Source organism: Zingiber officinale, chromosome 8A (genome assembly GCF_018446385.1).
Source record: "Zingiber officinale cultivar Zhangliang chromosome 8A, Zo_v1.1, whole genome shotgun sequence".
NCBI classification, from domain to species: domain Eukaryota; kingdom Viridiplantae; phylum Streptophyta; class Magnoliopsida; order Zingiberales; family Zingiberaceae; genus Zingiber; species Zingiber officinale.
Genome location: NC_056000.1, coordinates 1,515,536 through 1,659,714, shown reverse-complemented (window position 1 = coordinate 1,659,714; position 144,179 = coordinate 1,515,536). Strand labels below are relative to the sequence as shown.

At 37.2% G+C, this 144,179-nt stretch overlaps 5 protein-coding genes, 1 long non-coding RNA gene and 1 pseudogene across 6 annotated transcripts in view; 4 read left to right on the top strand and 3 right to left on the bottom strand.

Annotated features, from left to right (window-relative positions):
* LOC122011805 (receptor-like serine/threonine-protein kinase SD1-8) overlaps window positions 1–641 on the bottom strand; it is a 3,895-nt gene extending 3,254 nt beyond the window's left edge. The window contains exon 1 of the mRNA XM_042568186.1: window positions 1–641. This exon is cut by the window's left edge and continues 757 nt beyond it. Within this exon, the coding sequence (XP_042424120.1) occupies window positions 1–561 (561 nt within the window). The 5' untranslated portion in view covers window positions 562–641.
* A 16,635-nt stretch (window positions 642–17,276) lies between these two features.
* LOC122011806 (receptor-like serine/threonine-protein kinase SD1-8) lies at window positions 17,277–21,555 on the bottom strand. Its single transcript, XM_042568187.1, has 7 exons — window positions 20,117–21,555; window positions 19,839–19,970; window positions 19,573–19,736; window positions 19,226–19,436; window positions 18,075–18,312; window positions 17,843–17,993; window positions 17,277–17,761 (listed from the first exon to the last, which is right to left on the bottom strand). The coding sequence occupies exons 1-7, from the start codon at window positions 21,432–21,434 to the stop codon at window positions 17,453–17,455; spliced, it is 2,523 nt and encodes an 840-aa protein (XP_042424121.1). The 5' UTR covers window positions 21,435–21,555; the 3' UTR covers window positions 17,277–17,452.
* Window positions 21,556–58,266: 36,711 nt separating this feature from the next.
* LOC122009506 lies at window positions 58,267–99,456 on the bottom strand. The gene is made up of 8 exons (XM_042565690.1): window positions 99,403–99,456; window positions 99,028–99,066; window positions 73,682–73,855; window positions 73,476–73,568; window positions 73,302–73,370; window positions 59,201–59,404; window positions 58,505–58,630; window positions 58,267–58,425 (listed from the first exon to the last, which is right to left on the bottom strand). The coding sequence occupies exons 1-8, from the start codon at window positions 99,454–99,456 to the stop codon at window positions 58,285–58,287; spliced, it is 900 nt and encodes a 299-aa protein (XP_042421624.1). The 3' UTR covers window positions 58,267–58,284.
* Window positions 68,840–71,986, top strand: LOC122011802. The gene is made up of 2 exons (XR_006120037.1): window positions 68,840–69,587; window positions 69,668–71,986. It is a non-coding gene; the product is annotated as an uncharacterized LOC122011802 (long non-coding RNA).
* On the top strand, window positions 99,255–105,558 carry LOC122011801 (equilibrative nucleotide transporter 3-like). The gene is made up of 8 exons (XM_042568184.1): window positions 99,255–99,726; window positions 104,113–104,203; window positions 104,287–104,371; window positions 104,563–104,639; window positions 104,737–104,897; window positions 104,972–105,022; window positions 105,109–105,230; window positions 105,307–105,558. The coding sequence occupies exons 3-8, from the start codon at window positions 104,347–104,349 to the stop codon at window positions 105,450–105,452; spliced, it is 582 nt and encodes a 193-aa protein (XP_042424118.1). The 5' UTR covers window positions 99,255–99,726; window positions 104,113–104,203; window positions 104,287–104,346; the 3' UTR covers window positions 105,453–105,558.
* A 1,725-nt stretch (window positions 105,559–107,283) lies between these two features.
* Window positions 107,284–132,980, top strand: LOC122009502 (annotated as a pseudogene).
* Window positions 132,981–135,691: 2,711 nt separating this feature from the next.
* On the top strand, window positions 135,692–137,712 carry LOC122009498 (equilibrative nucleotide transporter 3-like). The gene is made up of 9 exons (XM_042565680.1): window positions 135,692–135,733; window positions 135,815–135,919; window positions 135,993–136,148; window positions 136,234–136,377; window positions 136,475–136,580; window positions 136,666–136,844; window positions 136,942–137,102; window positions 137,177–137,435; window positions 137,512–137,712. Exons 1-9 carry the CDS (start codon window positions 135,692–135,694, stop codon window positions 137,617–137,619), a joined length of 1,260 nt encoding a protein of 419 aa, XP_042421614.1. The 3' UTR covers window positions 137,620–137,712.
* The last annotated feature ends 6,467 nt before the right edge of the window (window positions 137,713–144,179 follow it).

Here is a 144,179-nt window from a genome sequence, read left to right as displayed (position 1 = left end):
CGCCGTGAGGTTGCGGTTTAGCCCACTCGTGAGGTTCCACCCCAGCTTCATGCCAGGGAGCAGCGTGTCCGTCGGGAAGTCGAAGCTCTGCCACAATCTATAACTGCTGCTGCTTCCCGACTCCCGGATGACGAAGTTCCCATCATCGAGGAGCTGCGCCACCGGACTCGACAGGGACCCCGACGCGCTTGGGCTCGAGGAGGACCAGAGGACGGTGGAGTTCGCGTCGGTGACGATGGTGAGCGTTCCGTCGGCGGCTAAGGAGAGGATTCCACGGCCGCGAGTGATGGGGCGGCCACGATTTGCGACCCACACGACGGTCTGGACTGACACCTTGTAATACCATATGCCGACGTACCGTCTGCCGGAGCCGAAAAAGCCCAACACGAAGGTTTGACCTGCGGAAACGACGGTTGTGCCATTGTCGAAGAGTGGATGGGCGGGAGTTATCGTGTCAACTCCAATCCCACTGGTGTTGGTTATCGATACAAAGGTGGCAATAGCGATCAGGAGTAGGCGGCAGAGGAAGGAAGTGCCCGTGCAGAGGCTGCCGCTGAACATTCGCTCGACTCGAATTCCTGGAAGCTGAGCACTGGCATCAATTGTAGCACTGACATCAATGAATCTAGACACGGGACGGCTATCGGCTTCTAATTTATTTATAAATTCAGTCAACTGTAATACACACAGAATTTATGGATACGGCAGCAATACCATTTTCTGTGATTGCCTATTCAAACTTCACATCCTACGTAGACTGACACCAGGAAAGCTAAATGAGTAGTGCTTCCATGACTTTTGGCGAGACTGGTTGTGCAACTGAGCCCTTATTCTAGAACGGCAGGTAGGTGGGTGATATCATAATGAATGATCCGGTGTAAAAACTTGAGAAGATGCTTGATTAAGAATAAGGATTTTAATATTGAAAAAAAAAAGGATTTTTTATTGTCCGAAGGTGATTGTAAAGTGTTTCTGTTTTTTTAACAAAGAGTATTATTGTCGAATCAGACTTCGGTGTAATCTTCGGCGTTGATGCTCTGATATTTAAATTAGTCATGAGTTGAGTTAGATAAAATGAATGAATAGTAAATAGTAGTTAATGGTATCATGTTATATAAGTATACCTATGTCTACATTTGTAGATGGAGATTATTTTTATAGTGCTACTCTTTATATGAAAATCTTAAAGTATTTTTGTAAAAGAATAAATCATCAAAATGCTCTGATATCTTTTTTTAAAATGGAGCCACAATTTCTGTGCATGACAAAAAATTTCTAGTGTACAACTTATCTATAAAATATTCTTTATTCTCCATGGCACAAAATGTCAAAAAGATAATATGAGACCGTTGGATTGAAGGGTCCACTATATGTGAAGCTGATAATCTAACTGAGTCTCCAAAGTGTCCCAACCGGCTGCCACTCATAGGTACAGCTCGGTCAGATTAGAGAACTATAGCCAGAGACGACTCAACCTTCGCTCAACCTCTTCATTGAGTCAGGTAACTCGAAAAAACTGAGTATCTAACTAGTTTGATCGGACATATGGTACGATCCGCTATATCACTTTGCCGAACTGGTTAATTATGCTATTCTTGAGCCAAGGATAAGACTCGGTTCGAATTCGACCAGCCCCTCAAACCGGTCGGTGTGAAGGTTCGATCGACTATCTTTCATCCAAAGGAACCAACTGCGCGGGCTTCCATGGTTGACCTTTATTTGACTTTGACCGTCATGTCAGCTGACCTCTTGTACTTTGACCCGACTCGAAGGTCTCACCCCAATCGCTGTATCACAAGTCTCCCTATCAAGTCTAATCGAAGGAGGTTGCAAGTCTGAGTGACTGAATTCTCGTGTTATTTGCATTTCTTGTCTTCCGATCGGGCATTCATTTGCCTCAAACGGATATTATACGTAGTTGCCCGTGTTTATGAGATTCCTCATTTCCCGATCGTATTGTCGTTCGACTTAAGCTAATGAAAACTTAGTTGTCGCTTCTTCACGCATCCTTTGTTTCTCTACTAGACGATTGTTTTAATATGATGAAAAACTTAGTTGCTGCTACTTCATGCATCCTTCGTCTTCCGGTCGAACACTCATTTTTGGTACCATCGCTCGCCTCAAGCTGACTTCACCCTAGTACCTTGAAAACCGAGCAAATCACTTCTCATTAATGCAAAAGATGATTAACACAACTTTTTATCATAAGCTTGCTAATTATTGCCCACCACTTATAAATGCGCTCTATGATTTATTGCCACGTGTTGCATGCCTACATAGAAGAATATCTGATGTGACAGGCGATTGTTGAGATTTGATGTGACAACTGCTTATTCAAATTTGATGCTCTAGATTAAATCTCATTTTTCTAAGCAATTGATCGAATGGCACTCCGGCATCCCCATTAGGGTTTTTAAGGTTTGTTGCCATGATGTTACTTCATTGCTTTCGTGTTCCTTCTTTGCCTTCTTCTTCGCTCCATTCTTTCTTCTTGCCATCGTCGGAGTTTCTTCAAGCTCTCATTGCCCTCGTAAGTTAATTTTCCTCCGCCCTTCTATCCATTAATTTTCTCCCATGACTTCCAGTCCACCCAACGCTATCCATGGACTATGGTACACCTCCATCGCCTCTGATTTTAATGACAAGGAGGTGGAAGAGATACGATGCAACTATCATCCTCCTCCCTCCTATCGTATCATAATCCCCTCAGGCTACGGCCACCCCAATCTTCCTCCGGTATGCTTCATTACTTTCTTTAAGGACCAGCTCATGGCTGGCCTCCACTTCCCCTTACGCTACTTCTTTACTATCGTCTGTTCATATTTCCACATCCCCTTGTAGCAATTAACTCCCAATTCAATTAGGTTGTTGTATGGAGTTATAGTCTTATTCCGACGGTACCAAGTCCCATTGCACCCCCGAATTTTCCATTACTTTTATTATCCTAAAAAAATCTGAACCAAGAGTTTTAATCTTCCAAGCCCGAGTGGGTGCCGTATTTTTTGATAAAATGTCCACCTCTAACAAAGGCTGGAAGTCCCATGATTTTTTTCTCTAACCGGACCAACCCTTTACCTTCCCGTTCAGGTGGCAAATGGAGTTGCCCAATCCTCCTGAGCTGAGCAAGTTTAAATGGGAGCTAGTCTACCTTGAAGCCTCTACTCAGCTAGCGGGTCTAAAATATCACATCCTCAAGTTGTTGACCGAGGGGTTGCTATACACGTTTGTATTGAGTCCTATCTGAACTCGCTTGCCCGACAGCTTCAGTGAGATTTTCGTTCTTTTAATTATGTTGGATCTAACTGATTTTTCTCTCTATTTTGCAACTATAACATGTAAAAGGTTTTGTCGGGGGACTCCACAAAGTTGGCGAATGAGGAACTGACGACCCAGGGAGAAGCAGAGTTAGAAAGCCATGGCTTATTGCTGATCGACCCATCTGAGGAGTTGATCGACAAGGAAGAGACAAGTTGAGTCATCGGAAGCGACACCGCCGCCAACACTGAAGAACTTCCCCCACCTCGGCCATCTATGTTGCTGGAACATATCCCCTAGGGGTCCACCTTGATCAAATTGTATAGTGGAACGAATTAGGGTTTAGGAAGCTAACCCTAGTTGGTTAAGGTTTATGGATTAAGGTTTTGCCCTAATTTAGTGTAAAGGATTTTTATTTAGCTATTTATATGGTTGTAGCTAAATAAAATATATTTCTATTCATGACACAGGATTTTGACGCGAGACGAGTATCTCGGAGTCAGATTGGACCTTTCTATTTTCGGAGGCGGGTACTTTTGACTTATGTCATTTGATATACATAGTAGTGAATTTAACAAGTTGCATTAATTATGTCCTTTATTTCTTTTGGTTAGTCACTACCCATTATCTGATACATGATTGATTGATTACTTGATTTGCATCCCATGTATACTTTATTTGTTTATACATGCTTATAGGGGGGTAGTGATATACCATGCTTCACCATGTTCAGGACCTAGGTTTTTATACCTTCTGTGTACCTTTGATTCGATATGATCCGTTGACCTAGGGTGCACTTTTCTATATATATGGATTAGGTCAGGATGTTTTTATGGTTATTGCCATGCACCATTTGCATGATTGCATGTTGTGCGATAATCCGCTTCATTATTGTTGAGCACATCACCAATTACATGGATCTGCACACACCACCACTCATGGGTTAGTGGTCGATTCAGGCAGAGTGTGTTGCAACTAGGACTCTGTTAGGCACCGTTGGTCCACTCATGGGTAGTGAGACACAACGTGTTATCCGGCAGGGATTCCTCCCCGTCATCGTGTACCGGGAGTTGAGAGCATTGCGCTCCCCCATCTATGATTTGGGGTAGGAGGATAGGTGTACTCCGACAGCATCCCGTCCACTCGGTCACTCATCAGGAGTAGTGACGACAGAGTGCACAGTTGTCACAGCCCTACCCACTCGGCCTCACTATTGTGTGAGATGATCGACTGGCGTCAGGGGTGACCAGGACGCATCATGGGCATCATATACATGATGCATTTATTGCTTGTGCTTGTGTTTGCTGCATTTATATGCTGCATATTGTTTGGATACCTATGTTTGACATGCATACAGGATTTCCTTATCCCTCGGACTGTTTGACATTATACTCAGGACCTGGTTAGTACAGTATTCTCCTGTTTACTTCAGATGCATTTTTATCTTTCTTATCAGGAGACTGTACGCATGATTAGTGCTAGGTGTTGTTTCCCTACTTTGTATATCAATTGTACCTGCTGAGTGTTCGACTCACCCCGCCTCCATTGTTGTTATTTTCAGGTTGATGCTGTCCGGAGGGAGTTTCAGTCGCTAGTCCTCACTGCACGTAGTGCTGGTCCCTGCAGACCTCGAGGATATGTTTGGTTTTCTTTGGTTTCTTTTCTGTTCTAGACTGTTTTGAACATGATATGTTTTTCTTTGATATTGATGGATGTTCTATTCATATGTTTTTACTACATGCCTGCCTGGACGGCAGAAGAGGTGAGTATCGTCAGATTTGAGTTTTACGAGTGTAGTGGAGTAGGGTGGATTTCGAGTCAGTGTAGTATTGTGATTACTATTATTAACTGCGTGGTTGTGACAGCCAGAGGCTGAATATCTATATAAACTGCGTGGTGATTGTTTTTATTTATTGTTATTATTCCAACCGCCTGTGGCTGAGGTATATGGGTTATGTAGAAGTTTCAGATTGTCCGCCGTACAGGGGAGATGCTGCCGAAATTTCTTCGGACAGGGACTCCTCTGGGGCGTGACAATTTAGTGGTATCAGAGCAGGTATACGATACTTGCTTTGTGTTCTGGATTTATACGATCTTTGTTTTCGTATTATGGATACTTTGAATAATCTGATATCAGTTTATTGGGTATCAACGCGCCAAAGTTTGGCGATATTTATTTGATTTCCGTGTGTTGGATTTTCGGGATTTATCTTATACCAATTCATTGGTATCAGAGCAGGGTGTGATACCTGCGTTTGGTATTTTGGACATTTTTATACTAGCTCTAGTTGCGAGACAGATTAGTCTGGGCAGTTATTTTGGGTTGCACGGATTTTCCTTTTCGATTATGTTATGGACTTCCGTTTTGGATTTATATGGATTTCCGGCGAATTTTCTCGTACGGAATTTTGAGGTCAATTTGGGGACTGGACAGCGACGGAACATCTCCAGACAGCAATTAGGTATGATGTTTAATTTTATAGTTTATGACATGTATTAGGATTCTTTATTTAATACTTGTCTGGTTGTTGTAACACATTACATGTGATAGGTTAGCCATTGAGCATGGTTGACCTTAATAGAGATCAAGGATTATAGACTCTGGTGATTATTCATATCATACCATTAGTAGTTTTAGCTTCTGTTACTACTACTAGGAGATGGAGGCACATACCAGCCTCTGCTATTGTTAACTGGGTAGTGGATGATACCTACATATTCCTGTTGACTTAGCCAGGAGAGTTTTATACTCATATCTTTTGGATATTAGGGTACCAGGTACGATGGAAATTGATCATTGGGGGTTACCATGTTTGATCATTGTTGAGAATGGTTTGAGGTTGAGGGATATTGTGAGATCAGATATTATGATATGTTGATTTCTAATGATTTATGAGAGTAAATGTTATGTGGTTGTCTGATGATCAATTACTAGATATTTGTTTTGATGATCTATTAGTGGATAACTATTTTGATGATTTATATTTGGGTTGTCATTGATGGTGACATAGTGAGTGTCATTTATGATATTCACAGGTTTGATGATTATGGTTGGTGATCAGATTATAAATTGGGTGCTGGATAGTTTACGGTTGAATGTGCCTATGAGATTTTAATAAATCTGGTTGGTTATGGATAGTTAACAGGATGAAAAAAAAAAATTGATATATGCTTCCTCTGATATGGGACTATGTGGATAAATAATGATTGATGTTTTGAATGCTAACTTGCCCTCATAGGGAGTAGAGATTTATTCATCTGATATAGTGTGGGCTGATGTTTTTGAGGATGAAGATGAGAGTGTCTTGATGTTCTTAAATTCTGATTTTTTTTTGGGTCGTACACATTTATACATATGATATTATGTGGTTGATATACCTTAGTTGCTTGTGGAGGATTAAAGTATTCTTGATTAGTTAGTAGATGAATGATTTAGTTTTGTTGGTTGATCAGTAGAGGATTGTCATACTCTATTTTTAGAGGTTCGAACCTTTAGGATATTTGTGCTTAGTTATGTATCTAAAGCACATTTGAGTACATGTTTTGTACTGACGTGGAAAGGACTAATTTTGCCATATATCACTGACGGCTTGGATAGGTTATAGAGGATCGATGTAACATATTCCATGAAGACTTTGACCGTGGACTGTATATACCTGGTGGGATAACTTAGAGGGTGCATTGGGATATGTGACCCTGCTGATGTAAGGAAGTGTAGAGCTAATTGCTTAACACTTATGGGATACAATCGTTACTAGTGTATACTGGGAGAGTACATTTGGATTTATTATGATAAAATTTTCCCCATTAGATATGGTCTTGGTAGTGTATGACATTGACTTGCAATGTTATACCATGGTGTGTATATCTTTCTTGTCCGATATTAGTTCCTTTGAACCTGGAGCAGGGTTGTTACTGGATGATTAGACTGCTTTATTTTGGGTTGCTTTTGATTGATGTATTCATGCTTGATACATATGCATGAATTTTGTTTAGATATACCGGTAACCCATGAGTGTTGGTAGCACAAGGTTGGTCTCTTTGATTGAGCTGGTATGCTGATTTTGCATGTATATCATGATTGTTTTGGGTTGTAGGAGTCCTGTGGTAGACTGTCCATTTGCAAGTAGTATATGTACCCATGTTCTGATATGGTTTGAAGGTTCCTTGTGGATCATAGATATGTAGTTGGGTGTATGTATCTGGAGGTATTATTGAAGATATCTTGTTGATTAAATCCGAGATGTAGTATAAGTACATCGGTGGTGTTTTGATGGAGGCATTTTGTCGATTTAATCTGAGTTGTAATATATACATATGTGTTTGGTGTGGTATCTGAGGTATCTTTTTGATTATGTTTGATATGTGAGTGCACCTGGGTTTAGTATGCTTTATTGGAAGTATATGTTGGTTATACTCTTGGCATAGGTGTATATATGCCATGTGAGGTTGTTTGAGGTGTATTGTCGATTATACCTATGTTGATATATGCACACGGGTTCGGTATGCATTGTTGGAGGTAGCACGATGATTTATGCCTATGTTGTGAGTATGTTTGGTGTGTACTAATTGGAGAATTATGTCGATCATACATATGTTGTGTGTGCATGTGTGCCAGGTGTATGGTGGGTAGCATCATGATGATTCTACCTATGTTTAATGTAGAATGCTGAGTGTCTACATTATGTTATTGTTTGTATAACCCTATCAACTAATTCTCCTATTAGTGGGTGACCAACCCACTAGGATGATGATAGAGTTGACTATGAATTTGATTTGTTTACTAGGTTGTTTATACCTTTGGTGATATGTGGTCGAGTGATCTCGTGCAGCCTTTAGTTGGATAGTTAGGTGCCTTGGACACTTATGGATCGTTTGTGGTGGAGCGGAGCTCCCACATATACATATTTCGGATTGCTTGTAGTGGAGCATTGCTCCCATATCTATTGCAGATACATGTTATGGATTATTTGTAGTGGAGTGTTACTCCTACATATTGAGGATTTCTTGTAGTAGAGCGTTGCTCCCCCATATGTGGTATTTTCTGTGATGGAGCGTTGCTCTCACACTGGAGTATCTATGCTTAGGTGATTTTTATCGTTGGTGATCATATTTCAGACTTATTGTCAGAGATCTTAAGGATAGGAATGTCTGTGATACAGACATTATGTGTCTTGGTTTTTGCCATATAGGCTTACAGTACCTTAGATGTTTTCAGGGACTCGATGATCCTGGTATGTCGAGGATGTTTGGATAGGTTTTCATTATCTTTGTGGACGATGTTGTGATCTATTACGGATCCGAGGTGAGTCACATAGACTACCTTTGCATAGATCTAGAGATGATTCGGCGAGAACATCTATATGTGATTATCAGTAGTGCTGGTTTGGATTGTCTTTTATTATGATGTTTGGGACACACGGTCACTAGTAGGAGTGTACCGTGGTTCCACAGGAGATAGAGGTTGTTACCGTTGGGAGCAGCCGAAATCAGTGTAGGAGATCCGCAGTCTTTTGTGACTCGCAGGATATTACAGACCTTTCGTCGAGGGATTCTTCCGCATAGCTATGCTACTTTCACGCGTGACCATGAAAGGCGTGAAGTTTACTTGGACTGAGGATTGCAAGACCAGCTTCTAGGAGCTGAAGCGGAGACTAGTGTCGGCTTTGATTTTTTGGTTTTTTTTTACCTTCGGAAGAGGACGAATTTGTCCTCTACACTGACGCGTCTCTACAGGGTATGAGTGCTGTTCTGAGGTAGCACGGTAGAGTATTCTTATATGCTTCTCGATAGTTGAGGGAGCCTGAGAAGAAAATACTCAGTTCATGATCTGGAGTTGACTGCTATTATTTTTGCCCTGAAGATTTGGTGGCAGTACCTGTATGATATTACATTGAGATTCTCACTGACCATCGGAGTCTCAAATATATGTTCACTCAGAAGGAACTTAATCTTCGACCGAGGAGATAGGTGGAGTTCCTGAAGGATTATGATTGTACCATTAGCTATCACCTGGGAAAAGCTAATGTGGTTGCCGATGCACTTAGCTAGAGGTCCAGAGGGACTTTAGCTTGCCACCGAGTTGTGGTCACAGATTTGATTCAGGATTTCTCTGAGTTAGACATTGAGGAGCAGGGACAGACAGAGCAGGGTATTCTTGTTACGATGGTTGCTCAGTCGTCGATCAGGAAGAGAATCCGAGAGACCCAGTTGTTGAGACCTCATGGAGCTCAACGTGAGGCAAAGTGGTCCATATTATCAGCAGAGGATGTCAGAGGCATAAGACTGCCAGAAGTGTTATGCTGACCGGAGTCGGAGACCCTTAGAGTTCTCCATTTGCGACCAGGTATTTCTATGAGTTTCACCCACGAAAGGGGTGAAGAGATTGGCCTCAGAGGTAAGCTAGCTCCGCGATAAATTGGACCTTTCCAGATCTCGGAAAGGATTGGAGCAGTAGCATATCGGTTGGCACTATTGCCGTCCTTGGCAGGCGTTCACGCCGTATTCCACGTATCTATGCTGAGGAGATACGTACCGATCTGATACATGTGTTGATAGATAATCTCAGTTCTCCTTTCAGCCTGACGTCACCTATGAGGAGGTTCCGGTATGGATTCTAAACCGGAAAGAACGTCAGTTGCGGAACAAAACTATCCGGCTGGTTAAAGTCGGATGGTAGCATCATTCGGACGAGGAGGCTACTTGGGAGCTCGAGGATACGATCCGAGTTCGATATCCCCACCTTTTCACTTGAGATATGTGATTTAGTATACCGTTCAGCATTCATACTTTCTATATCTGTCGTAGTACTTGCTGATGGTAGATAACAAAATTTGGGGGACAAAATTTTTATAAGTGGGGGAGAATGTAAAATACCGGAAATAGGCGAATATGAATAAGGAAATTTTCTGGAATTTTTGGACATTTTTCGGGAATTTTTCGGAGCTCGTACGGACGAGTTGACGGGGATAAAAACGGGGTCCGGAAAAGCCTGTTTAGGCTACCCCATTTAAATGAGGAAAAGTTGAATTTCTTAATTCCTTTTCTTTATTTATTTTGCCTTTTCTTTATTTTCTTTCCGTCGTTCTCTCTTCCTCGCCGAACCCGAGTGCTCGAGCCTCGCCGCGCGCCAGGCATCTCCGAGCCCTAACCGCCGGAGCTCTAACCGGCGACCCCGGCGGTTTTCCTCTCTCCCTCGTGCCTAATCCGTGACCAAGGGAAGAAGTCGACGCCACTCCACCCAGCGCCGCCGGTCCAAAAAGCCCTAGCGCCCAGCAGTGCTCGACATCTCCTGGCATAACCTGACCTCTCGGTGTGTTGCTGTCGCGTCGCCGCCGGCCGAGCTGTTCTCCTCAGTCCTACTTCTCCGGCCGACTTCTCCTCTCGGACTTGCGATCCCCTCATTTCTTTCCTCACCAGCGCACATCTTCGACCAGGGGCAGAGCCGAGCCCTAGCCTCGCCTTCTTCTGGTTTTCTTGCGTTGTGCCCTAGGTTTTCTCTTGCTGTTGGATCCGAACAAAACAGTAGTGAGGTGAGCAGCCTACCCTTGTTGGATTCTTGGTTTTGAATTTCTGTTTTTGATCAGGATAGTGTATCTGGTTTTGGGTCTCTTGCCGGTGCGTATCTGTTTGGGTTTAGTATCAGACAGGAGCAAGCAGTGACGAGTTCTTCTTGTGTCTCTGCTTGGTAGTGCCGAAGACAATACCGAGTTGTGTTTTAGCCGGATCTTGGAGGTAATTATGGTTGGTATTGAGATTATAGTGATTTAATTCTGTACTGTGGTTGAATCTCGAATCTGATTTGTGATCTCCCCTATTTACCTCATTTTTGGTCCGAACAGGGTACTAGAATTCCAGAAGAGGATAAATTGCTGTGGGGTTTTTCTTGGATCCGGCAGTCACTTCTTCCAGCAAAATTCTTTGATTTCCAACCAAGAACGGCTATGGAAATTGAGGTAAGATGTAGTGCAGTGGTTTCTTTTGTTGTAGCATGCATTGAATTGAAGGAAAGGTTAAGAAATGGAATTTGATTCGAATTTATTTTGTTAGGCCGGATGTATATATATATATATATATATATATATATATATATATATATATATATATATATATATATATAGACCTTGATCAAATTGTATAGTGGAACGAATTAGGGTTTAGGAAGCTAACCCTAGTTGGTTAAGGTTTATGGATTAAGGTTTTGCCCTAATTTAGTGTAAAGGATTTTTATTTAGCTATTTATATGGTTGTAGCTAAATAAAATATATTTCTATTCATGACACAGGATTTTGACGCGAGACGAGTATCTCGGAGTCAGATTGGACCTTTCTATTTTCGGAGGCGGGTACTTTTGACTTATGTCATTTGATATACATAGTAGTGAATTTAACAAGTTGCATTAATTATGTCCTTTATTTCTTTCGGTTAGTCACTACCCATTATCTGATACATGATTGATTGATTGCTTGATTTGCATCCCATGTATACTTTATTTGTTTATACATGCTTATAGGGGGGTAGTGATATACCATGCTTCACCATGTTCAGGACCTAGGTTTTTATACCTTCTGTGTACCTTTGATTCGATATGATCCGTTGACCTAGGGTGCACTTTTCTATATATATGGATTAGGTCAGGATGTTTTTATGGTTATTGCCATGCACCATTTGCATGATTGCATGCTGTGCGATAGTCCGCTCCATTATTGTTGAGCACATCACCAATTACATGGATCTGCACACACCACCACTCATGGGTTAGTGGTCGATTCAGGCAGAGTGTGTTGCAACAATGACTCTGTTAGGCACCGTTGGTCCACTCATGGGTAGTGAGACACAACGTGTTATCCGGCAGGGATTCCTCCCCGTCATCGTGTACCGGGAGTTGAGAGCATTGCGCTCCCCCATCTATGATTTGGGGTAGGAGGATAGGTGTACTCCGACAGCATCCCGTCCACTCGGTCACTCATCAGGAGTAGTGACGACAGAGTGCACGGTTGTCACAGCCCTACCCACTCGGCCTCACTATTGTGTGAGATGATCGACTGGCGTCAGGGGTGACCAGGACGCATCATGGGCATCATATGCATGATGCATTTATTGCTTGTGCTTGTGTTTGCTGTATTTATATGCTGCATATTGTTTGGATACCTATGTTTGACATGCATACAGGATTTCCTTATCCCTCGGACTGTTTGACCTTATACTCAGGACCTGGTTAGTACAGTATTCTCCTGTTTACTTCAGATGCATTTTTATCTTTCTTATCAGGAGACTGTACGCATGATTAGTGCTAGGTGTTGTTTCCCTACTTTGTATATCAATTGTACCTGCTGAGTGTTGGACTCACCCCACCTCCATTGTTGTTATTTTCATGTTGATGCTGTCCGGAGGGAGTTTCAGTCGCTAGTCCTCACTGCACGTAGTGCTGGTCCCTGCAGACCTCGAGGATATGTTTGGTTTTCTTTGGTTTCTTTTCTGTTCTAGACTGTTTTGAACATGATATGTTTTTCTTTGATATTGATGGATGTTCTATTCATATGTTTTTACTACATGCCTGCCTGGACGGCAGAAGAGGTGAGTTTCGTCGGATTTGAGTTTTACGAGTGTAGTGGAGTAGGGTGGATTTCGAGTCAGTGTAGTATTGTGATTACTATTATTAACTGCGTGGTTGTGACAGCCAGAGGCTGAATATCTATATAAACTGCGTGGTGATTGTTTTTATTTATTGTTATTATTCCAGCCGTCTGTGGCTGAGGTATATGGGTTATGTAGAAGTTTCAGATTGTCCGCCGTACAGGGGAGATGCTGCCGAAATTTTTTCGGACAGGGACTCCTCTGGGGCGTGACATTTCTTTTCACATAAAATAATTTTAAGATTTATTAATAATTTTTTCTGATTGTTTTATATAAAAAAATATACACTGTCATGATTCTCTTTAGTCTCACATCTTAAGATGACAACACCGTGAGCGGAAAAGTTTCTATAAATATCTTGAGTCAGTAACGTTGGAAAGTATACTTTTTGTTTGGAGTTTTGGTTAAAATCAAGTATGATATTAAACTATTTTTTTATAAGAGAGAGTTCGTTACAATAACTTATTGTTGGGGTTCTCGAGCGTCGCTATTATATTGTATTATCCCTTACCAATTCTAATTTGTGGGTCTGAAGTATTAATTTATATAAAGTGTTAAGTGAACGCAGAGTGATTAAACAACCAAATGATCATAAATAAATATAACATTATGTAAATTAGATACTACAAATTTCATAAATAGATGAATTTTAAGTTGGCATATCACCACCTTATAAATAAACTAGCAGATGAGATTCAAGAATTAGAGGTGGATTGGACTAATCCTAAGTTAGTTTAGTTCACTAAGGATGTTATAGAAGAGGTCCGAGTTCATTTCGCACGCGCATGTTACCATCTTGTCTTTTCCTATATTTTATATAATTTAAAATTTTTATGGAATGGATTTTTTTTTTCATTATTTATGAAATTCTTAAGTTAATTTACTAGTAATGATATGTAATTCTTAAAAAGTTAAAAATTTAGGGGCCGCGGCAAAAGCCTGCCCGCTGGCACCGATGTTAGAGAGTGTGTCTCCGATGGTGATATAAAGGTAATCGGTCTACGAGTGTGGTATGAGGTCGTGCTCAAGCATCTCGTGCATGACCTCAATCCACAGTTGCTCACCTCTGATGTCGACGTAAGAGTACCTCGCGTGTAGATGATGCATCGATCCGGTTGTCGCAGCTGCAGTTAAGAACGACTTTGTTGATGACTACGCCTCCAGGGGCGAGGGCTTGGCCACAGAAAGAGTGACCATAGTCGTGAGTGGCAATAGGAAAATGACATGAGAATGAGTAATCGAATTTGAGAACGACTAGCATAGTTAATTAGGAAGGTCATTGTTCTGCCCCCAGGACGTAACTCAGACGGTGGGCGTATGACATCTCTGGGGTTTACCCTGCCATGCGCCTATGACCTATGTACCTGCATGTACCTCCCTTCATATCCGTGGGGCCGGCACTAGGGGGCCGCTAAAGTAGCCGATCTACCTTTTTTAGGAAGGTCATTGTTCTTTATACATCCCATTTGTGTTTTTTTATGTAATAAAATTAGTATATGATGCGATGATAAAGGGGGTCCACTAAGTGTGGTTCCAATGATGGAGATAGTAGTTGACGGTGGAGGTCAAAGTCAAGGAGTTCAACGTCAGAGGGCCAACGAGCTCACCAAAAGGTGGCCGAGCTGAGCTCTACAACAGTGGCCGATCGGGCGTAAATCTTCCGACTGGCAAAGGGTTGGTCCAAGCAGAACACTCGTACGTCCAAGATCATCTGGTGCTCATAATGGAGCGTTAGTCCGGTCGAGCGAAAACAGACTACCGAGTCGAGTCACAACAGGGAAGTGTAGGATCGAAAAAAAATTAAATATCTCTACAATGACGTGATATTATCCACTTTGAGCCTAAATCCTCATGGTTTTGCGCTTGAGCTCTACCCAAAAGGCCTCATACCAATGGAGATATCTTTTCTCTTATAAACTCATGATCTTTCCAATGTGTTTTCAATGTGGGACTATTTTTGCAACCTTGCAACCAACCCCAACAGGAAGAACAGTCGAGTCTGACCGGATGGAGGTATCCTTAGCCGAGCGTCTTCCCCGCTCAGTCGATCGGAGAGATCACTGATGTATCTCGAGATATATGTTTAGAAGATAATGCCGCTGACACTAAGCATGGTCAATAGGCGGATAGTATGACGTAAGCTTCTACTATTTTGTCAGAGATATACATGTCATGTTAAGGTATGGTGTTAGGGGCACTTTCCTGATAGGTTCTGTCATAGGACAAATTGGAGAACGTGTCTATGACCAATTGAATATGCCCATGCCTCGAGAAGCACGCACGTCGCCCACCCAGGTACTATATAAAGGGGGTTCATACACCGACAGAGATACGTGTTATTGACTATTCACACCTGTGTCTACTGTTACTTCGCCTTTTTCTTCTTTGGTGACTGACTGACTGACTGACCGTCGGAGGACCAACACAGGGACTCCTTCCCTACCTCGACACTGATATTTCTTGTGTTTGTAGAACGAAGCAGATTTACATCCCGTTAACATAGTGGTCACATCTCCAGTCAGCCAACTTTATAATTTTCGGACAGGATTAATATATAAATTAGATCATTTAGATCCTCCATAATTTTTTTTTAAGGATTTAAAAGGATATTTAGTGTTGAAAAAAGTAATTAGAATGTTCTGATTGATTCGGTGGAAAAAAATAGTATTTTTTTTATAATTTAATCTTCAACTTACACTTATCTTTTTGATAATTAATATTATTTAATCAGAGCAGTAAGTAAGAAAATGAATGGTCATTTCAATTTGAAATGAGTATTCGGTTAATTCAGTACATAAATTAACTGAATTAATCGAAAATTGATTTAGTGTTGGCTAACTAAATCAAATTAAAATTCTACTAAAATTGAATTAACTGAATTAGTTATTTCAGTTAACACCGAATTAACTAAATTTGTTTAAAATAACAATAAAAAAAATTATACAAAATTAATATCAAATTAACCGAATTAACCGAATGCTCACCCCTAATTTCAAAGTTTCCATATAGGACCCTTGATGAGAACTATATGTAGGGATAGTCGAGCCACTCGTGAGTCGCTTGTAAATAGTTCGATCAAAGTTCGACTCGAACTCGAATTTGATCGAGTTTAAGTCGATTTGTTTAATATTTGAGTCAAGCTCGAGCTCATTTAACACTAGCTCGAGAACTCATCGAGCCAGGTTAATTTAATATTTTAATAATTAAAATTATTATTACTTTTAAAATAAAAAAGAAATTAAGAAGGAGTTTATGTCTAGAGCATGTCATTTAATGTATTTAAAGTCCACGGTTTACTTTTAATTTATTTTTCTAAATCAGACTCGACTCGAGCTCGCGCTGGCAAGAGCTCGAGCTTGACTTAGCTCAATTACAACCCTAAGTACATGTACCATTTTGTGATTACACTTACATAAATCCGTCTATGACATCAGCTATGCTAAAATTTTAAAAGTGTAGAAATATAAAAGGGTTAATCTTTAAAAATTCTTTAAAACCGCAAAAATAATTTCTAAACATTATTTTCTTCTCCAAAATCATGAAAACTAAAAAAAAATAATCAAAACAACATCCCACCTTACTTAGCTTCCCTATTTCTCAAAATAAAAATTTGATAAAACCAAATTAATTGAATCAGACAAGTCTACTTTGTACCCGCTATGAATTACTATAACGTAAATATTATTCAACAAGATAAATTCGTATTGTAATAATTATAATTCGTATTGTAACAATTATAATTTATGTTATAGCAACTCTAGTTTAGTGTCTGTCACAATATAAATATTATTAAATAAGACAAATTTTTATAATAGTTATAATATGAATATTATTAGACAGATCATATCCGTTTAACATTATATTTAATAATATCAAATACTCCATTTGAGGACACCCTTGCCATTTTATAGGGATCGAAGCATGGGGGCGTCTTTTGATTAAATTTTTTTTTTTAAAAAAAAAAAGGGGCGTGTGGTTAAAAAAAACTCCAAAATTTTAATTTGTTAAAAAAATGTTCGAAAACTGACACCATGTTAAACATTTGCCCTTGACAATTAAAGATCTTAGGGAGTGCTTGGTTGGAGGGAATGGAAATAAGGAATGGGAAAGGGATTGAAAGTTAGTGTTTAGAATGTTAATATTTGGAATGGGAATGGTGGGGCCCACGGATTCAAACCCCCAAATATGGGATTTGGCCATTACCAAGTAAAATGGGGGGAATGGAAATGGTGGGGTCCACGGATTCAAAACTCCTCATTCCCATTCTTACTTCAATGAATCTCATTCCTAATCCCATTCCCTTCCACAAACCAAGCACCCCCTTAGTTCAGCTAAGGAAGTCTGGGAATGACCATCAACATATTGAGTGCTTGTGCATCCTGGGAAAAATGTAATGGTTTGGCTCATGGAAAGTATCACTCATCATCAACAACAACAACAACAACAACAACAACAACAACAACAACAACAACAACAACAACAACAACCCAAAACAAAAGGCTATTAATCTTTGATCTACATTTACATTTATAATGAATGCAACTCCTACATGCAAATACTATTATCGACCTTCAAAAATTGTGATTGATAAATGATTGGTCGATATAGATTCTGGCTTGCTGGTTGATGAATCTGACTCGAGTGGACCTCTATTAGTAACAAATCCTAGTTCTCTTGGTTGTGGTAGCACAGCATCCTCACTGCCCAACATTAACACAACTGACGACATTGTTGGTCGATCTTCTGGTCGATTTTGGACGCACAAGAGACCAATCTTTAGGCACCTCATGACTTCAGTAATAGGAAATGAATAGTCAACTGATTCATCAACTAAATCTAAGATTTTCCCTTCTTTATACAGACTCCATGCCTGAAAATTAACAATTTTGATAACAATATTACTGAGATGATCAATAAATAAGTTAAAGGAATTTGATTGTTTTAAGCTTACATGTCCAAGAAGATTCAATTGGCGCGAAGAGTTATAAACTCCCCTATTCTTTTTCCCGCTTATAATTTCAATAACTAATACGCCGAAACTAAAAACGTCAGATTTCACTGAAAAAACTCCATCCATGGCATATTCAGGAGCCATATACCCACTGCATTTATAAGTTTAATTATGCATGATTGTATATTGGGAAAAAAAAAAGATAATATTCAAAATTGTTTATAAAACTTACTATGTCCCAACTACTTTTCTAGTATTCGCTTCTGTTTCATCTCCACCAAATATTCTTGCCATACCAAAGTCCGATATTTTCGGATTCATATCCTTGTCTAGAAGAACATTGCTGGCTTTCAAATCTCTATGGATAATTCTGAATCTAGAATCCTGATGGAGGTAAAGAAGCCCACGTGCAATCCCTACTATGATATTGTATCGTGTTCTCCAATCCAACAATGCGCCTCTTGCTTTGTCTGTTTAGAAGTTAGGTTTTATTAAAGATCAAATCAATTTCATGAAATAAATGAGGAATTTGCATGCATGAACATTTAACCAGGCCTTGCACTTATGATTTTTGAATTATGAATGAACCATCATTAACTTGTTTATAGTCTACATAACAGAGTAAATAGACTGATTGTCAGATTTAACAAATCTTCTAGATTGCAAAATGAAAGAATATTCTTTATTTGTCACAGCAAGTAATGTCAGTCAGTTTTGTTTCTGGCAATCAATCACATTAGCATTTATTCTTATCTATCAGACATTGCAAATGATTTTTAGGAGAAGTTTGGAAAAGATGCCTGTAGGGAAACTTAAGAAGGAAAAGAATCTAGAGCATCTACACCAGTTTCCCTATCCAAAATGCATAATTTAGGGTAAAAAAGTTACTTTATTAAATTTAGATATCCACTTTTCAAAACATCATATATCAGCTTCCCTATTTCTTCTCTCTCCTCTATAATGTTTAGGGAATGGAATCCATTCCCTAAATTTAGAGAAGTACTGTTCATAAATGCATAATTTAGGGAATGGATAGGGTAGCTGATGCAAAGATTTTTTAACTACCCTATCTAAAATTTAAGGTAAAATATTTAAATAGGGTATCTGATGCAGATGCTCTAACACAAGACTCACTGTTTAAACTACTTGACAAAGTGGAACATAAAAAATGAATGTAGCAAACTTGAGAAGAAATTGCTCTCTGATAGCATATATTCTGTAAAGTTCCATGTCCAAGCATGAAGAAGCTATTCTACTTTTTCATTTCTTATGAAAACCTCATGAAACTTATATCATAGTCTACATAGAAAAACAATAAGTCTCTTTTAATTTACTGAAGCTGTAAATCTGGATTAGACCATGAGAATGGAAGGAACAACTAACCAAATAAGTTAGCATCCAAACTTTTATTGGGCATATACTCATAGATCAGCATTTTTTCTTCTCCTTGAATGCAGCAACCAAGAAGTCGAACAAGATTTCTATGTTGTAACTTAGCAATCAGCACCACTTCGTTCTTGAATTCGTCGACTCCTTGCACTGAGCTTTTAGATAGCCTCTTTACAGCTATTTCTTGTTCCTCTCCCAGTTGACCCTGTAATCAATATCTTTTAGAAGAGTTGACCTTGTAATAAGTAAGTCACGATCTCACTATATTTTTTTTTCCTCTTCAAGATTTTGCTCAGATATGCAATAACCAGGTGTAGAAAAAATGGTCTTCGGTTACATACCTTATATACTGGACCAAAGCCACCTTCGCCGAGCTTGTTAGCTATGGAGAAGTTGCCGGTGGCATCTGTTATTGTGCCTAAATCAAAGAGTGGCAGCTCCAAGTCCTGTCCTTCATTCTCTTCATTAAGATATTGCTCTGAGAAGGAATTATTACCTGTAATACCTGGCAGTATGTTTCTAATCAGTGATCAGTCTCAGCCAGTGCAATAAAGAAGGGAAAAAAATCGTCATATACGCAAGAAGGAAAAGGGTTGAAGATATATACTCGTGCTAATTCTCTTCTTTCTCCAAACAAAGGCAGCACAGGACAGGAGGATAATTGTCACAGCAAGCACCACAATGGCAATGACAATGTAAGTATTCTTTCGAGAACCTTTTGATTCGGCCCGTGCGAGATCTTTTCATAGAAGAAAATGAACACCATTTCAATGGTAGAAGAGTAAACTAGCATCATTGTGTATAAAGCATTGAACCATCACTGTATATATAGATGAAGCTGAAGGCATGTGAATTAACCCAAGTTGTTCATGCATGGAAGCGTACCGAGATCGGAGGCGGCAAGGCGGACATAGAGATCCTGTCCGCCGCTGATGTACACCCTGAGATCCGTCAGATCGGAAGTCCACGTGATGCAGCCGATTCCACTCCCAACACCGGAGATGTTAGCGGCGGCATAAGCAGTGCACGAGCAATTCTGCAAGCACATGATCTTGCAGCTGTCGAGGCTGAGGCTCATGTCCACTGCGGCTCTCGATGTGTCCGGAAGTTTCGCGCCGACGACGGTGGTGAACCCATCGGTGCCATTCCGGCAGTCCAGACCTGTGTTCCTCAGGCAGCCATCCCTCCCATCCCTGAAATCCCAATTCGAGGGATTCCTGGGATGGAACCCCGGGAGGCAGTCGCATATGGGCGACTCGTTGGGGTTGCAGATGCCGTTAGGACCGCACGGTGACACGTTGTCGCACTGGTCCTTGGGGGCGAACCAGAAAGGGTTCCACTGTTTGTCCTGCTCGATCCACACAAGCCGCTGCGTGATGCCCGACTGGTTAACGATCAGCCTCGAGATGTACGCCGGATCGTGTATGTAGAAGGAGTAGAAGACCTCGTCGCGGTGGACCACGAAGTCGAAGGATAGCCTATCGTAGCTCTTCATTTCGGGGATGCCGCTGAAGCGGAGGCCGTTCCATGGCCCCGTCCGCCACTTCTTGGTCGTCCCCGACCAGAGGAATATCTCCGGGTAGCCATCCAAGTCCACCCCCATCGCGTATCCGCTCGGTGCCGGGTCGGTCTCGCTTGTCCACGCCGTGAGGTTGCGGTTTAGCCCACTCGTGAGGTTCCACCCCAGCTTCATGCCAGGGAGCAGCGTGTCCGTCGGGAAGTCGAAGCTCTGCCACAATCTATAACTGCTGCTGCTTCCCGACTCCCGGATGACGAAGTTCCCATCATCGAGGAGCTGCGCCACCGGACTCGACAGGGACCCCGACGCGCTTGGGCTCGAGGAGGACCAGAGGACGGTGGAGTTCGCGTCGGTGACGATGGTGAGCGTTCCGTCGGCGGCTAAGGAGAGGATTCCACGGCCGCGAGTGATGGGGCGGCCACGATTTGCGACCCACACGACGGTCTGGACTGACACCTTGTAATACCATATGCCGACGTACCGTCTGCCGGAGCCGAAAAAGCCCAACACGAAGGTTTGACCGGCGGAGACGACGGTTGTGCCATTGTCGAAGAGTGGATGGGCGGGAGTTATCGTGTCAACTCCAATCCCACTGGTGTTGGTTATCGATACAAAGGTGGCAATAGCGATCAGGAGTAGGCGGCAGAGGAAGGAAGTGCCCGTGCAGAGGCTGCCGCTGAACATTCGCTCGACTCGAATTCCTGGAAGCTGAGCACTGGCATCAATTGTAGCACTGGCATCAATGAATCTAGACACGGGACGGCTATCGGCTTCTAATTTATTTATAAATTCAGTCAACTTTAATCCACACAGAATTTAGGGATACGGCAGCAATCCCATTTTCTGTGATTGCCTATTCAAACTTCACATCCTACGTAGACTGACACCAGGAAAGCTAAATGAGTAGTGCTTCCATGACTTTTGGCGAGACTGGCTGTGCAACTGAGCCCTTATTCTAGAACGGCAGGTAGGTGGGTGATATCATAATGAATGATCCGGTGTAAAAACTCGAGAAAATGCTTGACTAAGAATAAGAATAAGGATTTTAATAATGAAAAAAAAAGATTTTTTATTGTCCGAAGGTGATTGTAAAGTGTTTCTGTTTTTTCAACAAAGAGTATTATTGTCGAATCAGACTTCGGTGTAATCTTCGGCGTTGATGCTCTGATATTTAAATTAGTCATCGAGTTGAGTTAGATAAAATGAATGAATAGTAAATAGTAGTTAATGGTATCATGTTATATAAGTATACCTATGTCTACATTGGTAGATGGAGATTATTTTTATAGTGCTACTTTTATATGCAAATCTTAAAAGTATTTTTGTAAAAGAATAAATCATCAAAATGCTCTGATATCTTTTTTTAAAATGGAGCCACAATTTCTGTGCATGACAGAAAATTTCTAGTGTACAACTTATTTATAAAATATTCTCTATTCTCCATGGCACAAAATGTCAAAAAGATAATATGAGACCGTTGGATTGAAGGGTCCACTATATGTGAAGCTGATAATCTAACTGAGTCTCCAAAGTGTCCCAACCGGCTGCCACTCATAGGTACAGCTCGGTCGGATTAGAGAACTATAGCCAGAGACAACTCAACCTTCGCTCAACCTCTTCATTGAGTCAGGTAACTCGAAAAAATTGAGTATCTAACTAGTTCGATCGGACATATGGTACGATCCGCTATATCACTTTGCCGAGCTGGTTAATTATGCTATTCTTGAACCAAGGATAAGACTCGGTTCGAATTCGACCGGCCCCTCAAACCGGTCGGTGTGAAGGTTCGATCGACTATCTTTCATCCAAAGGAACCAACTGCGCGGGCTTCCATGGTTGACCTTTATTTGACTTTGACCGTCATATCAGCTGACCTCTTGTACTTTGACCCGACTCGAAGGTCTCACCCCAATCGCTGTATCACAAGTCTCTCTATCAAGTTTAATCGAAGGAGGTTGCAAGTCTGAGTGACTGAATTCTCGTGTTATTTGTATTGCTTGTCTTCCGATCGGGCATTCATTTGCCTCAAACGGATATTATACTTAGTTGCCCGTGTTTATGAGATTCCTCATTTCCCGACCGTATTGTCGTTCGACTTAAGCTAATGAAAACTTAGTTGTCGCTTCTTCACGCATCCTTTGTTTCTCTACTAGACGATTGTTTTAATATGATGAAAAACTTAGTTGCTGCTACTTCATGCATCCTTCGTCTTCCGGTCGAACACTCATTTTTGGTACCATCGCTCGCCTCAAGCTGACTTCACCCTGGTACCTTGAAAACCGAGCAAATCACTTCTCATTAATGCAAAAGATGATTAACACAACTTTTTATCATAAGCTTGCTAATTATTGCCCATCACTTATAAATGAGCTCTATGATTTATTGCCACGTGTTGCATGCCTACATAGAAGAATATCCGATGTGACAGGCGATTGTTGAGATTTGATGTGACAACTGCTTATTCAAATTTGACGCTCTAGATTAAATCTCATTTTTCTAAGCAATTGATCGAATGGCTCTCTGGCATCCCCATTAGGGTTTTTAAGGTTTGTTGCCATGATGTTACTTCATTGCTTTCGTGTTCCTTCTTTGCCTTCTTCTTCGCTCCATTCTTTCTGCTTGCCATCGTCGGAGTTTCTTCAAGCTCTCATTGCCCTTGTAAGTTAATTTTCCTCCGCCCTTCTATCCATTAATTTTCTCCCATGACTTCCAGTCCACCCGGCGCTATCCATGGACTATGGTACACCTCCATCGCCTCTGATTTTAATGACAAGGAGGTGGAAGAGATACGATGCAACTATCATCCTCCTCCCTCCTATCGTATCATAATCCCCTCAGGCTACGACCACCCCAATCTTCCTCCGGTATGCTTCATTACTTTCTTTAAGGACCAGCTCATGGCTGGCCTCCACTTCCCCTTACGCTACTTCTTTACTATCGTCTGTTCATATTTCCACATCCCCTTGTAGCAATTAACTCCCAATTCAATTAGGTTGTTGTATGGAGTTATAGTCTTATTCCGACGGTACCAAGTCCCATTGCACCCCCGAATTTTCCATTACTTTTATTATCCTAAAAAAATTTGAACCAAGAGTTTTAATCTTCCAAGCCCGAGTGGGTGCCGTATTTTTTGATAAAATGTCCACCTCTAACAAAGGCTGGAAGTCCCATTATTTTTTTCTCTAACCGGACCAACCCTTTACCTTCCCGTTCGGGTGGCAAATGGAGTTGCCCAATCCTCCTAAGCTGAGCAAGTTTAAATGGGAGCTAGTCTACCTTGAAGCCTCTACTCAGCTAGCGGGTCTAAAATATCACATCCTCAAGTTGTTGACCGAGGGGTTGCTATACACGTTCGTATTGAGTCCTATCTGAACTCGCTTGCCCGACAGCTTCAGTGAGATTTTCGTTCTTTTAATTATGTTGGATCTAACTGATTTTTCTCTCTATTTTGCAACTATAACATGTGAAAGGTTTTGTTGGGGGACTCCACAAAGTTGGCGAATGAGGAACTGACGACCCAGGGAGAAGCAGAGTTAGAAAGCCATGGCTTATTGCTGATCGACCCATCTGAGGAGTTGATCGACAAGGAAGAGACAAGTTGAGTCGTCGGAAGCGACACTGCCGCCAACACTGAAGAACTTCCCCCACCTCGGCCATCCATGTTGCTGGAACATATCCCCTAGGGGTCCACCACTTCCGTAGAACCACTGATCCTCCGCCGATGCCACAAAAGACGTCGAGCAACTACACCTGTCTGATTGACCATATCTCTACCCCAAGCTTCTTCCGCATCCACCGTAGCTCAAGCTCCATATGAACAGGTTGAGAGCTCCACTTCGACGACCGCTGAGGTTGCAACCGATTGACCTACTTTAGCCTTATTCGATCGGACACCCTCTGTTTCTGCACTATTGATTGGAGCTATTTCGGCACAATCGGTTGTCTTTCTGTTGCCACCCCGACCTAGCTTGCATTGTTAGAGTGTATACTAAAAGCCTAGCTTTTGGTATAAACATTTATCTAGAAATAAGAATCACATTGGTCAAATGTTTACATTTATGATAAATGTAGTTGTTCAATTAATTTATATTTAGATAACATGGTGTGTGGTGTCACACACAGAGGATCATGTTATCAGTACCTTATAAATTATAAACAGTAGCTCACGACCATAATGGAAAGGAACAAACCATTGGAAGGTCGTAGTGTAATTAGGTATTAGTTTATCTTAATTATATAATTACACTAGTACACTTAGAGTGTATTGAGTAGGACCATTAGAGTTCGTTTCTTTTATACTGACTTTATAAAGAAACAAAGACCTCGGTTATTATGGAAGTGTGTGCTCTTAATCCTAATATAATAACAAGCACATATATTTGATATTTATTTCTTTAATTTATCAATGGGTGAGATTTAGTTCGATGAATCAATAAGCCCGATAAGTTGGGAAATGATATCACTTATAGTGTGTGTTGTTGATTATAGAAAGAAACTGTGTCCTAGTGATCTAGGTTGAGAATGTCCCCAAGAGGAGCTCATAAGGATTGTCATGTTAAACCCTGCAGGTGGACTTAGTCCGACATGACGATAAAGTTGAGTGGTACTACTCTTGGAGCTAGATATTAATTAAGTGAGTTGTCAGTAACTTACTTAATCAGTGGACATTTGTTATCTTAAACACAGGGAGACTAACACACTCATAATAAGAAGGAGCCCAAAAATGTAATTTGGGATTGGTGCGGTAGTTCAATAATAATTCTCTAGTGGAATGAATTATTATTGATAAAATTAAGTTGTGTGTTCGGGGCGAACACGGGATGCTTAATTTTATCGGGAGACCAAAACCAATTCCTCCTCTCGGTCCCTATCGTAGCCTCTTGATTATAGAGTACTATACCCACCTATACCCACCTTCTTACCCATCCTATAGGGGGCCGACCAAGCTAGCTTGGAGATCAAGCTAGGGCCGGCCATGTTTTGGTTCATGGGTGAATTCATGTGGTCGGCCCTAGCTTGAACTCAAGCTTAGGTGGCCGGCCCTATTAAAATAAAAAGGAATTTTATTTTTAAAATTTTTCTTATGTGGATAACATGATTTAATAGAGAGTTTAAAAATTTAAATCTTTCCTTTTATAAGATTCTACAAAAGATTAAGAGAAGAGTTAAATCTCTTTCCTTATTTGTAGATTAAAAGGTTGATTTTAATTTTGGTAAAAACTTTCCTTTTAATCATGTTCATGATTTAAAAGAGAGTTTAAAAATTAAATATCTCTTTTATAAAGATTCTACAAAAATTAAGAAAAGATTAGATATCTTTCCTTATTTGTAGATTGGAAGAGATTTTAATTTTTTAAAGATAACTTTCTTTTTATCCACATGTTTAAAAGAAATATTTTAATTTATAAAATTTCCTTTTTATTAATCATCATGAAGGGAAAAATTATTAGAGAAATTTTTTATAAAATTTCCGGAAACAAATTAGGAAAGTTTTAATTCTTGATTGAATTAAATTTCCTTTGCTTGGTTTAAAGTGGCCGGCCACATTGTTGATGAGATAAAATTGTTTTTAATTAAATAAATTTTCCTTATCAATGGCAAAAGAATTAAGGAAATATTTATTTAAATTTTCTTATTTGCCAAGGCCAAGGATTATAAAAGAGAGGGTAGAGGTGCCTTCATGGAAAATAACTCTATTATTTTTCCTCTCTCTTTTTCTTCCTTGGGGTGGCCGGCCATCCTCTCCTCCTTTCTTCTCTTTGATGGCCGAACCTCATCTTTCTTGTGGAGACTCATATGGTGGCCGGATCAAGTTTAGAGAAGAAGAAGAAGAAGGAGAGAAAGAAAGCTTTGTTTCTAGCATCCCTTGGAGCATGGTGGTGGTGGCCGAACCTCTTCATCCTAGAAGATGTTTTGATGGCCGAAACTTGCAAGGAAGAAGAAGGTGCTTGGTGGTTCTCATCTCGGAAGATCGTTGCCCACACAACGTCCGAGGTTAGAAGAGGAATACGATAGAAGATCAAGAGGTCTTTCTAAAAGGTATAACTAGTATTTTTCCTTTCCGCGTCATACTAGTTATTTTTGGAAATAATACCAAATACAAGAGGCTTACGTTCTAGAATTTCGAATATGTTTTTCGATGTTGTGTTCTTTTGTTTTTTCTTTTCCTTGTGATTTGATTGTTCTCTTCGGTTAACCTAAAGTTATTTTAGGAAATTAAATATTAGATTTCTATAAAAGGTTTTGTCTAGTCGGTGGTGGTTGCTCCCATATCCAAGAAGGTCATGTGCCTCGCCACGTCAGTACTGGGAACCGATTATGGAAATTAATATTTAATGGAATTAATAACTTAAGGTGATTTGGGTCGAACGTGTTAAGTTCCGCAGGAGATCCAATTCAAAACCTAAAAGAACAAATAGATTAAGTTTTGGATCAAACGTGTTAAGTTCCGCAGGCGATCCAAAATTTAATTTAAAAGAACACATGGTAGCTAGGAAAAGGTTCAGACCTTTGTACAAAATTTTTGTACAGTGGAACCTCTAGGTTTTTCGAGTAGCAACCAACACCGCCCGTCTCCACAATACATTCAGTTGTTGCCTCCAACTAGGTCCAGCTTGGAACCCAGCAAGTCGGGCAGACATACACGAATCACGTCCACCTCAGACTACCTACTGTTGAATGGCACTACCCGACCAAAGCGAGTTGTGTGCCCTAGAACACAAAATTAGAATTCAATTCCCTTGGCCCAAACTTAGGCAGATTCTCGAGCCCCAGTGGCGACGAGCTCACCAGAGGAACTGGCTGATTGATTTAGCCAATACTCCACTAGGATAAACTTACTTGGCACTCAAACACTTATATTCTTTGGTATGATTCAACTAACCATTCCTTTACTTTGATAGTTTTGGGTAGATGGTCTGGCCATGTTCCAGAAATTGGCCAAGTTGAGCCACGAGCATAAGCTCCTGCAGGACTCAGTCGGGGGAACAGACACAACACAAGCTTCGGTTGAGCAACTGTCTGAAGAAGTGGCACAATTAAGGAGAGAGATGGGCATTCAGTCAAAACAATCATTGGGTTCTGAGCAGGCTCTCATTGTGCAGAAAGATAAGAACCATGACTAGACTGTCTAGCATAAAAAACTTATAAAACAAACCCAAAATTATGAGTCGCGCCTTCACTAGGCCAATGCAAGAAAACTTAGGGCCATCGAGGACCTGGATATCAAAAACAAGGAGACCCAAGTTTTGGCCAAGAAGCTGGAGGAAACAGAAGTTGCTCTCCTTACTGAACAACTTGGTTGAACGGTTGAACAAGGTGTACAAGAGCTTCAACTCGAGGAGCATCAATAGGCCCTTGCGAGAAAAGACACTGAGTTGAAGGCTCTAAAGGCCGAGCTGGAAGCTTCCAAGGCTGAATTTGAAAAGTATCAAGAGCGAGAGCCTAATCAGCTAAAAACTTTTAGAGTTGAATAGTTACGCTCTAGAAATTTCAACCAAATGCTAGCTGATTGGACTACCAAATCGTTTAGCTATAACGTAGACAGGACTATCAAGAAGCTAAGGGAGGGGGCTACCTGACCACTAATACCCCCGAAGTTTCATCAAGTGCGATAAGATCTTTGAAGATGTTCCACCAGATGCTTTCCCTAATTTTGCTTGATATTCTTCTTAGACTTTCATCAAGTGAATGTAAAAAACTTAACAACTTATGTTGCTCGGCTATGTATATTTTCTTTTATAACCTGGAAACTCTTCATGCCTCAAATAGTCTATGTCTTTCCTTACTTTTCCTTGCCTTTTCTTTTATTTAAGTTAGCAGTATTTGCTTGCCCTTTCATAAATAGTATTTGAACACCAATCCACTTAGACAAAAATCACTTAGACTTTTTGAGAAACTTTGAATGAATCGTTTCATATAAAATGTTCATAACTTAGCTGTGAGAGCAAGTTTATTTATGACTTGGTCAATCGGTTCAAGATTCTGGTATTTAGTCGTGAGAGTAGTCACTTATAACTCGATTGAACGACTCAAGAGTCTGAGACTTAGGCATGAGAACAAGCTCACTTTAAACTCATCGATCAACACGAGAGTCTAGGACTTAGTCGTGAGAGCATGCTCACTTATAACTGAGCCGATCGACATGAGAGTTTAGGACTTAGTCATGAGAGCATGTTCACTTATAACTCAGTCGATCGACATGAGAGTTTAAGACTTAGTTGTGAGAGCATTCTCACTTATAACTCAGCCGATCAACACAAGAGTCTGGGATTTAGTCATGAGAGCAAGCACACTTATAACTTAGCTGAATGACTCGAGAGTATGAGACTTAGGTGTGAGAGTAAGCTCACTTATAACTCAGCTGAATGGCTTGAGAGTTTGGGACTTAGTCGTGAGAGCAAGCTCACATATAACTTAGCCAATCGACTCGAGAGTTTGAGACTTAGTCATGAAAGCACGCTCACTTATAACTCGGCCGAACGGCTTAAGAGTCTGGGACATAGACATGAGAGCAAACTCACTTATAACTTGACTTATCAACATGAGAGTCTGGGACTTAGTCATGAGAGCGCACTTATTTATAACTCGGTCGATTGGTATGAAAATCTGAAACTTAGTTGTGAGAACATGCTCACTTATAACTCGGCTGATCGACATGAGAGTCTGAGACTTAGTCGTGAGAGCAGACTCACTTATAACTCGGTCGATCGTCATGAAAGTCTGGGACTTAGTCGTGAGAGCAAGCTCACTTATAACTCGGTTGATCATCATGAGAGTCTGAGACTTAGTCATGAGAGCAAGCTCACTTATAACTCGGTTGATCATCATGAGAGTCTGGGACTTAGGCGTGAGAACAAGCTCACTTATAATTCGGCCTAACGACTCGAGAGTCTAGGACTTAGTTATACTGGATAAATTTTGCATGCATTTATTAAGCATTAAATTTCACAAGGTATATCTATTTAGGACAAACATACTCTATCCGATAAGGCGTAATTGATTTGCACTCTAGGGTCGATGCAAGTTTTTCCCATCCGCGTCCTGAAGGTAATAAGAACTTGAGTCATCCTTTCACACCACCTTGTACGACGCACACTACTGTGGCTCCAATTTGCCAGCATCATCGACCGGCTTGACCCACTTCCAAACTAAGTCGTCAACTTGAACAAATCTTGGGATGACCCTTCGATTATCATTCTGCTTCATTCGCTGTCGATAAGTCATTAGCTGAGCGACTGTTTTGTCTCTAATTTCTTCTATGAGATCAAGCGCCATAAGACATAGATCATAATTACCTTCATCATATAATTATCTCTAGATCAGACTCTATACCCACTTCTACGGGTATAACTACCTCACCTCCATAAACTAAATGAACAAGTCATATGCCTATGGCCTCTCTAGGCATTGTACAATACGCCCATAACATGTTGGGTAATTCATCAACCCAACTTCTTCCCATATGATCAAGCCTGATTTTGAGCCCTCAGATAATTTTCCTATTAGCGACCTTCGCTTGGTCATTACTATGGGGGTAAGCCAAGAAAATGAAGACTTGCAAAATACCATAACTTGAGCACCATTCTTAAATTTTTCGTCCTTAGAATTGCCTTCCATTATCCAAGACAAGCTTACAAGGCATACCGAACCGACATACGATATTTTGCCATATAAATGTAATGACCATCTACTTGGTTATCTTAGCTTGCAGCTTTGCTTCCATCCATTTGGATAAATAATCCACTGCTGCCAACATAAACTTTCTCTGACCGGACGTCATCAGAAAAGGTCTTACGATATCCATTCTCCATTGGTCAAATGGGCAGGAGACAATTAAGGTCTTCAATAACTTCATGGACCAGTGTGGAATGTTTTGATGTTTTTGGCATAATAAACAAGTTGTCACAAGCCTAGCTGAATAAGCTTGTAGAGTGGACCAAAAATATCCGGCTAATATAATCTTCTGAGTGAGTGATTGTCCGCCCGGATAACTTCAACATGAAAATTGGTGCACTTCTTATAGAATATACTGTATATCATTCGACCCGACACATTTGAGCAGCGAGAGAGAAAAGGCTCTCTTGTATAAACGATCTCCCACTAATGTGAACCGATTGACTCTCTTTTTCATCATGCATGCTTGTTCTCGGTCTGCTGGCAAAACTCCTTGTTGGAGAAACGAAATCAATGGTACTCGTCAATCTATATTTCTTCTTTGGCTTGCCACTCAATGTGAGCTATCAATAGCCCTACTCAACCAACTTATCCAGTGTCCAGGGGCTCAATGAACTAGCCAGCCTGGCAAGCTCATCCGCATATTGATTTTCCGCTCAGGGAATTTTTTGCAACACTGCCTCTTGAAATATAGTCATAAGCTTTTTGAATGCCTCGACATATAACTTCAATCAATCATTATTTATTTTGGAGTTACCGAATAGTTGTTACGCTGCCAATTGAGAATCTGAGTAAATCAGGACTCAGGAAGCTCCCACATGCTTGGTAGCCTATAGACCGATTATTAATGCTCCGTACTCCGCTTCATTGTTGGTAGCTTGATATTCCAGCTGAACGGACAATTACATTCAGTCTTCTCGAGGGGATATCATTAGTATTCCGACTTCACTGCCCTGCCGAGTGGATGATCCATCCACATAAATTCTCCAAATTTATTTTGGCTCAGAACTTTGTATTTTCATTATAAAATCAACTAAAGACTTGGGCTTTAATGACTAATCAAGGTTGGTACTGTATAGTGTACTCACTCAACCCCATAGTCTACTTGATCAATCTTCCTGACGCCTCTGGGTTGATGAGTACTTGGCCCAGTGTGTTGTTAGTCAAAACAATTAGGAGATGGGAGAGAAAGTAATGACATAACTCCGAGTGGATAAAACCAACCTATACACCAACTTCTCGAGAGTAGTATAGCGGCATTTAACATCTTTTAATAAATGACTTAAAAAATATATAGGTTGCTGCTCATTGCCATCATGTCGCACTAACGCCGACCCGATTGCCCTCTCTGTGAAAGATAAGTATATCCATATAGTGGCTCGCAAGCAATGGGCTTCGTAAGTACAAGCAAAGAAAATAAATAACTTTTGAGATCCTCCAGTGCTTTATCACATTTAGCGTCCCACTGATATTTTGTGACTTGACGAAGTACTTTGAAGAAATGTAAACTCTGATCGGACAACCTTGAAACGAACCAGGAGAGAGTCATGATCCGTTCGGTCATACGTTGTGTTTCCTTCAGATTGTGTGGCAGGGATATATCTTGGAGGGCTTTCACCTTACTCGGGTTGCCTTCAATTTTCTGCTTGGTCACAATATAGCTAAGAAAGCATCCACTTTTTGCCCCGAATAAGCATTTATTCAGATTGAGATTGAGCTTGACCCTATATTTCCTCAGGACCTGACAAGTTTCTTCTCAATTTACACATAAATCAGAAGTTCGAAGGGATTTGATTAGTATATCAAATACATATACTTTCATATTTCTGTTAATCTGCTTTAGAAACACCTTGTTTATAAGTCATTGGTATGTTGCTTTGACATTCTTTAATCCAAACAGCATGACGTTATAACAGTATGTTCCCTCCGCAATGATAAAGTTAACTTTTTCTTAGTCTTCCTTGGCCAGAGGACTTGGTGGTAATCTTGATATGCATCCAGTATGCATATCAACTCGCAGTTGACAGTTAAGTCTACCACTTGGCCATTAATGCATGGCAAAGGGTAGTAATCTTTTAGGCACGTCTTATCTAAATCTCTGAAATCTACGCAGACCCGCCATTTATTCCCGGGCTTAGACACCAATACTATGTTTGTGAGCCATCTCAGGAACTGCACTTCATGGATGTGCCCAGCTTCGAGTAACTTGTCCACTTTTGCTCAGATGATTTGGTTCTGCTCTATTCTGAAATCTCTTTTTTTTTGTTTGATCGGCCAAGCGTTCGTTCGGATGTGCAGGACATACTCTATTATTGTAGGTGAGATACCTGTGAGCTCGTGAGGAGCCCACGCAAAGACATTATTATTGTGATTCAAGCAAGCGATCAATTCTACTTTATTTTCGGGGACCAAATCTACTGCAATATAAGTGGTAGCCATTGGCTGACATAGATGGATTTGCACTTCCGCTTTTTCTTCATAGACTAAGGTCAGAGGAGCTTCCTGAATGGTGTTAACCTCTACTCGTTGTATCTTTCAAGCGGTGCAAGCTTCAATCTTCACTAGCTCCACATAGTATTTATGTGTCACTAACTGATCTCCTTTCACCTCGCCGACCGAGTCATCCATTGAGAATTTGATCTTCTGACAGAATGTGGAGACAACGACTCGAAACTCGTTAAGCTCTAGTCAGCCAAGGATTACATTATATGCTGATGGAGGATCCACCACTATGAAGTTTGATCGTCGCTCCTCATAAACGACTCTTCTCCTAGAGATATAGTCAACCGAACTTGTCTGATTGACTGCACTTTGTTGCCAGTGAACTTGTACAGAGGGTAGTCATTGATTATAACTCACTCCCATATATCTGAAATTGCTTGAACACCTTTTTAAAAATTATGTTAATTGAACTGTCTGTATTAACAAAAGTATGATGAATATTGTAGTTAGCGATCACAGCTTTAATAATTAATGCATTATCATAGGATATCTCCACCCCCTCTAAGTCTTTGGGACCAAAAATGATCTCTGTTCCTTGTGCTTTCTCTTTGTTGCATGTGATTTTCTGGCCCGATTGGAATCATCATCGGTTGAGCCACCTGTTATGATCCCAATGTCACCCCGAGCTATGTTACTACGATTTTTTTCCTTTCAGGTGGGTCGGCATGGAGCTTGTTCTATAGAAACCTAAATCAGTGCTCTGGTATTTCTTTATTGGTGCCCTGCTGGTCCCGATCGAACCCGACAGGGCTCTAACCTAGGGTTCTGTTCAGTAGGTGGTAACATTGGCGGTTAGGAGAAGGGGATCACTTGCAAAACTCTTGATTGACCAGTTGGTGTTGCTCTTGATTACAATGTCTTTGGTAGTGTGGCTTTATAAATGATGGTAGGTATAAAACATGAGAGTCCATTACTCGAGGCTCGGGGAAACATGTCCTCTCGGCTTCTACGTATTAGACTACATGCGGCCTTGACTCATGGTGTTGTGGCAAGGGGCGGTCGGGGCCCTTTAGGTGGCAAAGTGAGAGCGATAACTTGGCGCTCGGGTGTGGCAGAAGGAGCAACTTCCTTCTTCCAGTCGGACTGCGCTTCTTTGACATTGATATATTTGGTGGCTTGTCTAAGCAGATGATCAAAGTCTCTTAGAGGTTTCTTGACGAGGTATCGGAAGAACCCACCATCCGCGAGCCCTTAGGAGAAGACACTTATCAAAATTTCTGAGGTGGCCAAGGGGACGTCCATGGACATTTGATTAAAATTTTTAATATAAACCCTCAAGGTCTCTTTGGGCCTTTGCTTGAGAGAGAACAAACACAATGTTGTTTTGTGGTAATGACAACTGCTAGCGAAGTGATGCAAAAAAAACTTTGCTAAAGTCCTTGAAGCAGCATATGAACTCAGTCGGGAGTCGATTAAACCACCTCTGTGCCGAGTCAGACAGACTCGTGAGATATACTCGGCACTTGACCCCGTCGGTGTACTAGTGGAGGATAGCCGCATTTTCAAATTTGAGTAATTAGTCCTTCGGATCGATTGCCCCTCTGTATTCTCTAAACGAGAGTGGCAAAAAATGACTAGATAATTTATCCTCCAAGATTTCGTGGGGGAAGGCCATGCTCGCCTGCTAGGGGGAGCTACTTGTTAGTGGGGCTTTGCCTTTATGAGGGTCATGGGCAGACACATTTTCTGAAGATGAGCCCTGAGGCCTATCTGCTCGGCCCATGTCATCAAGGGGCATGGGGAACAAACCCCAGTGATATGCAATCGGTGACGGGGGTACAGGTGGTAGGTCGATCGTCTACAAAGGTACTTGAAGGAAGGTGGTTGGGGAAGGCTGGTTTGGCTGGAACCTAGTCGAACCTTCTGCTTGAGTACCGCACTCGCCCTGATGGCCAATCGCTGACACGACGGGCTCATTCGACAGACGACACTCAGTGGTTGCTTGTTGTTGTTGTATCATTTTAGCCGCTAGAGCAGCTATCAGCAGTTCCAGACCCTCTTGAGACAAGGTTACGGTGGTGAGTCATCCAGTCTCATTCATCTTCACGTTTCAAATACAGGTGCAGTTCCCAAGATGACACTAAATATGATCATGTGTGACAACGAAGAAGATGGTTGGATGGATATGGTAGCTTTGATGTTGACCAAAAGAAGACTTCTTGTTGTTCGAAGAAGCCTCCAAAGCGCTCCTGCTCTCAAAAAGAGCGTTAGTGTCGGGCCAGGGAAGGGGTCCCCTGCATTGACCCTTTGATGCTCAACTCAATGGTCAAGTCAAGTTGGATAAAATGAATGAATAGTGAACAGTAATTAGTGGTATCGATCGCATCCTGTAAACATATTTGCGCCTATAGATGGAGACTCCTTTTATAGTATCACTATTTATGCATAAATCTATAAGTGTTTTCAAAAAGGACAGACCATAAAGATGCTCTGATATCTTTCTCAAAATGGACTCGTAATTTCTATGCATGACTGGGAGGAAGCTTCTAGTGTACAATTTGCCTGTAGAATACTCTTTGTCCTCCGTGCCACAAAATACCAAAAAGGTAATATGAGGTCGTTGGATTGAGAAGCCCACTGTGTGAACCTGATAATCTAACCGAGCCTTCCAAGTGTCCCAACCGGTTGCCACTCAATGGTACTACCCGGTCGGATTAGAAAATTATAGCCAGAGACTCGACCTTCGCTCAACCTCTTTATTAAATCAGGAAATTCGGAAAGACTGAGTATCTAACTGGTCTAACCGAACGTATGATTTAATCAGCTAGATCATTCTATCGAGCTGATTAACTATACTATTCTTGAATCAAGGATAAGACTCAGCTCAAGTCCGACCAACCCCTCAGTTCGTTTGGCGTGACAGTTCATTGACTCTCTTTCGTCTGAAGGAACCAACTATGTGGGCTTCCAAGATTTATTTTTCTTTGACTTTGATCATCATGTGAATTGGGCCTCATGTACTTTGACCCGACTCAAGGGTCCCACCCCAATCGTCATATCAATGTTAAACAGTGAATTTTCAAAGGTGTCGAGTAGTAAGGGAAACTTTCTGATTACCATGGACGGTAGGCGAAAGTATCCCGGTAGAGTAGTGCCTTAGTGTAGTTTAGTAGAGGCAAATAAGAGCAAGATTCCGCTTTGTGCCTTTGTAGGTGTTTTGCGGGTCTAAATCGTAATTGGTCAAGTTGGAGATGGGTCGGTTACAGTTCAAATGCTCAATTAATTACCGTCGAACCATAAAAATTGAGTCATCTTGTGCAACACTTTGAAAATACTAAACCTTTTAGTACTGACTGTGAGATGAATCTTGATAATACGATCATTCTCCCCGTCATTCTTTGTACTTCCGTGGTTTTTATCGAGGACGACATATGTTATAAGGTTTGGACCTTCTCTATATTCCCTTACTCAATAACAACTTAGTCAATGAAACAACCGCTCATAACGTCCAACACTTTGGCTAGATTTAGTCTAAGACCATACCTCCGTAATGTGTTGTATGCAGTTCAAACGGTTGGCTCAATGATTTTTTTTATTTAATATATTTATAATATTAAAGTAATATTAATGCTATAGTTCAATTAATCTATTCTAATGTTGTATTTAAATTGATTTTTAATATATTTATCTTGAATTTTCTGACATGTGACTATTTTATCTATCTATTTAAATTAATTTTTAATCTATTTATTTGAAGTTTTTAAAATGGAGCTATTCTATATTTTTTTATTTAAACTAATTCACAACCCATTTATCTTGATTTACTTAATATGAAACTATTCTACCTTTAACCTGGTAAATTTATTAATCTTATAATGATTTTATTTTATTTATTTAATATTAAATTTATAAAAAAATCAATAACTTATTTATTGATAAAAACTATTTAACTTAACTTTTATGAAAAGGAATATAATTTATTTAATAATAAATTTATATAATAATAATAATAATAATAATAATCTTGAATCACCTTGAACCAATGTGAATCAATGAATAAAATTATGAATTGATGGTTTTAAATCATGAACTGATCATTTTGGATGAATAAAATTAAGGATCGACCTTTTAAAAATAGTGAAACCGAAGTACATCTAACTAATTAATGATGGATGGACCAGACAGCGCCAACTATTACATTTGAATTTAAAGTAGATGAATAAAAAAAAAATGATAAACACAAATGGTCATTTTATAAAAAAAATTTATCAACTATTAAGATAAATTAAAAACACTCGGAAAGTGTCGGCGATGAATGATAAGCACAATTCGATTTTATAACATTTTTTTATCAGTCATTCAGATAAATTAAAAAACACTCAAAAAGTGTTGGCGATGAATAATAAGCACAGCGTAAAGTAGATGAACAACAAGATGCATGTGATGGTGAAGTGGAAAGACTTTAATAAGGGGGCAAGGAGTAAGGGTGTCAGTTGTAGATGTGAACAAGAGAATTTCTAAAGGGACACAGGATTATGAAATTCAATGTGTTGGACAATCACACACAGAAGTGTCGGGAGAGAAGGAAGAGAGATGAAAGGCATTACATCGACGTTAATGTTGCTCATCTCAATTTTACAAAATCTTAACGCTCAATTACCTGGTCGGTTCCCATTTCAGTCCTTTAAGCTGAAAACGTTCTTATCTTTAAAAAATTAAAAAAATATATATACGTTAGTCAACACAGAAGCTTAAAATCTTTTAGTTGCGTATTTTATTTAGAACAATTTTTTTTACAAATACATTATAATTAGGGATCAAATTGTGAATATATGAATGACAACTTGAACATTTTACATGTGTCACAATCCCGGGACGGATTCCTTATATGTGCACTAGTTGAAGTCGCGCGCGAGTGTAAATTGATTAACTAAAATTTGGAATTGATTACGAGGTGTGGGGTAATTAAGATTTGTTGGTCCAATTAATAACACCATGGCCAACCTGACCTTGCTATCGAAATTGGAGAATAACGCCTAGGATGCAACTGACCTTGCTATCGAAATTGGAGAAAAACGCCTAGGATGCAATGATAAGAGGTGAAACGGATTCCCATTTCGGATATATTGTATTTGAAGAGTTTGAAAAAATTTTATGATGATAATCGATAAAAAATTTTCATAGGATCAGATTGATCATCAAATTAATCAAATAGTAAAAGCTGGATAACTAAAAAGGGACAAAAATTAAAAGCACACCTTAGATTTTACAAATCATCATAAGAGCACTTTTTTATTAAAAAAAATCAAATAGGCATCTCCCTTATAATTTTATTTCGAAATTACCTCTTGATCCAGCGCTATTGTAGAAACTACCGAATATCTTCTATGACATGTAGAAGCTATCGGATAACTTCTACAACATGTAAAAACTATCGAGTTGTTGCTAGAACGTGTAGAAGTTATTAGTAGCTGCGACGGTGTATTTAGGGTAACTTTAATATTCAGAATTTCTTTTTCAAACTCCGATTCGTATTTTTTATAATTTTGAATTATATCTCACTGATTCCTTGGTTCGGACTGAAGAAGTAATGTCACTCGATTATTATCAAATTGACTACAATCTTTTTCTGTCCGTGAGGATTCCAACAGAACGTCTTCTAGTTCTAATAGGCCATGAACTAGATGAAAATCATTCTCAGCGAATCTACAATTATTTTCATTAGGTTCGGGTGAAGGGCAAAGATCTTGAGTGACCAATCCGGCAGAGCAATTCAAAAGATAAAGAAGGATCGTTAATTTCTTCATGCTCGTTCCAAGTTCGAAGTACCATTTATACAAATAAGAATTCCCTTCTTTACATGATTTCTTCTTCATATAGATAGATATAGGATCTACGGGACAATTACTTGGAAGTACATTTTTGTGCAACAACCCTTCCTATTTGATAGAAAAGGATCCCATGATCCTGAACCGATATTACCTGGGATCGCAAACCCAAGTTTGTCTATGAAGAACTAATCTAATTGTATTAGTTTCTATAATTAATTTCTTCTATGTAATACTAATGGATAGGGCCTCATTGGTAAGTGCTACAAGAGCACATGCATTGGAACCCATGGTTATGAATCCGAATCCGTTAGTATGAAACATTTTCTTTTCCAAGTGAAACCCTTTAGCATATGAAAGAATGAAAAAATGCTTTTGTTGTTGTTGAATAAGAAGCCTTCATATCTTAATGCATGTATTTAATTTATTCGAAGCTATTAGAGTGGGATCCACTTTTTGGGGAATATGAGTCGAACCAATAACAAGAATATTTCTAGTGGAATATCTTTCACAATCTCTGGAGAGATAGTTCTGTAATAGACCGAAGGATCTGTAATTCACATACAGATCATGAATGTTTGGAATCCATATTATGCAAGGAGACATTGCTCTTGCTAATGCGAATCGAAAGGTGATATCGATATAAAATCCGTATATACTTGGCGGCATATCCATAGTTAGCACATTCGTCATATCTAGTAGCTCCGTGTCAAGATCAAGGTCATCATCAATATTGTCACTATCATCAATATTGATATCGTCACGATAATCACTATCATCACTATCACTATCATTAATAAAAAAAACCTTCAGGCTTGTAATATAAATACGGAAAGTTATTCGAAAATATCGTAATGAAAGGAACATGGGAGTTTGTCTCTAGGTATTTGACCAAATAGGATTGTCCAGTTCCTATAAAACCTATCACTAAAATACCCCTAGAAGGGGATAGGGCTAAATGGAGCGAGAAGGGTTTTCCATGAGATGCGAAATGCAAACTATTATCCCCACATGGGATTTGTGAATAAGTGATTGTCTGATAATGAGCAAGGAATATCTGTCTTTCTGCTAAATAGGATCTATTGAACTCATAATTCATTAGATACTTTTATGAATGCCAACAAAGTATCATAAATAAATTGATCCCGGTTGTTCGATCATTTGATAACCAGAGTCATTCTTTGCTAAATGATCATTATGAGTCAGACTCAATAGAATTTGATCAATCCTTTTTTCTTTTTCGGTCGTTAAGGTGGAGAACTAAACCAAGAATTCTCTTCCTTCATCATCAACCAAATCACTGTTCGCAACCGAGGATTCTATTTTCTTATCAATCCAATCACCGTTCACCCCTTTTCTTTTTCTTATCAAGGAATAGATCTCTTTACTTGTACGACTTAGATGTCTCGTATTTCTCAAAAAATCAGTTCGATTGATGGGATTTTGTATGATACTTCTGAGATCAATGAGTTTGATATTCAAATATTTCTTCTTAGAACGTATTGATTTGACCACATAAGCGGAACCACCAACCAATAGCATATTGCCACCAAAAGTAGAAACCCATATTTATTCTAGAAAATCTCCTAATTGTTTCAGAGCAACTAGAAAGAGATTCTTTAACCAGAAAGAATTAAGTTCAGATTCAAATGTAGGATATCTATCCAAAAGTTTTCACAACTCAATCATGTATGATGGAATCATCAAAGATTTGATCTTTTCTAACTTTGTCTGTAACTCACTAGAGGCTCGGGAAACAAAGAGAAGATGTATGCGAATAAGATATCCAGCAACAAGAAGAAGGAAAAGGATTGAATAGAGGAACTCCCAAGCATTTGTTAATCTCATATGTGTCCATATCAATGGAACGGGTGACTCATTATTTTGATGAATCGTTTCTTCGAACAGAAGGAGATTCTGGAAACACTTACTTGAAATCTCACTTATCAAACTCGAAATCTTACTTTTCAGAGTCATATTCCATTGTGGAAGAATTTTATGAGGAATTGGCCATGATATATATGATACATGCATAATATCTCTCAAAATGAATACAAATTTGTGTTTGCTACTTAGTATCCTTAGTATCGGTAATGGTTTTGAAAAAATCTCTAAAAGGGTGGTGAAATTTAGATATTTCCACCCTGTCGAAATAAGGAACCATGGCATATATGTTTGGAACAAATTCCATTTTGAGAGATTGAAAAGAGCACTATCTCATTGAAAGGTTATATACATCTGCCTTTTCTCAACGCATTTCTTTAGAGAAAGACTCCGTTTTTTTTCCTCTTACCAGATGAGAAATCCTTCTCAGAACATAGAGTGTGAATAAAATCCATGTTTGAATTGAAATTGAGATACTCATGCAAGTTCTTCCCTTCTGAATCAGATAGATTCATATCTGAAAGAGGTTGACAATAAGTTCTTTCAAAATTAACTATTTGTTCCTCTGTTAGAGGTGTTGTAGAAATATCTACGATCGAGTAAATAGCTCTATGAACGAATGACTCGGATCGAATTGGTAAATGGAAAAATTTATACAAGTTATACCTTTTGTCACCACTTTGTGTAAAATTGTTAGGCATAAATATGTCAGATACCTATGACTCGATTGGAAAAATAGTCTCTCTCTCCCCAAAAATATGTTTTTTTACCGACACACGAAGAAAATATTTTGTTGCAAATTGATAAGATAGTGAGGAATTGTCCATATGTAGGATCATAATTATTGATACGGGGTCTTTTCCACATAAAAAGGGAATCTTTTGTTACAATAGAACCAGAAGCGATTTGGATCATTCAAGAATCGAAGTGGATTTGCTTTATAAAAAGAAAATATCAATGAACTTCTATGAAATGGTTTCACGGGATTCAACCAATTGTCTCGATCATGGAATATCATTGATAAATAGGAATCTGTGTTATCAAAGGATTTCCTGTGATTATTTCTAGTATTGGATGAGTCAATCACCCACTTTGGTACCTTTTTGAAGCAACATGGTAATCTTGTTCCTCCATTGATCAAGGATTTAGGTCTTTTCGAAGTATCATTGCGGCAAAAAAGCGAATACGCTCGCCCCTAGCGCCCTCGCCAACCCGTCCCAGGGCCAACACAGAGGAAGTAAATCACGGGCGGCTACTAGCCTTTGGAATAGTGACTGGCACATAAGGGAGGTATTTACCTCGACTTTGCCGAGATTTGAACCCTAGACTTCATTGTGGCAACACCTCATGCGATAGCCACTAGACTCTTTTCGAAGTATCATGATCATCCAATAAGAAGGGTTTCAATTTATTCAAATGAACGATTTGAACACCTATTGACTCTAACAATTGATTGCAGAGTTGATCATTCGGACCTTTCAATTCATATATGTGGATCTCGGAACTATGAATGGTGGTATTCCCGATACTCACAAAGAAAAGGGGAAGTGACTTGGACAAAAAGAGAAGTGACTTGGACAAAAATAAATGAAGTGACTTAGACAAATCTTGTTTGTCTATAACCTTGGACCAATCAATCGAATATTGATTAATACGTAACCAATTGAACACTACTTGAAAATGATTCTTCTGTTCAGAAAGGAAATGTTCCTGAAAATTCTTGCTCCCATTGGACCATTTTGTATCTATATACATCAGGATCCTGATTCATGGATCTCTTGGTTAGAGAAATAAGAGGATCAAACCATTTCTTCTGACTCTTTTTCAAATTTGATAAATGTTAGTTGATCATATATTTCATTATAGTTATATGATTCAGAGTATCATTTCCTATTTGATCCCTTTAAATTCCATATTCGATGTTGTGATCGAATCTATTCATTAAAAATAATCGATTAGATACATTTCTTATGTACCCATAGATTTAAATCAGATTTTGGATCAATCTATATTGATTGACTGCCTCCATTATGTTGTTACAAGCAAATACTGTTGTTTTTCATTTTGGATCTTCAAAATCATTCCCGCAGTAGATTCAAGCCGATTTTTTTTTTCCTGATCCTTCGATAAAAAGATTCATTCTCTTCATAAAAAAAAGAGAAGGTTGAACCAATAAAGACTTCTTTTTCGATTCATCTCTGGAGTTGAATACCTGATTCAAGAATTTTTTTTTATCCAACCTGTAGTGTTGTGTAAAAGAATGTCCACATATCTCCACAATAGTATGATATTGTCCACTTTGGGCTTAGGCCCTCATGACTTTGCTCTTGGACTCTCCCCAAAAGGCCTCAGTCTAATGGAGATATCATGCATCTTTTTAACCCCATGATCTTACCAAATCTTTCTAATGTAGGACTTTGATTGAACCCAACACTATAAGAATCAATAGAAAAGGCAAATCTCCTATGATACACCAGATCTGGCTCATTATTAATAGAGTGAATAAATCTGTCATTTCTTGAAATCTCTCTTTTGATTCAAAATCATGGTGTAACGTGTATCCCCTTTTGTTCCGATCATGAAATAAATGAAATAAATTAAAAAATAGCTTTTTGTTCAAGAATAAAATAGGATGAATTGAGACGGTATTTTGTAAATATGTAATTATCTTGAATATATCAACCATTTCCTTATTTTCCGCTCGCCTGGAAGGGACAAAAGAAACATCTTGTTTTTTCTTCAAAAATTTCTGATCTCTAGTGGACCTCTCAATATGATTCGAACCCAGATGAAGTTCTGACAATTTTTTAGAGAAAAAAGAACGAATTGATCTTGTAAGATTCCCAAGAAATTCTTTGATTTCTTCCGAAAGCAAATACTTATCATCTGCTTCTCACGTTCCGTAAATAGCTGGGACATTGAGGAAGATCCAAAAAGGCATTTCGGGAATTGATCTAATTCTATCTATGTTCGTTCCGTTTGAAGAAAGGAAGGATTCCAAAGAATCGATCTTTCTTTTAGTTGTTGAATCTCTGTCTGATCGATCAATGTGGGATATTCTGAATCCTCATTTCTAATGGAATCGAAATGATCAATGGATTGATCAAAAGATCCTTTCAATTGGCTAGAATTCCTTACTTGAACGAAAATAGATCTTGATCTTGTGAAATCATATTAAATATTTGATAATACATTCCGTACCTTGCTAAAAAACCGATCCAACCACATATTATCTAACCAAATCAAATTCTCTCTCGATACGTTCCTCAAAAAATCTGATTCATGCTCATTCTTCCCCCAACTAACGAAGAGATCTTGGCAGAATTTCCACATATGAAATTGAGCACAATTTTGCAAAGAAATACCCCACTTGTTTCTCGAGAAGAGATGGGAAACATGCTCAATATCATTTGATTGAATAGCTGCCTTTGCTCCTTGTTGTTTGAAGAAACCCTCCCCTTCAATTGGTCTTTTTTCATGTAAAGCAGACATGAGATAAGAAATTAAGTCTTTACCTAAGATTTCGAATAACTGTCCCGAATTCAAATTGATTATGTTTCGCTTCTTCGTCGAAGAAAGACAATCAAACAATTCCCAATCATGGTCCTTGCGGATCGGATCATTCGTATAGGATAAAAAAAGAAACTCCAGATATTTGCTATCTTTCTCTTTGAATGAGATCTCAATTCTTGCTACGGTGTCATTAAATATCTTACAACTAGAATCCTTTTTTTTCCGATCTGCTTCCCCCACCTCCATCACTGTGAACTCCGGTTAGATTCAGGCATGATACACTTTTAATTTATTGGGAGAACCCAAGTATTTTCTTGTGGATCCATGAAATAACTTTCAGAAAGCTTTTTTCTTTTTGGAATATACAGGAGCGAAACAATCAACCTAGCTATTAATATTGGAAGACCAAAAAGATTCTTCCAATGTCTCATTTCCATGTCCAATGGAATTCATAGGTATAGGAAGAAGCCCCATCAAATAGAGATTTTTTCTTTCGACCATCTTTTGATTGTTAATATGAGAAATAAGGACCGCTATGGCTAGGCCACTTCGGTGCACCTCGGGTGACACTTGACCTACAAAACTCACCTTTTTAACTTTAGACATCTTATCTTTGGTTAATTTCTTCTTGTCCTTAACCTTGGACACCTCATCCTTGCTATAATTATATGTCACCCTAGAATATTTCTTCTTATTGGCCTTAGATGACTCTCCCTTGTCCTTTGTCACACCTCCCTTACTAATGTCATGTGTCACTTTAGCACTTAACCTCCTTTTGGTCTTGGAAGGACCCAATTTGATATTTTTGGGTCTTTGACCACCCAAATACATGTCAAGTCCTTTATGTCCAATAATAAACCTCTCTAGGACTTTCTCCATTTCCTCAAGCTTTGCCTTTAAGGCTTGATTTTTCAACTCTAGGGTTCTAACCCTAGAGTGAACATGTCCACCTTGGACATCCCTAGACTTACCCACCTTCCTAGGCATATGTCTCCCTTTCTTGGGTTTAATGCTTAAGTTTTCACTCACTTTCCTTCCCTTAGGTAAAGTGATTTGGGTCTTATTAGGTCTAATCTTAGTGTATGATTTCCTAGGGTTATCTACCATTTTAACCCTATTCCTATCATTATACCTAAATCCATGATTATACTTGGGTAAATAATCTATATTATTTCTAACAAGCATATAAGAATTAGAGCTTGAATTAAACTTCAAAATAGGGATTACCTTCTCTATTACCTTTGAAGCTCCCCCTTGACTTGTGCTCCTCTTCTTTTCCCATTTCCTCAAGTGCGCCAATTTTTTGAGATCTCGTCTCCTTGGGCACTTAGTGTGGTGGTGACCATACTTACCACATGTGAAACATCTAATATTCATCTTCTCCTTCTTCTTCCTACAACTCACATTAGTTAAATCAACCTTAGTGAGTTTAGGGTTTACCTCCCTTACCTTTTGGAGCGATGGACACCTACTTTTGTAGTGCCCCATCTTACCACACTCAAAGCATTTGATGTGGCTCTTCCCGCTCTTCTTGGTGGATGAGGTGGAAGATTGAGCTTCCAAGATCTCTTCTTCCTTGGATGACTCCTCTTCCTCTTCACTTGAAGATGTGGACGATTCCACTTCCTCTTCCATTGAAGATATGGATGACACTTCCTCATCTTCCTTCTCCTCCTCAAATGTTGAGCATGTGTCAACAACCGATTGGTCATTCTCCTTTTGAACCAATGAGCCCTTCTCCTTGGGCTCCTCCACTACTTGGAGTTTTGTAGGATCCTCGTGAAGTGCAATTATCTTTTTCCAAAGGTCGCTCACATTCTTGTTTTCACCTACACTCAATACCAAATTATGAGGTAATAAATTAATCAAAATTCTAGTTACCTCCTTGTCCGCCTTTGATTGCTTCCTTTGCTCCTCAGTCCAATACCGAGGCCGGAGGCACTTTCGCTTCTTGTCCATTGGAGCTTCAAATGGTTCCTCCAACACAATCCATTGGTTCCAATCCATTTGGAACTAAGTCTCCAACCGCTTCCTCTAATACTCGAAATCATCTCGATCGTATGGAGGTGGGATTCGGATTGTTGGAATGTATACTGAAAGCGTAAGCTTTGTAAACATTCATTATGAATAAAGAATCATATTTGGTCAAATTGTCTACATTTAGTTGTAGTTGTTCAATTAATTTATACTGTCTAACATAGTATGTGGTGCCACATGCAGAAGATAATGTTATCAGTACCTTATAAATTATAAACAGTAGCTCACGACCAAAATGGAAAGGAACAAACCATTAGAAGGTTGTAGTGTAATTAGGTATCAGTTTATCTTGACTGTATAATTACACTAGTACACTTAGAGTGTAATGAGTAGGACCATTTGAGGTCGTTTCTTTTATACTGACTTTATAAAGAAACAAAGACCTCGGTTATTATGGAAGTGTGTGCTCTTAATCCTAATATAATAACAAGCACATATATTTGATATTTATTTCTTTAATTTATCAATGGGTGAGATTTAGTTTGATGAATCAATAAGCCCGATAAGTTGGGAAATGATATCACTTATAGTGTGTGTTGTTGATTATAGAAGGAAACTATGTTCTAGAGATACTAGGTTGATAATGTCCTCAAGAGGAGCTCATAAGGATTGTCATGTTAAACCCTGCAGGTGGACTTAGTCCGACATGATGATAAGGTTGAGTGGTACTACTCTTGGATTAAGATATTAATTAAATGAGTTGTCAGTAACTCACTTAATTAGTGGACATTCGATATCTTAAACACAGGGAGACTAACACACTCATAATAAGAAGGAGCCCAAAGATATAATTTGGGATTGGTGCGGTAGTTCAATAATAGTTCTCTAGTGGAATGAATTATTATTGATAAAATTAAGTTGTGTGTTCGGGGCGAACACGGGATGTTTAATTTTATCGGGAGACCAAAACCAATTCCTTCTCTCGGTCCCTATCGTAGCCTCTTATTTATAGAGTACTATACCCACCTTCATACCCATGATAAGGGGGCCGGCCAAGCTAGCTTGTGGTTCAAGCTAGGGCCGGCCAAACCTTAATTCATGGGTGGCCGACCCTAGCTTGAACCCAAGCTTAGGTGGCCGACCCCCATTAAATTAAAAGGAGTTTTAATTTTAATTTTTATTATGTGGAAGATATAATTTATTAAAGAGAATTAAAATTAAAATATCTCTTTTAAAAGGATCTACAAAAGATTAAAGAAAGAGATTAGATCTCTTTCCTTATTTGTAGATTGGTGAGATATTTTATTTTCTCTTTAAAAATTATTCACATATTGTTAAATTAAAATTATAGAAATTTCTTTTTATCAACCATGAAGAGATTTTTGAAGAGAAATTTTATTTTTAAAATTTCTGGAAACAAATTAGGAAGTTTTAATTTGTTGATTAAAATTTGTCTAATTTATTTCTTTTGATGTGGCCGGCCAATATAGTTTAATTTGGGAAATTTTATTTTATTTTTATCAATTAAATCATGTCAAGGAAATTAAGGAAATTTTATTGTAATTAAATTTCCTAATTTGCCTAGGCCAAGGAATATAAAAGAATGGGTGGGGGTGCCTTCATGAGGTGAACCTTAATTATTTCTCTCCCTCTTTTGTTCCTTGGTGTGGCCGGCCATCATCATCCTCTCCCTCTCTTCCTCTTGTGGTGGCCGAACCTCTCTCTCCCCTTGGAGCTCTCGTGGTGGCCGGATACTACTTGGAGAAGAAGAAGAAGAAGGAGAGAAAGCTAGCATCTCTTGGAGCTTGGTTGGTGTTTTGATTTTCTTCCTTGGTGAAGCCTCCTTATTGTTGGCCGAACCTAGCTAGGAGGAGAAGAAGGTGGTTGGTGGTTTCTCATCTCAGAAGATCGTTGCCCACACAACGTCCGAGGTTAGAAGAGGAATACGGTAGAAGATCAAGAGGTCTTTCTAGAAGGTATAACTAGTAATTTTTCTTTTCCGCATCATATTAGTTATTTATGGAAATAATACCAAATACAAGAGGCTTACGTTCTAGTCTTTCGAATATATTTTTCGAGGTTGTGTTTTTTTTGTTTTATTTTTCCTTGTGATTTGATTGTTCTTTTCGATTAACCTAAAGTTATTTTAGGAAATTAAATATTAGATTTCTATAAAAGGTTTTGTCTAGTCGGTGGTGGTTGCTCCCATATCCAAGAAGGCCATGTGCCTAGCCACGTCAGTACTGGGAACCGATTATAGAAATTAATATTTAATGGAATTAATAACTTAAGGTGATTTGGGTCGAACGTGTTAAGTTCCGCAGGAGATCCAAGTCAAAACCTAAAAGAACAAATAGATTAAGTTTTGGATCAAACGTGTTAAGTTCCGCAGGCGATCCAAAATTTAATTTAAAAGAACACATGGTAGCTAGGAAAAGATTCAGACCTTTGTACAAAATTTTTGTACAGTGGAACCTCTAGGCTTTCCGAGTAGCAACCAACACGGATATCCCATCCTAGAGGTCCTTCGGACTCCATCTTCCTCTGGCACTTTGCTCCCTCGACGATTAGTCCATAGAAGAGTGACATGCTCTGATATCAATTGATAGGACCTGAGGTCCGCTAGAGGGGGTGAATAGCGGCTCACCCAACGTTTACTTCCTACAATGGTTAGTATGCACAGCGGAAATACAAGAACAAATACTAACAAGAGAAAGCAAACCTAACACTTTGATTTAACTTGGTTCGGAGATAAAGCTCCTACTCCACGACTATCCATAAGGTGGGCAATCTTGATCTGTCGATGGATGACTCCTCGAAAAACCTCCGGCTAGCTCACGTAGTTTCTTGTGGGTGGAGAAAGTTCTCCACAAACTTGCACAAGCACGCTAGGCACACAAGAGTGCTTTGGAGACTCTAATAGGGGTTAACCACCTCTATTTTCGTCAACTTTGCCCAAGTACCCCGAGCTCTATTAAATAGAGCTCGGGAGAAAAACACCAAGTGTTTTCCCGCCACCAGTTAATTGGTACAACCACCAGTCGACTAGTCCTAAGTGAAATTCGATCGTTAAAAGTCAATGGTCGACTACCAGTCGACTGCTATGGTGCACCAGTCGACTACTACAGTATACTAGTCGACTGCTACAGTACCGGTTGACTACTATAGCATCTGTTTGACTGCTATAGTGCCGATTGACTGCTACAGTACCAAATGACTATTTTCGTAGCTGTAAGGCACAGAAACACTCTGTGCCCTGTCCTAGTCAACTGGCCAAACCTTAACCCTAGGATTTGACCCCCAAGTACATTCACTCAACACTCATCCTCGTCCGACCAACGTAGACCTAGCCTTTTAACCTCCTCCATCAACCTCGCGTCCCTCGAATGTCTCCCTATCCTTCACGTTTTGCCTTTTGGAGCTTCCTTCAGCTTTGTCCTTGTTGTCGAGTCTTCCTTTGCCAAGAGGCTCCTCACCTCCAGGGCTTCATCTATTGTCATGTCGCACTTGGACTTATGTTGCCAAGACTACATGCTTGGACTTACACTACCAAGATTCATCCTTGGACTTTTCTCTTTTGCCAATATTACACTTGAACTTTCCTTGTTGTACCTATCTTCTGCACACTCACAATGCATATTAAATACAACAATATATCTAACTTAAATCTTGACCCAAACATTAAAATTTAGGACATCTAGATTACTCTAATAAAAAATCAACTAAAAATATACTGAAAATTATATCCGAAAATAATGAGGAATATATATATATATATATATATATATATATAACACCACGTTTATTAGCGGATGTTGACGGCCTACCTAATCGCGTAGGTTGGCATAACAAAACATCGTTTCGGTTGGTTTTCAGTTGATTGGGACGGGGAGCGGTGTGCCACACGTCACGAGGTCAGCAGATTAGGGTGAGAGAGACGGTTGGTGAATGTGAAGGGATAAGATCAATTATTTATACTTTATGAATGAATCATTATAAATCTTCAACAATTTCAAAGTTGCCCACTTCATGTTCATACGGACAGATAACAAAAATAGAATCACTCGTTATCATTAACATATACCCTTTAATAAATGATGTTGCAAAATTAAATTGAATTTATAGTCATCGCCACTGATAACAAAGAGATGATAAAAATTTCTCTTTTTGATGTGTTGAGAAGACTGACAACCGCTTGTCTTTTGATGACCAGAACTTTTTATAATATGAGTAATCCCTTTATATTATCAATCCATCGAAATAATATAATGGCTACACATAAAGTACATATCATTCGGTCCATGATTAAACACTTTAATTAGATCACTTCATATATTATTGGGCCAGTAATATAACCGTGAAGCCCACGTAAACCAATAAATCGTATTTTAGACTTATATATATATATATATATATATATATATATATATATATAAATATATATATATATATCAATATAAATATATATATATATATATATATATATAAATATATATATATAACTAATTTCTGTATGAACCAATATTTTTCATTATATTTTATCTTATATATAAATAAAATTTAAATTCATAAATTATCACTAAATAATATTAATAATTAAAAAATAAATTACATTACATTAAATAAAAAGACCTAAATAAAAAAAAATATTGATTTTTAAAATTTAAATTAAAAAGTAAAAATAAATAATAATAAAAAAAAGGTTTCTTCCAAAAACATGAGGGAGCCGTGTCACCACATTAAGGAACTCCCACTATAGATACCTACCGGAGGAGCAATCTCAATGCAAGAAAGCTAATTTAGAGTCCACACTCAAGCCACAATACTTTGTATCATATCCTTTTCCCATCTTAATTTGCAGCACGATACTTAATATTGTTACTCAGAATTTGTTACCAACCTTTGCAATTAGCTGCAACTAGTCAAGTACAACACCGGAGAAAAGACCTATAATCAGAAAAACAGCCCACAAATTCTCCAATGCATTTTGTTCCGGACCCTACATTAATTAGATATATACAACCAATAAAAATTCATGAACAGAAGATATATATAATAATCATTGTCGGCTTAAAGCATGGGCCTTTAGTGTTAAATTTTTTTAAAATTTAATTTATGCCTAGGGCCCCAATAAAATTGGAGCCTATTAGTGTTAATTTTTTTAAAATATACTTAATAATTAAAATTTAATTTTGTCAAATGATAAAATCGTTACTTTTCAAATGTAACCTTGGATTTCCACAAGTCAAAGTCAGTTAACTTGAATTAATGATATCTTAATTATAATTATTATATTCATATACAATTCTATTAAAGTTATCAACCTTTCACATCCAGATTTCATTTTCTTTTCTTTACATAATCGCATTCTTCTCATATTCTCACTACTGATTCTCTCAAATTTCATTCTTTAAATTTTTTCTCCCTCGTCGTCGCATCAGTGATTCTCTCAACTCTCAATCTCAGAAGACGTCCTTCGTCTTCCTCGATCATCTGGTAATACTTTTTCCAATTTTTTCTTCTTTATCGAAATACTCTTTATTGTTTTGTACAAATAATAAATTATCGATAGAATGAATCCAAATATATTTAGAAAAATAGATCATTAGCAATTGACCAATTGTATGAAATTTTTTTCTCCATATTTTATTTTTCGATGTAAGCAAATTACTACCATTACTATTTACTAACCTGATTTATGTAATTAAAAAAAATCATAAAATATGATTCATAGATTTTTAATACTTTTTAACTGCAATAATCTGATTTATTATATACTTGTTAGTTGTTAAGTACAGTTTATTATATACTATTTAAATTGATTAATGCAAATTAAATTTAATATTTTTATTTTCTTATTATATTTGTGCAGGTAATAGTCAAAGTTTGAAATATCATTAAATTAAAACTACACTGCGTAAATAATTTTTTAAATAATATTGATGAAACTATTATTCAAAATATATATGATCTAGCACAATGGAAAAATATAAATACCAATTTAATAGATTTATTAGTTGAAAAGGGTCCAATTAGATAAATCAATATTTCTTTTCCAAATGATGAAAATTCTAGACATTTTTCTATAATTCATTACATTCGAAAATTACCAAATGGAGAAAAACATGATAGAAAATGGTTAATATATTCAAAAGAATTAGATAAAGTATTTTGTTTTTGTTGTAAATTATTTAGTCAAAAATTAATCGCAATTCAATTAGCAAATTAAGGATGTCGAGATTGGAAAAATATTAGTGCCAAACTTAAAAGTCATGAAACAAGAACATATTATAAATATGAATATTTGGTTTGATATTAAAATGAGATGGGTTAAAAATAAAACAATTGATCAAAATTTACAAGAAAAAATAAATAAGGAAAAAGAACATTGGAATAATGCATTAATAAGAATTATTGCTATAGTTAAAAATCTTGCAAAAAATAATTTGGCATTTCGTGGTACAAATGAGAAAATTTATCAAGATAACAATGAAAACTTTTTAAGTTTAATTGAAATGATTGCAGAATTTGATCCTATAATGCAAGAACACCTTAAACGTATTCAAAATGATAAAATTCATAATCATTATCTGGGGGGCATAATATACAAAATGAGTTAATAAATATATTAGGAAAAGAAGTAAACAATATTATAATTAAAAAAAATAAAAGAAGCAAAATATTTTTCAGTTATACTTGATTGTACTCCTGATGTAAGTCATCAAGAACAAATGTCTCTTATATTAAGATGTGTAGATATTTCAACAAGTACCCAATCAAAATAGAAGAATATTTTATAGAATTTTAAAAAGTAGATGATACATCAGGAAAAAGTCTTTTTATACGCTTATTAATATAATAAAGAAAATTGAACTAGATGTAAATGACATAAGAGAACAAGGATATGATAATGGGGCTAATATGAAAGGTAAACAACAAGGTGTACAAAAGAGATTGTTAGATATAAATTCTAAAGCTTTTTATACACCATGTGGTTGTCATAGTCTTAATTTAGTACTATGTGATATGGCTAATTCTTGTCTTAGTGCTATAACATTTTTTGGTATGATACAACGTATTTACTCATTATTTTATTTTTCTACAAAAAGATGAAAAATTTTACAAGATCATGTTTTTAATTTAACTCTTAAACCATTATCACAAACACGTTGGGAAAAGTCATCTTGAAAGTGTTAAAGCAATAAAATATCAAGCTCCACAGATAAGAGAAGCTTTATATAAACTTGTAGTCTCCATATCCGTGGGGCCGGCACTAGGGGGGCCGCTAAGGTAGCGGATCTACCTTTTTTATATAAACTTGTAGAAACTAGTGATGATCCTAAAACAAAAAGTGAAGCAAATTCTTTAGCAACATATGAGTTTGAAAATTTTGAATTTTTATTAGGTATAGTTATTTGGTATGATATATTATTTGCAGTTAATACTGTTAGTAAATCTTTATAGTATAAAGATATGAATATTGCTATTACATTAGATCAGTTAAAAGGTCTTGTTTCTTTTTTTAATGATTATAGAGAAAATGGATTCATATCTGCTGTGATTTCTGCTAAAGAGATTGCAAATGAAATGAATATAGAACTAAAATTTCGTGAAAAACGTGTAATTAGAAGAAATAAACGATTTGATGAGAATAAAATTAATGAGGTGGAGCTTTCACCTGAAGAATCTTTTAAAATTAATTATTTTAATTATATTATTGACCATGCTATTTCTTCACTTCAGAGTAGATTTGAACAATTTAAAATTGCTTGATGATAATTTTTTTTAAAAAAATGTTTAAATCTTGAAATTTTTTTAACACATGACATGTTATCTGATATTATGGTTTAGATTTATTTTTAGAATTAAAAGTTTTAAAAGAAATAATAAATCCAGAATTAAAAAACCACACTTGAGGTATTGAACCTTATTAAAAAATTAAATTCTTTTCCTAATACATGGATAGCTTATAGAATATTATTAACTATACCGGTTAGTGTAGCTTCGGGAGAAAGAAGTTTTCAAAATTAAAATTAATAAAATCTTATTTACGTTCAACAATGTTTCAAGAAAGATTAAATAATCTAATAATTTTATCAATTGAAACAAATTTATTATCAAAACTTGAATATAAAAATTTAATTAATAATTTTGCATCTCAAAAAAGCTAAAAAACTAAATTTTATATAAAAATTTACTTTTTAAATTAATATTTATTTTTTAAAAAAAAAAATTTAAACCCGACATTGTAGGTCCCAAGTCCGAATGAAAAAGGCTGAAGAGAAATTTTTTTTAAAAAAAAATTATTAAAAACTTAATTTTTTTGGGTTTAGAGCCTTATGAAACCTTGAGATGGCCCTGATAATAACCTTCTTTGATTAGTATGTATCTTCTATCCTTCCTTTTGGGACTTCTGGAAGAAACAGCGTGTTACCACTGCTGAGTACCAAGACAGACGTTGACATTATCATCCACTCTCGATTTCCGTGGTTAGCTATGAAATAGAATGCTAGGATGAATACGACATACAAGACAGACAAATATGGGGTCTTTCCTTGTTACTAACTTGATCGCCTTCAGAAGAGGTACATATCTACACACAAGGTCCTAGACTTTGTACATGACAATCAAAACTAGTGTATACCTGCGTGGAATTTAATTTATCGTTTTATTTTTATAATAAATTCCTCTTTGAATAAATAATACTCAATCACTTATCATGATCCCAAGCTGTGAGAACCTGCATCCTCAGCTAAGAAACCAAGGAAGATTGACGATGTCAAGACATATATCAGGAAGAGGTCAAGTGCGTAATTGATATTTTGAACTAGCAACTCTTTGTTACTTAAGCACTTGAACTGCTTCGGATTCTCAATCGCCTGCAACTATGAGGATTAATTCACATCCGAGACAAACTAAACTACTTAAGTTAAGCAATAACTACTTAAGTTAAGCAATGACATAATGTTACGTTATTTATGAATCTTATAGCTGCATCATTTACTGATGATTAAATGCAGCAACAGCAAGATCATCAGTAACGGTCTTTGATGCTTCAGAAGCAGTTTTTGATCGGTAGTATTTGACGATTAATAATTTAGAAACATAAATGCTTAGAGATTGCAATAAACAACACTGAAAAAGGAGGATTTAGAGCTTGTTTAAGATAAGGTAGTTCTTAATGTATAAAATCTATTTAGATTGTAAATACCATACATACTTGCTCCAAGACCAACTCTCAAATGCTGCTTTTGCGTTTAATCTCAAAGAGAAAGTCAGAGTCCAGAAGCTTCAAACCAAGCCATCACTATAAGAAAACGGTTAAATAGAGAGGAAGTCAGAGCCCAGAAGCTTCAAGTCAAGCCCTCACTATAAGAAAACGGTTAAATAGAGAGGAAGAGCCCAGAAGGTTCAAGCCAAGCTATCACTATAAGAAAACGGTTAAATAGAGAAGAAGTCAGAGCCCAGAAGCTTCAAGCCATCACTATAAGAAAACTGTTAAATAGTGACTAAATTAATGATCGAAATTTAATTGGATAGTTAAATAGCCGGCAACTAATTTAACAAAAGAGAGTAACTAATTTCAATTCCCAAGATCTATAATAAAAAGCACCACGCACATGCAACTGATTTCAGAAGTATTGGCTATCAGTAAAAAGAAAGTAAACAAATTTTTAATATTATCAAAAGAGAAAAGTAACATTGATATACATTATATTTGTAAAATAATATATCTCAGTAAGGAGACAACATAGTTTTATACATGACAAAATATACATTTTTTCTCCGAGGTTCAAAAGGTATATACAAACAATATGCAATAGATCTGCTGCATAGTGTATATGTAATATGTGGAGGCATATATAATATTTTTTAAAAAATTATGTTGATGAAAATGAGAATCGTACCTATAATGAAATATATTTCTTTAATACATCCAATTTAGTACCAGATAGAAAATAATATTTCAATCACATGACGTAAAACATACAAAATACACCAATCAATATTAATCTACAACATGATATCATTTATATGTAATTTGAATATAATCATCACCTAAAATGTTGTCACTTATAAAACAATCATTTAAGCAACCACACACAAGTTACAAGTCGTCTAATAGGATTTAAAGTTAAGATGGTTCAATGTAAATCGATTTAAATGGACCAAATAAAAACTTTTAACAACATAGATACCTCTTCAAAATTCGGTTACACAACTGCATAAGTGGTCCAAAAGACGGATTTAATATAGGGTCACAAGCAATAGTTTAAGACAACCTAAGTGTTCATGTACAGAAAAAAGATATGAAAAATTGGATTTTTTTTTTTTTAATCTTAACGTAGCAAATTGTGTTAACGGGATTCAACTTCCAGATCTTTAGTTGCAGGTTCTTCAGTTTATCAATCTTGTCCCTCCCCTCTGCACGTCTCTTATTAAACTCTAGCATTTCTTTCTTCTCCTACATCTCTGAACCTTTCCCTAGTTTCTCTATTCGCTTAGCATGTTCGTCCACTACCTTTGGTTGAGAACTCTGTCGTTGCCTTGGCCACGTCCTCCACGTACTCTACTGTATCAATATTCTCTACCATATAATTAAAAAATAATTACTTATGCCCCTTCTTAGGTCGAGCCCTACGTAGCTGCCTATCTGACCTCATAGGTGATAATCAATAATTTGATATGTTATTTTGCTCTCATAGTTGATGTTTTAATTCTGTTATTATTGATTTATATTATGTTTTACCGGTTTAGATCCATTTTCTATTTTCTCGAAATTATATTTAAAAATGTACATCTTGTCCTGGAGATCGGATCTTCTGGTCCACTTTTCATGGACCGATGATTCATAATTTAATTACAGTTGGATTATAACCGTGATTCAGTCATAATTGGTTGTGATCGCTCCCTAAGTTCACCTTCTCACCTAAGTTATAGTTGAGGTCGGGGTGGCCGACCCTCTGCTCGGCACCCAGCAGCCTGGCCACCTGCCCCGCTGGCAGCCTCCAGATGACCTCCAGCTGTCCATCTCGATTCAAATTATAATCTAGATGGAAAAATAAATTCAGATAGAAATCACAATTAATTACGATCGAATCATAATAATGATCTAATCACAATTAAATTATGAATCATCCTTTAATCTATAAAAAGTGGACTAAAGGATCCTCTCACCTTGTCTGGTTGAGAACTAAAGATTAGTCTATGACTGAACTCGAATTAAATCAACTTTAGCCTAACCCTAGGGTTAAATGAGAAGTCAAATCTGGAGTGATTTGAGCTATCGATACGGAGTGATCTGATTCATATACTCAAATTTAAAATGATCTTAGTCATCCATACAGATGTGGAGCGATAGTGTTAGCTCCATCCCATCGCCGGAGCTCCACCACATCCCGCCATCGGCCATCCACACGATCTCATCCTTCGGCCGATCCTTTCTCATCACCGGAGCCACCTCCTCTTTGGTTTAGAGAGGAAAGTTCATCTTCCACCTCCGACAGCCCACCTCCTCTTCGGTTTAGAAGAGGAGAGTTCATCTTCCATCTCTGGCAGCCCCTCTCCTCTTCGATTTTGATGAGGAGGGTACATGTTTCACCTCCGCCAGCCCCTCTCCTCTTCTGTTTAGAAGAAGAGAGTTCATCTTCCACCTCCGGTAGCCCACCTCCTCTTAGGTTTAGAAGAGGAGAGTTCATCCTTCTCCACTTCCAGCAACCCTCGCCACCTATCTTCTTCGTTTTAGAAGAAGAGAGTTCTTCCAGACAGCAGTCCCCATCCGAAGCTACCATCGTCGCATTCCACCTCCGAACAGCGCCATTGAAATTCTTCTCCATCCGCAAGCTCCCTACATTGTGTTGATTTGGTTCATGATTGTTTGTCGAACAGTCGAAGGGTACGTAACTATCTCGAAGGGTACATTGGTCTTTGGCTCTTATTTGTTGCCGGGTATAGTTGAATTGGTTATGAGCAAAATTGGTTATGACATAAAAATGTACTTAGATATACCAAAAAGAGAGGTGCATGAAAAAAAGTAGAAATGACATTCTGTTACAAATTCTCATTTTTGGCGCACCTTTGAGAAATTTATTACAAAAAAAAAACTTTGGAAGTACAAAAAATGTTCCGAATTAACTTAGTTGTAAATTGGAGCCTTGCTATATAATAGAGACATCCTTTTCCTCATAGCTTTTATAGAGACATCCTTTCTAGTTCTAGCCTTTGCGAATAATAGCAGCAACTTCTTGCTCAACATAATCTCCTGCACAGATGGGAGGATACTTGCTCGCAAGGGGTGTATCAGCAAAATGGCCTACTGGCTTCAATGTGGCACCAGATGCGATGTGCCCAAATAGCTGGTTAAAGGAACAAGAAATTGGTCAACGAAATTAAGCCCAGACGCAGAAGAAGCTCAAACAGATGGAGAGTACTTACGGTTGATGAAACCCTCCAAAGGCTGCGGGATTGTTGTCGAGCTGACTCAATAGCTTCTAGTGTCCTATTAGTTACCACAACTTCGTGCATTCCAGCCAAACACTCACCTGCAGTTAACCACTCTAGCTGCATATAAAAGCACCAAGCAGAGATAAGCTGGTTTCTTCGTTGAGTTGTTAGAAAACAGTTGCACTAAAATTGAATTGTCACTGACTCGTACAATTTTTTTCCATTTTTTATTTGCAGAGCATACCTTGCCTCTAATTATGATTTTCATCATCTCTCACAATTAAAAAAAACGTAATCTTGTATATACGCTGATGCAATCATGTCTATTTATTCTGTCCACTGGGGGTGGATATACGCTAATCAAAAATTCATATGGATCATTCATAGATGTTTTGGATTCTTATTCCTCAAATCTAAGAAATGAAGTTTCTTATTAAAATTATATTACATTAAATTCATCAATTGACGTCAAATACTTTTTAAAAAATTTGTTTAATCGGATTAATTGAATAAAGTTACTATAACTTGGATGAAATAGATTTGAAAATGGTTAAAGTGACTGATAAATTATTATAGCCTATAGAGTTACAATCAACCAACAAAACTATCATTATGAAAATCTATTTCCTAATATAGCTGAAACTGCAAATTAAACAACTTGTTTAATTATAACGTAAAAATAATCACCTGCTTTCCATTTTGGATAAGGAGACAACCAAAAGGAACCTTGACTTCCATCTTCTGTCCATTTCTTAACCATATGTTTAGGCCTGGGAATCTGCTTCTCCCATGGATTGTTAGGAAATTCAGGTCATAATGATATCCAGCAAAAACAGTGCCTAGAGTGCCATGCCGTTGTAGATTTCCAGTCGGAGAAAGGAGATGAGGTGCCTATAGTTATCATGGGAAAAACAATAAACATTAAGAAAAGGAATCTAATTATGATGAGTAGCTACCACAAAGATAGTCTAGTAAAAGGCTTGTATAGCCTAATAGTGCAAACAAAAAAAGTGTTTGATCTAAATTGGAACTGTATTATTTCTCAGGTAACAAGTCCAAGCCTGATGTGGGTCATAACACTTCATTGGAGAAAGTTTCTATAAAAGGAGAAACCTCTAAAATGAAAAAGCACATAAATAAATTGCATAATATACAAAAAAAAAAAAAAAAAAAAAAAAAAGAGAAAATCACCAAACTCAAACAGCAAATTTGAGAAAGAATATTGCACCTACTATACAAGAATCATTTTAAGGAAGCCTACTTATTAAGCATATTGCAACAATTGCAATGCTCAATCCATATTAGATTAACCATCTTAATCAAAGGCGCATAGATGAAGGGATATAGATGAATGGACAGGTTTTTCTGGAATCTACACTAACAAGCGAAAACTACCATCAAATGTGCTCCCAGAATGTTGAGGTTGACTACTCAATGTAAGCTAGAAAAAGAATAGGCACCGTGTAGCCAACATCAGATTGGGATTCTACATGGTTCCACATCATCATAATAAAGCAGCCTATAGTTAGCAAAGTAAAGAAGTTACAGCAATATGTTTGCAGTTGAATTCCAATATCTAAGTAGCCAAAGAGCCATTCCCCTCCTACCTCTAATTGGAAATTAAAAAATATATATGTGTGGATAAAAGGAACTTATTGATAGATCGATAAAGTGCGATAGAGGGGGGTGAATATCGCGCTCTTTTAAAAACTTTTCTTTTCGTATTTCAAAACAATTCGAGTAAGCAGCGGAAAATATAAAGAGACAAGTTCGTTTACTTTGTTCGGAGTCTAGCTCGACTCCTACTCGAAGGCTCGCAGTCCTTGACTGCACCGATGAGCAATCCACTAAGATTCTTCTTCCCGAAAACCTCGAAAAGAAGTAATGCGTACAAAATACAATAATATAAGATAGTAACAGGCCTACTATCTTATATGAGTTTAAGTGCAATACAAAAGTAAAGTATACCGACAGTATGTGAAAGTTGAAGCTCGGTCGGCACTTGCTTGCATGTAGAAGAGTTGTAGAGCAGTAGCACGAACAATAGCAGCTAGCACAGAGATTGACTTCGAACCCGAACAGTATCTTTTAGCCCTGGACCTCGAGCTCTCTTTTATAAGAACCTTCGACGTTCGGTCGACCGATCCCTGGGTTCGGTCGACCGAACCCGCTCCATTCCTTCTGTGCTAAGATTCGCTGAGATCTGATCTTCGAGCATTATGGTTCGGTCGACCGATAACCTTGTTCGGTCGACCGAACGATGGACTTTCCTTCTCGCCAAGATTCACACTTAATGCTCCATTAATGCTTTTACTGTTCGGTCGACCGAACCTCATTTTCGGTCGACCGATCATGCTGTGATACCATATTTGCGAGCCTGATCTGTTTTGCCATTTTTGCCTGTTCGGTCGACTGATAAAATGTCTTTTTCGGTTGACTGAACCTCCTGTTCAGTTGACTGAACCCTTGGTCAAATGAAGCTTTCTGAGTGTTGGTCGCGTGGCCGCTGACAGAGCCTGATTCTGAGTTCTGAGTCAAAAGTTATGACCATTTGAAGTTCAAGGAGTCATATGATTCTGCAACACAAAGTTAGTTCGATATAACAATAATATTCCTGCAAAACAAAGTTAGCACACTTATAATACATGAGTAGTAATATGCATGAGTATAACAGTTAGGACTGTCATGATCTTAACTTGGAAACCTTTCCGGTTTCTTCAATTGGATCAGCGACCTTAGATTGTTCCTTTCAGGAACACGACCTCACTGTCGCTCCATTCCAGTTGCTTACCTCAACCTACCTGTCAAATATCGGGTCCTCCAAACCTGCTTGGACTTTACTGTCTGGTTGTGACTAGAGCTTTCCTGATTGAGTAAATAGCCTGCACACTTAAGCCAAATCATCAGATCATAACAAGACTTAACTTGAACCTTTGACAACATCAAAACTCAGGTTTGATTATGGTACACCTTGCACCAACACTTATATCATAGGAAGTTATGTCTATATAAAGACATACACAACAGGTTCCCCAAACATCATTGAACAAAGCATAAGAGATGATATTCTCAAACAAGAGTTGAAAACACTAATGACAACACACTATGAATTTCAGTTTTGACACGTGAAGAACACTATCTCTGGATTTCAGATTAGGCAGAAGTTCAATGAACTTATGTTGGAACTGGAATCAAGTCTAAGAAAATCAAATTCTAAAAGACCTTTTGTGTATGTGTGTTGGGGTGGGGGTTGAATAGCACTTGTCGCGGTTTGTTTTTATTTGCTTCACGGCTATTATACCGAGACCCATGATCGTTGATCGCTTTTGAGTGGACAATTCACTGAAAATCTCTCCTCCAAAAAAATATTCGAAAGTAGAGATTGGTCTCTTATAAAAGATAGGGTGTGGTAACAAGTTTACTGTCACTTAGAATTGAAAGCACGAAAACAATAAGTAAATTATACCGACAAGAGTAGTTTAGAGCAAAGCTTCATTGTCAGCGGAGCACATTGGCTTAGCAATTGAGCATTTGCACAAGATGAGAGCACAAGAACATATCCAAGTGATCTCAAAGCCTTTGGTCGAGCTTCCTTATATAATACTCGTTCAGTAAACTGATCCGCCTAATCCCCTTGATAACCGGATCCAAATCCAGTCTATTGGTCGATTGGGGTACAAGTTAGGTCAACCAAACATGTACTTCTCCACTACCTCTATGCTACATTAGCACCTTGATGTAGATCCTTAGTCACACCAATCTCACAGCGGTTATCCTTGACTGCAACTTGTGCCATGTCAACCAGCTGATCTCTATCCCTTGCCATGTCAACCAACTGATCTCTATACCTTGCCACGTTAGCTATCCGAGACTTATACTCGTCCACATTTGATGCCACATATTAGATGTCATGTCACATACTCTGCCACCTCAACTCCCGATCGATCGATCCTTACCATTAGATGTTAACCCATTCAGTCACTCGAACCCGGCAAATAGGGTTGTAAATGAATCAAGCATTCGTGAACAAACTTGGTGTTCGACTTGGTAAGAGCTTGTTTATGTTCGTTCAATATATACAAGATCAATTAAACAAACAAGCTTGAACAACTCATTAAATTAAACAAACAAGCTTGAACACATATGTGTTCAACTCGTTAACGTTCATGAACAATATTCGTGAACAATGTTCATGAACAACATTTGTGAACAATGTTCACGATCCATTCATTAATAAACTCTTATCAATATGCTAAATAAATAATAAAATAAAATAAACAAATAAATTTGAATTATCAAGCTCAATAAAAAATCAAACAACTAAAAGTTTGAAACAATCAAACAAGCTTGAATTGAGAACTCGATAACATCTAAACGAACCAAACTCGAATCAAACTCAAGTCAAGCTTGAATTAAGAGCTCGATAACATCTAAACGAACTAAGCTCGAGTCAAGCTTTAAACAAGCTCAAGCTTATAAAAAATAAACCAAGCCAAACTTAAACAATCATTTCAAAAACTTGGTTTATTTTAAGCTCAGCTCGGCTCGGCTCGGCTCAGTTATCCTATCAAATAAGCTTGAACACCCCAAAGCTCAGCTCGTTTATAGCCCTACCTACAAAACAGAGTTAGTACAAAATATGACATAAGTTTAAATTCTAGTTTAGACAGTTACTATTGTCTAATTTAGACTTCAGAATCCAAGTAGGAGCCTTAGTAGGATCGTCATCTAAGGTAATCCCCATAATGAGGACTCTTTCTAACTTATTCTTCTTTTCAAAAGAACCGCTCCTCTCCAAGAGCTTACCTTCACTTATGCTCTGTTTACTTGGGAGAGTGAAAAGCAAAACTAAGGAAAAGTTTCCATAGTGAAAAAGTTTCTGTCGTTTATTTCATTAAAATTTTAAAAGAGAAGAGAAACGCAATCCATCAGCGGATAGTTTTGAAGCCAAAATTGATCACCTCAAAATCAGACGGAAAACATCACATTGAAAAAAAATGACTCAGGTACCCCTTTTCATTCATAAAATTACACCATATACAAAAAAAAAAAACTCATGTACCTTTTTTCATTCACAAAATTACACCATATACAAAAAAAAATGACGCATGTACCCTTTTTAACTCAAAAAATCATGCCATATACCGAAAAAATGGCGCATGTATCATTTTTCAGTTACAAAAATTACACCGCATGTACCTATCTTCCTCAATCAAGATAAACAAGCATGCAAAGGAAGAGATTTCTTTTCCTTTCTATTTTCTTCCCATGCCCCTAGGTCTGTTTCATCCATCGTGGTCCACTCCTTTAAGTAAATAGAGTATTAGTATTTGCCAAACTTTCGGCCCTCTAGACTTGTTTAGCTTCCCTTGCTCAGAGTCCGATCACTTGACCCGCTAGGTCTTCTTTTGACTCGATGTCCTGTCCTCGCTAACCTATTGAATCTGTCTTGCTAGATGTCCGATCTCCTGTTAAGTTACCTGGCATTTAATTAAGATATTAGAACACAACACAACTTAACTATAAATCTTTGTCAACGCCAAAACTCATGTTTGATTAAATATGCATAAAAAAAAGAAAATTTTCCAAAGTTCCCCCTGAATTTAAAAATTCCACTTGAATTTAAAAATCCCTTGGGATTTTAAAATTTTTCAAACTTAAAATACTTTAAATCTATATTCTCCCCATTTGACATACATAAAAAAAAATGAGCGAAACTAAGTTTACAAAAAAAAAAAACAAGTTTTTTAATAATTTTGATTTCAAAGATTATTTTCAAGGATTTCCAAAATAGGTTTTGTGAAATTTTCTTTGAAACCTAATTTTAAAAATTTAATTTGTAAATAATTTTTAACTTAATTTCAAACATAGTCAAAATTAGAAAAATATTTTTAAAGTGATTTTTGTCAAAAAGTTTAATAATTGCTCTTTCAATCGATTAGTTTGCAAAATTTTCAGAGATAATATTTTGCAAAACTTGCAAAATATTTTTAAGCAAAAATTTTAATAAGTAATTGCTTAAAAATATGTTATGTAAGCGAGTGTAATTAAATACTCGACAAGAAATTATTAAATGAAATTAAATAAAATGAATGATTTAATTTAGGTCAATTTTCTAAGAATCAAAGCTTGCATCCCAACATATAATTTAGCCAAACACATTTATTTAAACCAATATTTTTGAACATAGAATAATTAAAAATACATCCTCTAAGATATTGTCCTTAAGTAAATGTCTAGCCCCTTTTGCCTGACTCAAATGATATTAATGAACCATTAAGTCTAGTTGGGAGTTGATCACCGTAGTGATCCATTTGTGTTTATACCCCTTGATTCATGTTAATCCACTAGATCTACATCAGGGGACAAATCCTAACATCTCACACTCATCTACATGGCACAATACACAACCAAGTTAATCCTAGATGTTGTGAGATGCAATAACTCCTTAAATCTATAGGTGCATGATTTCTAAAGTAATGCCTAGGCTAGTTTCATTTTGTGCATATCTATTTAGATATTGAACATTTACCATAGTTTAAAGTTGGTTGGTAACCTAACGCAACTCTCCTTTATCCGGGTTTGGGACCGACCATGATAGGGTAATTCATCATTTTGTGCATATAGATAAATAAAATATATAATAGCAAAAATACTTCCTATTCTACTAAGGTCATTCATAATTATTTTCTAAGTGTGCTAAACTCAGTATCTAGTAAGGGTTTTGTGACGATGTCTACTAGGTTTGACTTAAACTCAACAGTTCCCCAGTTACATGATCTCTTATGAAATGATGTCTTGACTTCTATATGTTTTGTTCTTGAGTGATGTATAGGGCTTTTTTTTTTGTCAGATTTATTGAACTATGTGTGCATCATTCATAAGAACTGTGATATACATTCTCCCATTGCTATATATTCTGCCTCAGTAGTTGAAAGTGTAACACTGTCTAATTTTCTACTACACCTGTTGAATTGATCTTAACAATTGGCAACTGTCACTTATACTTTTTCTATCTAGTTTGCAGCCGGCATAGTCTAAGTCAGAATAACCAAATAAATCAAAGTTGATAGTCATAGGGAACCAAATTCCTATATTAATTGTTCCTTATTATATCTTAAGATTCATTTTACGATTGTTAAGTGGAATTCTTTAGCACAAGATTGGTAATTTGTGCATATGTCAAATGCAAATAATATACTAGGTTACTAGGTTGACTTGCAGTTGAGAATAGTAGACTACCTATAACACTTCTATAGTATTTTAGGTTTATTGATTTCCCTTATAAGTCATTATCTATTTTTACATTTGTTATCATGGGTGTGTTAATTTCTTTAGCGTTTTCCATATCAGATTTTTTTAATTAATTCCTTAGGATATTTGTTTTAGTATATGTAATTACCTTCTTTTGTTTGTTTTATTTGTAATCCTAGAATACTATGCCATCTATGTAAATTTAGACTATAAATATATCTGATTCAAAGGTTTTGACAAATAAGGTCGAGTCAATTTGCTATTGTTTAAACCCTTTTGATATTAGGTAGGTATATAGCCTATTGTACCAAATCCTAGGTGTTTGTTTTAGACCATATAAGATTTTATTTAGTCTAAACACGTAGTTGGGACCGTCTAAGCGTTCGAACTCGGGTGGATGACTTATATAGACTTCTTCTAAAATTGTTTAAGAATGTGGACTTTATATTCATTTGGTACAACTTGAATTCTTTATATGTTGCATAAGTTAGTAACATTCAAATAGAGTCAAGTCTAGCTACCGGTGTATACGTTTCATCATAGTCTAGACCTTCTAACAAGCTAAAACCTTTAGCTACTAAACGAGCTTTATTTCTTACAATTTCTCCGTTATCGTCAAGTTTGTTTCGAAAAAACCATTTAGTGTCTATTACAGTTTTATCTTTTGGTAGGGGGTACTAGATCCCAGACTTGGTTTCTTTCGAATTGGGTAGCTCTTCTCGCATTGCTATCACCCAATTGGGATCAGATAGTGTTTCATCTAGAGTTTTGGGTTCAAGTTTAGATAAAAGTACAACTTGACTCGTGTTCCTACAGGATGATAAGGTGAACTCCTAGAGTTGGGTCACCCAAGATTTAGCAAGTGGGATGACTCTTATTCTTGATGAACTTATGTTTTGATTGACATTTTCTTCTTCTAGTTCAATCTTCATTTGGTCAAGTCTAATTTTCCTTAATTAATTTTTTGAATTTTCAATATTTGTTTCTTTATTTATGTTTTCTAAGTTTAATTCAGGCATTTGAAGGTTGTTATCTTCATCAAATATTACATTAGTTGTTTTTCCAATTTTTAATGTATCTTTATTATAAACTCTATAGACTCTATTAGTTGTTGAATATTCAAGAAATATACCATTTATTGATTTTGAGGTAAATTTTCCTAAATAACCTTTTCTATTTAAAATATATACTTTACATCTAAATACTCTTAAATATTTTAAGCTAGATATTTTGTTATAGTAAATTTCATAAAGGGTTTTATTATAAGTTTATTAATTAAGGTTCTTTTGAATGTGTGATTAGGTAAATCATATTCATTTAACTTAGTTCTAAATGCCTCTATTTTTTTCTTTCTACTATATCATTTTGTGGAGTTCTAGAATATAAAAATTTATGATGATATCCATTATCTTGACAAATTTAGTGAATCTATGATTTTCAAATTCTCCTCCATGGTCACTTCTGATTTTTTTTGTTTTTATATCTTTTTTATTTTGTGTTAATTTACAAAAATTATGACATTGTTTAAATATTTCATCTTTATGTTTTTAAAAATTTACCCAAGTAAATCTTAAATATTTATCTATTATGACTAAGAAGTATTGATTTTCTCTTAGTGACTTGGCCCCATGTGAATCAAATAGGTACAAGTGTAGAAGTTTAAATATGGATTTAGTTTGATTTTAATCAGTTAATTTATGTGTTGGCATAGTTTGTTTTTCTTGTTGACAAACATTATAAATTTATTTTCTATGTTCCTTAATTTTGGTAGGCTTATAACTAATCCACTTTGACTTAATTTTGATGTCTCTAAAGTGGGTGTCGCCTAGTATCCTATGTCACAACCATGTTTCCTCTTGCTATGTTAGAAGACACTAGAATGAGTATCTTGGTAAATTAATTGAGTAGATATTGTTTTTCATAATTGAGTATTATCGTAGGACACTCAATGTTTTTATTAAACATTCAAAAGACAAAAATTTAACGGTTTCACATAATTGACTAATGCTAAGTAGGTTGAAATCAAATTTCTCTACTAGCAAGACTTTGCAGATAATGAAATTTGATTTTAATTCAGTGTTACATGTTTCGATTACCTTAAGTTTTCCGTTGTTTTCGAAGGCTACCAATCGTAGGTTTTTGAGTTTTAATTTCGTAAATTTTTGTCGATCTCCCGTCATATGTCTCGAGCACCCACTATCCAACATTCATTGGCCTAAACCTTCATGTTCCCACACATAAAGTACATATTTGGTACCAACTAATTTATGGAGTCTTATAGGGTTGACAAGGTTTGACTTTATTTTTCATCTCACCCCGTTCATATTATCCTTATAGGTTTTGTGAGATAATTTTCAATTTTATTTAATTTAAAATTAAGTTTGAATTGGGAGGATTCTTTCCCTGGGTTAGATTCAAATTTAGCCTTCAATCAATTAAGTGGTTATTTCTAGACTTGGCTTCTTAATTGGATCAATGGTCACTTCGTTAGACAAAGTCAATTCAAGAAATTAAATACTTAACCAACTTAGTATAAAATCCTGATCTAACTAGTTTAGGATATGGTGAGTTAGCTTCAGTAAGTTTCTTTTAGTTGAGTGCATCAAATAGGATACTTCTCATCCATCCCTGACACATTTATTATAAATGTCCCTAACGTACTATGAGCTCACCACGTCCTAATGCTATATTATCAAGATTAGAAAACCCTTTTTCCTATCTAGCCATTCTAGTCCTATCTAGCTGTTCTAAATTATGCAAAAAAAAATAAACAATCAAGCATGCACTTTAATTAAGTAGAGCAATAATTGTCTAATTGGCTCCCTTAGATCATGACTTTGATATCGTTTATCTAAGTAGTGGATTTGATTCTTAGGAATCCAATATTGATTATGTCATACTTTATTTATTAGACTCGATTTTAGGTGTAAAATATCAAAAAGGACAAATAATTATAACAAAAATTTTAGAATTTTTTTTTAAAAAAATTGAGAATTATTCGGAGCTCGAGTTTGCAGGAATGCATTTATAGACTTTGGGAAAGGCATGTTTGAAATTCTTAAAGATGGAGTTGATTGAAGAATTAAACCTTAGGTTTAATTAAAATACATAAGTCTATATTTTATTTCTTTTTATTTTCTTCCGTTTCTCACCCCACCCAAGCCATGCCGAACCCTTTCCTCCCGACGTCTCCTCCCCTCTCGCAACGTCGGCCCTTTTCGGCTTCCCCAATCGACGCCGCCCTCCCGAGGCCTCGCGCTTCCTCTTCCCTCACGAACAAAACCCGTCGGCCAAGGGAGATCGGGCACAACTCCTCCCTCTTCCATCCTTCTCCACCTCACGCCGACTCCTCCCTTTTCCCCTCTCTGTGTTGCCGCCGGCCATCACAGGCCGTCGCTCGTCGCCAGCGATCACAAGAGCCACCTCCTCTCTTCATCACCGGCGCAGATCTAGATCGAGCATTTTCCCGATCGCAGGGGAGGCCATCCATCGTTGAGGTGTGCCCTACTTTGGATCCACTACCCCTCTTCTGATCGCATCAGCCTCTGTGCAGTGCTATCCTCAGCCGATGCCCTAGTGCCATCATCAGAGGAGAATTTTGGTCATCGGCTTTAGATTCTTGGCCGTGCACACCAAGTGCTCACTGGGAGCACTTGATCCCATCCCGGTGCTTGCTGATCTAACATTAGCAATCATTTGCACTGCTGCCACATAAGCCACAAGGTTCCAGCAGCAATTGATTTCCAGCCACCACATCCCTGTTAGCCGGAAGTCTGCATCGTCGGATCCTCGATTATCACAGACAGTTAGGGAGGAAGAGGTAAGGTGCACAAATTGTTCTGGAATTAGGTTGTGGAATTGGTATGTTGATTTTTCTTTTGATCTCCTTGATCCGAACAGTGAGGTGGTTTCTAGCAACTACTCTTCCGGTAGTAACTATCCCTGGCTGTGGATCAACAAGACTGGTTTGTGAGATTGAGGTAAGAATTGTATAGAAATGGATTAATACCAAATTTAAATCCATTGTTTTGGTTGTGTATGAGATTGATTCCAATCTTGAAAATTTGAAGTGTTAATTGTGAGCAAAGGATTGGTTCATTTCTGGATATTGAGATTAGATGTTGGATTTTAAACTAGGGTTCGGGTTGGATCTGATTTATCGAGCTAACCGAGATTAAATGACGGCTTTGGGTTTCTTGGTTTAATAGGAATTTGATTTAACTACTAGATACATATTAACATAGCTAAATTATACGTTTGATTTGCAAGACTTTGATTCGAGACGAGCGTCTCGACGTGGGATCTATTTCGGATATGATCTCCATTTTTTGAGTCGGGAACCTTGACTTATCTTTTTGATATTGTCATTTGATATGCGTAGTAGATTATAACGAGTAGTAATGGTTATGTCTATATCTGCATTGGTAGGCCAGGTCTTTACTTGATACCTATAGCATGCTTTATTTGTTGTCTGTTATACATCCATGCCTATACCCTCTTGATTATTGCCATGTGTATTTTGTGTTCATCGAGGTAGTGACCTACCATGCCTTATTGTGTACAGGACTAGTTATTTGCTATACCGGTCAGGTGTACCTAGATCATTTGTTTGGATCCATTTACCTTTTAGTACATACTTTATGGAGGTGGATATGTTCAGGATTTACATGCTTAGTGACATGCACCATCTTACACTATTGCATGCTGAGCGATTGTCGGCTCCATTATTGTTGAGCACATATCCAGTTACATGGATCTGCACACACAACCACTCATGGGTTAGTGGTATATCAGACAAGGTGTGTTGCAGCAGGTTACTCTGTCAAGGGTTCCGCTGGTCCGCTCATGGGTAGTGTGATTGCAGCATGGTAGCAGCACAGGGATTCCTCCCCTTGACTATGACACAGGGAGATGAGAGCATTGGGCTCTCCCACTTATCATTTAGGGTAGGAGGATAGGTGTACTCCGACAGCATTCTGTCCACTCGATCACTCAGGAGTAGTGATGACAGAGTGCACAGTTGTTATATCCCTACCCACTCGGTCTCACATCGTGTGTGAGATGGTTGACTAACGTCAATGGTGACAATGTCATTTGCATCATGTGCATGCAAGGCTCTAAAATTCGCTAGGCGCTAGTCCGGCGCTAGACCAGCGCCTAGGCTGCCTAGGCGGGGACTAGGCGCTACTAGGCGGATTCCACGGTATCAATATAAATTACATAATAAATCACATTCTATAACTCCAACACAATAAATCAAATTTAAAATGAGTTTAAAATTACACAACTAATAAAATATTATAAATTTATTCTATTTTTTCTCCTTTATAATTTTCAACAACTTGTTCTTCATCAGACACAAACTTAATATTATCATCGGGCACAAACTCAAGGTTACATTTCAGTTTTTTTTAATTGGGCTTTAAATTTAAAAGCCCAAACGAATAAAAAAATCATAAAAACCTTGTACTATTTCTGCGACGCCTAGACGATTCAACGATTATTCGACGCCTAGGGCCGCCTAATCGCCCCCTAGGCGTTAAAACCGACTAGGCTGGCCGACTAGCATGTTTTCGGTGCGGCTGGCTAGTGCCTAGCGCCTAGGCGGGGTCTAGGCGGACGCCTAGGCCGATTTTTAGAACATTGTGTGCATGGATTGTATTTATTGCTTGTGATTGCTACATATTGGATGCTGTATTTCTGTGGTTGCATATGATTGACATACATACAGGAGACCTGATGGGTTTGGTCTAATGACTTTTATGTCGGGATAGAAGGCCCAGGTGAGTACAGTTATTCTCCTGTCTTTCAGTTTTGCTTTTCCAATTATTGTCCAGGAGACTATACTGCATGATTATTACTGTTGGTTATATTTTACTATGCATGTGAGACTGATACCCGCTGAGTCGTTGAACTCACACCGTTGCTTTATTTTCCTATTTCAGGTTGAAGCCGTCAGAAGGTTCCAGTCGCTAGTCCCCACTAAGAGTCGAGATGGTTATCTTTTTTCGGACTTGTGTTTCCTTATTAGTGAACTACATACTTGTGATGTGTGTGTTTTGCACTCTTGGATTTTATATCATGATTCGAGTATAATGCCCATGTTTTCCGTTGCGAAGGTTTTTCGTTGTAGTGGTGTAGGTTTTTATTAAACTGCGTGGTTGTGATTGTCAGCCGAAGGCTGTACTGTATAAACTGCGTTGATATTTGTTTATTTTATTGTATGTGTTCCAGCCGTGTTAGGTGAGAATTAAGAGGCCCTGAGGGCTTGTAGATAAGTTTCAGATTGTCACCCGTAAAGGGGAGATGTTGTCGGAATTTCTTCTGACAGGGACTCCCCTGGGGCGTGACATTAGGACTCATAGTTGGACTCGTTTTCTAATATTTTGATTGACTAATGACATGTATGATTTATAATTAGTATTAGCTTTGAGTCCAAGTCCAGATTTGTTGTACACAACTTGTTGAGTTCTAAGCATCATGTTCAGGTACTTGGCCCTTGATGTGAACAATTCCAACAAACATGAACTTAACTTTTCAAGAGGAAATTCTTTTCCTCAAGTTTTTGAACTTGAGTTGAGATTCCTTCTTGAACTTGGTCGATTGAGGGACTAGGATTGATTTTCTCCTTGTAGGCTTTTACCTCCTTAAGTAACTTGACTTGGACATTGGATTTAGGGATGGCAATTTTTCCCGCGGGTTTGGGGCCCCGCGGGGAAAACCCGAAATGGGGATGGGGATCCCCAATTTTTCGGGGATGGGGCGGGTTTGGGGCGGGTATGGGAATACTATCCCCATCCCCGAACCCGCCCCGAATATTATTATTATTAATATTAATAAATAATAATATGATTTTTAAAAAAAAGTAATAATAATAGTATTAATATTAATATTAAAAATTTTTAAAATATTATTAATAATAATATTATTAATAATAATATTATTAATATTGATATTATTATTAATATTATCAATTGACCCAAACAAACCACAGACACTAGAATAGCTCATGCCAGGTCAGATTACATGTATTAATATTAATATTAATATTGATGATAATATTGGTATTAATACATGGCAGTTAAACTTTCACCTCCATGGATTGCAATTGATGATACAGTGACTACCATTTTGGTGTTTTTGTGTCTGTGATTTGTTTGGGTTAATATTCTACTGTTTCTGGTGTCTATGGTTTGTTTGGGTCAATTTGGAAATGGGGCGGGGATGGGGAATCCCCGAACCCGTGGGTTCGGGTTCGGGGAATCCCCGAACCCGAGAAAATAAGAATGGGGCGAGGATGAGAATGGCAAACCCGCCTCCGCTCCGCCCCATTGTCATCCCTAATTGGATTTAGCTAACTTCCTAGTTAAGCATGAAATCATAAAGTATAGCTTATCGACTAAGGGAGAAGTTACCTCTTATTCTTGTAGGTTTGGCCCTAGTTAAGTATGCAAGAAAATAGAAGAATGTGTAGGATATAGTGAAGGAAACGTTGTAGAAGTGCCAACATATAAAGCTAAATAAGAAGTATTACATGGTCCATTAAAGAAGTAAATGCATCCTTGTCCAAGCCAAATCCAATAGCAGCCATCTCAGCAACAACCTATGACAAGTAAACTCTTAGAAACAAACATGGTGAAGCAATGAGTAGCAACAAAAGACAAACAAACAGCTATAAACCTATACCAGATTACTAATAATGAAGTACCTCGATAGTAGCTATCATTTTTGATCCCCAAAGATCCATTGTTTCTTTCCAATCAGGAAATCCATCAGGTATAATAGATTCTGGGTTCAGTTCCTTCATCCAAAAAGATAATTTACCACAACATATATTTAATCAAAGATTTATATTATTAATAGATGAATTAAAAACGAGATTATGCAGAATACACATATACAAAATATTGAGACCTTAAAATGAGTGTTTTCTGGTCGAGGGTCTATTCTCCATGTGTATCGCCATTTAGGGTCTGGACCAGAAAAAATAGCAGGCTGAACCTCCTTTGGCATAGATTTAATCTTTGCTTGCATATCTTCATCAACCAGACAGCGCGGTATCTCCACACCCTCAGGAGTTGCACCACCCTAATCAGTTGCATTCACTCAATTAGTTTGATAGTTTAATTCCATTTATTCCACTAAGAAAACATAGAATGGCAGACATATATTATGATGTCACTTTTTCCAATTAAGGATAACAAGCATGAGAAATAAACAAGTTTAGGGTGGCAAATAGCAATAATCATGGATGGATGGATACAATGTTGTTACCCATTAAATTGATTATGCACGTCCAAAACATTTTTGAATTTGTTTGTCCTGAATTTATTTTCTCCCGTGATACACCTCGCCAGACCCAACTGAACCCCTCTAGACAATACATACATGTACTGAGTATAACTTGGAACATTTTTTGAAAAAAGAATTTACATAGTCTGAAAGAGGAATAAACCATTTCACTCAAAACATGCACTCAGTAGTATTTATTATACTAATCAAAAGCTAGATGCTTATGGTCTAGGAGAAGAATCAATGCAAATCATGCCATAGGAGTATTCAGTTGTCAAATTATTCTGTGAAATGATATCTAATCTAAAGAAATAATAAACTAACTAATATTCACTAACCTGGTGACCTCGTAGTGCCTCAGGTAGGAGCTATCTTTAATTAAGGATGCTAGCTAACAATGTCTCGACTCTAGAAACTAAAAGATTATAATTTACCAGGTGACGGAGGATTAGAAATGGTAGCATACAAATATATTCACATGCAAATATTAGTTATTAGTTTGATTGTGTTAACATGGCACCGAGATGTGTTGTCTAGTCAAGATTCCATTTGCCTTGTACAACTGTTGTGCTAGCTAACCATATCTTGATTTCCGAAACTAAAGGATTACTTTACAAAGCAATGGTGGATTAGAAAGGGTCACATACAACTATATTGTCATTCTGATTTGAGTCATTAGTTTGATTCTGTTAATGTGGCACACAGATGTGTTACGTAGTCAAGAATCCACTAGCTTTAAAAAGTTGATGTCTGAACTTGCAATGATACACATAGTTTATGTATGAATTTCGTCATTAACCATTTGTTTTCTTCCAAAAGTCAGATTGTTAATGAAACTGATCAAACAAGTTGAGGTACAGTACTAGTGGCATACAAATTTAACAAAGAGAGTAAAAGAAGTTTGGACCAAAATATTATGTCAAACAAGAGTCACTAGCAAGTCAAATTGGGGTGTTTAAAACGGACACTTAAGAAATATACTGTATGGGCGTATTCTATTTACTTACCTTAAATCATATTTACTCGAGTCAATAGAAAAAAAAATCAATAGATTTATTTTATTTTATTTTTTAAGAAAAAAAATAGAGAATGTCCGATAATTAAAACCAAGGGTGGTCGCCCTCCTTATCGGCAATAGAACCCTAGTATTATGGGGTTCTACCGATAGAGATAAAGAATATTGTCCCTTTGTTTCACGTAACAATCGTCCCTCTATGCTTGAATTTCTAGATCCGTTAAAATGATGAAAAGTGAGATGGAGATATAATGCTTGCGCGTATTCTATTTACTTACATGTTAAATCATATTTACTCGAGTCGAGAGAAAAAAAATCAAAAGATTTATTTTATTTTATTTTTAAGAAAAAAAAAATAGAGAACGTCCTGATGATTAAAACCAGGGACGGTCGCCCTCCTTATCGGCAATGGAACCCTAGTATTATGGGGTTCTACCGATAGAGATAAAGAATATTGTCCCTTGTTTCACGTAACAATCGTCCTTCCATACTTGAATTTCTAGATCCGTTAAAATGATGAAAAGTGAGATAAAGATATACTGCCTTCACGTATTCTATTTACTTACATGTTAAATCATATTTACTGAGTCGAGGGAAAAAAAAAATCAATAGATTTATTTTATTTTAGTTTTTAAGAAAAAAGAATAGAAAACGTCTCGATGATTAAAACCAGGGGCGGTCGCCCTCCTTATCGGCAATGGAACCCTAGTATTATGGGGTTTCACCGATAGAGATAAAAAATATTGTCCCTTGTTTCACGTAACAATCGTCCCTCCATGCTTGAATTTCTAGATATGTTAAAATGATGAAAAGTGAGATGGAGATATACTGCTTGCGCGTATTCTATTACTTACCTGTTATATCATATTTACTCGAGTCGAGAGAAAAAAAAAATCAATAGATTTATTTTATTTTATTTTTTAAGAAAAAAGAATAGAGAACGTCCTGATGACTAAAACCAAGGGCGGTCGCCTCCCTTATCGGCAGTGGAACCCTAGTATTATGGGGTTCCACCGATGGAGATAAAGAATATTGTCTTTTGTTTCACGTAACAATCGTCCCTCCATGCTTGAATTTCTAGATATGTTAAAATGATGAAAAGTGAGATGGAGATATACTGCTTGCGCGTATTCTATTTACTTACCTGTTAAATCATATTTACTCGAGTCGAGAGAAAAAAATCAATAGATTTATTTTATTTTATTTTTTAAGAAAAAAGAATAGAGAACGTCTCGATGATTAAAACCAAGGGCGGTCGCCTCCCTTATCGGCAGTGAAACCCTAGTATTATGGAGTTCCATCAATAGAGATAAAGAATATTGTCCCTTGTTTCACGTAACAATCATCTCTCCATGCTTGAATTTTTGGATCCGTTAAAATGATGAAAAGTGAGATAGAGATATACTGCCTACGCGTATTCTATTTACTTACCTATTAAATCATATTTACTCGAGTCGAGAGAAAAAAAAATCAATAGATTTATTTTATTTTATTTTTTAAGAAAAAAGAATAGAGAACGTCCCGATGACTTAAACCAAGGGCGGTCGCCCCCCTTATCGGCAGTGGAACCCTAGTATTATGGGGTTCCACCGATGGAGATAGAGAATATTGTCTTTTGTTTCACGTAACAATCGTCCCTCCATGCTTGAATTTCTAGATATGTTGTCCCCAGGGCGTAGCACAGATGGGGAGTGCATGGTTCTGTGGCTTAAAGGTCCAGGGGTCGATCCCCGGGGTGTCACTACCTGGGGTTAACGTCTCCGCCATGCACTTTCCACCTGTGTACCTGCATTTACCTCCCTCCATATCCGTGTGACCGGCTTTAGGGGGGCCGCTGATGTGGCGGTTCCACATTTTTTTTTGAATTTCTAGATATGTTAAAATGATGAAAAGTGAGATGGAGATATACTGCTTGCGCGTATTCTATTTACTTACTTGTTAAATCATATTTACTCGAGTCAAGAGAAAAAAAAAATCAATAGATTTATTTTATTTTATTTTTAAGAAAAAGGAATAGAGAACGTCCTGATGATTAAAACCAGGAACGGTCGCTCTCCTTATCGGCAATGGAACCCTAGTATTATGGGGTTCCACCGATAGAGATAAAGAATATTGTCCCTTGTTTCACGTAACAATCGTCCCTCCATACTTGAATTTCTAGATCCGTTAAAATGATGAAAAGTGAGATAAAGATATACTGTCTTCGCGTATTCTATTTACTTACATGTTAAATCATATTTACTGAGTCGAGAGAAAAAAAAAATCAATAGATTTATTTTATTTTAGTTTTTAAGAAAAAAGAATAGAGAACGTCCTGATGACTAAAACCAAGGGCGGTCACCCCCCTTATCGGCAGTGGAACCCTAGTATTATGGGGTTCCACCAATGGAGATAAAGAATATTGTCTTTTGTTTCACGTAATAATCGTCCCTCCATGCTTGAATTTCTAGATATGTTAAAATGATGAAAAGTGAGATGGAGATATAATGCTTGCGCGTATTCTATTTACTTACCTGTTAAATCATATTTACTTGAGTCGAGAGAAAAAAAATCAATAGATTTATTTTATTTTATTTTTTAAGAAAAAAGAATAGAGAACGTCTCGATGATTAAAACCAAGGGCGGTCGCCTCGCTTATCGGCAGTGGAACCTTAGTATTATGGAGTTCCACCAATAGAGATAAAGAATATTGTCCCTTGTTTCACGTAACAATCATCTCTCCATGCTTGAATTTTTGGATCCGTTAAAATGATGAAAAGTGAGATGGAGATATACTGCCTACGTGTATTCTATTTACTTACCTGTTAAATTATATTTACTCGAGTCGAGAGAAAAAAAAATCAATAGATTTATTTTATTTTATTTTTTAAGAAAAAAGAATAGAGAACGTCCCGATGATTAAAACCAAGGGCGGTCGCCCCCCTTATCGGCAGTGGAACCCTAGTATTATGGGGTTCCACCGATGGAGATAAAGAATATTGTCTTTTGTTTCACGTAACAATCGTCCCTCCATGTTTGAATTTCTAGATCCGTTAAAACGACGAAAAGTGAGATGGAGATATACTATCTGCGCGTATTAAAATCAAGGGCAGTCGACCCCCTTATCGACAGTGGAACCCTAGTATTATGGGGTTCCACCGATAGAGATAAAGAATATTGTCCTTTGTTTCACGTAGCAATCGTCTCTCCATGCTTGAATTTCTGAATCCGTTAAAACGATAAAAAGTGAGATGGAGATATACTGTCTGCGCGTATTCTATTTACTTACCTGTTAAATCATATTTACTCGAGTCAAGATGGAAAAAAATCAATAGATTTATTTTATTTTATTTTTTAAGAAAAAAGAATAGAGAACGTCCCGATGATTAAAACTAGGGACGGTCACCCCCTTATCAACAGTGGAACCCTAATATTATGGGGTTCCACCGATAGAGATAAAGAATATTGTCCCTTGTTTCACGTAATAATCCTCCCTCCATGCTTAAATTTGTGGATCCGTTAAAACAATGAAAAGTGAGATGGAGATATACTGCCTGCGCGTATTCTATTTACTTACCTGTTAAATCATATTTACTCGAGAGAAAAAAAATCAATAGATTTATTTATTTTATTTTTTAAGAAAAAAGAATAGAGAATGTCCCGATGATTAAGATCAGGGGCGATCGCCCTCCTTATCGATAGTGGAACCCTTGTATTATGGGGTTCCATCGATAGAGATAAAGAATATTATCTTTTGTTTCATATAATAATCGTTCCTCCATGCTTAAATTTCTAAATCCGTTAAAATGATGAAAAGTAAGATGGAGATATAAGACTCAGGCTAAATGTTAGAACTCAATTAAAAAGAGTTACTTGTGAGAAATTAGAGATTATTTTTTCAACTTTTTAATCGAACCGCGCATGAAACTATTAGAAATACTTAAATTATGTATCTTATTTTTAAAATTATAAAATTATTATCTAATATTATTCTAATCGATTGCTTGAGATATTGTAACATATAGTTATAATCAGTAAAATTAGATATATAAATTTAATTTTATGTTGCAAAATTGACAGATATATTTAGAAAATTTAAAATAATATTAAATTAGATATTATGTAATCTTCTAATTTTACTAATTTAATGCACCCTCTCATTCTCAAAATGATAGGTGACCATAAAGAACTCGAAATAAAACACCCTCACCGTCGGATGCTGCAATTCCGTCAAAAGCGGTGGCAAATCGCAACTTAACTCACTTTAACGTAGCCTTTCTTCCATTGGGGAGAAAGAATCAACTGGGCCGCATGCAAATCAACATGCGGCCCGCAGCCTCGACAGCTTGGCCCAAAGCGGCCCATCTTACAACTCAATTATGTTGTATATTCTTTTTCATTTATTGTATTTCTTTCTCAGATACAAACCAGGTAACCAGGTGAAGCTTCAACTTGCAGTCTGACTGTATGAGATATTGATTAATTACTTACAAAGTCAATTATCGGAGTGCCACTGAATTTATCTCCATTGAAAAAGACTAACCAATTAAAAAAAAAAAGTGTATATCAAAGTTTGCTATAGTCCTATGAAAAATATGGAACCGTCGCACCTCCAAATTCATTCTACGAATAGGAAGAGAAGTAAATATACATGTCTAAATAAAAAATTATAGCACATGTAAACTCGATCGGGAGAGAGAATTTCTATGAAAAGTCTTAAGTTGACCACTTAATTTCTAGTAAATTGTAAGTCCTTAAGAAATAAATCAAAATGCAAAATAATTTTGTTTTAATTTGATTTATAAATACATGAAAAAATATTTGGTAAACTATATTAATACTATCCAAAATTCGATCTCTGGTTGGAGGGCGAAAGAGCGGCGTACAAGGTTATTGGCGACAGGCGACGGAGGAGAAGAAGCGTGTTAGAGTTCAAATTCTCTAGTATAAATTCAGATCAAACTGATTTCTCTTAATCTTTTACATCGAAGGTTGTTGTCAATGATCGAGACGTCCTTTACTTCACATCATATGATTTGTCTATTATCAACAATTTTTAATTATCTATTTCGATCTAAACTATAATTTACATAGTCCCAATTTATAGTACAAATTATGAAAAGAACTAAGAGAGAATTAAAAGTTACGGATAGGAGGATGTATCAACTAAGGCCCATGGGATTATTTCAAACCGAAATTGAAACTGAAATCGAATCTGAAACAGAAATATTTTTTTCTTTTCATTTGATGCATGATTAAATATTTGATGCATGCTTTATTTTCATGCTCATTTCTGTTACAAGAAATTCAACCACAACAACAAATGTTGGCTTTTTTTAATTGATGCAGGTTGAAAAAAACACCGTTAGTACAATGCACGTTAAATTAAGTTATTTTTCATGCTTGTACTTTAATTATGACTTGGACGATTAATTATGCTGGGGCACGAAGAACGGGAAATATTTTAGAATTGTGATAAAGTTAATTATCACGGAATAAATTTTTACCGATAATTATCGACAGAATATTATTTTCATCACAAGGTAAGTCATAAGCCGAAAAATCATAGCTTACCGATAGGATTACTGACAGAATCTATATTCTATCGGTATTTATCGACGGAAATAATATTCCGTCGATATTACCAAATAACATTACTGACGGAACGGTTGTTCCGTCTGTAAATACCGACGAAAACTGTGTTTCCTTGGTAATATCAAATATAGATTACCGACGGATGTAAAATTCCATCAGTATTTACCGACGTATTATCGATAGAATTATTTCTGTCAATAAGTCTGCATAAAATTCTAGGGCACGGTTCTGATTTTTTCTTACGTGCGCATGCTCTTCCCCATTTACTCTGGCGATTTAGGTGAGTTCTCTCCGCCCCCTCTCTCCCTCTTCCCGACGCCGGCAATGACTAGCGGCCGACACACATGCGCTTGGTCGTGCATGCTGTGTCGGCCGCCATCACGTGCTTGGCCGTGTTGGAGGCTATGTCGGCCACCAACACATGCTTGGTCGTGCTATCTGTTGGACCCCGTGGTTGTTTTGATGTGATCAACCAAGTTAGGTTAGGTCCTGTTTGGGTTTGATCTCTGTGTCTAAGTGTGCAGGAGCTTAGAAGCACAGGAAGTCGAGCGGAAGATGCAGTTAGCGAGAAGGATGACACGGGAAATGAGTCGACGGGCTCGGTGTGTCCGAAGGACGAAAGAGTTGCGAAAAAGTACATCGGTGGACGAGAAGAACGTGCGCGACGTTCGAGGGATGAGAAGCCGAGGTGAAAGCCTGCTCGAGGAGAATGTCATAAATTGGGTTCGGGTGAGGCCTATTTCGGTTTAAGTGAAGATGAAGAAGTGTTGGAAAAGCAGTTGGAGCCACCCTCAACAGTCGTTGGAGGCGCCTCCACCCTCATTAGCTTGAGGGCGCCCTCAACAGCATCGAGGGTGCCCTCAATGTCCTTGAGAGCGCCCTCAACTAGGCCAAACAGTCGTTGGCGAGCGGATAAAGTTTTATCCGTTTATCCCCTTGGAGGCGTCCTCAACCCCTTTCGAGGCGCCCTCAAGACTCAAGATAGGATTTCCAGGAGCTATATAAAAGCCCCTGAAGTTAGGAATTATTCAATTAACTCTTGTACTAATTTCCTAGCAACTCTTGAGCTCTCTAAGTGTGTAAAAGTCTTCTCTGCCTTCAGAGAAGGAGATTCGTAGTGCGCTTTTTCAACCGCCTTGGATTAACAACCATTTAGGTTGTAACCAAGTCAAATTATTGTGACTCTTCTCTTACTTTTATTTCTGTTATTTTATTTTATAATTGTTGCTATTTTTAGAGTTGAAAGAACGAGGAGGGTATTTTCGTATTGCAGGCAATTCACCCCTCCCCTCTTTCCGGCCCTGCTGCACCATCACTATCTACTACCAAGCGCCTTGTCGTTCTAGCGGACGACACCTGGATGTGTTGGCGGCTGTGACGACTGCCAGCATGCATATGGTCATGTTGGCGGCTATGCCGACCGCCAACATGACCAATGTCGACCGCTAGCATGCGCCTAGCGGCACAACAGCCAGAACTCACTTGGCTACTGACACGTGGCTAGCTATTGTGTCGACCGCCAACGCGCGGACGCGTGCTGGCGGCTATGTCGGTCATCATTGTTAGCTAGGTCGTCATTGCTAGCATGGTTGGTCGCGTTCGGCGACTTGGCCAGCCGCGAGCTTACAGTCGGAAGCATGGGTGGTCGCAGCTTGGCGGCCACCAGCCATTGGCCGTAAGCTTGGTTCTACTGTGAATTTGTCCTAGCTTATCATTCATTGTTATTAATTTTAGCTAATTTTTTTATAGGTTACTGCATTTGCTGCTCTTCTCTAGATAGACTACTCATTTTCAGACATTATTTATTAAACAGTACCTATGTTAAGTTAGTATTTAGATTTATAATATGATATAGTCATTTTGTTATTTTAGTGTGTATATATTTACATCTAAGATAATTTTAGACCTGATTATCTTTGGTTAGAACATGAAAGGTAGTATAGTTTATTATTTTGTGAAAATCATGTCATATACTTTGTAACATATTATATGAAATGGTATTATTATTAGGTGACAATGTTTATAAGCAAAGCTTAGATGTACAATCGATTAGAAAATAGATTTATTAAATATTATTGTTGAAGTTAAACAGTTTGTGAACTTTACTAAGTCGAGTTACGGTATATGTGTAATAATTCCAAATGTAAAAATAAAGCCTTACGTGATAAGGATACCGTGAAAGTACATAAACGTAACAATGATTTTGTGTCAAATTATTACAATTGGTACTGTCAAGACCTTATTTGCATGAACCAATTGAACCTTTTAGTGGTTCATTATCTGGCACAACTATTGTTGGGAAATTATCCACTAATAATATTATAACAGTCCATTCCTCTCAAACTATCCAAAGATCTCAAAGGCGTGCTTGAAATGAATAGAATCTAAATTATTAAATTGCACTCACGACAACTATTTTTTTATCCTTTATTCAATTCAAATATTTTTTTGGTGCTCTTAAGAGTGAAACACTAACACAAATACAAGTGTATATACATGTAATTGTAGAGATTCCATTTTTCCAAATGAGTTTAATTGATCTGAGCTCTATTAAGTAACAAAAATATAGTTGAGAGATCACCTTAGTGTTGGGATCTTAGATGGCTAGAGGGGGGGTGAATAGCCTCTTTGAAAAACACTAAACAGAAATTTCTTCAAGAACTTTGTTAGCACAGCACAGCGGAAGTAGAAAAACTAAAACGAAAGAAAACAAACACACAGCAGACACAAGGATATACGAGGTTCGGGGATAACTTGCCCCTACTCCTCGGCGTGTCCGTAAGGAGGACGACTCCTTGATCTTTCGGTAGATCACACCCCGGACAAGATCCGGCTAAAGATGTCTCCTTCTCGGTGGAGCAACCTCTCAACAAAGTCTCAGATGATTATAGATTTAAGCACAAGACTTACAGTGGCTGAGAAAAATATTAAGATGAGCTTACAGCCACGCGGAGAAGAGAACAGAGCAGAGAGCGCACAATCAACCTTCTCAGCAAAGAGCTCACAGCTTCACCAACTTGCTTTCTCGAAGGCTTGATCACAAAAGACAGAGAATTCAGGATCCCTTTCTGAACTCCTCTTCTTCCTTCTTATGTCTCTCTGCTTCACTGGCTCGAATCACCGCCGTCTGCAGAATCGCTGCTGCCAGCCAGGCGTAGCCAATCACACCTCCTCCTCTTCTGATTCTCTGAACCCATGCCAATGGAAATCACTGGCGTCTCTGGATACGAACCAATAGCTAGAGGTCAAACTGAGCAGCCCAATCGTAATCAGATTTTGTCAGTGAACGTTGATGCCTCAAATGCATCTGTTGCAGCAAATTACAGTGAAAAGGGTACTTGTCTCCTTCTCTTAATGAAGCTTAATTTGAATCCAAACATGAGAATGTGACCTGCAACCTGCAAGCTAGAAAGACTCACAGCAAATGGTTAAAAACAGATAGGTGAATACAAATACGGCAATCGAAAAAGTGCATGCAAAGCAAACAATACGGTGGGTCGCACCAACCACGCTTCGATCATCGTTGATCGGTGCGGACCGATCAGAACTAATCTGATCGGTCCCGGACCGATCAGAGGTCGCTCAGAGGTGCGCACTTGATCGGTTTGCGGACCGATCGGGCACTAATCTGATCGGTCCCGAGACCGATCAGATGTCGCCGTCGATGCTTAAAGCCTCCGATCGGTCTCCGGACCGATCAATAAAATCTCGAGGCTCGATTGATTTCGATCGGTCCGCATCGATCGGTAAAATCACGATGGGCTACTAATCGATTCGATCGGTCCGCATCGATCGAAACGCTCGAGCCATCGATTCCTCGATCGGTCGGCACCGATCAGGTATAAAAGTTTCACCGGATCGGTGCACCGATCCAGCTTCTTGACTCGGGTCGAGCCCTCTCTGACCTAGTCCGGAGAAATGAGCTCCCTAGCCCTCTCCGACTTCATCTGGTCCTAGAGAACGAGCTACCGAACCCTCTCTGACTCTGCATGCCAAGTTTCCTTCTTGGACTTTTCAACACCAGATGTCCGATCACCCTTGATCCATCTGGATTTTCCCTTGCCCGGCTTCACTCACCAGGACTTGCACCTAGCTTCACTCACTAGGGTTTTCACCTGGCTTCACTCACCAGGACTTGCACCTAGCTTCACTCACTAGGGTTTTCACCTGGCTTCACTCACCAGGACTTTCCAACTGCTTCAATCAGGTCAACCTAGTCAACCTGGATTAGTAATTAATCTGAGTTAATTATCTGATACAAACTTAAATCAGTGTCAACAGCAAAACAACATCCAGGTCAGACTGTATCAACAATCTCCCCCTTTTTGTTGTTTGACAACACGATTTAAGTTTAGATCAGAAATGCTCATTTACCCATAATTTTAGGGAAATCGGGATCCTCCCCCTAAGACGGATACACCACCAAGTCAAGGACGGGAATCAAGATCCTTCCCGTTATCCTCTCCCCTAAAATCAAGCTTTCATACATTTCTAAACTTAGGTATCCTCTCCCCCTTTGTCAAACACCGAAAAGGTGCAAATGAGGTGACAAAAACTCAAAAGGCTCCCCCTTAATCCATACTGCCTTCTCTTAACCGACCCAGAGTTCCCTCTAAGGTCTCAATATGACAGTAAGAAAGACAAAAGATACAATCAAATCATGGCATAGGAACAGCATATTAAAAAAAACATAGAAAATGAAGCATAATAAGGAGCAAGCAAATATAAAACCGAGTAGCATAAATATATGAGTAGCATCAGAAGTGCAAACATCCAGGTCAGACTAACAAATAACATCCAAAATACATACAGACAAGGTGACACACAAACTATATCAATCAATGTCCTCAACATGAGGAGCATCATCATCATCGGCAGGAAGGGTGAAATCCTGAGGCGGCACGCTGGAGGATGGATAGCCTGGGTAAGACTGCGGAGGCGGGTAGCGTGCCATCCATCCGAGTAGCAACTGCTGTGTCACCACCTGATGACTGCGCATATCATCGAAGCGCTGGTCAATATGCCCGCGCAGGTCATCGTAGCGCTGGTCAATCCGTATGCGTAGTCCATCGAACTCAGCAGTCACCATCTCCTCGTGACGATCAAATCGGCTCTCCAACTCAGCGATCTGCCAGCGCAGGTCTGGATCCGCCTCGCCAATGTCAGCAGGAGGAGCAGCAACAGGAGCAGCTGCAACCTGTCGTGGAGGTCCCCGTGGTAACTCACCTAAAGCTCTCCCATCTTTCCACTGAACATCCCCATTTTGCCCTATGATTCCAGACTTGGAAAATGCCCGTTTCCCAAGTCGGCAATCCTGCCTGACCATTTTGATTATTCTACCCTTAGAGACATCAACCTGAAGGGTCTCAAGCCAATCAGTAATTATATGCCCATAAGGCATATAAATAATGAAGCCGCTAGGCTGAGAATATGATATGATCGAGGAGTAGATGTTCGACATGATATCAAAATCGAGACGCCGACGCAAACCATAAAGCATAAGACAATGATATGATCGGATCTCAGATAATGGTTTAGATGTGATAGGTAGAAGGCAGTTCGTGACAATTTTAAAAAGAATGTAATCTTGAGGAGATAATCTCAAGGCTGCAAAAGTAGGGAAGTCAACATCTAGCTCATCTAGCCCTTGTCTAGGCTGTCTGAAGAAGTACTCATATATATCGTCAGGTGAGATATCAAACGGTGGAAGTAACTGATCTGGTAAGTCAGGAAATATCGAAAAGACATCACCGGAACACCTCCGACAATTGAGATACTCAAAGAAAGATGAGATACTGAAATCAAGAGTCCGCTTAGCAACTCTTGTTTTAAAACCTTGATCATTAGTCTCATGAAGGTTATTATAGAACTCAGAGACCAAGTCATAGTTGATATCCCGTTCCAAGTAGACTAATGAATCGAGTTTGTAGTATGCTATGATTTCGGACACTTGTGGGCAAAATTCGTCCATGAATTTTCTATCCACGGACCTACAAGGGAGTAATTTGAATGTCCTTTGTTGAAAAGCTTGCTCAGACTGGCGGTTTGGGAATCTACTGGAACTAGCTGGTTGGGGTCGAGAGGGAGCAGGAGACTTGGTTTTCTCAGCTGGGGACTTAGAAGAACCCTCACCGACTGCTTTCTTCCTAAATAGATAAAGATTTGGACACGGTCGGGGCAAATGGGAGTCCACGGGAGCCACACGAAACACAAAGCCACAGATATGTGAGAAATGAAGTCGAAATGCCAAAGTTCTAGAGAAATAGGAGTTACCTTGGTGCCATTGAACTCTCGGCTAGAGCTTCGGAGGGCTAGAACTGGACTAGTGTTCCGGCGTGCAAAGAGAAGAGAAAGGGTGAGCTGGTGGGAAGAGTCGGCTAGGGTTTCGCGTGAATGAGGGAAAGAAGGGATCGGGAGGTTTTAAGGGTTTAGATGGGTGTACAGTGAAGAAATGATCGGACGGTTGTCCGATCAGAAGGTATCAGAAGCCTCCTGATCGGTCCCTGGACCGATCCAGGATCATCCTGATCGGTCCACGGACCGATCAGGAGACGATCAGTACTCACTGATCGGTCCCCTTGACCGATCAGCAAGATTCCTGATCGGTCGGTAGACCGATCAGAGATTGATCAGTGGCTTTTCTGCCGAATTGATCTGATCGGTCTCCTCTCTGATCGATCTGTAGACCGATCAGAAAGAGATCAGTAGCGGGCTCGAGCGTGCCAGGCTGACTTGATCGGTCCGTAGACCGATCAGTGTCTGATTTCTCCCGTAATTTCAGTAACTGAAAGTAGTAATTTCAGTAACTTGTGTTTGATAATTCGTGGGAGTTTCTCTGGGAAAACTCCCAAGTTCAGCACCTAGAACATGGAGGATCTACAAGCATAGCTCTTACCTAAAAGTTATGGTCTGAACATGTTTATAGCCCTAAAGTTTCAGATTCTCATCAAACAAAAACTCACACTAACTCCAAACATATGGAGTTCTGTCTTCTTGGTCCTTAAGAGTTCAAAACATATTTTTGCTAAACTCGTCTCTATGATCAGGTTCAAGTTTGTCAAAATATAGACAACTTGTCCTAATTTGCAATCAAGGCATGAAAGCTGAAATTCTTGATTCTTGTTATGTTTAGTTTCAAGTTTGTCAAAATATATCCAATTTATTATTATTTCCTTTAATAACCTATCGTTTTATCAATCAAAAGTCATGACATGAACCAAACAACAATACCAATCAACACATCAACCATCAACCATGATTAGAAAAATTTCTAGGCAAAAGTCCAACCAAGATTCCTTGGTTGGAATATATGAGTAAGATCTAGGAACCAATTACACATGAATTATGTAATGGTGTTCCCCATACTCAATTAATGTCTCTTCAACCTAATTATTCAAGAGATGCATGATACATTTTGAATAATTTGGTTGTTCCTAGCATCTCACCCCATTTCTAGCAAGCAAAAATATTTTGTTAAACCTTATAGTTTGTGTGAGATGTTCCCAAGTTGCCCAAAATCATTCCCAATTTCTTTTGTCATTTTAATTTGTCCTTATTGATCATGATGAAGTCCTAAGGACCTAAGGAGCCAAACACATCCCCAACTCCCTCCTTAAATGACTAAATTCATTTTCGGAAGGGTTTGGTGAAAATGTCGGCTAGGTTTGACTTTGACTCCACATATGTGAGCACAATGTCACCCCTAGCTACGTGATCTCTAATGAAGTGATGACGCACTTCAATGTGCTTGGTCCTTGAATGATGGACTGGATTTTTAGTTAGGTTGATCGTGCTAATGTTGTCACATAGCACTTGTACACCCTTATAAGAAAGTCCATAATCCTCTAGGGTGTGTATCATCCACAACAACCGTGATACACTCTCTCCCATGGCAATATATTCGGCCTCGGTCGTGGAGAGAGCAACACAATGTTGCTTACGACTTGACCAACTAACTAATGATGAACCTAAGAATTGGCAACCCCCACTAGTGCTTTTCCGATCCAATTTGCACCCAGCATAATCGGAATCGGTATAGCCTATCAAGTCAAAAGACTCTGTACGAGGGTACCATAGACCTACTCGAATTGTGCCCTTAAGGTATCTCAATATTCTCTTAACTGCAATTAAATGAGATTCCTTGGCACAGACTTGATACCTAGCGCACATGCCCACAGCAAAGAGTATGTCCGGTCGACTAGCTGTGAGATATAGAAGACTACCAATCATGCTTCTATATTGTGTTAGATCAATTGGTTTCCCACTCTCATCATTGTCAAGGCGAGTGTTTGTCGCCATTGGAGTGGACACTTCCTTAGAGTCACTCATATTGAATTTTCTAAACATCTCTTGAGTGTATTTCGTCTGATGGACATAAATGCCATCTCGAGTTTGTTTGATTTCAAGTCCAAGGAAGAATGTCAATTCTCCTACTAGACTCATCTCAAACTCACTTTCCATGTGAGAAATAAATTCATTCAAATAGCCCTTGTTATTTGAGCCACAAATTATGTCATCGACATATACTTGGGCTACAAAAATATTTTCACCATCTCTACGCAGAAATAGTGTTGGGTCTATTTGGCCTCTCACAAAATCCTTTTCTAGTAAATATGTTGACAACCTTTCGTACCAAGCTCGTGGTGCTTGTTTAAGCCCATAAAGTGCTTTCTTGAGCTTGTACACGTGGTTTGGAGCTTCGGTATTCACAAACCCCGGTGGTTGTTCAACATAGACTTCTTCTTTAATAAAACCATTTAAGAAGACAGATTTAACATCCATTTGATAGAGTTTGAAACCTCTATGTGCAGCAAAAGCTAACATCAAACGAATGGACTCTAATCGTGCCACGGGAGCATAAGTCTCATCATAATCGAGACCTTCGACTTGACTATAGCCCTTGGCTACAAGTCTTGCCTTGTTTCTTACAACTTATCCCTTTTGATTTAACTTATTTTTGAAGACCCATTTAGTTCCAATAATGGTGGTCTTTTTCGGTCTAGGAACCAAGTCCCACACTTGGCTCCTTTCAAATTGACCTAATTCGTCTTGCATAGCTATGATCCAATCAAGATCGTGCAATGCCTCATCAACTAATTTTGGTTCAATCTCTGAAATCAATGCGACTTCATTAGACTCATTTATGAAGAATGATCTAGTCCTAACCCCTTGTTGGATGTCTCCCACAATTTGGTCTTGGGGATGCCTAGTGGCTATCCTAGATTGTCTTGGTGTTGGTGGTGCCTCATGAATGGTCTCACTCGGCACAGGCGAGGACTCAATATCAGACAAAGGATCAAATTGAGTTCTTTGTTGCCTTTTCTCATCAACATCAGAGTCAACTTCGACTCGTTCTTCATTTTGATCATTCAAACTTAGATTTCTAAGTTCAAATTGAATTTCTCCTACATCCCTTGGTTGATTATTTAAGTTAGGGATTTCTTCAAAGGCTACATCAGAGGACTCTTCAATCAATTTGGTCCTATTGTTGTAGACTCGATAGGCTTTGCTGGTAAGAGAATACCCGACTAGTATCCCTTGATCAGCCTTAGCCGTGAACTTCCCAAGATGGTCCTTGGTGTTCAAAATAAACACCTTACAACCAAACACCCTAAGATGTTTAATTGTAGATGGTTTCCCAAACCAAAGTTCATGGGGAGTCTTTCATAAAAACCTATGTATTAAAACTCGATTTTGCACATAGCAAGCTGTATTCACAGCTTCAGCCCATAAGTAGCTCGGTAGTGAGTACTCATTGAGCATGCTTCGTGCAGCCTCTTGTAAGACTCGGTTCTTTCTCTCCACAACCCCATTTTGCTGTGGGGTCCTCGGAGTAGAGAACTCATGCCTATATCCCTTTTCTTGACAAAACTCTAAAAACCTATGATTTTGAAATTCCCCACCATGATCACTTCTAATGGTTTTAATTGTTGTCGATTTTTCATTTTCAGTTCTTCTACAAAAGGAAATAAAAATATCTATAGTTTGGTCCTTATGTTTCAAAAAGAAAGTCCATGTGTATCTAGTAAAATCATCAACGATTACCAAGCAATATCTACTTCCATTCAATGATATTACACTACTGCAATCAAATAGGTCCATGTGCAATAAATCTAAAGCAGTAGATGTACTTACAATGCTTTTACCTTTATGAACACCTTTTGTTTGCTTACCCTTTTGACATGCATCACATAGTTTGGTCTTGTGGTACTTGATGCTGGGTAAGTCTCGCACTAATCCTTGGTTGGCCAACTTCCGGATGTTCTTCATATTGACATGTGCCAACCTTCTATGCCATAGCCAAGACTCTTCTTCTTTTGACATGAAACACTTAATCAAAGCATTAGTAGCACTTTTAAACGCTACTTGATAAATATTATCAACCCTTGTGCCTACTAGTACCGTGTCAAGTGTGTCAATGTGTTTAACCAAACATTGACTTGAATGAAATTCAATTGTGTTACCCGTATCACACAATTGACTGACACTTAGGAGATTAAAAGTCATCCCCTTGACTAGAAGGACATTCTTGATATGGAGACATTCGGATATATGAATGTCTCCAACTCCTACAACCTTAAGACTACCATTGTTACCAAATGACACATTACCTCTATTTTTATTTTGAATGGTAGAAAATAGTGACTTGTTCCCGGTCATGTGCTTGGAGCATCCACTATCAACAAACCAAGTTGATAGACGCTCCCCCTTTACCAATGCCTACAAGACACGAAAGATATATGTTTTAGGTACCCAAATCTTGGGACCTAATGCATCTACAATGAAAGACTTAGGCACCCATGCCTTTGTTACCTTCTTCCTAGTCTCATGAACCCTAGAAACATGTGATCTATGAAATTGGGTTCTTGACACTAAAGAAATAAAACTAGACTCCTTAGGTTGGTATCCTAATCCAGCCTTGTTGTAGACCGCCCTTTGGGCATTTAGAATCATGTCTAATGTCTTGGAGCTAGTTGAGAATTTCTCAAGCATTTTCTTGAGTTTCTCAACCTCACCCTTCAAGGCTTTGTTTTCATCTTCAAGGAGCTCTAGATGTAGGTCATCAACCTCATCTTCCCTAAGAGCTCTCAAGTTCTCTACTTCTTCTTTTAATGATTTATTTTCTGTTTTTGATTTTTTAAACAAGGTAGACAAATGTGTAATAGTCTTATAGCATTTTTCTAAGTGAGAAGAGGTTACCTCTTCATCATCCGAAGATGATGAAGCCGTGGCTGATGTGCTTGAGTCATCACTCTCGGATTCGGACTCCTCCCTTGCCATGAGTGCCAATTGCCGAGTACTCTTCTCCTTCTTCTCTTCCTCCTCCGATGAGCTTGAGGAGGATTCATCCCAAGTGGCCTTGAGAGCTTTCTTCTTCTTGGCTCTTTCCTCCTTCTTTTTGGCCCGTTCCTCCTTCTTGATTTTTGGACACTCACTCCGGTAGTGGCCTTTCTTGCTACACTCATAACATGTAACATTAGTCTTATCGATATTTTGATCATTAGATTTACCTTTTCCTTTATATCTCCTGCTTCTTCTCATGATCCTCCTCACAAAATTTGCCATATCGCTTGATGATGATCCACCTTCATCATCGGACTCGGAGGAGGATGAAGATGAAGGAATCTCTTTCTCCTTCTTCTTTTCTCTCCTTCTTCTCCCATCCTTGCTCTTTTCTCCTGCAACCAAAGCTATACCTTTCTCCTTTTGACCTTTGTTAGCAAGTTCATGAAGTTCCATTTCACAAAAGAATTCGTCTAATTTAACAATGGAAAGATCCTTGGAAACCTTGTAGGCATCTACCATAGATGACCACAAGACATTCCTTGGAAAGGATTTAAGAGCGTACCTTACTAGGTCGCGATTCTCCACGCGTTCATCCACGGAATGTAAACCATTGATGATTTCCTTGAACCTCCCATGTAGTTCACTTACCGTTTCATTTTCCTTCATGGTGAGATTTTGTAGTTGATTCAAGAATAGGTCCCTCTTGGCTATCCGAGAATCTCGAGTTCCTTCTTGGAGCTCGATAAGCTTGTTCCATAAATCTTTTGCACTCGAGAATGGACCTACCTTGACGAGTTGGTCCTTGGCAATCCCACATTGTAAGGTGACAACCTCCTTGGCATCGGCTTGCCCTTTACGAGTTTGTTCAGTAGACCACCTTGATGAATCGAGTTCCTTACCTTCTTCGTCCTTCGGTGGTGTGAAGCCTTCCTTGACCGAGAACCACATGGAGATATCAGTCTTGAGGTAATACTCCATGCGACTCTTCCAATACTGGAAATCTGCTCCATCGAAGAAGGGTGGTCTGTTGGTGCTGAATCCTTCCTTCATGGCCATCTTGTTGCTCCTTGGAATGTTAGTCCAGATGAAGAGCACCAGGCTCTGATACCACTTGTTGGGATCTTAGATGGCTAGAGGGGGGGGTGAATAGCCTCTTTGAAAAACACTAAACAGAAATTTCTTCAAGAACTTTGTTAGCACAGCACAGCGGAAGTAGAAAAACTAAAACGAAAGAAAACAAACACACAGCAGACACAAGGATATACGAGGTTCGGGGATAACTTGCCCCTACTCCTCGGCGTGTCCGTAAGGAGGACGACTCCTTGATCTTTCGGTAGATCACACCCCGGACAAGATCCGGCTAAAGATGTCTCCTTCTCGGTGGAGCAACCTCTCAACAAAGTCTCAGATGATTATAGATTTAAGCACAAGACTTACAGTGGCTGAGAAAAATATTAAGATGAGCTTACAGCCACGCGGAGAAGAGAACAGAGCAGAGAGCGCACAATCAACCTTCTCAGCAAAGAGCTCACAGCTTCACCAACTTGCTTTCTCGAAGGCTTGATCACAAAAGACAGAGAATTCAGAATTACCTTTCTGAACTCCTCTTCTTCCTTCTTATGTCTCTCTGCTTCACTGGCTCGAATCACCGTCGTCTGCAGAATCGCTGCTGCCAGCCAGGCGTAGCCAATCACACCTCCTCCTCTTCTGATTCTCTGAACCCATGCCAATGAAAATCACTGGCGTCTCTGGATACGAACCAATAGCTAGAGGTCAAACTGAGCAGCCCAATCGTAATCAGATTTCGTCAGTGAACGTTGATGCCTCAAATGCATCTGTTGCAGCACATTACAGTGAAAAGGGTACTTGTCTCCTTCTCTTAATGAAGCTTAATTTGAATCCAAACATGAGAATGTGACCTGCAACCTGCAAGCTAGAAAGACTCACAGCAAATGGTTAAAAACATATAGGTGAATACAAAAACGGCAATCAGAAAAAGTGCATGCAGAGCAAACAATACTGTGGGTCGGTCTGCAGACCGAACCACGCTTTCTGGATCATCGCTGATCGGTCTGCGGACCGACCAGGAACTAATCTGATCGGTCCCCAGACCGATCAGGCGTCGCTCTTTCCGAAGGTGCGCAGCTTCTGATCGGTCTGCGGACCGATCAGGCACTAATCTGATCGGTCCCCAGACCGATCAGATGTCGCTCGTCCCAGTGCTTAAAGCCTCCTGATCGGTCTCCAGACCGATCAATAAAATCTCAGTAGGCTACTGATTGATTTCTGATCGGTCCGCAGACCGATCAGTAAAATCACAGTGGGCTACTGATCGATTTCTGATCGGTCTGCAGACCGATCAGTAAACGTTCAGTAGCCACTGATCAATTCCTGATCGGTCGGCAGACCGATCAGGTATAAAGGTTTCACTGGATCGGTCTGCAGACCGATCCAGCTTCTTGACTCAGTCCGGGTCGAGCCCTCTCTGACCTAGTCCGGAGAAATGAGCTCCCTAGCCCTCTCCGACTTCATCTGGTCCTAGAGAACGAGCTACCGAACCCTCTCTGACTCCGCATGCCAAGTTTCCTTCTTGGACTTTTCAACACCAGATGTCCGATCACCCTTGATCCATCTGGATTTTCCCTTGCCCGGCTTCACTCACCAGGACTTGCACCTAGCTTCACTCACTAGGGTTTTCACCTGGCTTCACTCACCAGGACTTGCACCTAGCTTCACTCACTAGGGTTTTCACCTGGCTTCACTCACCAGGACTTTTCAACTGCTTCAATCAGGTCAACCTAGTCAACCTGGATTAGTAATTAATCTGAGTTAATTATCTGATACAAACTTAAATCAGTGTCAACAGCAAAACAACATCCAGGTCAGACTGTATCAACACTTAGGACACAAGTACTAACAAGTTCTATGAATCATGACTATTTACAAAGTTATCTACTATCCAAACTTGACAAAGTGGAGAGAGATTAAAAAACTAGGCTAACACTCGAATGCTTTCAATAAAAGCAATGCTCATTTCATGCTTCTAAAGATAGAGAAAAACTATTACTAAGCATACTAGTACTGAGTGTTGGACACCATGGTTGTTTTGATGTGATAAATCAAGTTAGGTTTGGTCTTGCTTGTTATTCGATCCCTATGTCTAAGTGTGCAAGAGCGCAGGAAGTCGAGCGGAAGACGTAGCTAGCTAGAAGGACGGCACGCGCAGGGAACCGACGGGCTCGATGCGTCTGAAGGACGAAAAAGTTACGAAAGAGTACACCGGTGGACGAGAAGAACGTGTGCGACGTTCGAGAGATGAGAAGCCGGGACGGAAGCCTTCTCGAGGAGAAGGCCGGAAGTTGGGTTCGGGTGAGCCCTATTCCGGTTGGTCGAGATCACCCAAGCGAGCGGAGCCGGAGCAGAAGACCCGGACCAAGGCGAGCTGAATCGAAGCAGAGGTCCCAGACGAAAAAGTCAAATAGAGTTGACTTTATGGGTCCGGGCGCCCGGAACCCTTTCGGGCGCCCGGACCCAAATTTAATCCAGATCGCGGTCAAACCGTGATCCGTGCGTAGGGGATAAAATCCCCCCCCCCCCCCAGGGCGCCCGGAACTCTTAGAGCGCCCCGACCAAGGCTATAAATATAGCCTTGGTCCAGAAGCTTGAATAATCTCTTGAATCAACTCTGTATTCAACTTCTAAGCAATTGTCTGAGCTTCAAGTGTGTAAAAGGCTTCTCCGCCTTCAGAGAATGAAACTTTTTTAGCGCGTTTTTTCAACCACCTTGGATTAACAACCTTCTTGATTGTAACCAAGTCAACTCGCTGAGTCTCCCTGCTTTTCTTCATTTTACTTTCTTGTTATTATTGTTGCTATTATTTTAGAGTTGAAAAGTTTGAGGAGGGTATCTTTGATTTGTAGGCAATTCACCGCTTCCCTCTTGCCCGCCCCGCTGCGCCAACACTAAGGATTAAACATATGAGTGAAGAATAAACGTGCTAGAATTTTATAATAAGGGCAAGCCACTATGTGAAAATCAGCAATAGACTTCGAATATTATCCGAAGTAATATACAGATAATTACTGAAGTAGATGCACGTGAAGTAAAAGGGTCAATTTATTACTTCACCACACAATTACTGAAGTCTATCACCGGACCAAAATCGGTTCAAAATCAGACCGTTTTTGAAGTAAAAAAGCTCTATTACTTCATCGAGATCAGTAAAAGTACCAAAGTGATTGATGATATATTACTTCATAGGTTACATTGATTGAAGAAGTAAAATATGTATACGACTTCACAATTTTTGTATTCTAGTGCAGTAAATATTTAATTTTACTTCTACATAATTTGGCTTGATCGAAGTATTTTGGGTTGTATTACTTCATCATAGTGTATACGTAATAGAGCATATTTTACTATAACAAAAAATTTAATTTAGCGAAGTAATTTATACAAATGACTTCACAAATTTAATCAGTGACCAAGTAATAGTTTCTTTAACTACACCACTATTTAAATTTATTGAAATCTTTTGTGTTGTATTACTTCACCATTTATTCATAGTATTGAAGTAATTGTCCATATTTTACTACAATACAATTTTAATTGACAAAAATATATATCATAATATTTTACTACAACACAATATTTTTCACTACCAAAATTGAACAAATATATCACAAATATTTATAAAATACAATCCAAAAGTGTATTCATAAAAGCCATATAACCAACTTCACCCAAAGCCTTTTGTATTCATAAATCTCTAAATATAACCCAAAAATATATTCACAAAAGATAAGTTTGATCAACTCCACCCCAAAGCTTTTGTATCCATAAATCTCTAATTACAATCCAAAATTTATATCACAGCCTACACTTAGGCACCCACATAGAACTAGACGAATTCACTCCATTCACTTTTGACTTCATCATACTGAGATTGTAATATGATTTGCTTTTGGATGCTGCAAACTGAAGCATTGATAGAAGTTTAAGGGTTAATGTAAAATAACTCAATATTTCATAAAGAAGATATTTCATAAAGAACAAATTCACCTTCCTCTCCAATTGTGGATCTTCATCTAAGACTATCTCTTTCATGTACCGCATTATATAATATTCACATTCAACACCACCAATTTGTTTTAGATTACCCTAATAAAATTGAAAATATAATGCAATTAGTCACAATATAAATAATAAGAATTATTAATTGATGCCTAAATATATTTTGTAAAGGTAAGTAATTGCAAGGTACTGGCAAAACAAATGATAGAACATACAAGATAACCATAATCATCATCATAAAACTTGAGCATATGAGGTAAACATAAAAAACAAAATACCATAGATGATGGGTATAGGAATATTCATAACCCTACATTAGTTTGTAACAACATCTATTAGCAAAAATATCTAACATCAAGCATTATCATCCTTCTCTATAATAATCGTCTTTAAGAAAAATTAAGGTCAAATCTAAATTTACCCCATGTAAACCAAAGCAAACCATGTGAACAAATATTGTACACAAAGCAAAGCATGTTGAAAATACTAGAGTTCATCAATACTGCCAAGACATCTTATTAGTATTAGAAGACAGATAGTGCTAAAGTCAATTTTCATATAAAAAAGATAGCAAGAACCAAAGTGGATAATGAAAACAATTAATCCATGTTCATATACCTGCCAAAGATGCAAACCATAGAATAGCTAGAACATGTGCCACAGAAAAAGATGTTTTGATATCCCTCATCGGAAATCCTCCTTTCCCTCTGTTATAGATTGTAATACTTATGTGTCTATTGTTGGATGTTGTAGTTTTAGATCATTTGTAGTTTTATATCCTTGATGGCATAGTGACTTTTCTCCCTCACTTCACTTCAATTCCCTGGCGCCGCTGCAGAGGGGAAGAACACTAATGGCACGGTAGAGAGGAAAGGGAAGAAGGGGGTGGAGAGGGAGAAAACCTAGCGTGCAGAGAGGAGAGGAAGTGAAGGCGTCTCAACACGAAGGGTTTGCGTCAGGGAAAATGGAGAAGGTTGCCGTCGGGGAAAACACGAATGCCCGACGGCTTGCGTCGGGGAAAAATGCGAAGGAGAAAAAGGTGATTGTGAATTGCACGACCAGGGCATGTGCTTGGCTGAGAAAATGAGGCATGGTCGTGCCTCTTTGGCACGGTTGTGCCTCTTGGCACGGCCAGGCCTTGTGACCTATTGCTCGGAGGGGGCACGACTGTGTGACCTACTGCTCTGAGGGGACATGGTCGTGCCTCTAGGAATGACTTGGCCTTGTGGCTTGCCGGGAAGAGAGGCACTGTCGTGCCTCAAGACATGGCTTGCCCCTTGGAGGTCACATGACCATGTCTCCTTGCCCTATGAGGTAGACATTGCCATGTATGGCCCTAACATGACCCTATGAGGTAAAAGACATATCCATGCCTTATTGAATCTCTTCTAAACTTGCTCCAATGCTTCATTTTTGCTCTAAATGTATCTTGTCAATGAAAATAAAAAGAGGAGCAAATCTCTGAACAAAACAAATAGTATGCTGATAAAATGATAAAAATGAGTGTGATAATCATAAATCAAATATAATTAAGAAATGCAAGTGAATGGGTATTAATAATGGTCTAAATGTATATTTAACCTATACACATCATAAAAACCTGTTACAAATCCACAAGTGCATGGAAACGTCATCAAATAATAAAATGATTATTGATCCACATGGGTTGTTGATTAAACACTATTGATCCACATAGGTAGGCCCGTGACGGCCTTGGGTTGGTTTGCGAGTTAAAAACACATATAAGTCAAGTTTTATGTCAATTTATTATTATTATTTTATAATTTTGAAATAAAAATAATACTTTTCATCAAGACATAAATACTTGTATCTATTTATATTTAAAATATTTTTTATAGATATATTTAATTGATGATACCTATCCTAAGTAAAACGTTGAAAACATGATTTTTTGTTTGTTTTTGTTTTTATTTTAATGGGTTGACCCACCTAATCTGTAACTCATCTTAGATTGGGTTGAGTTGGAGATTTTTCAATCCGCCAAGTAGATGGGCCTACCTGCCCCGCCTCGTCCTGCCCCGCCACGAGCCACCCGCCCTGTTACAAATTGGTCCGTTTCACGGCTCTAAGTTTAATAGCTAATATGTTATAGTATTGGAACATTTAAAACAGCTAGTTGTAAATTCAAAAACTTTATAGATTTTTTTGCAAAAGTGCAATCAAGGAGAAACCCAGCCCGGCTCTCCACTTTCTATATTTTATCCCTTAACCTTAGTTGTTCATGACCGGCCACCCAGAGATAGTCTGAAATTAACTGGTCATTATTTTTTTTCCCAACCCTAGTTTTCTTCCACCCATGAACCATCGCCGTCTTCTTCTCTTGAGCTCTCATAAAACTCTAATCTCCTTTTTGTCGTAAACACCCAGAGTTACAGAGTTACTCTTGCAGGCTTCGTCGCCCTCATAGTGCCGCATAGATGCTGCCATCCGCGGTTGTCATCACCCTATTAGCCGCTGTCGCCGCCAATATGTGATCGCCACTGCCAACTAACCGCCGCCCACCAGTTGCCAATGCGACGTCTTGTTGTGTTGCTGTCGTTCCTGCCAACATGAAGCTGTGTTGTTGCCATCACTCATGATGCTGTGTTGTTGCCGTCATTGTCGCACGCTAACATTGTTGCAAGCAACTCCGCGATGTGGCTTGAATTGTTCAACAAAAGGGAACCTCAACCAAAGTAAATTGAACCCTTTACTCAGGTGGAGTTTTTCTTGCTTGATTCCTTTTGATCACCTTCGTGCATGATTTGCTACTCTCTTTTCTTCCCCTGTAGTGTAAAATAAAATAGATCCTCTTGCTTAATCTCTCTACTGTAATAGGCCAGTTTTTGAATGGGGATAAGTTTGTGATTTTAGTATCAATTACCTACCTCAGCATGATATAACAATAGTGAATAACACTCACTATTGACTTGAACCATATTAGAGTAGCAATGCTATTCAAATAAAAGACTCAATGTTGAGTTTGGGGCTAGATTAATAAGAGATTATTCAGGGTCGCAAGTGTAGTTTCCATTCAAGGAGAATATATACCGTGCTAATTTACTTAAGAAATGACTCACTTAAGCTTGATTCTGATTCAATTCAAAGTTCCTTTCGGCTTGATTAGGAAGTAGATTAGAACTTTATTTTATTACTGTTGCAAGTCATCTAAGGGCTTACGATAATAAGTAAATAATAAATTGCATGCTCCTATATATCTCTATTTTACTTGATTTTGTCTTATGCTTGTCCTTTTCATATCCTATCAGTTGTTTACTCTTTCAAAATTTATTAATGAAATTTAGAAGGGATAACCGGAAATAAAGAGTGGACTAGCATCATTAAATGATTATGTTAATATAGTTCCTATAACTAAAAAATACAAGAGAGCTTCGGCTCTAGCATATTTTTGAGCATTCAATGAGTATAAGAGGTTTCGTCGCCTTCAACGAAGGAGACTTCAGTAGAACTTTTCATTTGTCTTAAATTAACAATCACCTAGGTTATAACCAAGTAATTCTTCTACCTCTTTTATTTTTAGTTGTTCAATTAATTTATTATAATTGTGCTACTAATCTGAGTTGAAAAATTGGGAAAGAATTTTGTTTTAGAGGCAATTCACCCCCCTCTTGGTGGTCGCATCGGGTCCAACAGATTGTGGGTCATTCACCCTATATATGTGTTTGTTTATGTGCATACACATGATGTATTTTGTATCGAGTAGATTGCAAGTCGTTCACCTCATGTATATACGATACAACTCATAGATGGATTGCATGTGTATATGTATATACAAATGATGTATTTCGTTACAAGTGGATTGTAGGTCATTCCCTCTCATATACGATGCATCTTTCTTGGGTGGGTTGCGGGTCCCTCAACTTTATGTTTACATTTATATATGATGTATGTGTGTGTATTAGGTCGATTGCTAGTCATTCACCTTTATGTGTATGACACATCTTTGATGGATGTATTGTTTGCCCTTCACCCACTTAATAAATTATGTTGAGTTGTCGGATAGAGTAAAACTATAATGTGTGTAATATTGAAAAAGAGAAATTTAGGAAAAATGATGATTTTTTTTTTAAAAAAAGATAAAGAATAAAAGACGAATGACATGAAAATATAAAGTGTAAATAATGTTGTTGCTCTATTTGATTATATTCTCATGCACATTTCTTATATCTCCACTTTGTACTTTGTGCTCACTCTCTTTTTTTCCTTTGATCTCTAGTTCAATTGTTGAAATATGTACATAACATTAGTGGAGTCACTTCAAAAGTATACATATAATCAATTTAATAATTAGTTTTGGTTTATACTTTGCTATGGTATTGTTATAGTTTATGTGCGGCAAGCGAAGCTAGCGTTGCGACAAGCCTAGCTCGTACGGGGAGTGACATAATAAGTGATACACAAAGTTTGAAAGCTAAATATATGCTTATGTGAATCTTTAAAGATTAAATGTGAATCGTAATTCTTAATGCCTTTGAATTCCTTAATAAAAGTACAGTTCATTCATATCCTCTACCAAATTTTCAATTTTGTGTTCACTTCATGTTTTCTTTGACCTCTCTAGATTTACAGAAGGGCAAGTAATATAGATTCTAATTGACTTCATTTAAGGATAGCCGCTCAAAGGATTCCTAGCTATGCTGAAAATTGATTTTGTAAATCGATATTTTTCATTCTTATATTTTACTTCGCAGGTTTTTACATTCACATAGTCAATATATTCTTCTTATACAAAATAATTCTTTCCTTACATGACATGTTCTTGCTTATACACAAATTTACTATTTTTCTTTAACAAAATGAATAATTCTTTTAAACTACATAATCCCAGTCTTTTGTGCATCACGCATTTGTATAATGCTTACAAAAGTATACCTCCTAGCACAAGTTGTCGTCCCCTCAGGTCATGACAACTTCAAATAGCAATTTCACATTACATGTCTCAGCATGCAATCTTGTGAAAGATAAGAGAATATCAGAGCTGCATTATTCCATAAACAATAAAATAAGAGGATGAGAGTCTATTTTATATCCTTCCACAGTTGCCTAATAACATAAGACTCGGCAAAATAAATGATGTATCAAAGATAGTAGAAGTAAAAAAAAAACAAAGAAATTTATTTTAGACCTTGAACAGGTTTTATTTATTGGACATAAAGTGGTCTATTTTTTATTTGCATCAACTATATATGCCAACATATCAACATAAGCATCCTAGCTAAACTATGCAATTATTCGACATTGTTATAATAATAATATCCTTTGTCATGTTGAAGTTAGATAATTGAATATATGATTCTCCCAGGATAGAAAAAAAATGCAATCATGGGCAACTATCCAATAGCAATAATCTAAAATGGAATAACAGTTAGCAATTTGTATTAGTCAGACAATTACAATGTCAATACTGTCTTCATATAACTTAATGTTATATTGCAAGAGGATTCTAAATGAGAGAGTGAAAGCATACATCCTCAATATCAAACAAAAGCATGTTATATTACTATACAAGTCATATGGATTCAGGTCAAATCATCTTAATTTAAAGTGAGCTCCATACCATCTTAAATTTATCCAACAGGCAACTACTGCTTAAATAAGAACATCTCAACTAACAACTAAGGAGGTTACATTTATTTAAATTGATCGGTTAACCACTTACCCAAAAGCTACAGTTTGTTAGGAAAGGGATCAATCTATATATTATATATACTCAAACAACTTCTTCATGTATGATTTGGCAAAGGGGAGCGGAACTATCTAAGACCATCAGGTTGATTAGGCCCATCTATGCAATTATATTTTTATCAATAATGTTAAATAAGAAATTGCATTGGTATCATATCAAAAATAACAAAATATAACAATCAATTATAATGTGACTTGCCTTTGAAATTGAAAATTACAGCCAAGACCACAAGCTCTGCAGTCACGACCAATATAATCAAACCTGCAAGCATTGTGATTCCAGAACTTGAAAAATTAGTAGTTTTATCAATGCAGAGTAATAACTTTTTATCTAGTGCAAAAGTTACTTGTCAACATCAATTCCATTGCGACCATTAGCAACAATGTCATAGAGAAATTGCTTCTCTTTTGAACTCTGGGTAGAACGGGAAAGTATGTTAGAAAAGGAATTATATGATGCTTTAGCCAGCCAAATAAAAAAGCTTACCCTTGGTACACCAAACTTGGAGCAGCTGGCTACTATCATTTCCTAGTATTAATAGAATTTTCACTTTAGTAGTTGAACAGTGATCTTATGATAATTCTCACAAACAGAAGTTAACCCCAATAGTCTTAGAACTTAGGAGAAATAACTTTGCATTGTTTTTTCTTTCAAACAAGATGGATCAAAATATTAAGTCTATTTCAAGGAATTTAGCAAAGAAAAAAAACCAAAAAAAGAATTAAAATTTATGATTTTGAGAAAGAAAAGATGAAAACTCTGAAGGCTCTTTGATAAAATGGAGAAGAGAGAAGAAGAAAATGAACAAAAAAGAAGTTTCATACTCCTAATCCACACTTTTCTTAGAAAAAACATTATATTGCCTGAACCAAATTCAGAAAAGTGGTAAAGAGAAAGGATGCACAGAATCTAGTCAAAATCATAATTTTGAAAGAGAATAGTGCATGAGCCTCATATATAAAACATGTCTTTCTTTTCAAAGAAATTTGGAGAGAAAAATTAAAATGCAACACTTCAAAGTGTTTGTCATAGTTGAGAAGACTATTTGCATTCAACAGAAATGCACAAAATTCAATCAAGTCAAAAAAAAAAAAAAAGGAGTCAATAGACATCACTAAAAACAATATGATCCAAACTGATTCCCCTTATTCAGGTCACCTAAATCAAATTTCAATCTGCAAACTATATTAGAACAGAACATTGAGAAACATAGATTAATAAGATACAATTAACTGATGACCTTCCTATTAAGGCACCATCTAGTTAATCGATGTATAAAGTATATTTTAGAAAATTTCAAAAAATATATTAGTCGACATATGACGGGAGGAAAACAATATCTCAAGTATTTGAGGCCAATTCCATGAATTTAAGTTGCCATTGAACTCTATATGCAGGTTATACATCTCCTTCAGGTAGAGCATGTATGCATGTGCAACAGTGCAAGTGTAATGGTTTATATATCTCGAAGTTAATAATCTCCTTCAGGTAGAGTGTAGGGATTAGTTAATAATATAATCTTTTTTTTTTCTAAAAACAACTATTTCAGTCCTTCATGGCTGGGTTTGCAGCTGCTGGGACTCTGACGGCTACTTTGAGATTAATCACAAAAGCAACATTTGAGAGTTCAGATGGTGGCCTTCGCAAGGGGGGCAAGTACGTATAATATTTACAAGCTAAATAGATTAATACGTTAAGATCTACTTTATATATCCTAAACAGAGATATAAATCCTCCTTTTTCAGTGTTGTTTCTTACAATCTCAACATCCTTTTAGCTGATTTGTGTCTTTCTCTACGCATTTATATTTCCTAAATTACCGATCGTCAAATACTACCGCGCAAAAGCTGCTTTTGAGGGATCAAAGACGGTTACTGCTGACCTTGCTGCTGCTGAGATTCAATTATCCACAGATGATGCTGCTGTAAGATTCAAAAACTAAAATTATAGCATTGCTTAACTTCAGTATGCAATAAGCAGTTTAGTTTGTCACAGATGTGAATAAATCCTTGCATTTGCAGGCGATGGAGGATCCGAATCAGTTTGAGCGCTTAAGTAACAAAGAGCTTCTACTTCAAAATATCGATTACGCACTTGACATCTTCCTAATATATGTCTTGACACTGTCAATTTTCCCTGGTTTCATAGCCGAAGATACAAGATCACATAGCTTGGGATCATGGTAAGTACTCGAGTATCATCTATTCATAGAAGAATTTATCATAAAAATAAAATGATAAATTTAATTCGACCCAGGTATACACTCGTTTTGATTACCATGTACCATGTTTGGGACCTTGTGGGTGGGTATGTACCTCTTCTAAAGCCGGTCAAGTTGGTATCAAGGAAAGGCCTCATATGTGCTTGTCTCTGACGTTTCCTCTTCATCCCAGCATTCTATTTCACAGCGAAGCATGGAGATCAAGGGTGGATGATAATGTTGACGTCCTTCTTGGGACTCAGCCATGGCTACCTCAGTGTTTGTATTTTTTCAGAAGCACCAAAAGGATACAAGGTAATTACTAGTCCATCAAGATTATTATACATACACATTCATGAATTCTTATTTGTTGTTCCTTGTGATAATGCAGGGTCCGAAACAAAATGCATTGGGGAACTTGTTGTCTGCAGTTCTGACTACAGGTATTTTCTTAGGTGTTGGACTCAGCTGGTAATGGCTAATTGGCAAAGGTTTGTAATAAATTCTATAGTGAAGTACCAATATTATCCTACCTAAAAATTTTGTAGCGGAGTACCAACATTATCCTACCTAGAAATTCTGTAGTGATGTTATGTGGATGTTTAAACATTTGATTAGCGATGATTCGTGTCTTGGTTATGTACGTCTCATGCCATTTCCAGTTTCATTCATGTCTAGAAATTGGAATTCTTATGACCGAATGGAAAAATAATACGAGCAAATAAAATTTACAAAGCAGTGATCTAGAGATTTTTTAGGTTAAATTTTTATTATTTTAAATTATAAAAGTATTATTAAAACTAGCATGTTTTTTTTTTTCCTAGAGAAATAAATTATTTTAGATACTTCTGATAAGTACTCATTAGAGGCATAGGAATCACATTTGAAACTGAACCTGTACACATTCCGCAAGCCTCACTCATTCTGAAGACCAAATTTTACGGAAAAATACTTTTTAACTTTGTCATATCTCATAACTTTTTGCAGCTTAAGAAGCAGCCAAGTAGGCCTGGGTCGGTATGGTATACCGTACCTAAAATCGAATATCGTATACCGTACCGAAAAAATCGATATTCTAAAAAATGATACCAATACCGTACTGACATTTCGGTATACCGAAATATCGGTACGGTATCGGTTAAATACCGTCATGCCGAAGTTATATATATATTACATATAATATATAAAAAAATATCACTATTCACCAATACAAAATAAATCCTTCAAGAAACTCAAAGAGACCAAGAAAGATATATACAACAAAACAAATTTCTCACAACAATAAATACCAACCATGAATAGAAATAAAAAAAATATGAAAACTCAAGTTTTCGAGTTGAGAGAACATTGTTAGGGATGGAAAAAAAAAATTGAAATATCGAAACACCGAAAAATCATACCAAAAAATCGTACCGAAATACCCAAGAATCGCGGCGTGAGTCTCGGCTGCACAAGGAGAGAATCACGACGTGATGTGAGCTCGGCTGTGCAACGAGCCAAGGAGAAGAATCATGATGTGAGGGTCGGCTGCGCAAGGAGAGAATCGTGGGTCATGACGTGTGCGTCGGCTGCGTAAGGAGAGAATCGTGAGTCGCGACGTGTGTGTCGGCTGCGCAAGGAGAGAACGTGGTTTGTGGAAGAATTTAGCCGCTTAGGATTTGGTTTAGGCTTTAGGGAAATCTAAATTAATCATTTAATCTATAGTTACTCGGTATTTCGGTATACCGAAATATTTTAAATTGTTACCGTTGCCGTTACCGACAAATTTGGTACGGTATGATACCGTATTGAATTTTTCGGTATACCGAAAAATTCGATATATACAATATTTTTTCGGTATGATTTTTCTGTATTTCAATATTTTTTTCCAGTCCTACAGCCAAGCAGGGAAGTTCATGTGTCGGACTGAAACACACTTATCATAGAAAATCATGTCACAGAAGACTTGAATTATAGCTACACAATTCAAAGCATTTTTGGATGCAACTGGCAGTCCGTGGAGATCGCAACAACCCCAGGAAAGCCTGGTTTCTTCTATAGCACAGGAACATCGCAAGCATAAAATGAATTGTGCATGTGTGCGGTCCCTACTATAGAAAGTTTCTTTATATGACCATGATATTCGGAATTCTAGTTTCATTTATGTTTCTTATCAGTGGTAACTATGTCGAACAAAACTTGAATTTTGAAACGATGTTCATCTTGTCCCTGCATCAGCCTTGTCATTAGGGCTATGAACTGCTGAATTGTTGCAGGGTGACTTGGGCCTTCCTCTTTTAATTGCACCATGCAATTATTGCTTTTATTTGATTTTTTCTACAAAATCCTTAGCCTTCATTTCATACATAATCATCTTTACTGGTCGCTAATGCTTGTAAATTGAGATAGCGCAGCTGCTATAACTCAGCTAGCTCAACATATATGACATGATCTTTGTACCACTTGTAAAATTGTTTTGTTATCTTTTCTAAAGTAAAAGTTGTTCTGTCAATATTGATTATTGCAATTGTCTTGTTGCTACGCGTTGGCTATCCATCAACTGGTTTATTTTATTGTAAATTTTCTTCGGATATAATATCGTACCAAAATTTTTGATATACCATAAAATCGGTATATTTCGGTACAATAAATATAGTATATTGAATTTTTATATTTTTTCCATATTTCGATAAGAATGACTTCTTACCTTTTGATATGTCCTTTAGTTATTCCTTTTTTAATTTTATTTCAACTGTACCATCAAATGAAGCACTCACATTTGTTTACCAATCTTTTGCCTCGGTAACAACAGTCATACTAGCGTATCACGAAGCAAGACTTAGGTGGCGTTTGGTTTAGAGGTTTGGGAATGAGAGAATGGATTCATTCTCAAACCTTGTGTTCGGTTGATGGGAATGGAATCAAGATTTTTGAATGAAATCCAAAAATTTGGGTTTGGATGAAACTCACCCCCTTCTTGGGATTTGATGGCCAATAGGAATGAGAATTAAGTTTTGGACGAATATATTCTTAGTATATCTGTTCAATTTTTATTTCATTTCACTCTCTCTCCTTATTTTCTTTCATCATACTTTCTCTCTCCTCATTTTATCATCACACTTTCTCTCTCAACATACCTCCCTCACTTCATTCTCTCTCTCATCACACATTCTCTACCATTTTCTCTCTGTATTCTCTCTCATCACACACACACTCTCTCTTCATTCTCTCCTCATTTTTTCATCATACTTTTTCTCTCATTATACTTTCTCTCTCCTCAATCTCTCTTACCATACTCTCTATCCACATTTTCTCTCATTACACTTTCTCTCTTTTCATTCTCTTCCATCACACACTCTCTCCTCATTTTCTCTCATCACATTTTTCCTCTCTTCATTTTTTCCATCACACTTTCTCTCTCATCACATTTTCTCATCATACTTTCTCTCCTCAATCTCTCATTTCTCTCAGCACACTTTCTCTCTTATTATACTTTTTCTCTTCTCAATCCCTCCTATTATGCTCTCTCTCCTCATTTTCTCTCATCACACTTTCCCTTTTTTCACTTTTCCCATCATATTTTCTCTCTCATCATACTTTCTCTCTCATCACACTTTTTCTCTCATCGTTCTCTCTATTCATATGTTTCTCTCACTTTCAACTTTCTCTTCCATCTAATTTTTTATCTTATTTTCCTCTAAGGGTAAAAAAGGAAATTTAGGTTCATTCCGATTGAAATATTCAACTAACCAAATATTATTTTTAAGAATGATACCCAAGCTCATACCGATTCTCATGCCACAATACTATGATACTCATTTCCATTCTGATTCATAGGAAAGAACCAAACATCACCTTAATACTAGATGTCGAAACCTGTTAGGCTATTCACTCTTCTTCGTAAGCTCACTTGGCCTAATTATGGTTAGTATCAGGAATGGACTTTTTCTAAAGCATCTCTTTTTTTTTTTCAAATTGCATGTTTATATATTCAATTTCATTCTTGATTGAGCACAGTTAGACTTAGGGCCAACGAGTAAAGGTGGGTTGGGGATCTTTATTGGTGTCTGTATAACGAGTGCAATATTTGTTATTGTCGGCGGTTACGTTGCAGGAGGAATGGTAGGTGATATATCTATATATCTTTGATGTGTCCAGAGCTTATTATAGTGAGGATCTTTGCCCATCTAATTTTTTTAGTTCACTGGCAGCGTGTAGGATTAGTTAATAATACAAACTTTTTTTTCTGAAAACAACTATTGCAGTCTCTCATGGCTAGGTTTGCAGCTGCTAGGACCCTGACAGCTACTTTGAGATTAATCACGAAATCAACTTTTGAGAGTTCAGATGAGGGCCTTCACAAGGGGGCAAGTATGTAGAATATTTACACACTAAGTAGATTAATAAGTTAAGATCTACTTTATCCTACATAGAGATATAAATCCTCCTTTTTTAGTGTTGTTTCTTGCAATCTCAACATTCTTTGAGCTGCTTGTCGTCTTTCTCTACTCATTTATATTTCCTAAATTACCAATTGTCAAATACTACCGAGCAAAGGCTACTTCTGAGTGATCAATGGCAGTTACTGTTGATCTTGCTGCTGTTGGTATTCAATTATCCGTAAACTATGTAGCTGTAAGATTCATAAAATAACATTATGGCATTGCTTAATTTCAGTTTTCAATAAGCAGTTTAGTTTGTCTCGGATGTGAATAATTCATTGCAGTTGCAAGTGATGGAGGATCCGAATCAGTTTGAGCGCTTAAGTAACAAAGAACTTCTAGTTTAAAATATCGATTACGCGCTTGTAGGGGTGAGCATTCAGTTAATTCGATCCATAAATTAACCGAATTAATCAAAAATCGATTTAGTTTTGGTTAACTGGATCGAATCAAAGTTTTACTAAAACTAAATTAACCGAATCAAATTAAAAATTTGTTATTTCGATTAACACCGAATTAACCGAATTTATTTAAAAAATAATAAAAAGAATTTATACAAAATTAGTACCGAATTAACCGAACTAATTGAATTAACCAAATGTTCACCAGTCACCCCTACGCGCTTGACATCTTCCTGATATATGTCTTGACACTATCAAATTTCCCTAGTTTCATAGCCAAAGATACAAGATCTCATAGCTTGGGATCATGGTAAGTTAACGTCTCCGACATGCACTTTCCACCTGTGTACCTGCATTTACCTCCCTTCATATCCGTGGGACCGGCTCTAGGGGGGCCGCTGATGTGGCGGTTCCACTTTTTTTTTTGGGATCATGGTAAGTGCTCGAGCATTATCTATTCAGAGAAGAATTTATCATAAAAATAAAATGATAAATTTAATTTGACCCAGGTATACACTCGTTTTGATTGCCATTTACCACCTTTGGACCTTATGCGTGGGTATGTACCTTTTCTAAAGCTGATCAAGTTGGTATCAAGGAAAGACCTCATATTTGCTTGTCGCTCGTGTTTCCTCTTCATCCTAGCATTCTATTTCACAGTGTTGCATGGAGAAGACGGACTCAGCTATGGCTACCTTAGTGTTTGCATTTTGTCAAAAGCGCCAAAAGGATACAAGGTAATTACTAATCAATCAAGATCATTATACATACACATTTTGTTCATGAATTTTTATTTGTTGTATGTATAGTGTAGGGTCCGAAGCAAAATGCATTGGAAAACTTGTTGTTTGCAGTTCTAACTATAGGTATTTTCGTAAGCATTGGACTCAGCTGGTTATGACTAATTGGCAAAGGTTTGTAAGAAATTCTATAGTGGAGTACCAATATTATTATAAATATTATAGAATTTATATCATATCAAAATTTGGTATACTAAATTTTTGGTATACTGAATTTTCAGTGCAATATCGATATAATTTATTTTATATTAAAATTTTTGATACAGTTTACAATATGCGATTTAAAATTTGCTATACTGTATCGAACCACCCTTATTGATCTTGTAGTGCCTCTTGACACTCAAGTAGGAGGAGTCTGCACTTAATTAAGGATGCTAGCTAACGATGTGTTGACTATATAAACTTAAAGAATATAATTTAGATGAAAGAATTAAAAATGGTAACACCCAAATATATTCATATGCAAATATTATTTATTAGTTTGATTGTGTTAACATGGCATCGAGATGTGTTATCTAGCCAAGATTCCACTTGTCATGTACAATTGTTATGCTATCTAACCATTTCTTAATTTTAGAAACTAAAGGATTACTTTACAAAGTAATGGTGGATTAGAAAGGGTAATATACAACTATATTCGCATTATGATTTCAGTTTTTAGTTTGATTCGTTAATGTGGCAAACAGATGTGTTACGTAGTCAAAAATCCACTATATAGCCTTATACAATTATCCTTATCTAGATTTGAATGAATGATTAAGTTTGTAACTGTAAGGAAATATGTTGCTTAAACACGCAAACGCGCAACGAAAAAACATATTTCCTCCAGAAGATCCATGCGAAGAGAAAGAGAAATTCCTACATATACTAAGTTTTCTATAGCGTGAGAGATTATACCTTTGTAGCGTGCACATGATCTCCTGACAGCTCGGATCTCAACACGATCAAGCGTCCGTGCCTCTTTCAGTATCCACATGAACAAGTGTTCCTCCGTTTGCCTCATAAACTCACAAATATGAAGAAGTAAAACACTTATGGTTGTACTAGCAACCAAGAGTGATTTCGGCCAAGAGAGGAAGAAGAAGAGGAAGGATAACGAAAAGTAAGGAAAAATGAGAGTAAAATGGCTTAAGTATTTTTTATCCAATGAAAACACTTAATGACATTAATTCTATTAATGAGCCTTAATGAGTATTCACTCTCCATTAAGGGTCATTTTGAAACTCCTCATTTTTCATTCAATTTCAAAAATTGAATGTAATGATTCATTGAATTTCGAAAATTCAATGAATGTCTTCTCATTTATCCTCACTTAAGTCTAACTCAAGTATAACTCACTTGAGTCTAACTCAAGTCTAACTCACTTGAGTCTAACTCAAGTCTAATTCAATCGAGTCTTACTCAATTAATCCTCATGCAATTCAAATTCAATGAATGACTATTTCATTAATTCAACTTGTCTCCTTGAGTCTAATTTGAATTGGACTTAATCCAACAATTAGATCCAATTGAGTCCAACTCAATAAGTCCAATTCGGATTAGACTTAATCCAATGATTCATCATATGAACTCATCTTCAAATCTACTTGTTCTTTGTGTGTGACCCAATAGGTTCTCGAAACGTTGGCAATGTACCCAAATCAACATTTAGATACATAAGCAATGAGTGGCATCTAGCAAGGCATCATTGCTACCCAAGTGACGAGAAGGTCAAGATCCGACCTAACCTGTCCGTGGTTATTATCTTGTATGACTTGGTCCCTCTATCATTGATATCTAGATTGATCAATGAGGCATAGACCGTGTCATCCTCTTATCAACCTTTGTGTTTCTTGATCTCTAAGTAGATACACTCAATCAAATAAGCTCAATATCTCATATTGACTCATTTGAGCATGACCATGCTTTTTTTGTGTCCTACTAATCAAGGGGTCCATAGATATCGTTTCCGTCATATGGAAGGGATATATCCCATCTACATCACTCACATCGCTCCGCATAATTCATTGCATACCCAGTGATCGACTTTATTGTCCACCTTGTTACAAATGATGTTTGCCGATACCAAAGTATACAACTTCTTATGTAGGGAACCGTAGTGACTTCAGGTCAAAGGACTATTCATACCAATAGTCATATGAGAGTGTTTATGACGCTCATATAACGATCCATGAAATATTCTCATGGTGGGTCATTCAGTATATATTCTCTAATATATACTTATGTGTCAACCTGATATCTCATATCTATGACTTGTGAGATCAAGTCATCCGTTGACCTACATGCTAGTCTCAATGCATTAATATTGTCCTTGTATATTAATGTTTGACTAGAAACAGTTAAGAGTAGTGTTCTCTACAATATTTCACTATCAATTCAACCAATTGATATACTGTAGATAAGAACCTACTATTCAAGGATATTATTATACTTATTCAATTGGCACTGAACTGAAATAAATATAATAACCAACTTTGTCTTTTATTAATAATGATATATGATACAAAATGAGCCTTTTACTATCATCTCATAATTAATGCTAGGGTTAATACTAACAGTAACAATAAGAGAGTTTATGGATAACTTTTTCTTTAAAAAGTTGATGTCTGATCTTGAAATGATAATCATAGTTTATGTATGCATTGTCATTAATTTTTTTTTCTCTCAAAAGTCAGATTGTTAACGAGATTGATCAAACAAGTTGAGGTGTGACATACAAATTTAATAAAGAGAGTAAAATAAGTTTGGATAAAAAATATTATGACAAACAAGAGCCGGTCTCATTCATATACATCTCCTTATTAGGTACTTCCATAACTAATGTGTCACTTCCATTCATGGAACTTGTCTTTTAGGAATGCAAGGAACATCTCTTACTAAATATCAATGGTCTTGGCAAAGGTTGGAGAAGTAACTAGAAGGTTCCATTTTCCATCAATTTGAATGGCAACATAATGCATCAAGACTTCATCAAGAAACATAGAATTGTCAGGAGTAAATTAAGGTCTGCGGTGCACATTTTATATACTTTAAATCATGTGGTAAAGAAACTTGACCGAGTCATCATGCGAGTAGCATGACTCTGTTAAATTTGTTTTGTCAAACATAGTCAACTTAAAGATTTTGATAGAACTAATCTAGAGGCTAATATATTAAAACATAATGAAAGAGTGAGAGATGACTACAATGAGTATATTGTCACGTTTTTTTCGATAAATGTGGTTGTTTGTCATATTAGATAGATGTGGTTATGTCACATGAGGTATTTGTCGAATCTTGGGACTAGTGAGATATAAATTTCTACACCTAGTATAACTCAACCCCCCCCCCCCCCCCCCCCCTCTACATTCATTATGATTTACTTTCTCTACGTTAACCCTAGGATATGCTGGTAGGGGCTCCTCCTCATGCTCTTGTCATTTTCAGTTTCATTCATGTACAGAATTATTATAACTGAATGAGAAAATAATACAAGCAAATAAAACTCACAAAGTAGTGATCTAGATTTTTTTTACGGTTAAATTTTTATTATTTTAAATTATAAAGTATTATTAAATTTATGAAAGGTGTTTATTTTATTTTTCTTCCTAAAGAAATAAATTATTTTAGATACTTCTGAGAAGTACTCATTAGAGGCACAAGAATCACATGCATTTGAAAATGAACCTGTACACATTCCGCAAGCCTCACTCATTATGAAGACCAAATTTTACTGGAAAATACTTTTAACTTTGTCATATCTCCTAACTTTTTGCGGCTTGAGAAGCATGCTAGTTCATGTGTCGAACTGAAACACACTCATCATAGAAAATCAAATCATGTCACAGAAGATTTGAAAGATACCGAGAACTATTATCTAGATTTCTAAAAACTAATTAGCTAATCTCCTAGAGAATTGGGATGCAAAATAATCAATACTAATTAATAATATTTTTAACTAAATTGGATCATCCCAAATATAGCTGATCTAATTGTGTGCATAATAATAGCTAATTGGATCAGTTGCTAAGTGCACTTAGTGACAGAATATTTTGGTCACACCAATTTCCATTGCCGACCTCATTTTAGCAATCAAAATTTGTTTTCGTTACTCATTAGCGATGGAATCTAATTTTCATTGCTAAAATTAACGACGACATTAAAATCTGGTCGCTAAATATAACAACGGAAATTGATCTCCATTGCTAACATTAGCGACTGAAAATACTATTTCCATCATTATTTTTCTAAAAATTTTTGCCACCACTTTTTTTAAGATAAACAAACCAATACATATTCACATCCACAACATTCAAATTCATCAAACGCATTAACATTCACGAGACATTTGAATGTATGTTTGGGCAGAGCACAATTATTGGAACGCCCACTATCCAAAAGGGAAAAGATTTAGTGAAGGATCACAGTGTGTTGTGCATTGAATTAAAAAAAGAATTAATTTATCATTATTCTCAATCCTATTTCAAGACTAAGCAAATTAAATATTGGGCTGCGAATTATGTTAAGCATTAAATTTTAAAAATAAAATTGATGTTGGGGACTTGACGGGAGTTTTATGTACCGCACAAGCTATCTTTTTTTAATGTATAAATTGATCCTATTTTTATTAGCTTGAGATTTTAGGGTTAGTGACAGCCAATCAACTTTAACAAAGATAACAAAAGTTTAGTAAAATTTTGATTGATTTTTTGAAACTAAATGTAAATTGATTCGTGGGAACTAAACTTTTTGGAATCACAAGTTTGCTTGGAATTATTGTTGGAAAATGCAAATTCACTTTTTGGAATTACAGCTTGTTAAAAACTCAAGTTGGCATCGTGGAACTAAATTTTGTTGGAAATGCAAGTTGACTTCTTGGATGTACATTTTCTTGGACTACATTTTGTTGGAAACTAAATGAAATTATAAATTATTGGAAATTTCCAATGTATAAATAAGGGTCTAGATGGCACTTTTGAGTTGTACATAATGAGATATTCTCTAAGCGATCAAAATATTGTAAATAAGGATTTATGTCCGAAGCGATAAAGTCCTTTTATATATATATATATATATATAATAAGGATTTATGTCCGAAGCGATAAAGTCCTTTTATATATATATATATATATATATATATATATATATATATATATATATATATATATATATATAGTTTTAAAAAAAGTTAAATTCCTTATCTTTTGTCCACATTTTACGAGTCAATTTCTTTTTTTTTCATAGTTGGCCATCAAAATATTCTCTATATTTTGGTGAATATATATATTTTTTTACAATTTATATTGTAGAAAGCGTATGATATCAGGTTTTTCTTTTAACAGATTTTTTTTTTTATCATAGAACACTCAAAAGAATTATGACAATTTTGCCACACATGTAATATTTTGTCCGTAAGGAACTTTCTTTTATGTTTTTTTTTTTCACTTCACTAGGTTGCTTTGACTGATCGAGAGTGGAACTCCTCTTGAATTCTGAATTCTGTCTTCCTTCACCAAAAAAATGTCTTCCCCTTATCTGAAACTCATTTTCTCTCTTCTACCTTGAGGTGATAAAGCCTTGTCTATTTCTCATTTCCCTTAACAAACAAAGAGGGAATATAGATATTTGAGAAAATAAATTTAAGCATTCATCCTTTGTAACTCATCCACCCAAAATCAGACGGAAAAATTAAGTTAATTAACACATGTTGATAAAGTATAATTTTCTTGTCATTCCTCCCTCCACCTCCCCATGTTTTCTATTTCTTCATCACCTCAGTTAACCATCTCTTTGTTGAGAGACAATACCTTAAGCTAAACTGGGGTATAGTGTCTAAAACTTTGCTCAAGGTGCAGAAGACCAGAACTTAAGGTATTAAAAGGCAGAAGATGCAAGTAATGTCCCAACTAAACATATTATTTTGAATCAAACCTTTAGGCTTAAGTGCTTTAATTGACAGAATTCACCTTCGGGGCTATGGTACAGCGACAGGGTATTCAGGTGTTGAAAAATTGAATGAAAACGCGACGTGTGGATTGTAGTCCCACAAAGAAAGTGAAGCCTTCTGGCCGGCTGATTCGGAACAAAGGGGATGAAAATCCAGGGCCCGGATGACATCAACCCGAAGGATCATTTGTAAACCCCATTATTTGTAACATCAGCCAGACAACTTGTTGACCGGCATACAAGACAAGGAAAGTCGCCAGCTTACCTGCACACCACGTGGCAGCTTGTCCGCTCGCCACATGGCAAGCTTGCTGGCAATTTTGGCAAGCATGCAAGCCACGTTAACGTGGCTTGCTGGCATTTTTGGCAAGCATGCAAGCCACAACGTGGCTTGCTCGTTGGGCTTGCTCGTTGCAAGCGGAGAAGAGGCAGAGGTCTATATAAGACCATTAAGAAGCTTGAAGCAAGAGCAGAACAAAAACTCGAGCTTTATGTGAGCTTTGTGTGAGAGAAGCACGTGTGTGAGAAGAGCACATGAGCACTTGCTTTCCTTCCTCTTTGAATCCCCATGTTTCCATCCCTTCAGTTGTGCATTTCTTTTGCTCAACTCAACTAGTGATAGTTTTCGGATCGAGTTCAGATCGTCACGACAACCAGTGCTCAGTTGTGCTCGTGATCTTGTCGTTTTATCCTGGGAAACAGACGTCCACCTAATTCTCTAAGCACCGCGGAGGGGCCGAATCTGTTTTAAGGAGACAGCGCTCTGCTGGACTCGGCATCCACTCTGAGTTCATGTTGCAGCTCTCGACATCCTATCAGCAACTCTCAGCAACAACGTGGCGCTGCTCGACAACTCATGGTGTCCGCGACTCATCTACTCGCCGCGTGGCTCGGCTCGCTAGAGTCGACAGTTTGAGATTATCTGCTCAAACCTACTAGATTGTAAGTTCTTGTGACTCTGGCACACACTCGGAAGCGTGGAAAAGAGCTTCTGAGACGATCACACAAATTGTAAACGGGTTTATTCCCAACAAAACTTAAAACAGATTCGTTCTGTTACTATGGCGGCAGAAAATGTTGAGATGCAACAGGCTCAACATGTGCCGGCCTCCTCTGCCCCGATTGGGAACGTACCAATCAATCATGGGGAAAAGCCAGAAAAATTCACAGGAGTGAATTTCAAGCGGTGGCAGCAGAAGATGTTCTTCTACTTAACCACGCTAGGTCTGGCACGTATCTTGACCGAGGAGATTCCCAAGGTTGTTAAGGGTGTAGATGAGGTGAACACCCTCCTTCTTATCGACAAATGGAACGAGTCTGAGTTCCTCTATCGAAACTACATCCTTAACAATCTTGCCGACTCACTCTATCTTGTGTATTGTGAGATAAAAATGTTGGTTGCTACTCGGAAAACCTAGAAGTTCCACTGTACAAAAATTTTGTACAAAGGTCTGAACCTTTTCCTAGCTACCATGTGTTCTTTTAAATTAAATTTTGGATCGCCTGCGGAACTTATCACGTTTGATCCAAAACTTAATCTATTCGTTCTTTTAGGTTTTGACTTGGGTCTCCTGCGGAACTTAACACGTTTGACCCAAATCACCTTAAGTTATTAATTCCATTAAATATTAATTTCCATAATCGGTTCCCAGTACCGACGTGGCGAGGCACATGACCTTCTTGGATATGGGAACAACCACCACCGACTAGACAAAATCTTTTATAGAAAGCTAATATTTAATTTCCTAAAATAACTTTAGGTTAACCGAAAAGAACAATCAAATCACAAGGAAAAGAAAAAACAAAAGAACACAACATCGAAAAACATATTCGAAATTCTAGAATCGTAAGCCTCTTGTATTTGGTATTATTTCCAAAAATAACTAGTATGATGCGGAAAGGAAAAATTACTAGTTATACCTTTTAGAAAGACCTCTTGATCTTCTACCGTATTCCTCTTCTAACCTCGGACGTTGTGTGGGCAACGATCTTCCGAGATGAGAAACCACCAACCACCTTCTTCTCCTCCTAGCTAGGTTCGGCCACAAAAAGCTTAACCAAGGATGAAGAACAAAACACCAACCAAGCTCCAAGAGATGCTAGCTTTCTCTCCTTCTTCTTCTTCTTCTCCAAGTAGTATCCGGCCGCCACAAGAGCTCCAAGCCTTTGAGAGTTTCGGCCACCACAAAGAGGGAGAGAGGAAGAGGATGGCCGGTCACTCCAAGGAATAAAAGAGGGAGAGAAATAATAGAGGTTGTGTCTTGTGAAGGCACCCTCACCCCTTCTTTTATATTCCTTGGCCTAGGCAAATTAGGAAATTTAATTACAATAAAATTTCCTTAATTTCCTTGACATAATTTAATTGAGAAAAATAAAATAAAATTTCCAAATTTAATCTCTAATGGCCGGCCACATTAAAAGAGATAAATTAGACAAGTTTTAATCAACAATTAAAACTTCCTAATTTGTTTCCGGAAATTTTTAAAATTAAAATTTCTCTTTAAAAATCTCTTCATGGTTGATAAAAGAAAATTTCTATAATTTTAATTTTACAACATGTGAATAATTTTTAAAGTGAAAAAAAAAATATCTCACCAATCTACAGATAAGGAAAGAGATCTAATCTCTTTCTTTAATCTTTTGTAGATCTTTTACAAGAGAGATATTTTAATTTTAATTCTCTTTAATAAATTATATCTCCCACATAATAAAAATTAAAAATTATTATTGATAAAATTAGATCTTTTACAAGAGAGATCTAATCTTGGACTAAGATATTAATTAAATGAGTTGTCAGTAACTCACTTAATTAGTGGACATTCGATATCTTAAACACGGGGAGACTAACACACTCATAATAAGAAGGAGCCCAAAAATGTAATTTGGGATTAGTGCGGTAGTTCAATAATAGTTCTCTAGTGGAATGAATTATTATTGATAAAATTAAGTTGTGTGTTCGGGGCGAACACAGGATGCTTAATTTTATCGGGAGACCAAAACCAATTCCTTCTCTCAGTCCCTATCGTAGCCTCTTATTTATAGAGTACTATACCCACCTATACCCACCTTCTATACCCACCTAAAGGGGGCCGGCCAAGCTAGCTTGGGTTCAAGCTAGGGCCGGCCACCCCAATTTATACCTAGGCCGGCCCTAGCTTGGTTCCCAAGCTAGCTTGGCCGGCCCCCTTTAGGTGGGTATAGGTGGGTATAGTACTCTATAAATAAGAGGCTACGATAGGAACCGAGAGGAGGAATTGGTTTTGGTCTCCCGATAAAATTAAGCATCCCGTGTTCGCCCCGAACACACAACTTAATTTTATCAATAATAATTCATTCCACTATATAACTATTATTGAACTACCGCACTAATCCCAAATTACAATTTTGGGCTCCTTCTTATTATGAGTGTGTTAGTCTCCCCTTGTTTAAGATATCGAATGTCCACTAATTAAGTGAGTTACTGACAACTCATTTAATTAATATCTTAGTCCAAGAGTAGTACCACTCAACCTTATCATCATGTCGGACTAAGTCCACCTGCAGGGTTTAACATGACAATCCTTATGAGCTCCTCTTGAGGACATTATCAACCTAGTATCTCTAGGACACAGTTTCCTTCTATAATCAACAACACACACTATAAGTGATACCATTTCCCAACTTATCGGGTTTATTGATTCATCGAACTAAATCTCACCCATTGATAAATTAAAGAAATAAATATCAAATATATGTGATTGTTATTATATTAGGATTAAGAGCACACACTTCCATAATAACTGAGGTCTTTGTTCCTTTATAAAGTCAGTATAAAAGAAATGACCTCAAATGGTCCTACTCAATACACTCTGAGTGTACTAGTGTAATTATATAGTTAAGATAAACTAATACCTAATTACACTACGACCTTCTAATGGTTTGTTCCTTTCCATTTTGGTCGTGAGCTACTGTTTATAATTTATAAGGTACTGATAACATTATCTTCTGCATGTGACACCACATACTATGTTATCTACAATATAAATTAATTGAACAACTACAACTAAATGTAGACAATTTAACCAAATGTGATTCTTTATTCATAATGAATGTTTACAAAGTTTAGGCTTTCAGTATACACTCCAACAATCTCCCACTTATACTAAAAGACTAAGCTGCCATATCTGCTGCCATACATTTGATTCACAACCCTTCAACATGCCCATCAAAAGCTCTTGCCTTAAGGACCTTAGTGAAAGGATCTATAGGTCATCACCTGATGCAATCTAGGCGGCAACAACTTCTCCTCGTTTATACGATTTTTCGTATTGGGTGGTACTCGCGCTCTATTGTGTTTACTTACCTGATAGACTTATGGTTTCTTTGAGTTTGCTACTGCACCAACATTATTACAATAAATTGTAATAATCTTTGGACAAACCAGAAATTATATCTAAGTCTATCTTGAGGTTATTGAGTCATTCAGCTTTTATGGCTACCTCAGAGACTTGCCATATACTAAGCTTCTATGGTGGAGTCCAGAAAAACACCTATGCTTATCACTTTTTTCCATAGTTATGACTTTACCTCCTAAAGTAAACACAAAACCCCGAGGTTGACTTATTATTGTCCCTATCCGATTGGAAGTCAAAATCTGTGTAACCCACAGGGACCAAATTAACTGTCTTGTAAGCTAGCATATAATCTCTAGCGCCTCTAAGGTACTTTAATATATGCTTTACTGCAGTCTAATGTCCTTGTCTAGGGTTACTTTGATATCTGCTAACTATGCCCTTGGCAAAACAGATTTCTGATCTCGTGCATAACATACATTAGGTTGTCTAACTGCTGAAGCATAAAGAACTGCCTACATGTCCTCAATCTCCTTTGATGTCATCGGAGACATCTCTTTACATAAAGACACTCCATGCTTAAAAGGTAAGAAACCTGTCGAGGAGTTTTGCATGCTTAAAACGAGCAAGGATTTTTCCGATGTATGAAGCTTGGAATAAGTAAAATATTCTTTTCTTGCGATCCCTTATTACTTTGATCTCAAGAATATATACATTCTTCCAAGTCCTTTAAATCGAATTGTTTGGACAACCATACCCTTACTTCTGACAACATTTTGATATTGTTTCCAACTACCAAAAATGTTATCTACATATAGTACAAGAAATACCACCATGCTTCCATCACACCTTTTGTATACACAAGACTTATCCAGTTACTAAATGAATCCAAAGGTCTGGATTACTTTGATAAACTGGATGTTCCAAGACCTTGAAGCTTTGTATCAGTCCATAGACTGATTGAGCTTGCACACAAGATGCTCTTAGCCCTTTGCAATGAACCCTTCTGGTTGCTTTATATGGATGTTTTCTTCAAGATTTCCATTAAGGAATGTTGTCTTGACATCCACTTACCAAATAGATAAAAGAATCCGGATAGACTTAAGCATGACTACCAGTGAAAAAGTTTCCTTTTTCATCTAGCCTTGCTTTGAAAGTTTCTACCTTCTTGTCTATCCCTCTTTTCCTATTATAGACCTTTTTATACCCAAAGGCTTTTACACCATTTGGTGGTTCTACAAGCTTCCAGATTTTATTAGAATACATATATTCTAATTCTGTTATTCATTACTCTTTGCCAAGATATTGCATCTTTATCTTGGAGTGTTTCGTCATATGTCCGGAGATCAGGTTCATGTCCTCCAGGGATCGAGTCCAAAAACTCTCCCAAAACATGAATCTTTTTAGGTTGCTTAACAGCCCTCCCACTACGACAAGGCACTTTCTGCAATTGTGTATCATTTGTGATACGTGTTGCAGTTTCCTTGTGATATCTCATCTTGTACAGTTGGTACTAGATTAGACATACCTTTTATTACTTCCTTAAGAACAAATTTTCTTATGGGCACATGGTTTATTACATAGTCATTTTCTAAAAATCGATCTTTGATGCTAACAATGACCTTCTGATTTTTAAGACTATAAACCTACTTTCATTTCACTAGGATAACCCACAAACAAGTGAATTCCTGTCCAACTTATCATTGTCTCTCTTCTGCATATGTGCTGGACTACCTGAATCCGAATATGCTTCGAAATAGGCTTACACCTATTCAGCAATTCTATATGAGTAGAGAGTTCTGACTTTAGAAGGTACTATATTCACTCCTGTTTCTAGAGTATATTCTTAAAATGATTTTGATATAACTCATCAATCTACTTATTTCCATAAGAGTCCTATACCTTCCTTTTCCTACACCATTCTGTTGGGGTGTACCAGGTGCAGTTAGTTGGGATTGAATCCCTACTTCTGATAAATGACTCCTAAATTCTCCCAAGAGGTACTTGTCACTACGATCTTACCGTAGTGTCTTGATACTTTTACTTTGTCGTTTCTCCACATCAGCCTCGTATTCTTTGAACTAATCAAAGCACTTAGACTTGCGGCACATCAAGTAAATATATCCGTATCTCAAATAGTTGTCTATAAAATAGATGAATATTTGAAACAACCTCTTGCCTGGATGCTCATAGGATCACACAAATCAGAATGAACCAATTCCAATATATCTTTGACTCCTTACCCCTTAGACTTAAAAGCTTCTTGGTTATTTTTCCTTCCAAGTAAGACTCGTAGGTTGGAAAGATTTCCACTACTAATGAACCCAAAAGTTCATCAGCTACCAATGAATCCTACTCAAGTTAATATAACCTAGCCTTAGAAGCCAAAGATATAATTGGTTCATTTTCGAAGGTTACTTTCTCTTAAAGTTAGAAGATGTGTTACTAATTTCCATTTGTTGCATCGTGAGAGTTATTGGATTTATAAATTGCCAACCAACGTACCAGAACAGATAACTTCCCTCTTTTTCTTAATAACAACTTTGTTATTTAAAAGAGGCAGAATATCAAGTTCTTTAAATAGTTTAGAAACTGAAAACTAGTTCTTTCTAAACTTGGTGCGTAAAGACAATTACTCAAAAATCTATGTTTTATTCTTATCAAAAGATAAACATCTCCCACTGCAACAGCTACCATTTTTACAGTAGTGCCCATGTAGACGGTGTTTTAATTTTCATTTAGTTGCCGGGTTTCCTGGAACCCTGCAATGATTAATGACATCTGTATCTACACACCAGGTTCTGGTAGATAACACCACTAAACATGTTTCAACTAATGAATTAAATACACCTATATTGTTCTTAGTTCTAAGAAGACAGTCTACCTTAATGTCCAAGTCCTATTTCCAATCATTACAATTGAGATTACTAAGTCTTTCTTATAGTATGACTACTAGGGGATTGACAAACATTTTAAATCCTAAGAATCACAAAAAATACTTGGTCAAGATCAACTCCTTAAAAATCCCCATGAATTTTGTATGCCACGATAGTGTGGACGTATACAAAATCGAAGAGGAGATTTTATTCATTAATTTTATTATCTCGTCAACTTTACTTTATGACGAATAAAATTAATAGTTGATCTGTCTTTGATCAAATATTTGGTCAAAAACTTTTGAATGTAAAAAAAAATATTGATTCCTCAAACAATATTATTTAAATTCACCAACACCTCAAACACCGTGAATTTTGCATGCCACGTTAGTGTGGACGTATACAAATTCAACATTTGTAAAAGGAGGGTTTTAACCCATTAATTTTATTATCTTGTCAACCTAACTTTTTGACAAATAAAATTAATAGTTGGTATCATTTGGTCACACAAATAATAGCAGTGACTCCGATGGGGAGGATACTATTAGATGTGTCTAAGTTTATACCATTACTTGACACTAAGTCCATTAATAAGATTATGTCCCTTCCGTTGGGGAAGATCACACGCTCTTAATTAACTTCCTATAGTCATCCAAAAATGGAAGTCTGTTCTAGTAATCCACAAACAAGCTCATCTGTTATGGAGGAAGGCACTCAGAGCCAACGCGCAAGCTTGTTTGCATCACTTACAAACCAGTAATGGAGACCATGGGATTTACTTAAAAATCCCTCTCCCACTTAGTTATTTATAAATGAGGAATTTTAACTATGCTAGCCTACTAAATATGTAAACTAACATGCACACACAGCACAATATAAAAGCAATAAATAGAAAATCTAATTTTCAACTATTATGACTTTTATCTCTTGTTGTCCTCCGTGTGTTGTCATCCCAAGTTGCTGCCATATTTGGCCACTGCCACCGGGTCTAGCTGTCGCATCCATCTTGCTCCTAGTTCCGCTGCGCCTCTGGTCCTTAGAAGGTTCCACGCTTTGCAAGATTCGATCCGCGACATAAATAGAATTTTACATTTTGATCCTATATTCCTCGAAGGAATGTACATGTAAACTAGATCGAACATAAAATAAAATTTACATCCATCGATCCTATATTCCATAAAAGGAATGTACATGTAACTAGATCAAAAATAAAATCCTAATAAAACTAAATACAGCTCCTGCTGTATTTTATAATACAATCATGCACACACAATAAAATGCCCTTGACATGTCCAAGGGTCCAATCACACACATAATAACTATAAGTCATAATAGTTGGATCCTGCATCCACAAAGTTAGCACATCCTACTATTATCCTGCCTAAATTATGTATGACATGTGCATAATTAAACTAATACCAAATACACAGAGGCAAAACCCTAGCTCTGATACCAATTGTTGGTTGCTACTCGGAAAACCTAGAGGTTCCACTGTACAAAAATTTTGTACAAAGGTCTGAACCTTTTCCTAGCTACCATGTGTTCTTTTAAATTAAATTTTGGATCGCCTGCGGAACGTAACACGTTTGATCCAAAACTTAATCTATTCGTTCTTTTAGGTTTTGACTTGGGTCTCCTGCGGAACTTAACACGTTCGACCCAAATCACCTTAAGTTATTAATTCCATTAAATATTAATTTCCATAATCGGTTCCCAGTACCGACGTGGCGAGGCACATGACCTTCTTGGATATGGGAACAACCACCACCGACTAGACAAAACCTTTTATAGAAAGCTAATATTTAATTTCCTAAAATAACTTTAGGTTAACCGAAAAGAACAATCAAATCACAAGGAAAAGAAAAAACAAAAGAACACAACATCGAAAAACATATTCGAAATTCTAGAATCGTAAGCCTCTTGTATTTGGTATTATTTCCAAAAATAACTAGTATGATGCGGAAATGAAAAATTACTAGTTATACCTTTTAGAAAGACCTCTTGATCTTCTACCGTATTCCTCTTCTAACCTCGGACGTTGTGTGGGCAACGATCTTCCGAGATGAGAAACCACCAACCACCTTCTTCTCTTCCTAGCTAGGTTCGGCCACAAAAAGCTTAACCAAGGATGAAGAACAAAACACCAACCAAGCATATGCTAGCTTTCTCTTCTTCTTCTTCTTCTTCTTCTTCTCCAAGTAGTATCCGGCCGCCACAAGAGCTCCAAGCCTTTGAGAGTTTCGGCCACCACAAAGAGGGAGAGAGGAAGAGGATGGCCGGCCACTCCAAGGAATAAAAGAGGGAGAGAAATAATAGAGGTTGTGTCTTGTGAAGGCACCCTCACCCCTTCTTTTATATTCCTTGGCCTAGGCAAATTAGGAAATTTAATTACAATAAAATTTCCTTAATTTCCTTGACATAATTTAATTGAGAAAAATAAAATAAAATTTCCAAATTTAATCTCTAATGGCCGGCCACATTAAAAGAGATAAATTAGACAAGTTTTAATCAACAATTAAAACTTCCTAATTTGTTTCCGGAAATTTTTAAAATTAAAATTTCTCTTTAAAAATCTCTTCATGGTTGATAAAAGGAAATTCCTATAATTTTAATTTTACAACATGTGAATAATTTTTAAAGTGAAAAAAAAAATATCTCACCAATCTACAAATAAGGAAAGAGATCTAATCTCTTTCTTTAATCTTTTGTAGATCTTTTATAAGAGAGATATTTTAATTTTAATTCTCTTTAATAAATTATATCTCCCACATAATAAAAATTAAAAATTAAAATCCCTTTTTAAATTAATATGGCCGGCCCCTCTAGCTTGGGTTCAAGCTAGGGCCGGCCACCCCAATTTATACCTAGGCCGGCCCTAGCTTGGTTCCCAAGCTAGCTTGGCCGGCCCCCTTTAGGTGGGTATAGGTGGGTATAGTACTCTATAAATAAGAGGCTACGATAGGGACCGAGAGGAGGAATTGGTTTTGGTCTCCCGATAAAATTAAGCATCCCGTGTTCGCCCCGAACACACAACTTAATTTTATCAATAATAATTCATTCCACTAGAGAACTATTATTGAACTACCGCACTAATCCCAAATTACATTTTTGGGCTCCTTCTTATTATGAGTGTGTTAGTCTCCCCTTGTTTAAGATATCGAATGTCCACTAATTAAGTGAGTTACTGACATCTCATTTAATTAATATCTTAGTCCAAGAGTAGTACCACTCAACCTTATCATCATGTCGGACTAAGTCCACCTGCAGGGTTTAACATGACAATCCTTATGAGCTCCTCTTGAGGACATTATCAACCTAGTATCTCTAGGACACAGTTTCCTTCTATAATCAACAACACACACTATAAGTGATACCATTTTCCAACTTATCGGGTTTATTGATTCATCGAACTAAATCTCACCCATTGATAAATTAAAGAAATAAATATCAAATATATGTGCTTGTTATTATATTAGGATTAAGAGCACACACTTCCATAATAACTGAGGTCTTTGTTCCTTTATAAAGTAAGTATAAAAGAAACGACCTCAAATGGTCCTACTCAATACACTCTGAGTGTACTAGTGTAATTATATAGTCAAGATAAACTAATACCTAATTACACTACGACCTTCTAATGGTTTGTTCCTTTCCATTTTGGTCGTGAGCCACTGTTTATAATTTATAAGGTACTGATAACATTATCTTCTGCATGTGACACCACATACTATGTTATCTACAATATAAATTAATTGAACAACTACAACTAAATGTAGACAATTTAACCAAATGTGATTCTTTATTCATAATGAATGTTTACAACGTTTAGGCTTTCAGTATACACTCCAACAAAAAACGGCAAAGGAACTGTGAGACTCTCTGGACAAGAAATATAAATCGGAGGATGTTGGGGCCAAAAAGTTTATTGTTGGTCGTTTCCTGGACTATAAGATGAGTGACTCGAAGTCTGTAATCAGTTAAGTCCAGGAGCATCAAGTACTCTTACAAGAAATTCACTCAGAAGGTATGACTCTGAGCGAAACCTTCCAAGTGGCAGCTATCATCGAAAAACTACCAACTGGCTGGAAGGACTTTAAGAATTATTTGAAGCACAAGCAAAAGGAAATGAACCTGGAGGAACTTGTTGTTCGTCTTCGTATAGAAGAAGACAACAAGAATTCAGAGAGAAAATTGTTCTCTCAGGCTACTGTAAAAGTCAATGTTGTTGAGCACGGACAAAGCTCAAAACGGAAGCATCCAAAATCTTCCACGACGCAACCCAAAGGACAAAACATGAAAAAGAAGTTCTTAAGGAAATGCTACAATTGTGATCGTATGGGTCACAAGGCTTCATACTGTAAAAGGTCAAAGAAGAAAAAGCCTGAGACCAACCTGGCTGGAGAACAGGATATGAATCTCTGCGCCGTGATCTCTGAGGTGAACCTAATAGGTTCCAATCCTCGGCAATGGTGGATCGATACTGGAGCCACCAGACATGTGTGTTGCAGCAAGGAGCTACTCCACAACTTCGAAGATGTCACTGGAGACAAACTGTTCATGGGGAACTCAGCAACCTATGACATAATGGGCCAAGGAAAGGTGGTGCTGAAAATGACCTCGGGCAAGGATCTCACTCTGAACAATGTGTTGTATGTTCCAAAGATTCGAAAGAATCTAGTATCTGGATCACTATTAAGCAAGCATGGCTTTCGCATTGTCTTTGAGTCAGACAGAGTTGTACTGTCCAAGAACGGAGTGTTTATAGGAAGGGGCTATGTATCTGATGGGCTGTTTAAGCTCAATGTAATGACCATTAGGCCCAAGATAAATAAAAATGAAAACTCTTCCACTTATATGCTTGAGTCTTCGTGTTTGTGGCATGGTAGACTAGGACATGTTAACTACGATGTATTGCGTAGATTAATAAACATGCAAAGCATACCTACATTCCACCTTGACCCAAAACACAAGTGTGAGATTTGTGTTGAAGCGAAAATGACAAGGTCATCCTTTCAACATATTGAAAGAAGTAATGAACCACTTGACCTAATCCACACTGATGTGTGCGACTTAAAACGTACGCCAACACGTGGTGGTAATAAATATTTCATCACTTTTGTAGATGATAACATAAAATACTGTTATGTGTATCTTCTCAAAAGTAAGGATGAAGAAGCTATAGAGAAATTTGCTCTCTATAAAAATGAGGTTGAAAACCAGCGTAATAGAAAGATTAAGGTGGTTCGAAGTGACCGAGGCGGTGAATATGTATCACCATTCGCTGAGTTGTGTGCTGAACATGAGATCAGACACGAAACAACAGCTTCTTATACTCCTCAGCAAAATGGAGTTGCTGAGCGAAAGAATCGAACTCTAAAGAAGATGATGAATGCTTTTCTATTAAGCTCTGGACTGCCAGAGTTCATGTGGGGCGAAGCTGTGTTAACAGCTAATTACCTTTTAAATAAGGTGCCACGGAAGAAAATAGATAAGAGTCCTTATGAGTTGTGGAATGGAAGACAACCGTCCTACAAATATTTACGAATGTGGGGGTGTCTTGCCAAAGTGTTGGTGCCTGATCCGAAAAGGATTAAGATAGGACCAAAGACTATTGATTGCATCTTCATTGGCTATGCACAAAACAGCACTGCATATAGATTTTGTGTGTATGAGTCACACATGCCGGAGATACACAAGAACTTGATAATCGAATCGAGAAATGCCTTGTTCTTCGAGCATGTGTTTCCATATAAGACCTGAGAGGATGCTAGCTCCTCAAAACAGACAAATGCAACACAAGGCAAAGAAGAAGATGATAATGATGATGAACCAGTTAAGGTTGAGCTTAGACGAAGTAAAAGAGCTCGGGTAGAAAAATCCTACGGATCAGATTTTATCACTTTCATGCTGGAAAGTGAGCCCCGGAGTTACTCAGAAGCAGTAAGCTCATCTGATGGGCCTCACTGGAGAGAGGCAATTGTATCTGAGATAGATTCTATCTTACAAAATCACACTTGGGAACTCGTGGATCTTCCTCCGGGAAGTAAACCACTAGGTTGCAAGTGGATTTTCAAGAGGAAAATGAAGTCAGATGGCACAATCGATAAATACAAGGCTAGATTGGTAATCAAAGGATACCGACAACAAGAGGCCTTGATTACTTTGATACATACTCTCCGGTATCTAGAATAACTTCCATTAGAGTATTATTGGCTATAATTGTTCTATGGAATCTCGAAATACATCAAATGGATGTAAAGACAGCCTTTCTAAATGGGGATTTAGAAGAGGAAATCTATATGGACTAACCTGAGGGGTTTTCTGTGTCAGGACAGAAACACAAGGTTTGTAGATTGGTAAAGTCATTATATGGCTTGAAACAAGCACCAAAGCAGTGGCATGAGAAATTTGATAATACCATGAAAGAATGTGGATTCAAGATCAATGAATGTGATAAATGTGTCTACATGAGAGCCACAGAGAATGACTATGTCATCTTGTGCCTCTATGTAGATGACATACTTATCATTGGGAGTAATGATAAGAGAATCAAATCCACTAAAGACATGTTGAACTCAAGATTTGACATGAAAGGCATGAGCCTAGCTGATGTGATTCTAGGAATCAAAATTCTTAGAACGACAGAAGGACTTATTCTTAATCAGTCTCATTACGTGGACAAGCTTCTTGAGAAATTCACCAAGGGTGATACTGCATTGGCACAAACGCCGATAGATACGAGTCAACATCTATCGAAAAATCGAGGTGAAAGTATCTCGTAGATAGAGTACTCGCGAGTGATTGGAAATCTGATGTACTTGATGAGTTGTACACGACCAGACTTAGCCTACGCAGTAAGCAGACTGAGCAGATACACGAGTAATCCCAGTAGTGAGCACTGGAAAGGGATAACAAGAGTACTGAGGTACTTAAGGTACACTCGTGAATATGGACTGCACTATACAAGATATCCTACTGTGATCGAAGGATACAGCGATGCAAGTTGGATATCTGATATACAAGACTCTAAGTCTACAAGTGGCTATGTCTTCACTCTAGCTGGTGCAGTCATTTCCTGGAAATCTTCTAAGCAAACCGTAATAACCAGATCCACGATGGAATCTGAGTTTGTAGCTCTTGACAAATGTGGTGAAGAGGCTGAATGGCTACGACAATTCTTAGAAGATATTCTACGTTGGCTAAAACCTGTGCCGACGATTTGCATATATTGCGATAGTCGATCAGCAATCGGTCGAGTACAGAGCCATCTGTATAATGGTACGTCTAGACATATACGTCGTAGACATAATACCATTAGACAACTACTCTCAATTGGTGTTATCTCTGTTGACTATGTGAAGTCAAAGGATAACTTAGCGGATCCACTAACCAAGGGGTTAAATCGAGAGTTAGTTGCAAGCTCATCACAGGGAATGGGCTTGATGCCGTTGTCAGCAATCAGTGCAGAGGACACCCAACCTATGCTGACTGGAGATCCCAAGAACTAGGTTCAAAAGGTCAACTAATCTGCACTGATTAGACACACTGTAGGGAGAACCCAATGAAACAGTGACTAGACCAGGGTAAGCTGATAGGCTTTTAATGATCAAAAAGAGTAAATGCCAACTCTTGAGGGTTCACCTATGTGAGAAAGAAGTGAGGCCGCTTCGAAGAGAATTAGAGGTACAATTCTGAGAGCTTCTCACAGAACCAGGCGTGTTCATGGCCAAGAACGAACACACTCATAAGACCTGAACTATATCAGGGAGAGTCTTGGGTAAGATCTGTCTATGCTTACACCAACGGCCGAACAGTTCAAAGACATCACGTCTACTAATCAGCCAGTAAGCAAACAGAGTTTACAAGAGAAGGTTCAAAGGGTAACACCTACCTATCCTATACTCGACTCAACTGTCGAAAACTATCACAAATCCTTGTTTTCATTCATGTGTGGGATTGTTGAAAAATTGAATGAAAACGCGATGTGTGGGTTGTAGAAAGTGAAGCCTTCCAGCCGGCTGATTCGGAACAAAGGGGATGAAAATCTAGGGCCCAGATGACATCAACCCGAAGGATCATTTGTGAACCCCATTATTTGTAATATCAGTCAGACAACTTGTTGGCCGGCATACAAGACAAGGAAGGTCGCCAGCTTACCTGTACACCACGTGGCAGCTTGTCTGCTCGCCACGTGGCAAGCTTGTAAGCAAGCCACGTTGTGGCTTGCTGGCAATTTTGGCAAGCATGCAAGCCACGTTAACGTGGCTTGCTGGCATTTTGGGCAAGCATGCAAGCCACAACATGGCTTGCTCGTTGGGCTTGCTCGTTGCAAGCAGAGAAGAGGCAGAGGTCTATATAAGACCATTAAGAAGCTTGAAGCAAGAGCAGAACAAAAACTTGAGCTTTATGTGAGCTTTGTGTGAGAGAAGCACGTGTGTGAGAAGAGCACATGAGCACTTGCTTTCCTTCCTCTTTGAATCCCCATGTTTCCTTCCCTTTAGTTGTGCATTTCTTTTGCTCAACTGAACTAGTGATAGTTTTCGGATCTAGTTCAGATCGTCACGACAACCAGTGCTCAGTTGTGCTCGTGATCTTACCGTTTTATCCTGGGAAACAGACGTCCACCTAATTCTCTGAGCACCGCGGAGGGGCCGAATCTGTTTTAAGGAGACAGCGCTCTGCTGGACTCGGCATCCACTCTGAGTTCATGTTGCAGCTCTCGACATCCAGTCAGCAACTATCAGCAACAACGTGGCGCTGCTCGACAACTCACGGTGTCCGCGACTCATCTACTCGCCGCATGGCTCGGCTCGCTAGAGTCGACAGTTTGAGATTATCTGCTCAAACCTACTTGATTGTAAGTTCTTGTGACTCTGGCACACTCGGAAGCGTGGAAAAGAGCTTCTGAGACGATCACACAAATTGTAAACGGGTTTATTCCCAATATCAGGTTGTCACCCAGACATCCGCGGTTCGAGCCCCAGCTATGACGAATTTGTAAGATTTTTTTTTCCTAATGGGACACGCAATTAAAGGATGTTGGGTTTCTGAACTGCCCGCTGCGAGCGCTTTCCGATTTACCCTGGTGGTCGGTAGGAAATTTCCGTGGGACCGGACCGATCATCCCAAGCTCGACGTTATCCAACCTGATTAATTTTTTTTTTTTAATTGACAGAATTCTAAATGAATTTCTTGGTTCTACTATGAGCGTTTCTTTTAAACAGGTTTTTGTTGCCCTCCCAGATGAAGTGCTTGTCAAAATGAGTGCACCTCCGAAGACTGAAGTGCCAAATTTTCACCAAATCAACTAGCTGAGTGAGATGGTATTTTATTTAAATTTCCTACCAGACTTTGAATGATAGCTGCACAATTAAAAGCATTTTTGGATGCAACTGGCAGCCTCTGGAGATTGCAACAACCCCAGGAAAGCCTGGCTTCTTCCATAGCACAGGGCATATAGGAAGTTTATTTATATGACCATGATATTCGGAATTTTAGGTTCATTTATGTTTCTTATCAGTGGAAACTATGCCCTTTGGTTTAATTGGAAAACATAAACTTGTTATTTCAATAAAAATTTTACTGAGAAAGGTTTTATTTTATCATTATTTTACAATTTTTGTATTCAAATTAAATAAAACCAAAATTAAATTGACAATTACTATTCAACTTAAAATTTAAGTAAAATGATTTCTCTTTATTTGATGCATTAATGTTGCATCTCGTCTTAATGCCCTATTAGTTTTATTAGTGGGATTTGCATATTTTATTTTAAAAACTAGACACTAATTTTCCATTTTCCATTTATTATATATATATATATATATATATATATATATATATATATATATTACCAATTCTGATTCAGACGGAATTATAGAAAGAATATAAATCTGCCGGAATTATAGAAAGATTATGGGGTAAATTTTAATTTAGAAATTTATAGAAAAATAACTTTACATATGTTTTTAAAAGGAATCTTATGATCATTTAATTATTATTATTATTTTAAAAAACTATCGTGTTCAAATTTTTTCCATTTCTGTTTTTCGTTTGTTTCCTGAAAGAAGAAAGTACAACTCATCCTCATCTTCTCACACAACTCTTTCTCATACCTTTGGGCCTTCCTTCTCTTCATATCTTCTTCTTGAATCCTCATTTCGGTTTGAATTCTTGGAAGATTATTTTGTCCTCCTCCACACACGCTTTGAAGGTATCATTTTTACTGCTTTGTCTTTCTCTTTCAAATTGAAAGTTGTTTTCTTTTGGGCATTTTGTTTTAGCGTTTAGGATTAAAGTACGGCGTTCTTACTTTCAGCATATAAACTCTTAGGTAATAAGATTAGGAGATCAGTCTCCTTTTTTTTATATGGCTGATCAATCTTTTTCTTTGTAAATACTTTTGTACCTGGATCCATCAAGTATCTGTTATATTGTTTCGGGAAAAGAGAACAACCTTGCCGTCTGATTAACTAAAATATTCGCTTGTTCAGGGGGAATATATTTTATTTTTTTGTTTAGATTTTTTATATATATTTGTAAGTCACCTTTTTTATAAGGTAAAATTATAAAATTATTTTTAAATGACTAAATTATGTACCAATTTTATGTTTTATTTCTAAGGGCATCTGCAATGGAAGATTTATAGCATATAATTTATACTATAAATCTCTCAATATAAACCCCTCCCTCACTATATAGGTGGGGTTTATAGTTTTTTTTATAAACCTGTATCAAAATCTTGGGACCAGGTTTATAAAAAAAAATAGTGGAGAGAGGATAGAGAGAATTTTAAAAGACGTGGAGTTTTTAAAAGAGAGGTTTTATGATAATAGAGAGTGATTTTTAAAATAAGTAAGGTTTTTAACTTTTGATGTGGCTGTGCATAAACCTTTTTAAGAGGTTTACGATTGTGGATGCCCTAATCAGTAAATCAATCGAATTAATTTTTGTTTAAAAATCAGAATAAATCATAAAATACTTTACTTTTTATCGAAGTTAATTTTGAATAAAATTAGTTGATTGACTAAATGATCTACATAAAACAAATTCTTATGTGTTCGACTAATTCTCCTAATTATATTCATACCCACAAACATCAAGTTGGCCCAATATATTGAGAACAATGATTTTTTTAAACATGAATATGTTTGAAAAATATAATTCATGTTAAAAAAAAATAATTGCTTTTAATATATTGAGTCAAATTGAAATTTGAGAGTATGGATATTATCGGGAGAACCATCCAAACACATAGAAATTTGTTTCATATTAATCTGAGGTCGTTTGATTCATAGTCAATTTTGTCTAAAATCGGCTAATGAACCAAATGATCTCAGATTGACATAAAACTAGTTCTTATATGTTTGTCTAATTTTTCTGATCATATCTATGCTCTCAAATTTCAATTTGATTCAATATATTAAGATATTTTTTTAATATGAATTAAAAAAATTTTGAACACATTCATGTTCCTTATTATATTAAGTTAAATTGATATTTGAGGACATGAATATAATCAAGAAAATTAGACAAATAGATAGAAATTAGCTTCATATCAATTCGAGATCTTTGATTCATCAACTGATTTGTCCAAAATCGATTTTGAGACAAAAGCAAATCAGTCATGATTTACTCGAAATTTCAGCACAAAGAGAAATCGATTCGACTGATTAGGGATAAAACGGAAAATGAGTACATGATTTTGTCATTTTAAAACTATCCTACGTGATTTGATAATTTCGAAACTTTATCTACACGGTTCAGTAAAACGATGATTTTAAGTTGGAACTTGTATTTTAAATTTAGTTAAGATAAAGTAGCAAAATTTATATACAAATTCTTCTGATAGTTAGTTATTTGTTTACCGAGTAATTTGGAGATAGATTAGTTCTTGTCCATATTTCACCTTCCAATTAATAAAGTTGAGATTACTTTTATCTGTTTTACGCTTTCCCAAAATTCTTATATCTAAATGGGGCTTGCTTAAAACGCGAATTAAAACGGCTGAAGTGGAGCGGCCATGAGTAACCACATGCAAAACTTGGAATTCGACAAAACGAAGGTTCTTCCTTACAAATATAGTTTCCACCAGATCCATAATTGCGTTTATTCGATCACTTCACCAAACTCTTATTTGAAACAGGGAAGATTTACTATGTTGTTTACAATCTGGCTGCTTGGAAATGGAACCCTTTTCGCATGGAACAGCATAATAACCATTGGGGATTACTATGCTTCTCTTTTTCCGGTAAGAAAATCACTTTTTCATCGAGAATGACTTCTTACATATGTGCTTTAATTATTCCTTAATTTTATTTCAGACGTACCATCCAATGAAAGCACTCCCGTTTGTCTACCAATCTTTTGCCCTGGTAACAACAGCCATACTAGCGTATCATGAAGCAAGACTTAATACTAGATATCGAAATCTGTTAGGCTATTCACTCTTCTTCTCAAGCTCACTTGGCCTAATTGTGGTTAGTATCAGGAATGGACTTTTTCTAAAACATCTTTTTTTTCAAGCTGCATGTTTTATTCAATTCAATCCTTGATTGGGCGCAGTTAGACTTAGCGACGATGGGTAAAGGTGGGTTGGGCATCTTCATTGGTGTCTGCATAGCGAGTGCAGTATTTGGTATTGCCTGTGGTTATGTTTCAGGAGGAATAGTAGGTGATATATCTTTGATGTGCCCAGAGCTTATTATTGTGAGTATCTTTGCCATCTGATTTTTTTAGTTCACCAGCTGTAGGATTAGTTAATAATATTAACTTCTTCTTTTTTTTCTAAAAACAACTATTGCAGTCCTTCATGGCTGGGTTTGCAGCTGCTGGGACTCTGACGGCTACTTTGAGATTAATCACAAAAGCAGCATTTGAGAGTTCAGATGATGGCCTTCGCAAGGGGGCAAGTACGTAGAATATTTACAAGCTAAGTAGATTAATACGTTAAGATCTACTTTATCCTAAATAGAGATATAAATCCTCCTTTTTCAGTGTTGTTTCTTGCAATCTCAACATCCTTTGAGCTGATTTGCGTCTATCTTTACGCATTTATATTTCCTAAATTACCGATCGTCAAATACTACCGAGCAAAAGCTGCTTCTGAGGGATCAAAGACGGTTACTGCTGACCTTGCTGCTGCTGGTATTCAATTATCGACAAACGTTGCAGCTGTAAGATTCATAAAATAAAATTATGGCATTGCTTAACTTCAGTCTCCAGTAAGCAGTTTAGTTTGTCTCGGATGTGAATACATCCTTGCATTTGCAGGCGATGGAGGATCCGAATCAGTTTGAGCGCTTAAGTAACAAAGAGCTTCTACTTCAAAATATCGATTACGTGCTTGACATCTTCCTAATATATGTCTTGACACTGTCAATTTTCCCTGGTTTCATAGCCGAAGATACAAGATCACATAGCTTGGGATCATGGTAAGTACTTGAGCATCATCTATTCAGAGAAGAATTTATCATAAAAATAAAATGATAAATTTAATTCGACCCAGGTATACACTCGTTTTGATTACCATGTACCATGTTTGGGACCTTGTGGGTGGATATGTACCTCTTCTAAAGCCGGCCAAGTTGGTATCAAGGAAAGGCCTCATATTTGCTAGTCTCTCGCGTTTCCTCTTCATCCCAGCATTCTATTTCACAGCGAAGCATGGAGATCAAGGGTGGATGATAATGTTGACGTCCGTCTTGGGGCTTAGCCATGGCTACCTTAGTGTTTGTATTTTTTCAGAAGCACCAAAAGGATACAAGGTAATTACTAGTCAATCAAGATCATTATACATATACATTCATGAATTCTTATTTGTTGTTCCTTGTGATAATGCAGGGTCCGGAACAAAATGCATTGGGGAATTTGTTGTCTGCAGTTCTGACTGCAGGTATTTTCTTAGGCGTTGGACTCAGCTGGTTATGGCTAATTGGCAAAGGTTTGTAATAAATTCTATAGTGAAGTACCAATATTATCCTACCTAAAAATTTTGTAGCGGAGTACCAACATTATCCTACCTAGAAATTCTGTAGTGATGTTATGTGGGTGTTTAAACATTTGATTAGTAATGATTCGTGTCTTGGTTATGTACGTCATATGCCATTTCCAATTTCATTCATGTCTAGAAATTGGAATTCTTATGACCGAATGGAAAAATAATACGAGCAAATAAAATTTACAAAGCAGTGATCTAGAGATGTTTTAGGTTAAATTTTTATTATTTTAAATTATAAAAGTATTATTAAAACCAGCATGTTTTTCTTTCCTTCCTAATGAAATAAATTATTTTAGATACTTCTGAGAAGTACTCATTAGAGGCACAAGAATCGCATTTGAAACTGAACATGTACATCTGCAAGCCTCACTCATTATGAAACCAAATTTTACTGAAAAATACTTTTTAACTTTGTCATATGTCATAACTTTTTGCAGCTTAAGAAGCAGGCTAGCTCATGTGCCGGACTGAAACACACTCATCATAGAAAATCATGTCATAGAAGACTTGAAAGATTTTCACCAAGACTGAAGTGCCAGATTTTCACCAAATCAACTAGCTGAGTCAGATGGTATTTTATTTAAATTTCCTACCAGACTTTGAATGATAGTTGCACAATTAAAAGCATTTTTTGATGCAACTGGCAGTCTCCGGAGATTGCAACAACCCCAGGAAAACCTGGCTTCTTCCATAGCCCAGGAGCATCGCAAGCATAAAATGAATTGTGTGTGCAGTCCCTACTGTAGGAAGTTTCTTTATATGACTATGAGACTCAGAATTTTAGGTTCATTTATGTTTCTTATCAGTGGTAACTATGTCGAACAAAACAAGAATTTTGAAAAGATGTTCATCTTGTCTATGTGTAACTTTCTAGACTTAGCTGCACCATAGAATTATTACTTTTATTTGATTTTTTCTGCAAATTCCTTAACCTTCATTTCAGACATAATCATCTTTACTAGTTGCTAATGCTCGTTATAAATTGATGCAGAGAGACTGCTATAATTCAGCTGGCTCGACATATATTATACATGATCTTTTGTACCACTTGTAAAATTGGTCTGTTATCTTTTCTAAAGTAAAAGTTGTTCTGTCAATACTGCCCCTAGATACGAAGTAAAGGAAGACCCAAAGGTATGAGGGTTGAGTGAGAAGATGAGGATGAGTTGTACTTTCTTCTTTGAAACAAAGGAAGAAAAAATTTGAACACAATAGTTTTTTAAAATAATAATAATAATTAAATGATCATAAGATTCCTTTTAAGAGATGAACATTAGTGCATCAAATAGGAGAAATCATTTTAGTTAAATTTTAAGTTGAATAGTAATTGGCAATTTAATTTTGGTTTTATTTAATTTGAATACAAAAATTGTAAAATAATGATAAAATAAATCCTTTCTCAGTAAAGTTTTTATTGAAATAACAAGTTTATGTTTTCCAATTAAACCAAGTGACAATCAGATTAAAAGACATTAATAAATTACCGCAATTTACTAAACTACCACAGTCAATGTTATAAAATATAGATCCGTTATATTAACGATCATCTAGTATCGGTCTCACAGATATGGAGGGAGATACATACAGGTACACAGACATTAGGCGCATGATGGGATAAATCTCAGGTCATCAGTTCTTGAAAATCGATCCTTGATTATTACATTAGAGATGTCATACATTTACTGTCTATACTACGTCTTGGGCACACTCAACGTTATAAAAAATATTACAAAGTGAGGCGCACGTTGTAATGGAAACAGTAGAGAGGTGGACTTGATGAGCATGGGCAGGAATAAATATGGGAGCAGTGGAGTTTGTCTGGGAAAGGCTATGTTTGACTTACGGTGAATACAAAAAGGAGGTTGGCATGTTTAAAGATGCAAAATTAAGACAGATATATAGATGGAACGAGAGGAACACTAGTGCAAGCTAGCTTTAATTTTATATGTAGCTCTTGCAGGCATCATGGTTAATTCGATCTTGCCTGTACAGGCACTGCCTCAACCTTTCATATTGGGATAGTGGGATGGACACTTAAGTAGTGGATTCCACCATCTCATTGTGAGAGATTGGGGCAGTACCTGTACAGGCAAGGTGAAATTTACCCAGGCATCATAGCATGTCGAACAGGTAGCCTACACATAAGTGAATGGAGAGGGAAACTATGCCTGCATGAAATTTATGAAATGCAGGGGAGAGCAAGTATTGCGGATTGACGTACTTGTCGCTGCTCTCCGATACGACCCAGCCATCATGCATGTTAATCGATTGGATTCTTCGTAAGATTGGCTGAGCATGCAAGAACTAATTGTGCCATGGATCGGGTTTGATTTTAAAGATCAAGCCCGCTGATGGAGGGATTAATTAGGAGGCCTGGGATTGATAAAGCCAGGGCATCGCAAGATATTACAATAAACACTAGTGTTGTTAATTCATATCCGAAGAAAATTTACAATGAAATAAACCAGTTGATGGATGGCCAACGTGTAGCAACAAGACAATTGCATTAATCAAGTGAGTATCGGTTAAAATCAAATCGAACTGAATCGAATTAACCGAATCGAATCGAACTAATTTTTTTTCAAACAAACCGAACCGAACCGATTTTTGATAAAAATCAAACTGAACCGAACTGAATTTTCAATAAAATCGAACAAACCGAACCAAATAAATCGATTTTTTCTAAAAATTTGGTTTGGCTTAATAAAAATTTGATAATTTGGTTTGGCTTAATAAAAATTTGATTCGATCAAAAATTTATGATGTAAAAAACCGATTTAGTTCAAAAATTCAGTCTATTCGATTTAACCGAATAAAAAAATTTAAAACCGAACTCGAACAGAATTAACCGATTTTTTGTAAAAAAAAATCGAATTTCTAAATAAACCGAACTGAATTTTAAATTTGATCAATTTAATCGATTTATTCGGTTTAACCGAACTTTTGCTCATCTCTATTCGTATCTTCTTCTTGAATCCTCACTTCAGTTTGAATTCCTGGAAGATTATTTTGTCCTCCTCTACACACGTTTTGAAGGTCTCACTTTACTGCTTTGTCTTTCTCTTTCAAATTGAAAGTTATTTCCTTTTGGTCATTTTGTTTTAGGGTTTAGGATTAGAGTGCGGCGTTATTAGTTTCAGCATATAGAGATTAGTCACCTTTATTTTTATATGGCTGATCAATCTTACTATTTGTAAATACTTTCGTGCCTAGACCCATCAGGTTTTTGTGATATTGTTTCCTTTATTTTTATATGGCTGATCAATCTTACTATTTGTAAATACTTTCGTGCCTAGACCCATCAGGTTTTTGTGATATTGTTTCAGGAAAAGAGAATAACTTTACTGTCTGATTAGCTGAAATATCCGCTTGTTTAGAGAGAATATATTTTATTTTCTGTTTAGATTTTTTTTATATATTTGTAGGTCAGCTTTTTTATAATCAAGGTAAAATTATAAAATTATTTTAAAATGGTTAAATTATGTACAATTTTATGTTTTATTCATAATCAATCTACTGATAAAAATGAATCGAATTAATTTTTATTTAAAAATTAAAATAAATCAGTCGACTGATAAATATTATCACTCGACTAATTTATTTATTGAAGTCGATTTTAGATAACATTGGTTGATTGATCAAATGATTTCGGATTGAATGAAACAAGCATCCTCATCTTCTCACTCAACCCTCTTCTCAGCCCGTACCTTTGGCCCTGCCTTCACTTCGTATCTAGGGGTGAGTATCGGTTAAAATCAAATCGAACCGAATCAAATTAACCGAACCGAACTAATTTTTTTTTCAAACAAACCGAACCGAACCGAATCGAATTTTCAATAAAACCGAACAAACCAAACCAAACAAACCGAACAAATAGAATAAACCGATTTTTTCTAAAAATTTGATTTGGCTTAATAAAAATTTGATTCGGTCTAAAATTTATGGGGTAAAAAACCGATTTAGTTCAAAAATTTAGTCTATTCAGTCAATTCGGTTTAACCGAATAAAAAAATTTAAAACCGAACTCGAACCGAATTAATCGATTTTTTGTAAAAAAAATTGAATTTTCGAATAAACCGAACTGAATTTTTAAATTCGGTCAGTTTAATCGATTTATTCAGTTTAACCGAACATTTGCTCATCTCTATTCGTATCTTCTTTTTGAATCCTCACTTCGGTTTGAATTCCTGGAAGATTATTTTGCCCTACTCTACACACGTTTTGAAGGTATCACTTTTACTGCTTTGCCTTTCTCTTTCAAATTGAAAGTTCTTTCCTTTTGGTCATTTTGTTTTAGGGTTTAGGATTAAAGTGCGGCGTTCTTAGTTTCAGCATATATAGATCAGTCTCCTTTATTTTTATATGGCTGATCAATCTTACTCTTTGTAAATACTTTCATACCTAGACCCATCAGTTTTTTGTGATATTGTTTCGGGAAAAGAGAACAATTTTACTGTCTGATTAGTTAAAATATTCGCTTGTTTAGAGAGAATATATTTTATTTTTCTGTTTAAATTTTTTATATATATTTGTAAGTCAGCTTTTTATCAAGGTAAAATTATAAAATTATTTTAAAATGATTAAATTATGTACAATTTTATGTTTTATTCATAATCAATCGACTGATAAAAATGAATCGAATTAATTTTTATTTAAAAATTAAAATAAATCAATCAACTGATAAATATTATCACTCAACTAATTTATTTATCGAAGCCGATTTTAGATAAAATTGGTTGATTGGTCAAACGATTTCAGATTGAATGAAACAAGCATCCTCATCTTCTCACTCAACCCTCTTCTCAGCCCGTACCTTTGGGCCTTCCTTCACTTCGTATCTAGAGGTGAGTATCGGTTAAAATCAAATTGAACTGAATCAAATTAACCAAATCGAACCGAACCAATTTTTTTTCAAACAAATCGAACCGAACCGATTTTTGATAAAAATCAAACCAAACCAAACCGAATTTTCAATAAAATCGAGTAAATCGAATAAATCGATTTTTTCTAAAAATTTGATTTGGCTTAATAAAAAACTTATTCGGTCTAAAATTTATGGTGTAAAAAACCGATTTAATTCAAAAATTCAGTCTATTTGGTCAATTCGGTTTAACCGAATAAAAAAATTTAAAACCGAACTCGAACCGAATTAATCTATTGTTTGTAGAAAAAACCGAATTTCTGAATAAACTGAACTGAATTTTTAAATTCGGTCAGTTTAATCGATTTATTCGGTTTAACCGAATTTTTGCTCATCTCTATTCGCATCTTCTTCTTGAATCCTCACTTCGGTTTGAATTCTTGGAAAATTATTTTGTCCTCCTCTACACACGTTTTGAAGGTCTCACTTTACTGCTGTCTTTCTCTTTCAAATTGAAAGTTGTTTCCTTTTGGTCATTTTGTTTTAGGGTTTAGGATTAAAGTGCGGTGTTCTTAGTTTCAGCATATAGAGATCAGTCTCCTTTATTTTTATATGGTTGATCAATCTTACTCTTTGTAAATACTTTCGTACCTAGATCCATCGGGTTTTTGTGATATTGTTTCAGGAAAAGAGAACAACTTTACTGTCTGATTACTTAAAATACTCGCTTGTTTAGAGAGAATATATTTTATTTTTTTGTTTAAATTTTTTATATATATTTGTAAGTCAGCTTTTTTATAAGGTAAAATTATAAAATTATTTTAAAATGATTAAATTATGTACAATTTTATGTTTTATTCATAATCAATCGACTGATAAAAATCAATCGAATTAAATTTTATTTAAAAATTAAAATAAATCAGTATAAATATTATCACTCGACTAATTTATTTATCGAAGTCGATTTTAGATAAAATTGATTGATTGGTCAAATGATTTTCGGATTGAATGAAACAAGTATCCTCATCTTCTCACTCTACCCTCTTCTCAGCCCGTACCTTTGGGCCTTCCTTCACTTTGTATCTAGAGGTGAGTATCGGTTAAAATCAAATCGAACCGAATCGAATTAACCGAACTGAACCGAACCAATTTTTTTCAAACAAATCAAACCAAACCGAACCAAACCGAACCGATTTTTGATAAAAATCAAACCGAACCGAATTTTCAATAAAACTGAACGAACCGAACCGAACAAACCAAATAAATCAATTTTTTTTTAAAATTTGGTTTGGCTTAATAAAAATTTGATTCGGTCTAAAATTTATGATGTAAAAAACCTAATTAGTTCAAAAATTCAGTCTATTCGGTCAATTCGATTTAACCGAATAAAAAAATTTAAAACCGAACTCGAACTGAATTAACTAATTTTTTGTAGAACAACAACAATAACAACCAAGCTTTTTCCCACTAGGTGGGGTCGGCTGTATGAATCCTTTTACGCTATTGAGCTCTATCTCTTATTATATCATCATCTATATTTAAATAAATTTTATCTTGTCTTATCGTTGCTAACCAAGTCTTTTTTGGTCTTCCTCTTCCTCGTTTGATATGCATGTTTATCAATTATCATAGTTTCACATCACCTAACTG

Bases quoted from the DNA above. Each gene is read 5' to 3' on its own strand.
- LOC122009498 (XM_042565680.1), top strand. From the start codon at position 135,692: ATGAGTAACCACATGCAAAACTTGGAATTCGACAAAACGAAG. The intron at 135,920-135,992 runs GTAAGAAAATCA...ATTTTATTTCAG, and splicing joins ACTATGCTTCTCTTTTTCCG to ACGTACCATCCAATGAAAGC. The intron at 137,103-137,176 runs GTAAGTACTTGA...AATTCGACCCAG, and splicing joins TCACATAGCTTGGGATCATG to GTATACACTCGTTTTGATTA.
- LOC122009506 (XM_042565690.1), bottom strand. From the start codon at position 99,456: ATGGCAGCATCTATGCGGCACTATGAGGGCGACGAAGCCTGCAAGAGT. The intron at 73,569-73,681 runs GTCTCAATATTT...TTTTGGATGAAG, and splicing joins CAGAAAACACTCATTTTAAG to GAACTGAACCCAGAATCTAT. The intron at 58,426-58,504 runs GTAAGTACTCTC...TCCTTTAACCAG, and splicing joins TTTGGAGGGTTTCATCAACC to CTATTTGGGCACATCGCATC.
- LOC122011801 (XM_042568184.1), top strand. From the start codon at position 104,347: ATGGTGGCCTTCGCAAGGGGGGCAA. The intron at 104,898-104,971 runs GTAAGTACTCGA...AATTCGACCCAG, and splicing joins TCACATAGCTTGGGATCATG to GTATACACTCGTTTTGATTA. The intron at 105,023-105,108 runs GTATGTACCTCT...TCTTCATCCCAG, and splicing joins GTTTGGGACCTTGTGGGTGG to CATTCTATTTCACAGCGAAG.
- LOC122011806 (XM_042568187.1), bottom strand. From the start codon at position 21,434: ATGTTCAGCGGCAGCCTCTGCACGGGCACTTCCTTCCTCTGCCGCCTA. The intron at 18,313-19,225 runs GTTAGTTGTTCC...ACTTCTAAACAG, and splicing joins TTTGGATGCTAACTTATTTG to ACAAAGCAAGAGGCGCATTG. The intron at 17,762-17,842 runs GTAAGCTTAAAA...GTTAATTTTCAG, and splicing joins AATTGAATCTTCTTGGACAT to GCATGGAGTCTGTATAAAGA.